Genomic DNA, 139,940 nt, shown 5'->3' on the forward strand with positions numbered 1-139,940 from the left:
TCCCTCCCAGTTGTGAAATCTGCTCTCTCTGTTGGCACCTCCTCTGGGCCCAGCATCCCAGTTGATCCAAATCCCTGCTCTCAAGGGGGCAAGCAGAGGAAACAGCTCAGTGATAAAGCAGCATTATGCCACAAGAGAGGGGCCGGGACACCTGTGGGGTCTTAGTGGAGTGGGAAAGAGGGATTTCCAGAAGCGACGTTTGTGTGACAGGTAAGGAGGAATCACATGGGTGAGGGCTGGAGGGCTAGCATGTTCAGGCTGGAGGAGGAGCTGCCAGTGGAGAGGGCAAGTGAGGGAGGCGGTGGGCCCTGTCTGGGAGGGTATTGAAGGCCACGCTAAGTGCGGGCTACCAAGTCATCCAAGGGTTTGAGCATCCTGGATTTAGAAACAAGGTTCCAAATCTTAGAGGACAGTGGTTGGGAGGGGCCAGCAGAGAGGCAGGGGTCAGTGTGCTGCTGAGATGTAGTGGGCATAGGTCCAGCCAGGGGGAGTGGGAGAGTGGGCCAGGTGCCAGGATGTGGCAGCAGCAAGCTCTGCTGCTGGATGTGGGGGTCCGAGGTGGTGATGGAAGAATGGAATCTGCTGAGGCCGTGGCTCCCTGCCTGGAGGTTGCTGACCTCACACTCTCTGTAAGGTCAGGCAGACCCCAGGCCTTGGCTGCTGAGGGAGTGAATTGTTTCCAGATACCATCATTGTTCCCTGCTACAGAATTGACCCAGGGTTTGCCGGGCACAGTCTGCTCTGTGGAGAGAGTGGGGTGGGGAGCAAAAACTGCCCAGAGAATGGCTGCAGAGGACCCCAGTGCTGGGTCCAAAGGGCACGGCCAGAGTACCTTCGTGATGGGAGGAGGGGCAACCAAGCAAAGAAAGGAGTGGCGAGTCAGCCAGGACTGGAGCCTGTCCAGGCACTGGCCATGGGGCTCACAGACCCCAGAGCCCCTGGGCTGAAGGCAGACACTCAAACCCTATCCCACCCTGGCAGAGCCCAGGACAGGGCAGGGATCAGCTTGACGGGGGTCCTATCTGCTGGCCTTACCTTGGACCCCCTGCACCTCCACACTCCACCCCACCCCCACATGCACACAGTGGGACCTGGGGGTTTGGGACAGCCTGGGAACTCAGGGCTTGGCCCGAGGCCCAGACTTGCACAGCAGCAACTGAACTGCCAGCTCAGGACCAAAGCAGGGAAGGAGAGGGAGGAAGCTGCAGGGGCGAGCCTGGATGAGCCTGGGCTGGTCTTTGCCAGAGTCTGGTACTGGGTGAAACAGGGGTCAAGCCCCACCCTCATGCTGCTCTCCCAGGGAAGTGGCCCCAGGGAATGTGGAGGAGGCCCAGCATGTGCCCCCCAAAAAGTGTGTACTGTCTGTCCATCAACCGTTGCCCCTGTGTGCTGGCCCTGAGGAGCACAGGGTCCTGTTCCTGTGGGGGAGACCTACGTGTGAGCAGAATCGTCCCTCCCTGGCACCATCCTCTCAGTCAAGGGCTCTGGGTCCTCCTCCCTCTCTCCTACCTGGCAGGGGACTTCGGACTTCACTGTGTGCATCTAATGCTGCCTCCTAAGGATGAGCCATATTCTCAACGGCTTCTTGTGAGACAGCTCTGCCAACCTCTAGTTGTGCTGGGAGAGCTGGCAGCATGAAAAATGCCAGGAATCCCAGGCTTGGCTAAGAAGGGACGGCTCTGGATCCATGATGGAATCCCTGGATGGCCTTGGGTAGGAGCGAGGAGGGTGGAAGAGCCTCGCTGGCCAGCCGACCACCTGCACCTCTTCTGAGGGGCAGACTGAGGGCAAGGGGAAGGCAAGTGCCTGGCCAGGGCTCCCAGCCCAGAGAGAAAAGGTCATGTCTGGAGACCCTAGGGAAAAATGACCAGCCCTGGAAGGGGTCCCTGCAGCATAATGGCCCCTCCCACCCTTCCTTCCAGCCTTGCACACCTGCCAGCCTGGTACACGACTCTGCCCAGCCTAAGGCGGCAGTGACTGGGTCAAGATGCAGCACTGGTGGTCCAGGGGCTGCCTCAGTGGAAAGAAGTCTACCTCTATCCCACCTCAGGGCTGCACAGAGCAGAACCTGCCAGAAGGCTTAAAGAACAGATAGAGGTGGCAGGAGCAGCTCTGAGTTCAGGAAAACGCACTGGGCTGAGGCCAGCTCTTTCCCTGTCGGAGGCATGGCCTGGGGTCCAGCCCTGCTCTGGGCTCAGTCTCCATTCTGAGGGGGCTGGGTGGCCCCTGAGGCCCTTTCTGCCCTGATTGTCTGTTGGTGTTGTCAGCCCTGTGCAGGATGGGAATCAAGGGGGAATCACAAAGACTGGCAGCTACCCAGGGTCCCCTAACAATGGTAGGAAGGCCAAAGTCCCAGGGATGCCCAGGGATATACGGACAGCTCTCTGCAGGACCAACAAGGGCCTGATGTGACAAAGGCCTTCAGTCTTGGCCCTGACCCCAGGGCAGGTCTGGGTAACCCTTTTCTTCCCACATCATCCCCCCTCCACGAGAGGTACATGGAAGTCCTTTCAAAAGTCCCTTAGGGATGGCTGGGAGAGTCTGTGTTCAGGCTGCAGAGACAATGGGATAAGGAGATTGAGAACTTAATCTTAGGTGAATGGATGACCAGAGAGGTCACTGAGCCCTCTCCCCACCCAGCCCCCTCCCTCTGAGTTCTCCCACTCTCTCTCAGCCCTCCTCCCCTTCTGAGCTCCCGCCCTCCTTGCTGAGTCTCCCTTGTCCCTCTCTGATCCTCCATCTCCCTTACTTAGCCCCGCCCCCTCACTACACACTCCCAACACCAACGCCCTTCTCCCACACAGAAGCCTCCTCTTTTCTGGGAGTTCTCCCATTTTCTCTGAACCCCCAGCCCCACCACTGCACTTTCTCACTTCTTTGAGCCCTCTCCCTCTCTGAACCCCACCCCCACCTCTCTCTGAGCCCTGGTGGCTGAGCTATCCTTTTACAATCCCCTCAGTGGCCCCGTTGAAGATCCAGAAGACCCCCTCTCTAGGCCTGACCTGTCTGAAAGCCTTGAACCTTGAACTCCCTCAGCAGGGGTCCTGGAGCCCCAAAGCTCTGGGGGGGAGGAAGGGTGACTTGGAGGAGGAATAATCAGTCCCCACCAAGCAGGCAGCAGGCCCTGCCAGCTCAGGCCTCAGGCTGGACTGGCCCCACCTGTGAGGGGGCTGGAGCAGTGCCAAGGCAGGCGCCCTGGGGCTGGGCCTCCCCATCCTCCCCTCCCCCCTAGAAAGGACAGTAAGTGACTACCCCCTGGTGCTCTCCCAGAGATGCCCAGATACCTGACACCACCCACACCAGAACCTTTGGGAATATCTGCCCAGGTTCTAGGTCCTGCCTGGCCCAGAGCAGAAATGGGGGCAGGAGATCCAGTCTTGGAGAACACTGACACCCCCCAGCCCCACACCTACCGTGCCTTTGGCTACATTCTTCTCTGCTCTGGGCCTCAGTCTCTGAAAGCCCTCAAACCTTCTGGAAGCTCCCTCCCAGAGGACCTGGCTCACTCTTTTGGCTGCCACCCCTGACTCTGCCTTTGCAGGGTCTGGCAGCCAAGGCCTGGATCCCCGGCCCCTGCCCCACCCTGCTGCATAGGTGTTTCTGTTTCTGTTACTAACCACAACGGGCATGTTCTGGGCACCTGCTAGCTGCCAATCACTCCTTAGCTTATTCAATCCTCATAGCAACCGTGTGCCGCTGAGAGGCAGCAGAGGCTTGCGGTTATGCTGGCAGCCGCTGGTGTCCAACTGCCCAGCTTCAAATCCCCACTGGGGCACTTACTAGCTGTGGGACTGTGGGCAAGTTACTAAGTCTGTTTCTTCCTCTGCAAAATGAAGCTGATTATGTGAATCAATACACGGGAAGCCTGTAGAACACTGCCTGGAGCATCCAGTCAATGGCAGGCATTTGCACGAGGAAGACTGCATTATCCCCATTCTACAGATATGGAAACTGATCCTCTGAAAGACTAAGGAACTAGAGAAGTTATGCCACATAACTAGGACACAGGGGGATGGGAATTCAAATCCTGAGCTCTTAAGCTTTCTGCCACTGACAGCCCTTCATTTGGAAAATGCCAGACATTGCTGAGTGACAGAAATGTCACCTTTCTAAAGTCAGTAGCCACACTGAAGCTGATCTTCAATTCCTAAATCCAGGTGTGATTGTGTCTTGGGCAACCCATCTCCCCTCCCAGAACTGATTATACAGCTCTATGTTGGGAGATGGGAACGGTAGAGATCAGGGTGCCTGTGCTCCCTAACATTTCCGACATCTGGTTCTGGGGCAGAGCCCTGGCCGGCCACCATTCAACTCAGTTACGGGCGTTTATCCAGGAGCGCGGCGGAGGAACAGGCACTCGCACAGGAGGTGGATGGGGCTGTGACACAGGGCGCAGGCCCAGCTGAGGCTGGAGAGGCAGCTGGGGCCTGGTTGTGGAGGGCCGTGAATGCCCAAGAGAGGCAGGGGCTGGCCTCAGTGTCCTCGGCCATGGGGCCAGTGTGTGAAGTGATGGAACCTGACAGACCCAAGTCACCATCCCCCTTTGAGCCCTTCCAGCTGCTGCCTACAGAGCCCTGGCTTCCTCTGCGATACGGGAATAACGTAACCTCCTGGGGCTGGTTCCAGAATGACAGCTGTGGAGGGAAAAAACATAGCAAACCTGCACAGGACAGTAGAGGTGGCACCGTTTTTCAGATGGGGAAGCTGAGGGGCAGGCACCGGGTCGAGGGCCCTGCAGCTCCTTCCACTGACCACGGCGCTGGACAACGCCCTCCAGGGGTTAGAACGCCCTGCAGAGCCCAGGTTACTCTGGGCGACAAAAACGCGCTCGGAGGGCACAGACGGAGGAGACCGGCAAGGGTGGAGAAGGAAGGAAAACCCCCGCGGTGGGAGGACAGCCGGGTCGGGAGCCAATCGGCCGGGCCGCTGCGCAGGCAGATCCCGGCGCGGGGACCCAAGCCCTAGCAACAGGCCGGGCATTGGAGGAGCGGGACAGGCTGGCCTGTGATTGGCTCTCGCCACTGCCCGCGATCGGAAGACAGCGGCGTCTCCGCTCGGCTCACATCCGGGTGTCTGGCCTGTCCTGGAACCTTCGTGATCCCGCTCGTGAGAGCCCCTAGTTCTTCAGAGCAGGGTCTCTTCCAGCCTCTACTCTCGGGCGTGTAGAGCGGTGCAGGTCACCACGCGAACTCGCCCGTGTGGACGCGCGCACCTGTGCCCACGCAAAGCGGAGTCCCGCGGGCACGCAGACAGCAGAGTCCTTCGCCTGGGACCCAGGGGTTTGGGGGATGACAAGTGACCAGCGAGAAGCCCGAGGACAGAGCTCCCAGATGGGGGTTGGCGCTGGGGGCGGGCTGGGCTCGAGGGCGCTCCTACCGTTCCGGGGCACTGCCTGGGGCGGGGCTCCGTCGGTGCCCAGCTGCAGAGCCGGGTGGCGCCCACGGCGGGGTGGCAGAGGACGGCACCACTGGAGCCAGCCCCTAGGTGGGGCCGGGACCGGACAGATGCTGAATCCCCTCTCCCAACGCCCGGGCCCTGCGAACCATTTGGTAACCCAAGTATTGGGACAGGGGCGGCCTGACCCGTCGTCGCTGGTGCATTCTTGGGTGCTGAAGCCCTGAGGGATGGGCCAAGGCTGGGTTTTTTGTTTTGTTTTCCTATCCAGGTTCATTTTGGCCCTGTCACCACTAGGCTAAAGAAATATAAATCCTAACTCATCGCGGGGAGCAATTACTACTCTATTGCTTTCGCCCAGCAGTGGGACGTAGTATTTGTCTGATCTTGGGGCTCTGGGCAGTATTTAGGGAGATGACATGGAAAGGGACCCAGAACGCTTGCAGTCAGCCACAGCTGCTCATCCTTTATACGAGTTACATCCTTTATACCGGTTATCCAGCCAGAATTTCCTAACTCTATCTTGTCTCTATTTCGAATGTAATCTCCTAATTTAGGGCAAGAGAATATTTTTCCCTCTTAGTGTGCCAACCTTCTCCAACCTAGAACTCATCACTGAGGGACAACATTCCCACAAGGAATGTTTTAAAAACAGCAGTTTCCAAACTTAGCAGGCAAAAACCCCTGTAAACCGTAATAACATAAGACCTCCGTATTTGGGGAGGCGAGGACTTCTGGAGGACAACTGGCTTTGATAACAAACAATGGAATCTAAAATGAGGGTTCCATCAGGCTTGAAGGAACTGACCAACCACTGAAGCCTAAACTCGGGCTTCAGGCTAAGAGAGAGCAAAAAGAGGTACAAGGCTTTGATGTCTCTTCTCCGCCCCTGTCGAAGTAAGGAGTAGGGTAATTTGTCCATTATGGTGGGAAGAGCCAGTTAACATCAAGATTGTGTTAAGCCTAGATTCATTCTCCTAAGGTAGATCCAATAAGGCAGCAGCCTCTCAGACACACCTGCTTGTTTTGCCACCTCCCCCAGGGATAGAGGCAGAACTGCCGCAGCCCACCCGGGCTCCCGAGGCGGAGTGCATGTGTGAAATGTCTTGCTGAATCAAAGCAAGAGCTGACTGAGGACCTATCTAGTACGTTTCCCATGCAGGGGAAGCAGGAGAGGGTTGTGGGGAGGCACAAGACCCCAGCCTAGAAGCCTCCAGTCAGAAAACAAGATGGTTCCCATGGGTGGCAGGCACTCCCTCAAGCCTATTCAGAGCTGCATCTTTGTCCTTATAGGCTCAGGTACCAGGCTCCGGTGCTGGCTGTGGCTTAAGACTACGTGATTCTGGGGGAGAACCCTGGCCGGCCCCCATTCAATTCAAATTCAATTCCACATGAATCACTGAAAAGGCTGGGTGAGGGGACAAAGCAAAATCCTTATGCAAGACAAAAAAGTGCCCCAGCAGGGATGGGGACAAATTAAATGACAGAGGAAACAAGTGGACAAACCCAGGATATTCTATGAGATCACCAAGTAGCCTGGTCCCTTGAAAAAGTCAATGTCATAAAAGAATACGTGGAAGGAATAGAGGCTAAAGAAAACTAATAATGAAATCCAATTAATGAATTTTAATTTGATCATAGTTGGTGGGAGGTGGTTAGAAAGAACTATCAAAGGCATTCTGGGGACAATTTAGGGAAATTTGAATGTGGGCTGATATTAGGGAATTATTGTTGATTTCCTTAGGTGTAACAACAATGTAGTGGTTAACTAAGAGAATGTCCTTATTTTTAGGAGAAGTATGAACATGAGTAAAATATCACACGGGAACTTAAGTTCAAGATTCCACAAGCCACTAGAAAGCAAATATGACAAGACGTTAACTGCCCTACCAAGTAGTGGGTACTTGATTATCACTGTGCCATTATTTTCAACTTTCGTGTTTGTTATTTTTCAAAATAAAAGGTTGGGGGTCAAGTGCCCCAATACCACTTAGCCACCTTTTAAACGGGGCTAAATCTAATTCAAGAGGTACTTACTGGGACCACCAAATTTCCATGATCCATGTTTAAAATCACAAGGCAAAACCCTTATGATCCAAGTCATTAAGTACTCAAAAGAAGCAAAAATCCTTCCACTTCAAAGCCAGATTAGGAAGAATAGAGAATGGTGGTTACCTCTAGGCAGAGGAAATGGGTGGCCGGGAAAAACAGGCATGGGAGAGTTACTGGGAAACCAGGGGTCACCATACTGGCCACATGGTAAATATTTTAAGCTCCATGGGTAACTAACCGTTGTCTTTTCATTTTATAACCCTTTAAAAATGTAAAAACCATTCTTAGCTTGAAGGCAATACAAAAAACTTGTTTTAGACTACACCCTTTTGTATTTTTAACGTGCATGCACTACCTAAATAAAAACCAAAAAATCATAATGTTCCCCAAAGTTATTCCTGACTTTGCTCTCCCATACTGTGGATGAGTGAGTGCCATTTCAGATTACTTAAACTGAGAAATCCTGATCCACTTGTCTTGCCAGGTGTGGATTATGAAGAATACCAACGATCCTTTGACCTGGTACTGAGGACTCTTGGCAGTGACCCAGCCACTCTCGCCACAACTCCTCCCTGACCACGGGTGTCTGTGGTTCATTAAAGGCAGGGCTGGTGGCCGTGCAGATTCCACCACATTTATCTATAGCAGAATTGGACAATTCAAACCAGTAGGCTAATTAGCAAGCTGGTATACCACATTTGCATGTTCTGATCAGGCTGGTGACGACTTCATGTCACTTCCTAGAAACAGAGAACAGCATTATCCACCTGGTTTTCAGAAGGTTGATTCTCCAAGCTTGCTTTGAGCACTGTGCACCCAGGAGGAGGGAGCTGCCGTTCTTAGCCACTCAGATCAGCCAGTGTGAGTCAACACGCAGATTCAGCTGACAGTGCAGAAGCCAATCAATGTGCTAACTGCACACAAATAGAGCACAAGAAAACTGTGCTTGTCTGCATGGCACCTTATCTGCTACACAAGGTCCCCTGCCACTAAACCCCATTTGATGTCCCTTCACCCACAAAGTTCTAGGAATGAAGAACTCTGTTCTGTGGATGCCCCAAGCAGAGGGAATCACTCACTCCTTTATAATTACTCTCCTGCCCTACTCATCCCTTTTATTTAATTGCTTCACACTCAGTTATTTTTTATCAAGTTCTAGAGTGCACTGAGGAGAAGGACCTCTATCATTGGTGCCTAACCCAGGGCATCATTCAGTTCCTGAATTAGGAGAACTTTCTTAACCTCAACCCTTTAGAGCCATTCTTTTCTAACAACCTATTATTGTGATGCCAGATTTTTTTTCAAATACTTCACCTCAAACAACATCCCGCAACAGACTGAATGCAGAAGCAGCTATCCGAGTCCAGGTGAGTTCTAAGAGATCTGCAAAACTGTGAAACAGTGCTACTCTTCTATTTTTGGTTTTGGAAAACAATCACTTTTCATGAAATTGTTATGTATCTTAACATGTAATGAGTTTTTATTATTCTTAAACAAATGAGTATTTTTAATTTCTAGTTTTTGATACACCCCACATAAACAAAAGCTCTTACGAGTTGTATACAGGGATATGAGATGAAAAAGTTTGAGAATCACTGCATTCAGGAACTCTTAAAACTGGATAGAAATGCAGCGACAGCATTTTATCTCAAGAGAAATTTAAGCATCTGTGGAAATCCTCTGGGCAAATTCCAGTCTTATGTCAAATTCCAGGCACTTGTAATGAGAAATTACACCGAGGAACAAGAGTGTAATAGTAGCAACTTCCAGGAGCTACCCTTCTTTCTGAAGAGCCTTGGTGAGCCTGGATTTTAAATAAACTTGACTGTTCTGACCTTGCCCAAATCTGTATTTTCCTATTGGCAAGACATCTGATTTCTCTCTGCACTCAGTAACTCCGACCCTAAAAGAGCTCAGTGAATGCGTGCTGAACCTTGGCTGCTGCTCAGTTTCTCACAGAAGCAGCCTGGTATTAGCAGGCAAAGCTCAGAAGGACTCAAGGCGGGGACTCCAATGTGGGTTACTGGGGAGTTGTGGGACCTTAGGCACATCCTTCACTTCTATTTCCACAGCTATACCTGTAGCAGCACGCTCTTAGGGTGGTTCTGAGTGACAGATGAGCTAACACCGGTGGATTCATTCAGTACATGGCAAAAACCTAATCACACAGTGTTATTGCTAAATTGTGAATTAAAATTATTCAAAAAATTAACAAGCCATCCTCTTCTACTGCATGAACTAATGCTCCCTCCTCTTTACTGGAGCACACCCAAGCTGATGGAGGAGGAAAGCTTTTGCCCGGGCATTCTTTCCTGTGGACAAATCCCTCCTCACAGCTGGTCAGGGCAGAACACTCCCCCCACACCCAGGGAGGCAATTCACTAGGTGGGCACATTCTGACAGCTGCCATCAGCAACAACAGGCTGTTGAGAGCTCAGCCCATACCAACTAAGGCTGCTGACCACCTCAGAAGGACTAAAAAACCCAAGACAATTTATTTATGAACACTTTTAAGTGCAAGGAACCACCTCTCCTAAGACTTACTGACATCTCCAACAATACCGGGCACCGGAGATACCAAACCAGGTATGTGACTCAGCTTTATTTAGACCCACAACTCCAAGGCTCAGAAGTTTAGTAATTTGTCCAAGGATCAAAAGGAGCCATGATTCAAACTCAGACCTCCAGAAAGGCCTTCAGAGATCTAGTTGAAAGCGCTCATTCTGTAAAAGAAAGAATGGAGGCCCAAACGTACAATGATTTTTCAAGGTCAGTAAACCCAGGTCTAGTTCCCAGATACAGGCATTTTCCAATATATACTGTCTTGCCCCTTCCCCCCGAATCCAACGTCATTCTTTGAGTGGGGGAGAGGGGAACTCTCATGTCCAATCGAACCTTCCAAAGCAAAGGAAAAATTAAACTCATTAAATAAAACTAAGTAGCACTGATATCAGATCTGTAAGTTTATTTGCTCAATGTACGACAGCTACATAATGACTCACATTCATGATATTCCATCACTGAGGAAAACTGCTAAGAATGGTCCGTGTGTGAAATAATTCCTTAGAGCAACACGGAGTTGGAAAAATAATCACTGATTAGACCTTAAAAATAGTTCACTGCATAACATGACAAAAAGCACAAAGGCTCATTCAGAGAACATATTCATTGTTCTCCTACACTGTAATAATTATAATTTCACCATGACAAACACCAGACATTAAGATTAAGCTAACACTGGTGTTTCTTTTGCTCCCCCTCCCCCCCTTAAAAAACAAAATATATAACTGCATGTCACTATAGCAACATCCAAAACAGATCAATTTGTTACAATCACTATTTGGTAGAGCAAACTTTACCCCCAAAAGGAAAAATTAAATTAAAAAAACTTAAAAAAATTTGAAGACTTAATTTTTTGTCATAGGAATACATAACACCTACAGTATAAGTTAATAAATTTCAAGCTACTGTATAGAAATACAACACTAGCATGCACAATATTGTATCAATAGAGTAATGGAGGAGTAATCATTTCACTGGAGACAGTATCATAGGCAAGTGCATTTCTTTAAAAATAAAGAAAAGAAAAGAAACCATTCAAGCTGCTTAAATATCAAGTTTCCCACTCCCTCTTCATTTTTAGCCCTCAGGTATGATTTTTATCTTGCATTATTCTAAAGAGCAGCCAGAGCCAAAGCTAAAATTTAAAAGAAAAATAGGTTTTGTAATTCCAGTAAATCATTTCCAAATGCTACAAGGAAGGACACAACACTGCTCACTGGACATGAAGAGAAGTTAAGGAAACCCCCACCTACCCCCCCAAAATCTATTCCCATCCATGGCATAGACTTTAGGCCCCTGTAATGGCACAAAAGCTGTTAAGCTTTCTTCTACTGGTTCTTCTGGTAGGTTCGGGTAATTGCAACTTTTGCTTTAGCATATGGGGGCAACCTTCTAAGGAAAGTCATGCTGGGTAAACTGTGCGATGTTACAGAGTATCATCATCTTTCTTCTATCTTCACTGTCACCTGGATCCTGTTAAATGCATTCATTTCATAATTGTAAGCTCAATTTTAGAATCAGCAAAAGCAACTGTCAGTTTTTCCTCAATTATGACTCAAACCTCTCCTTGCCTAAATAAAACAAACAAAACAAGTCCGGTGTCATTACCTATCTCGGGAGTTCAGTTACTGATCTCATAAGAAAGGCTGAGCACACATGCAACAGGCCATGTTTTCAGACAGATTCATCCAAAATGAGAATGAAGGACCTAAGGCTAACTGAAAACAAATTTGTGGAAACAGCAATGTAGTTCCCTTCAATTCCAAACTGTGCACTGATCGCACAAGAGAGAAATGAATCTCCAACTTCTATGCTTTCATTAAAAAATATATGTCTAGAAAAAGTTTTGGTCTGATAGGAGTTAAGTGTTTATTATCTGATGATTTTAGTTTATCTTCCTACAACAATTACTTGGGGAAGGAGTGTCTTCAGGGAGGAAAAACTGACACACTTACAAGGCTCCCGAAATTGGACAGAATGTTTATGAATAGAGCTCTTCCTTCTGGATTGTCTACCAGTAAGCTTCTAGCACCTGAATTTTCACACACTGCACCACAAACTTTCTCAAAACCATCTCCCAGCTTCTACAACCCAATAGCTTCTCAACCCCACTGAGAGCCATCAGCATAAGGTACAGTGGGGAAGACCCAAGTGAAGAGTGAAGGGCAGCATAATCCCTGAGGAAGGAGCTGTGGCAGCTTAAAAATCAGGATTTCTCTGAAAATATCAACACAATAAATGACATACAGACCTGAATTTTCTCTATTTTTGTGGTGTTTAACGTTTCTATTAAAGTGATTAATAATTTTTGTGGTAGATTTAAGTTAAGAGGAAAGAAGGACAAAAATCCCACAGCCACCTGCCAAGCACCTATTAACCAAAACCTAAAGTAGCTCTGATTCTCCTCAGGCAAGCCTTTCGGCCTAGGAGACAGAAAACAGCAAAACCAACCCGGATAAGGCTGAATATGGATATAAAGCCAAAATAACTAGCAAAGAAAAATGCACAATCGATGGCTTGATGTTACATATGGCTGTAATGTAGAAATACTGTAAACTGCAATTTAGTGTTAATACTGTCAACTAATCAGAGACTTCAGAAAACTGGCAAGGCCTAAACCATAAGGATAAATATACCTTATGTTCTAAGTCTGTCAGTTTGGGATTTAAACTATTCCATGTCTGGTAGAGTACACCCTTAAAAAAATGCACAGCTAAAACAGATGATACAAAGTACTCAAAACTTAAGACAAGAGCATACGTACATAAAAATCCTTACTGGAACCACAGAACTTATTGAATGAGGGCCATTCCATTTAAGTTTTCTGTTCATCTTAAAACCCTATTACCCAGCAATAAGTTAAATTACAGACAGACAGCTCCACTCGCATTAATCTACAGAACAGTCCATATGCCAGTGTGAGGCTGCTATTCCAATACCAGCACAGCTAGCCTGACTTTCCACTAGTGGTATTTTGGCAAAAATGTCAAAGAGGCGATCAAAGACAGGACAGGTCGTGGGTTTCTCCCTAGGAAGGTCATCCCTCCTTTTCCCTCCCCCACCCGACCCCCAACTCATGGGAAAAAATAAAGACTGCAGTAGTAGCATCAGCGTGCGCTGCCAGTCCACCTGGGGGCCTTAATTGTTGCCTTCTCCACCATCGTCGTCTTGCTGATCGCTTGTCCAGAGCGTTAGGTTGTCGCGGAGGAGCTGCATGATGAGAGTGGAGTCCTTGTAGGAGTCCTCATTGAGAGTGTCGAGCTCAGCGATGGCATCATCAAAAGCGGTCTTGGCCAAGTGGCACGCTTGCTCCGGGGCATTCTGGATCTCATAGTAGAAAACGGAGTAGTTAAGAGCCAGGCCTAATCTAATGGGGTGAGTAGGCTGCATGTGCTCCTTGCTGATCTCATGGGCTTCGCTATAGGCCTTCTCAGATGACTCCACGACAGTCGCCCTTTTCTCTCCAGTGGCTACTTCAGCCAGGTAGCGGTAATAGTCCCCTTTCATCTTCAGGTAAAACACTTTGCTCTCGTACTGGGTCTCACTGCAATTCTTGATCAGGTAGTTATCCAGCAGGCTCAGCACATCTTGACACACCGCTTCCAACTCCTTCTCTATTTTTTCACGGTAGGCACGGACCATCTCTATCTTCTTCTCATTGCCATCTGCAGATGTCTTCTGCTCAATGCTACTAATGACCCTCCAGGAAGAACGGCGTGCCCCAACCACATTCTTGTAGGCCACAGAGAGAAGGTTTCTTTCTTCATTGGACAGCGGCTCATTCAGCTCTGTAACCTATTAGGAGAAAGAATAAACAGTGGTTATGGTACAGATGATGTCAGTTGGGTTAATCATATGTTTATGCCACTAAAACACAAACAGATCTATCAGCTGATTAAAGTGATTAACAGACAGAGAAGTTAGGCTATGTGGGTGTATGGAAGAGGGATGGAGGTGGAACAAGCAAGAAAGAAGGAAAAAATTGCAGCTGGATCAATTGGTGCCTGAACCCCTGCTTCCTCCCTAGAAAAGGACACAGGCTTATCACATAGCTGTTCCATGAAAGAACTCAAATCTAGCTCTTAGATGACAAATCAAATTTTGATGTAAACTGCAAAAGGTCCACAATTCTCTCATGTAACATTACATACATACCAATCCTGGGGATTTTAAGTCTAGATGGCTTATAAACCTCAACAGTTTTTTAGGAAAACTGAAGGACAGCTTCCTTCCAATCTTGCCCTGACTACTAAACTTCAGCCCCCTCCCTTATGGGTGAGAATATTTTGAGTCAACTTCAAGTTGACTTTTCAGAAACAAGGAGGCTTTTCTGCTCTTGTGTTTAATCATATGAATTATAAACCTCAGAAAGAAAGTCAACATTGGGGGCATGGGATTGAGTCTGACCACTGAGATATTTTAGCAACTTGGGGAACACATATTCCTTGTAGTGTTTGACTGAATACAATTAGTAGTAAAAAGAATGGAGATGAGCAAGTACTTCTGAGCTGAGGTGGCCAACAGAGATTAACGCTTCTTTCAATATGGGCATTTCTAAAGGTTTCTATCTTCATCATCCCAAAGACTAATCACTTTGAGGAAACTGAAGCAACATCACACCAACATTCTACATTTTTATGACTACCAAACAACTGCTTATAATAAAGAAATTTAATCAAGTCATAACACTACATTTAATTTATATTACTTGATTTCTGTGATATCAGAGCCATATACCATTAAGTGTCTGATAACCACATGAAACAGAAAATTGTACATGAAGGCTAGGGCTCTTACTTTTTATTCCTATTCTGAGGTCACATTTTTATTTGCCTGGTTAACTATCATATTTACACTGGTGTATACTAAGTCAACGGCTCAGTTACAACATCGGGAATCCCAGATCATTCACTATTTCCTAAGTCTTACAGAAGATTAGAGACTTCCCTCCCCTCATCCCTTCATGTACCCTACCCATGCTCCAGTCACAACATGTTAATTGCATACTTCTGTTAACTTCATACTTCTGCTCTTTGTTCTTCTGTCCCTGCCTAGAATATTTTCCACAGTGTTCCTGCCTGGAAAATACTTTTACAATTGTCAAGAACCAAGTTAATATTCACGTCCTCTATGAAATCTTCCCCATCTCACCTCCTTCCACTGCCAGTTAAACTAGCTAAAGTCCCTGTGTAGATGAACCATAGCATCTACATAACATTATATTACTTATAGATGTGAAGGGTGGGGGATATAATCCAAAAAGATACATCAAACTCTTCCGGGGGGGGGGGAGATACCAACAGACTCTTCTCTGTGTGTGAATCATTTCCATTCAGTATGTACTCCACTTTTATAAATTTGGGGGAGAGGAGGGTTACGCTTAGTGCAACTGGTTGTGTAATTCAAATAGCATCTCTCAGAAATAATTAAATCACAATGTAAACCAAATCACACTTGTTTATTGCAAGAAATTCATTCTTTGAATGAATTGATCATGCTTTGCTTACTAATTTTCACAATATCCAGCAAATGATATACAAATATTTCCTAAACTAGTAGTTTCCTAAATCAGTAGTTATGTTAACCTTTGACTATGCATTACTGATTCTCCACTATAATGCTAGAGAACAAGAGTACCTCTACCAGACACAGGCTAGTGCAACAGACTGCAGAGTGGGAGAACAGGGGTTTGGCACTCACTACTGGACTCCAGAGCAGAGGGAAACCAAGACAGAGGAGGTGCTTTCTGCTCCATGACCTCCTACCCCATTCCCCTGTGAAACCTGCTTCTCCTCATGATAAGGAGGCTTATCACCTCATATCCAATTCTTCATATATTCTAGGCTTTGAGACACTATTCTCAGCCCTCAGCCCACTGTCACTCCTGTTGATTTCTGATATATACTCAAATAATCCAGAAGACTGGGGTTTTCCCAGTCCCACCATTTACTAAGTGACCTTGGGGGCAAACCATTTCATTTCTCTGGGACTCGATTTTCTTATCCATAAAATAGAGATCTCTGCCTCTTTCATAACATTATGATAAGGGTATCTCAGATGAACGATAAAGTGCTCCTGACAAGATCAAGTGCTATAGAGATGTGAGCAACTACTTCTGAGAATATCTTGAATAATTTTCCTTCATTTTAATTCTCACCATAGGAGGCCTCTAAATTTCTTACATAATCTCCTAGCTTATATTCCTATTTCAAGTATCTCTTCTCCATTTCATCCTGTTCTCTATTCTAAGCTGACACTTCCTTAGCTACCTTACCTTACATCACTTCCTTTCCATAAACTTTAGTATCATATAGCCTGACAAAACTCCCCAGATTGGCTTTCAAACAAACTGAGGCCTCTGTAGGCCTCAGGCACACATACCACAGGCCTCAAGCCTGTATTCACTGACTGCAGACACTCAAGACTCACCACAGCCTCTAGTGCAACCTGACAATTGTCTCCAGTGCAAGGAGAAGCCAGAGTGCCTAAGGCCACTGAGACTGAGTTCTGGCCTTTCCCTAAATCATGGTGGCCTTGTTTCAAGAGCCAGCAACTATTTAAAGCTCCAATTACCTCACCAGTATGCTCTAGGGTGAGGGTTCCTCCTGCTGCAAATGAAGTTTGGCCACACAGCCCAAAGGTAGCAAGTTGTGCTTATGTAAGTTTGCCTAGTTGCCTCAAACTGGAACATGGAGATTAGAAATGCCAATATCGCCTTTAGATACAGTAACTCCACCACATTTGGAACATATCCAGATGTTCTCTGCCACTGAAAAACTAAGCTAGAGGGAAAAACCTTTAACTCTAAAAAGTCTGCTCAAAGGTTTCTTTAAGTTCCTTAAATCAGAATTTTAAAAAATCCTTAAGATCAAAATAACCTGTGTGAGAATTAATCTTTTTTTTTGCTGAGGAAGATTGTCCCTGAGCTAACATCTATGCCAATCTTCCTCTCTTTTGTATGTGGGACGCCTCCACAGCACGGCTTGATGAATGGTGTGTAGGTGCACACCTGGGATCCGAACCCAAGAACCCCAGGCTGCTGAAGCAGAGCAGGCAAACTTAACCACTACGCCACTGGGCCAGCCCCTAATCTGTGATTTTTTACATTAAAATAAAATAGATATCCTAACCATACTAGTTTTAAAGGTCAAAAGATAATTTTTTAAAAGGACAAAAAAATTATCCCTATAGTGTCCAAAAAAGATTTAACCAAGATAGAGTGACTATTCAATTTGAGAAGATATGAGATATGTATCATTTGGGAAGGGAGGTATCATTTTCAAAACAGTCACTGAATTGTTTCTAAGAATGCAACACTTGTAAATACAATCCCCAAAATTCACTGTCATGGCTGTTGGAAAATGCAGAAAGTTTGTATTCTCCAGTATTGTGTGCTCTGCTTAAAAACAAAATTAATCAACTCCTGTGATACTAGTTCAAGTTCAAATTTCTTTTAGTGAGTTAAAGATAGAGAGCTATTAGCAAAACGGTTGGAAAAATCTGTTATTCCCACCAACAGTTTAAAAAATAAAACTCCCCAAAGCCCAGCAGCTAAGGAATCAGATATCAACTGGCGTCAATGGTTCTCCCCTAAGAGTTGATGAGGAGAAAAATCCTCTCCACCTAAGATTAGCAACCGTGAGAGTCCCGGAAAGCTATTTACATGACTTTCTGACCCTAAGTCTTACAGCACCAACTCATTCACAATTTCCTCAACTTACCTATCAAGAACCTTAAATTGTAATGAATGCAACTTCAAATGTTGAATCTTCTTAAATAAGATAAAACTTGAATTAAGTCTACTTTATTTAAAATGTATTTCTATCTTGCAGAATCTTGTCTAGAAGTTACAAAATAACAGTTATGGTGGTGAACAAAGGACTCACTGATTTAAGAAAGCTGAAAATCTCCACGAAGAATTTAAGTTCACATCCAAAAAATAAGACAGGAGAGACGAACAGGCAGAAAAAAGGATTTTTAGGGCAGTGAAACTATTCTGCACGATATTCAAATGGTGGATATATGTCATTATACACTTGTCAAAACCCACAGAATGTACACCACCAAGAGTGAACCCTAATGTACAAGTATGGCCTTTGAGTGATGATGATGTGCCAATCTAAGTCCATCGACTGCCATAACAAACGTACCACTCTGGGATGTTGATAGTGGGGGAGGCTGTGTGTGGGTGGGGGCAAGGGGTATATGGAAACTGCTTTCCGTTCCATTTTGCTGTGAACCTAAAACTGCTCTAAAAAATAGTCTATTAAAAAAACAAACTAGCAGCCATCAGGTATAACATTTGGCCCCATCATGCACTGTTTGGAACACTATCACCTGAAAGGGCCAAGAGGCCATGAAAAAAGTAAATGCAGTGATTGCTATATACGAACACCCTACACCAAAAATATAAGAAATAAGATGACAAGCTGCAAGACAGGCATCAGTGTCCATGCAATGGACAGTGTCTATATACTGTGCAGGCAGTGAATAAACCAGTGCAAATATATGTGACACTGTTCTGCTTGAATATAATTAATTGTGTATTCCAGAGATGACCTGTCCACTAAATAACTAAAAATTTTTAAAATAATGTGAAACTAGGCCTTGCATATCTGAGAAAAAATGCTTTAAACTTGAATTATAGTCCGTGCAGAAAAGAGTTAACACAACAAGCTTGAGACTGCTGTCTTTAGAGGGGTCTGTTTGCAAAGCTGACCCTTGGCTGGCATCTGAGAACTTAGATTGTGGAAGGGCTCCCACCATTCCCAGATAAGAATGGCTTACTGTCCCCTAAACTGTGCAAACAATGCGGTTTTTGCTAAACACCTGTTTTCCTTCTAAGGCATCTTGAATTTTGGTATGTGCTAAGCAGAAAGTGACTATATGACCAGCCCCCAATAAAACCCTTGGGCACTGAGTGTCTAATGAGCCTCTCTGATAGACATCATTTCACACCTGCATCCTGTGTGACTCCCCTGGGAGAGGATCCTCGAAAGCTTACGCCTGGTTTACTCTGACCTTTGCCCCAAGCACCTTTTCCCTTGGTTGATTTGGCTTTCTTTCACTGTAATAAATCATAGCCATGAGTACGATTCATCCTGAGTCCTAGCAAATCACAGAATCTAAGAGTAGTCTTGGGGACCCTCAACACATATTCATTCTAGAAAAGTGGATTATAACATGTCCCGTAAGGTCTGACAAGGAAAATGCAAAGGTCACTCCTTATCAGATAATCCATCAAGCGTTCATTGAGCATCTAGCACGTGTCACACTGTACCACACTGTGCAAAAGATAAAAAATTTAGTGTGATATCCTCAAGGTGCTGGTTCACGAGGAGGAAACACTAACTTGCTCACATTATCAGTCGCAGGGGTATTCTTAAAGTAGCAAAACTGCCTGGGAAGCTCGGAGGAGACTTTACGGAGAAAGTAACAACGTTAGCTGGGTTTTTAAAAACCAGCAGCAATCACCCTGGACAGAAATTGTGCAGAGGGGAAACATTCCAGGAAGAGGAACATCCTAGAAGAGTCATGGAACTTCCATGGCATATTCAGGGCCAAACTCAAAGTCTCAGAGTCAAGAGGAGAGCTGGCTGAGAACCTGGGTTTCTCTGATAGCCACCAAGTCCTACTTTCTTTTCACAACTACTCTACAAGGTGGACATTATACTTAATTTACAGGCGTGATGTAGAGACATGAAATGACTTTTTCTCAAGAAATCAAACCACTAACACACAGTAGAGCAGGGACACAAACTCGGGCCCTCTGGCTTCAAATTCTGTGCTCTTTCTTCCATGCTGAGTCTCGGATGATGCACACATTGCAACACATCACAGAGAAACGGCTCATTTCTCTAATACATAAAGACCTCCTAAAAAGCATTTCAGATCAACCAGTAATAGAATAATGAGCAAAAGGAATGCACTAGGTAGAGTAGCCAACTTCATTCATTATAAATGTTAGTTTTTCTCCAGATCAGCAAAACAAAATCTGATGACTCACTGTGCAAGTGCTGCTGTGGGTAAACAGGGTACTCGCACACACTGTTGCAAACTATAAATTGGTACAACCTTTATGGAGAGCAATTTGGAAACGACCATCAAAATTACAAATACTCAAAAACCTTCTGACTCTGCAATTTCATTTCTAGAAATTGATTCACTGCATTATTTGTAACAGCTCAAGTCTGGTACCTCCTAAATGGTCTTCAATGGGAGACCAGTTAGATTATGATACTACTGGCCCAAAGCCAGTAGTTTTACATAAACAAGTTTACTGATGTAAATAACTAACTCAAACCCACACCTGTTGCTTTGTGCTCACCACCCACCTCCACCGAGAATGCCTTTTTTCCCCCTATTTTAGTTGTATAAAAATCTTTCATTTTATCTTTATACATATCAGGGCTGCTATACAGAATATATACTACAGATTTCGGCCCTGCTTCATTGAACTAATTACTAATTCTAATACTTTTCCAGTTTATTCCCTACATACATAATCTTAGTTTCCAAATATCACTTACCCTCTCCCACAGTTATACTTCTTATACTTATGTCACATTTTACTGCATGGACAAGGACAATGTTAATAATGCTTGTAATGAGCATCTTTGTTTTGTTTTGAATTTAATGGAATACTTTCAGTGTTTCATTCTTAAATACTGATTCTTAGTTTAAAAGATATTTCTCTATCATGTTAAGAAAGTATCCATCTATTCCAGGGCCAGCCCCAGTGGCCTAGTGGTTAAGTTAGGCACGCTCCACTTCGGCAGCCTGGGTTCGGTTCCTGGGCATGGACCTACACTACTTGTCTGTCAGTGGCCATGCTGTGGAGGCAGCTCACATACAAAAAGAGGAAGATTGGCAGCAGATGGTAGCTCAGGGCAAATGGTTCCTCAGCAAAAAAAAGAAAGCATCCATCTATTCCATATTTTTCTAAATAATTTCCATATTTTTCTAAATAACTTTTATAATATCAGAAATGGGTTCTTTGCCAAAATTGCAATTCCCCTTTTGGCCCTCCAGATAACCCTTTATGATTTAGTATTGTTATTCCCATTTTAAAGTTAAGAAAATTAAGGCTCAGAGCCAAAGAATGGAACCCAAATCTAACGGCTCAAAATCCCATATGCTTTCCACAATATGACCAGTTCTTAACCAAAGAGGGGAAGCTTTTTATAAAATACTCTCCTGAGCAGCCCCACCCCTTCAAGATTCAGTATTGCATAGGATCCATATATATCTATTTCTCCAGGTTAAGAACCACATACAGCACAATGTTCCTCAAAATGCTGAGTTACCACGTGACTTAGAAATTCCACTCCTAGGGCCGGCCCTGTGGCTTAGCGGTTGGGTGCGCTGGCTCGGCTACTGGCGGCCCGGCCATGCTGAGGCCGCGTCCCACATCCAGCTACTAGAAGGATGTGCAACTGTGACATACAACTATCTACTGGGGCTTTGGGGAGAAAAAAAAAAGAGGAGGAGTATTGGCAATAGATGTTAGCTCAGAGCTGGTCTTCCTCAGCAAAAAGAGGAGGATCAGCATGGATGTTAGCTCAGGGCTGATCTTCCTCACAAAAAAAAAAAGAAAGAGGGCTGGCCCCACGGCTTGGCGGTTAAGTGTGCACGTTCAGCTGCTGGCAGCCCGGGTTCGGATCCCGGGCGCGCACCGAAGCACCGCTTCTCCGGACATGCTGGGGCCGCGTCCCACGTGCAGCGACTGGAAGGATGTGCAGCTATGACATACAACTATCTGCTGGGGCTTTTGGGGAAAAATAAATAAATAAAATTATAAAAAAATAAAAAGAAAGAAAGAAAGAAAAGAAATTCCACTCCTAGGTATACACAAGAGAAATGAAAACATAATGTCCACACAACTTGTACATGAATGTTCGTGGCAGCATTAGTCAAAACAGCCAAAAAGCGCAAATAATCCAAATGTCACCAAATGTCACCTGATGAATAGAAAAACTAAATGTAGTATTATCCATACAACGGATTATTCAGGCATAAAAAGAAATGAAGTATTGATACATGCCACAACATGGATGACATTAAAAACATTATGCTAAATGAAAGAAGCCCGTCACAAAAGACCAGGCACTGTATGATTCCTGTTATATGAAATGTCTCAAATAGGCAAATCTATAGAAACAGAATATATATTAGAGGTTGCTTAGGGCTGGTGGTTTTTAGGGGTGAGGGGATGGGCAGTGACTGCTAATGGGTACAGGGTTTCTTTTCAGGGAATAACAGTGTTCTAGAATTTAGAAAATGGTGATGGTTACACAACTCCAAACATACTAAAAACCACTGAACTATACACTTTAAATGGGTGAATTGTATGGCATGTGAATTATATCTCAATAAAGCTATAAAAATAATATTGCTGCACTATACCAGTCTATACAGCACTTTCTTACATACCAGCAATTAAATATTAGCTCATTTGTTCTGAGTTCAGAATTCCAAATACTTCCTGATTCCTAATATGTGGGCTTAACACAAAGAAAACTCACTGTAATAAAGCACAGACCTCTAGCTCTTATATTTAATCCTCCTCTTGTGACTTAAACTATTTAGTTTGATGTAGGTTAATATTTCTCAATATCCTCTCCAAAAATGAGAAAAAGAGCATTGTTTATGTTTATTGCTTATAGTTAAGCAAAGTTGAAAAGGGGTAAAAAATTTACATTCCCTACCATGGGTCACTATGAAGCATTGAATCCTGCCACCATGGAGAGAGAGACAAGGAGAGAAACACAGTTAACTTCCCAAAATAGGCAATACACACACACACCAAACCAGTGCTCCTTTCCCTCCTGCAGACCCTGATGAGCAAAGGTCACCCACTCTCTATTTGCATACCTTCTGCAAGAACCCAGCCTAAATCCCCTTCAGAAATTAACTTCAGGAGTACTAAACTTCATGTTAAAGCTAAATTTATCTCCCTACAACTGCCATTAGCTCGCCTTAAGAATTTTATCTCTTGAGGCCAGAATCAATTCTTCAAACAGGTAAAGATAGTCCTCATATCCCTGGGTCTTTCTACTTACTGTTTTTATGATCTGGATACAACTCCCCTTACCACCCTGATTCTTTTTCCCAAAATATGCTCCTTTGTCAGTACCTTTGAGCCTGCTATTTAGAGTACAAGACTCCAAATGTCGGCTGGGCTACTTTCTGAATTCAGCAAACAAATGAGCTAATATTTATAATTGCTAGTTTTATCACAGATCTGATTTTTGGGGCAAAGAAATTAAACAAGCTGGTGTGTGTGAAAGTGCTGTAGAAGCTATGGTTTAGGGCAGCAGTTGTTTAAAAACAGCTCTACTGAGATATTATCATGCTGTTGAACATCCTACAATGCACAGGACAGCCCCCTACAAGAGCAAATAATAATCTGGCCCAAATGTCCATAGTGTCAAGACAGAAAAACCCTGCTCCAAGTCATCAATACCCAGACCCAGGTCAATGACACTCACTCTTCCTCATACTGCACACTTCTCTGCTCTCATGTTTTCTAACCACCTAAAACGCACCTCCAAAACCCATAAAGAGAAATTCCCTATATATCCTTCAAGGTCTAATTCAAATACCACACTTATTTCCCGAAGCGTTCTGAAAAATTCTCAGACATGGGCCGGCTCTGTGGCTTAGCGGTTAAGTGCGCGCGCTCCGCTGCTGGTGGCCCGGGTTCGGACCCCGGGCGCGCACCGACGCACCGCTTCTCCGGCCATGCTGAGGCCGTGTCCCACATACAGCAACTAGAAGGATGTGCAGCTATGACATACAACTATCTACTGGGGCTTTGGGGGCAAAAAATAAATAAATAAAATTATAAAAAAAAAAAAAATTCTCAGACAGAACTAATTGCTACTTATTCTGTGTGTTAGGAACTTTTACCTTGCCCCTTTTATTTATTTTATTATTTATTTTTTTGGTGAGGAAGACTGGCCCTGGGCTAACATCCGGGCCCATCTTTCTCTACTTTATATGTGGGACTCCTGCCACAGCATGGCTTGACGAGTGCTGCACAGGTCCACGCCCGGGATCCCAACCTGTGAACCCTGGGCCGCCGAAGCAGAGCACGCGAACTTAACCACTAGGCCACCGTGCTGGCCTCACCTTCCATCTTTCATACTGCTTATTTCTGATGCCTTGTACTGTAACCACATACCTTTCTTTTTCCCAAAAAGGCTAAAGGCCTTAAGGGCAGGTACCACATTTCACCCACCAATGAATCAACATGGTACCTTAACAGTCACTTCTGGATGTTTGTTAAGACACAGGACTCTACATATGATGCATCGAGCCGAGACTGTGTGCAAAAATGGCCCTAATAATTCCTCCCAAGCCTGTATATATCTCCTTCCTTTTCAATTTGGTTTTGCAGCTCCTCTCATCAAGAAATGGAACACACTTCTCCATCCCTCGAATCTGTACTTGGTCATGTGACTTGCTTTGGCCAACGAAGCATTAACAAGGATGAGGCAAGCAAAGGCCTGAAACACTTTTGTGAACCGGGGCTTTCTGCTGGGAACCTTCCATGGCCACTAGTTCATCCAGCCTCACTGGAGCTAGCCTAGACCAAAACTACTTGGCCAATCACGAGAATTGTGAGAAATAAGAAATGTTTGTTTTGAGTAGTTTGATACAAAAACTTAATATACTTGTTTTAACACTGTATTTTGTAGCATTAAATTTCGCTTAAATTAACTTCTGAAAATCAAATTATACTCAATTCCTATTGAGATCTCAATTAAAGCCCTGTATCTCTTCTTCCCCACAAGTGCTACTGTTAAGCGCCATCTGCACCAAATGTAACAGACAGTTGAATCTGGGGGCCAACGTACAGGACTTTAAGCAAAAATAAGGCCACTTCATTAGCCTAAAAAATTAGTTAAACTGAAATTAGTTAAGCAGGTTCTTGGGGCTCGCCCGGTGGCGTAGTGGTTGAGTTCACGTGCTCTGCTTTGGCGGCCCAGACCCCTGGCACGGACCTACACACTGCTTGTCAAGCCATGCTGCGGCAGTGTCCTACATACAAAGTGGGGGAAGACTGGCACAGATGTTAGCTCAGGGCCAATCTTCCTGAAGCAAAAAGAGGAGGACTGGCAACAGATATTAGCTCAGGGCTTATCTTCCTCTCACACACACACACACAAAACAGGTTCTTATACAAATCCATATTGACTCCTTTCATAACAATCTCCTCTTTCAGGCCTTCTCTTTGCCTCCACAATTTCTCCTGGAATCAATGTGATGTTCACTTCCTTTGGGATTGTTTACCTGTGTCCAGACTGCTGGTTCCACTTCCATTACCCAAGGTGATTCCCCAAAACTAATCATAAACAATAGTTCAATTATCTTGATTTTGACACCTTATCCCCAAACCACATGCTGACCTCATTCAGAATTGTTTACTTTTGGGCCAGCCCCGTGGCTTAGCAGTTAAGTGCGCGTGCTCCCCTACCGGCGGCCCGGGTTCAGATCCCGGGTGTGCACCGACGCACCGCTTCTCCAGCCATGCTGAGGCCGCATCCCACATACAGCAACTAGAAGGATGCGCAACTATGACATACAACTATCTACTGGGGCTTTGGGGAAAAAAAGGAGGAGGACTGGCAATAGATGTTAGTTCAGAGCTGGTCTTCCTCAGAAAAAAGAGAAGGATTAGCACGCATGTTAGCTCAGGGCTGATCTTCCTCACAAAAAAAAAAAAAAAAAAGAATCATTTACTTTTAAAATCAAACTCCCAAAACCTCCAATTTTACCAGTTCTCACTCCCACTTACCACGACTTGCTCTTGAACCCCATCCCTTCTCTCTCAGCCCTGTCCCTTTAGGCTTTATTCCTTCCTTTCAAGGTTCATGAAGATTCATCAATTATTTTTCCACTAATATCAACTTTTCTACACCTTGACCTTCTGCTCCACCATCTCTAAAACACCCAAATGCTCAGTCAATCCAGCTACTCAGCCTTTCTACTCTTATGCCCAAAATTTAGGCAAGGAAGAGAGACGGTAACAAAAAACTACAGATGACAGCCACTACAAATTAAGGTTTTTTTAATCTCAGCCGAGCCCTCAGCACTCACGCCTGGCAATCCTTGCTTACTACTGCCTCTTCACAAAGGAAAGTGACCATACGATGAGCCAATTTCAAGGCCTTTACTTAACAAACAACTGCACCTATATGCCAAACAAGATGTTTCTTTCCTCGCAACATATTCCCATCAGTCATTCCCTTTCCTGTATTTTCCCTTCTATTCTCCTGCTCTTTCCCATCAACATACAGTCCAACTAGAGGATTAATATCAATAAATGATGCCTTTTAATCTCATCTTTTATTTCCTTCAAAATCAAGTTTCTGAAAATAAGTCTATACTTGTTACCATTTCTTCACTTTTCATTCACTCCTCATCCCATTACCAGTGTAACCACCCTAAAAAGCTGTGAATGTCTTCCTATTGCACTTATCCAGTGTCCTCTTACGTCACCTTGAATCTTAATTCATAAAGGAGTCTAACACTGCTGACTACACTCCTTCTTGACACTTTTTGTCAGCATTCTCTCCTGGTTTTCTCATATATCACCATCTCCTCTCAGTGTTTTCTTCCTCAGTTACTACTTAAGTGCTATTCCCAGGGCTTCACATTTTGACTTAAACTCTCCATTTTCCCTAGGGGACCTTACTAGGCCTGGTTCTAACTATCTTGAATATATAGAAGACTCCCCTAGAATGTCAGTTCTAGGAGGGAAGGGGATATTACATTCTCCAGATCTTAGACCAGACCCTGGTCATTAGTGGGTCCTAAGTAAATATTTGTTTACTTAATGAATTAATAATAGTTAACACTGACGGCTTACACTGTGCCAGGCACTGTTCTAAGTGCTTTTCAAGTGTTAACTGGTAACCATGACATCTCTATTTACCTCCACTTAAATGTTTCCTCAAACTCAGCATGGTCACAACTGAATTCATCTCTTCCATCATTTTTCCTTCCTCCTCTTTCTTGTTCTATCTCCAGCCATCAAATTCTCTCAAATCTGCCCTCACTGTCCTCGTCCAGGTACTCATCCCTTCAGACTAGACCCCTACAATACTCTACTAATCAGTCTCCCTTCCTCTGCTAAGCTGCCCTATTCAATTTCCACACTGCTGCCAATGATCTCTCCAGACCAAAAATCAGACTATGATCCTCTTCTTGAAATCCTTCAATGACTCTCCACAGGTTAAGAACCCAAACTCCCAAGGCCCTTCATGAACTGGCCCCCATTTCTGCCTTTAGACTCATTTCCTAATAGTCCCTCAAATGTACACTGCTGTATTCCCTGCGTGCAGCCAATGGTGAATAAATGAATCATGCAACAGATTCTGCTCTTTGCACATTCTGAAGCTCAACATGTTATTCCCTCTACCTAGACATTCCCTCCTCCAACCATTCCCCCTCCCCTCAAGCCTCCCAAGACACTGCTCTGGCATCACTTCCTCTAGGAAATCTCCCCTAATGCCCAGTGTGACATCAATGTCCTCCTCTGATTCCACAGCACTGAGCTTACTTCAATTTTTATGTGTGGAATGAATGTTGCCACAAATGTTCAATAACCCCCTTCACAACTCTATCTTCCCTTTGTGACTCTGGATCAGTATCATTCACTTCTTCTACCTGCCTAGAACTTAAGCAAAATATTCAAATTAGCATCTTTTTTCTTCCATCGATTTCACCCAAATCCCCTCAAAACATGTTTCCACACTCCAGTCTGCGAATTCTCTCAAGACCATATTACTATTATTATTATTTTTTGAGGAAGACTGGCCCTGAGCTAACATCTGTTGCCAATCTCCCTTTTTCTTTTTTTCTCCCCAAAGCCCCAGTACATAGTTGTATGTCATAGTTGTTGGTCCTTCTAGTTCTTCTATGTAGGACGCTGCCTCAGCATGGCTTGATGAGGGGTGAGTAGGTCCGCACCCAGGATCCAAACCAGCGAACCCCGGGCCGCCAAAGTGGAATGCACGAACTTAACCACTATGCCACCGGGCCAGCCCCAAGACCATATTATTTTTGATGGACAAAAAGGTCACAGCTTTCCCTCATGTCTTTCAAGTGTGGTATACTCTCCCATTCAGTTCTCAGTGGCATCCCTTCACCTCCTGGCAATACCCATAGGATTTCAATGGCAAAAGTACAGTACTTACCTCCTCATGTTAAAAATCTGAAGTTCTCCTTCGTTAAAATATACCACAATCATGGGGGTCAAATGTTTTATAAAAGAAACCAGATTACACTCGTATTGAGTAATATATCTAAAGGAAATTTGTTCTATATTTAAACCTAGACTATCTAACGATCCTCTCAAGGACAACTAAATGGAAAAACATTAAATATGCAATCGTCTGAATGATTTTCAGTGCTTCTGCAACAATGGGACATTTGCTGAAACTAACCAAAATAGATCAATTAACGAGACAACAGTTAAAAGATCAACAGTATCCATATATAAACTTTACCTATGACTCCTTTTCAAAACTAAAAACCTTTTAAAAGAGACTTAGATCTATGGGGAAAAAAAAAACCTTTCAGCTCGAGCCTTAGGCAAAGGCAAATTAAACATTTCTACCTGTAAAATAGGAATATCACTTTATAAAACTGCTGTAGGGGCCGGCCCAGTGCACGTTCCGCTTCAGCAGCCCGGGGTTCGCTGGTTTGGATCCTGGGCACAGACCTACTCACCGCACATCAAGCCATGCTGAGGCAGCGTCCCACACAGAAGAGCTACAACTCTGCAACTATGACACACAACTATGCACTGGGGCTTTGGGGAAAAAAGGTAAAAAAAGAGGAAGACTGGCAACAGATGTTAGCGCAGGGCCAATCTCCCCCTCCCAACCTCCCCCCATCCGCAAAAATAACCTGCTGTGAAATTAAATGGGAAAAGTATATAAAGATGCTTCCCAAATGACAGAAAATGTCAAATTATATTGCAACATTTTATCTAAGACTGTGTAACTTAAAATCTGTCTTCCGAAAAAGATTTTAGTCAGTGCAGAAATCCACAGAACAGATGTAAAAAGAGTCATACCAGAAAGCACCCCAGGTTTTAATCGTGGTCCAGATGCTTAGTTTAAGTCATCAACATTTCAGAGTAATGCTATGCTGCAACTCAGTCAGTAATGGTACCGACTTGATTTTCACAACAGATATAAACACTTGCTAAATAGTCTTTAATCATTATTTATTAAAAAATTTGTGTGTATATATACACCCAGTCAGATTATGCACAGAGAAAAACATGATCAAGTAGCATAAGTCGAAAATAAGAACTAGTTATAATTCATTGTTTTTGAGACTATGCTAGACATAGTTCTAAATATGTGAATAGAAATGTATCTTATGCGAGTTTTAAATAAAATTCAATCTGTTACTATAGCTGTTTGAAGACTACCATATTGCTTTCCCTTCCTCAATAAATGATCTAGTTTCAAAAATCTAAAGTCCTTTTCTGCAGGACCTTCAAATGGTAAAAAATAAACAAAACGGCAGCATACCCACTTAGATTACTGATATCATTCAACTAGTCAGCTCCATACTTCAAAGCATGGATTCAAACCAAGGCTGTCTGGGCCCAGACAGCAAGTTTATATACGTCCTATCTATCTATACACATGTACATCCAGCAGTATACTGACTTTAAGGTAACAATCATTTTTTAAAAATGTTTGGCAAGCAAAAAAGCAAAAAAAATCAAAATCTGTTTACTCACTTGTCTTTAACAAATCAAGTAGGTTTTAGTTCCTCTATCAGATTAGTGATAAAAGCCACAAGAACTGACAGAAGAATCTACCTTCATTGTCCTTTCAAAAAAAAAAAAAAAAAAAGGCAGTAAAAAGGAAGCAAGAACAGTCCTGCACTAACAGAACTATTCTCTTAGCCTACACACACTGTCTCCTCCTTCCTCTGCTCAGTCATGACCCACCCAGCCTGTCACCCTCCTCATGAGGAAAGGCTGATGGCAGGCAGCATGTGGACGTCAACTGAAGAGAAGCAATCCTCTTAAAATCACACAAAAACTAAATTATGTGCCACCTGGATTAAATGCTTTAAGTAAGAAACTGTACTTCGAGGTTGCCAAATTTGAATGTAAAGAGATCTTGTTCATAACTTGAGCATTTGTGGCAAATAAAGGGTAACTTTAGGTCCATAAAAAGCCATCTTCCAAGAAGGTAAATCCCAAGGGGGCTAGACGAGTAGGAAAGTATATACAAACAAGGTTGGCCAATATGCTGACAATGGTGAAGCTGGTTACATGGTGGTCTATTTTACTATTCACCTCTATTTTGTGTGTGTTTGAAAGTTTCCATATTAGTTTTTTGTTTTTTTTTTAAGGCAATCATTCCAACCCCAAGAAAACAGCAAATGGGAGACTTGCCACAAAGAAGCTAGCAGTCAAGCTTTCCCTCATTTCAACTTCCCTTTATTTTTCTTCTTGGAGTAGAAAGGGCAATAAGGTACGATGAATTTTGAACCACGTGTATGTAATACCTATTCAAACAATTACATTTTTCCATTTTCAAAACTTTTAAGAGATAATACTCAGTACTAGTGACGGTTTCAAGATCCTTAAAAATTATTCTTAGTCATTCTTTCAGCAGCTCCACTTCTGGGTCTATATCCTAATTTATAAACTGTGTTTGAAGCTTTAGCCAAAGAAATTTATGGCACTATTATTTATAAATATAAATTTGGAAACAGCCTAAATGCTAAATAAAAATATAATTAAATTATTACACAGCCAGAGGATTATCCAGCCATTGAAAATACTAATGACAGAAGGAAATATCCCTGAAATAACGTCAAGTGAAAAAGGCGACGTTCAAAAGCAAGCCTAAACCCTGTAGAAAAAGACATAATGGAAATATCCCTACACAGGGAATGATTATGGTGATGATTCTTGCCATTTTTCCCCAATTTTTCTAGCATCCTAAAGGCCATTTTTGTCATCAGTAGTCAGTACCAGCCTTCCAAAAACCAGACTCTATTAGAAAACTACAGCACCCCAAAATTCAAGATATTCTAGAATATTCCTTACCTATTCACTTGTCCCCACTAGCTTTCCTTGCCTATGAACGTCCTTTTCTGCTGTTCTTATCCTCCCATCCTGTTAACTCTCCCTGCCCTTCTTGATTGGGACATTTTCAACCTAGCAGAAAAAAGCCTAGTGTCTGCACTTTAAAGTCTATTTCTATTACACAGATGTAATTAGAAACACCAGATGTAGGTCATATGTGAAGAGTGGAGTATGATTTGAAAATAACATCTATCCACCATAGTCTACCCATGCCAGGCAGGCCCACACGTAAAGGATACTGGCAGGGAGTAGCAATCATTTGTATGGTTACTATCCATGCTGAATCTCCACTGTAAAGACATACTCATTCACCATTTCACGTTAGAGTGCTACAAGAGGAGGACTGCACTGAATTGAATGGTACTGAAATAAAACATGAAACAACCTCGTCAAAAAAAATGTAAGCTTATTTCTACATCCTTAAAAAACTGGCACCATGGGCAACTTTATTTCCTAGATCTAAGTTATTTAAATATGGTAGCTTAAGTGTAATATTAATAATTCCTTTCAGAAAGCTAAAGAAATTTAAATGATCTCTCCAAAATAAACCTGCATTTTTAAAAGGCTTCCTCTTCTTACCTCAGCCTCCTCTCACTTCTCTACAGCACTGCAGCTGCTCTCCAGACTCAGCCTGTGGGGGAGGGTGGATAAGGGATTCCTCTGGAGCTACTGTCATTATCCATTCAGCTGCCCACTGCTGTCACTGTCATTCCCAGCTCCGACACCCCTGTCCCAGTAACAGAATTATTAAGAGAAGAAAGCTGACACTACATCTGGGTCCTACTCACTAAGTTTGGCTTTAGAGCTATCCAAAAATAAGATACCCCTCCAAAGATGAAGACAATAAGACCAATGAGTTTATGTGGAAATTTATTTTTTAACATCATGTTAAAAATCTGGATATATAAGAGTACTCTCATTTCTATTTACCTATTCACAACCCAACTAATTCACAACCCAATGCTATCGGCACATTAACAGTATTCAACTTAGGTAAGGAAAAATCTCCCTCTGTGGGACACACCCTTACAAGTGAAATGCTGACGAAAATTTGGCTTAGACTTCACCAGTTCTTTAAAAAGGAACAAAAAAGACTCATGCCAAGTCTTTAGGATTTACAATTTTTATTGTTTCTGCAAAACCATGGGACCAAAACAATTATTTAACCATTTATCTTAAAATTAAAGCTTTCTTTGGGGAATTTTTGTTGATCACTTTTCATATAACAATTTTTCTACTATTCAAATTCATAAATTAGTAAAATCAAAATTTCAAAGATCTTGGCGCAAGTGGTTAAGTGCGCTCACGAGGACTGGCAGATGTTACATCAGGGCCGATCTTCGTCACACACACAAAAAAATTTCAAGGATCTCTACAAGTGCCAATTTATTTAGTGAGGAAGACCAGCCCTGAGCTAACATCCAATGCCAATGCTCCTCTTTTTTGCTGAGGAAGACTGGCCCTGGGCTGACATTCGTACCCGTCTTCCTCTACTTTATATGAGACGCCGCCACAGCATGGCTCTACAAGCGGTGCGTCGGTGCGCGCCCGGGGTCTGAACCGGCGAACCCCGGGCCGCCACAGTGGAGCCCGCGCACTTAACCGCTTGCGCCACCAGGCCGGCCCCTACAGGTGCCAATTTAAATTAAGATGATATGGTTTGGGGCCAGCCCGTGGCTTAGCGGTTAAGTGCACGTGCTCCGCTGCTGGCGGCCCGGGTTTCGGATCCCAGGCGCGCACCGAGGCACCACTTCTCCCGCCATGCTGAGGCCGCGTCCCACATACAGCAACTAGAAGGATGTGCAGCTATGACATACAACTATCTACTGGGGCTTTGGGGGAAAAAATAAATAAATAAAATCAAAAAAAAAAAAAAAAGATGATATGGTTTGGTACTGAACCAAAATGATAGCTGATAGCTAAAATGGAATTTGCGGAAGACAACAGGAAAATGAATATGAGAGGAAAGGACACAAGGCAGCTGGTGTTGGTAGCTTTAATAACCTAAGAAGACAACAAACATAGCCTCCCATAGTTATAGTTTCAAATAATTGGGCCAACCACTAAGAAACAGACAAGACAAAAGATAAGTGGTTTATATGTGATTTCTTCCCTTCAACTATTAAACATATAAAGTGATCTTTGCTTCTTTCCTTCCACATCCCATGGAATCAGGTAGGAACACAGAAATAATCAGATGCCCTGTCAGATAAAAGGATTAGCGTTGGTGATGGTGGAGGCGAGAAGCAGCTCCTGGCAGCCTCAGAAGCACTCTGGTAACCAAAACAATGTATGAACATCTTATTTACGGGAATCTCATCAGTTTAGAATGCATGCTTGACAGGGCATTACTGCAGTGCTCTCTAGGGCTGCCACCTCAGGGCAATCACTTCCAACCAAGTCAGCCATGGGGTGGAAAACGAGTCATAACAAACACCAGCAAAATTTCCATAATCTCCAAATAGTTAATAATTTGCTCTGATTTCAGGTAAATTGTTCTTATTTATTTGGGTATCATATGTTTTTTAAGCTCTGTACCTTTTTAAGTGGAAATATAAACTGAGCTAAGATAAGTCCCTTTTTTAAATTTATGCTGAAAAGGTTCAGATGTTAGAAAACAAAGACAAAGGGATAGCGATTACCAGTGGCTGTGAGCTGCAGTGGGCACTTCATTACTGACACATTCCTGAATCAGTAATCACGCTTTGAAATCTAGACAGCTATAGCGAGACCATATCACTTGAAAATGGTTAATTTATGTTATATGATTTTTACCTCAATAAAAACAACATCTCCACTCTGTTTTTTTTTTTTTAAAGATTTTTATTTATTTATTTTTCCCCCCAAAGCCCCAGTAGATAGTTGTATGTCATAGTTGCACATCCTTCTAGTTGCCGTATGTGGGACTCGGCCTCAGCATGGCCAGAGAAGCGGTGCCTCAGTGTGCGCCTGGGATCCGAACCCGGGCCGCCAGCAGCAGAGCGCATGCACTTAACCGCTAAGCCACGGGGCCGGCCCCTCCACTCTTTTCAATAATTTCCAGTTTGATTTAATAAATAAGGCTTCCCCCAAGTACTACAGGATGAAATCCTCCCCAGGTCTGCAGTTAATCCAAAGAACTATAATGAGGATGCACATTTAGCAAAATCTTTTATCTCAATGTAATGCAAAAGATACACGGAGATTTTTTAAATAATTAGAAAACGCACTTAATAGTCATTTCAGTTCTGCCAAAGGATAACAACATAAAAAGCAAACTGTTATCTGTATTCTTTCCACTCCAAAGAAGAGAACAATTGAAATCACATGACCCAGAACCCCACCTGGCAGAACCCCACCTCTGAAGAGTCTACAGAGGTGTCATTACTCCATTAGTGATAATGGCTATTGATCTAGCCTCCTGGAAGAGCTGGTAGGAAAAAAAGAATATTTAAGAAAGTAAGAATTTTAAAGTATATCCATTCCACTACGAAGACTTTTTTACATAATTAAGAGAACCTTTTGCCACCAAAGCCTCCCATACACACCTGAGTTAAATTGCTTAACCCAGTAACTTCAACAAAATTAGTAGCCCAGAACCTACCCAACCCCTCTCAGGCAAGTACCAGTAGCCTAGTTAGAATAGTAATTTCAAGAGGCTATTAAAATTCAAAGGGCGGCCGGCCCAGTGGCTTAGCGGTTGAGTGCATGCGCTCCGCTACTGGTGGCCCGGGTTCGGCTCCTGGGCGCGCACTGGCGCACCGTTTCTCCGGCCATGCTGAGGCCGCGTCCCACATACAGCAACTAGAAGGATATACAACTATCTACTGGGGCTTTGGGGAAGGAAAAAAAAAGGAGGAGGACTGGCAATAGATGTTAGCTCAGAGCTGGTCTTCCTCAGCAAAAAGAGGAGGATTAGCATGGATGTTAGCTCAGGACTGATCTCCCTCACAAAAAAAAAAAAAATTCAAAGGGCAAGATAGTATTGTCTAGTAAGTAGGAGACCTCTCCGTGTTCACTCTCCTTAAACGCAAGACTACACAGTTATCTTTTAAGACTAAACTACTCCTTCCCTCCTTTTCAAAATACTGCATGTTATTTTTATCCTGGCCATCCACATACAAGTATCACGCCGTACAGGTCCCAACAGTGTTATTACTACGATAATTTCATTAAATGCAAATAAATTTAATCCCTTTATCAACAGGATGATTTCAGCTTCAGAAGAAAGCTTACTTCAGTGGTAGGACTATTTTCTTTGTATCTTCCTGTATTTTCAAAATTCTCCAGCAGAGGAAGAAACAAAGTTCTATAAATTGTTACCATTTTGGGGCACTTACTACATTTCTTCTTTAATTCTCACAACTTTTTCAAGTAGGTATTGACCCATTTTACAGATGAGGAAAACGAGGGCCAGAGGGGAGCCTAATTCCTCCAAGTCACAGTAAACAGGTTTGAAAAAGGTCTGCTTTATCTTATAAAATGTTCTTTCCTCCATACCCTGTCAAGCAGCAGAAGCAAAAATATAGCAAAAAAGAACTTTTCCAAATCTCAACCTAAGGTGTTTTGTAACAGATTCTCATTCCCTAACATTTCCTGAAAATGATCCAGCAGGAAGTCATTTTTAAAGGTTTTTATTAAAAGTTGCCAAGTTAATAATTTGCAATGAACCCAAGTATACAGCCCGCCCCTGCACTATCATTAAAATATTGTTTAAAATTTCTATCTTTATTCCATCATTGCCCCATTTTAATCGTGAGATGAATGTTTAAAAATAGAAATGTATTTATAAACTTCGAGAAAACTAGAAATAGCAAGGCGAATAGGCATACCTAAAGGTCACTGATTTGCATATCTAAGGGTAAATGAAATTCTTATTTTTTGGACCAATTCTTTTCTGGTGGAAGATGAAGTGCTCAATTCCACCTGGCTAATCTGTTAATCTCTGCATTACCTTGGACAAACTGCATTTGCAAACTCCCTACCAGCCCTTAGATGCACTGCAGCCTCTGTGTCATTGTGTGTGACATCACTGGGTTGCTATGGTTATAGGTGCGAGGTCACTCACTTTCCTGTGAAACTAGAAATATGTAAAAATTAGAAGAGTCTAAATAACACAAACTAAAGATATTTTCAATATTGATATCTATTAAAAGTCCAACATATCATTTGAGCCTTAAAGACAGTGACTGTGGCAAAATATTAAAACAGCAGTACTCCCAATTTCAGAATCAATTCTCTTAACAAGATAATCTTTTTTGTTAATGTAGCTGGCTTAAATATAAAGGCATCAGCACTGTCATCTTTTGGGAACTAGTCAACTTACTCAAGAATTAATCTGTAACACCTATACTGCTTCACTAAAAAGATTTAACATGCAAGGTACACTGCTGCACCCACTTCACACTGGAAACACATTTTAAAACCTTTGTTACATAAGGCAGGAAGTTAAATATTAAGATAGTAGGAGACCTAAATCATTAATTTGCCATGTTTAACTGAATAATGATCAAAACGTCCCCCCTCCTCTAATATCAAACTGGTTGACAGCCCATTAAGTAAATGTGGTGTTACTGACAAAATGGTGCAATACAGGCAGGAATCTGCATCCCAGACAAAATGCGACACCTGGAGATCAGTATTGACTTTTCATCAGCAGGAGGATGTGCTAGGTGTTTTTTTCTTTAAAGCTTCAGATGTATCCAACAAAGCAAATCAAAAAAAAAAAAAAAGAAGAGACTTTTGCCCCTTTAAAATAACTCCTCCCAGCCTCCACCCAGTCTAGGCTCTCTGCAATATGACAAATGCAGAATCTTCTGGAATGACTTGATACTGCCTCCCACCACCGCTTTGTCTGCAATATCAGATCAGAGAGAATATTTTTTCAACTTATAGAAATTTCAACAGATGTGTGCCTGTATTTAAAAAACAAACAGCATATGTCACAAATTGAACCAGTAAGCTAAATTCACCACCTTTATTTTAAGGACAAAACCTACCCTTTTCAATACAAAAACGGGGGGGCGGGGAATGGAGATGACATGTTGAGAACAATCAATGAAAACGCTAGCGAGACAAACGTTCCCCCTTCCTAAAAGCAAGAGAACTTGCTTTGGGGAATGGAGAAAGAGGAGCCTTTTGTTAAGAAAAATGTGAGCAAGGAGGTTTCGATTTTGCACCATTGAGCCCAGGTTTTCGGGAGAGCCTACATTTTTTTCCGGGGGGGTTCTAAAGGATCTGTCAGAAGAGGCAGTGGGGAAGATGATTTGCGGGGAGGTGGGGGGAGTATCAGAAAACCCAGAGACGTGCTAAGTGAATCGGGAAGGCGCCGCCCAGACACCAGGGAGAGAAAGAGGAACCGCATCCATGCGGTCCCCCGCCCCCACGCCCAGACTGGGAGGAGGGGAAGTGGGGCACAAAGGATGCGCACGGCCCCCGCTCAGGTCCCCGGCACACCCAGAGACGCGGCGGCCAGAGACCCCGCTCCTGAGACCAGCCCTGCCAGACCCCGCCCCAGACCGAGCCCGGGGAGGGCCGAGGAGGCAGCACCGCCAGCCCTGGGGGACATGCGGGGAGAGGCCCTATCGCTATCGGGACCCTCGCCAGGCCCGAGTGGGTAAGCAGGGGCGGCCCACCCTGCAGTCGCGACAGGCGACTAGTCCTCGGGCCGTCCCCGCGAAGGCCCGCGTCTGCGAAGGGGCTGGGACGAAGTGGGGGGAGGGGAGAAGAGACTCACGTTCTTCATGGCCGCGGCCATGTCGTCGTAGCGCTCCGCCTGCTCGGCCAGCCGGGCTTTCTGCACCAGTTGCTCGCGGTCCACCATCTTCGCGGGCTGGGTCGAGCTGGGCGAGGAAACCGGGGCGGCTTGAAGGACGGCTGCGGCGCGGCTGGAGCCCGTGTGCCGGAGGGACCGACCCACGAAGCGAGCGGCTGAGGCGACGGCGACTACGCGAAAGCGGCGGCTAGAGCTTCAACCGCGGGACCGGGCGCGAGGCGGCTGCGGCTGCTGTGCGTGCCGCGGGCGGACAACCCCTGCGGCCCCGCCCACGCCGCGTGACGCAGCCGGTCCCGCCCCCCGCCCGCGCACCCCGCCCAGGCCCCGCCCCGGCCCTTCCGCTGCTCCGGCCCCCTCACCCGAGCTCAGCTCGCCGCGGCCTTCTAGGCGTCCCCTCCTTCCCCGCTGTCCCCTAGAACTTCCCGTTCTTCACTTCACTGCGCCCCAGCTTCTCCAGATGCACCCCAGTCCGTCGCGCCGCAGACCCCCACCCTGCTAGGCCCCGGCGCGTGGGCCCCTGGGAGTTGTAGTTCATCCTCAGGTGCGGTGAAACGTTGGGGACATCAAGGACAAAGGGGCAGTCAAGACTACATCTCCCAGTGGTCACAGCGCGCAGGAGGTGGAGGATGGGCGGTCTAACTCCGCGGCCGCTGGGGACCCCTGGCGGGGACGAAGACTGCATCAGTCCAAGCGAGTGCTGATTCACGGCCCCGCCCTATATTCTTTGGGAAATTACCAGAGGAGGGGGCCAGGGCCTCCGCCCTGGCCTCTATTTCCGATATACAGTAACAGGCCATGAGGGGGACGGGGGATAGGGGGCGCGACCCCTGTAGATCCAAACTGTCAGAGTGGTGCCGGCCGGCAGATTTAATTAAGGAGCTAAACCTTGGGGGACTGTCACCCTCCCCTACAAGGTTCCAGCTCCCCATCCCTACCTTGAGGTTCTTGGACCTGACGAGGTGAAAACATGGAAGGATAGTTACCACCGGAGTACTGGTTAATTTGCAGAAAGGACGTAGCTGTCTGCAGGCTGACTGGAGAGCCCCTTCTTGCTCTCCAGGATGGAGTGTTCAAGATTCAATTCAGTTACCAAGAGCCTACTGTATGCCGAACACTGGGCTGTATCTGGGGGTTGACCAACCCTTCTCTCCCCACCTAGAACATACACATTAAGGTCAGACTGACAAATTCTTGCTCATATGCTTCCCTTTTTGACATTCCATGTAGCTCACACACCCCATAGTTTTGACTGCACATTTTACTGACTTCGTTTATTCAGCAATTATCTATTGAGCACTATGTTCTAAGCACTGTTCTAAGCAACGGGGTACAGCAGTGAACAAAAAAAATCCCTACCCAAGAAAAGAGGCAAGATAAAGATAAATATGTAGAGTATGTTAGAAAGTGATAAGGAGTAAAAAAATAAAGGATACGAAGTGTTGTGTATGAGAACCTAGAATGAAGGAGTTTCTGTGAGGGAATATTCCAGGCTCTGTGCTAGGTGCTGGAGGAAGGGGGAATGGAACCCTGCCCTCAAGGAATTTAGAATGTGTTAAGTATCTTTTTAAATTCTTTCAGGCTTGATAGGAAGAGGTTCTGAAAAACTTCTCCAGAGAGATTGGTAACATTTCCAACTCAGCCCTTAAAGGATGTGTAGGATTTGAGAGCAGGCAGAGGACACCAGCAGCAGGACTCAGAGGCAGGTTCCTATCAATATTTATTGATAGGCAAAGAATCCAATGTGTTTGTTGCCTGAAGGGATGGGTAGTGGGGCTGGGGATGGAGTCAGGAGCCAAAACATGAGGAGCCCTGAATGGCAGGCAAGGGAGTGAAGTCTTTATTCTGAAATAAATAGAAAGCCTGTGAGAGATTTTAATCAGGGCAGAAAAACGATAAGATGTGCATTTTGTCCTCCTCAACATCATTGCCTCCTCAGTGCTTAGCACAGTGCCCAGCACACAGTAAATATGCAGAACATATGAAATACAGAAATGAGTAAGTGAATGCATGCACTGTAGGGAGACTACTCTGGCAAGAGTGGAGATGGACTGAGTGAGGAGAGAGTCTAGAAATAGCTCTCTTCTCTCCCTCCTCCAACATAGGCTGTAGCCCCCCTTCTTTTACTACACCACCCAGCAAAATGCAACTGTGCTGGTGAATAAACCCTCCCACTTCCTTCTGTCTTTTACATGAGTGTTCGCCAAGTCATTCCTCTTCCTTTCTCTTCCTCCCTACAGGCCAGGCCTGAACCATTCTAGCCTGGACATCACAGGTCCATGGGAATGTCCTTTACAGCCAACCCTGGTTGTCCACATGTGGATTAAACGTACCAACGATTCAGGCTCCAGATGCTAACTCTCGGGAACTTCCTGGCACATTTCAGGCTGCCTCTCCGGCCTGCAGTCTCCACGTGGAGGCTTCCCTCCAGTGGTTCAGGAAGAGCTGGTCCTGCCCTCCTTTCCCTTCTTGATTTTTTTAAGACACTAGGCTTAAAGCTATAGCTGCCCAGCAGCCCCTAGCTGCTTAGAGGGCTGCTTCAGAGGCATGGCGACATTACACAGAGCAAAGGGCTTAATATTCTGGCTTCCCCCTCCACTGCCTGGTACTACTGAAAGCAGGGAGCAGGGAGGTGGAGAACTAGCATTCTGGCTTCTGCCTGGCTCCCAGCTCTATGTGCAAGGCCTGTCCCCTCTCTGGGTCTTAATTTCCCCACCTTTGAAGTAGAAATTAAACGAAATGAGCACTAAATGCTCCACCCAGCTGTGACAGTCATAGTTCTATATTCAGTATGTTCATCTTCTGAAATGGAAAGCTATTGGCATTCTTTAGCTGTGGAAACAGGGAATCTGTACCTGCAGACCTGGGAGATGGTTCAGTCCCAAGGATTCAGAGGCTCAGCATGATCCCTGACTTTTAGACCAGGAAGCTGAGACACAGAGATGCTGTGTGACCAGCCGAAGGTCACATATCAGTGACTGATAGAGCCTAAATTCAAACTCAGGCAGATCTTCCAGACTCCCAGCAGCAAGGGCACCCTTTCCTGACCAGGCTATGAGGATCTACCCCTTGGCATCTGGTCAGGAAAGGAGGTGACTCTGGTGACTGGCCTGACACAAGGGAACTCTGCAGGCACCCCGTATGGCTAACCCTCCGCCCCATCTCCAGCGCTGGAGGACGTGACCTTTACATGCATCCTCTCTGGCTGAGTTGGTGGACAAGCAGGCCAGCCAGAGACATTAGTGCCCTGCTGTTTCTGTGCAGTCATAAATCACTGCAGCCCCATCCCCTGGCTCCTGGCTTTCCCCTGCGGCTAGAAAGCTCCCTGATTGGTGTGGAGGCAGCAACAGCAGTAGCAGCAACTGCAGCATCTTCAGAAGCAGACCAGCAATGCTCCCCACTCTGTCCTCTGGGAACACTTCCCCCGTCACTGCCCTAGCAGGCTGGTCTTCAGTAGGGGCAGAGCACATAACAGATTCAGAGGCAAAGGACAACAGAGAAATCCCAGTGGGATGCCTCACCTCCTGAGGATACTGGGGCAGTGAAGGAAGCCTTTGCTGGGAGGTAGGACCCACAGGTTGAAGCCTGGACTTTGCTATTGATCTTGCTGGGTGATCTTGTGCTAGTCACTTTACCTCTCTGGGCCTCAGATTGTGCATCTATAAAATAAAAGAATTGGATGGATGCTTCTTAAGATCTTCCAGCTTGTAGCAACAGCCTTTCAAGCACTCTGCCTCAGTGTCTTCCCAGCCTCGCCCAGTAAAAGATCTGACAGATCTTTACAAATGTACATCCCATCTTCTTCCTCCCTTGCCTTGGCTCCACCATGCATGCCACTCCCACTGCATATGGGCCAAAGTCCCTGCTCCTTAGCCTGGAATTCAAGGCCTTTCCTGAGGGCTCCTGTCTACCTCTCCAGCTGCATCTCACACAGGGCATACAACCTTGGCATTTCCCGGCCTCGCAGTACCTTCTTCCAACTCCGGGTCTTTTCAAAAGCTGTCCTTCTGCTGGGATCTCCTTCTCTTCCCACCCCCATTCAATACTTACTCCCTCATCTTTCAGACTCAGACGCTGTGAGTTGAACTGACTACACCCTCTCAGTGCCCTCCGGCCCCCTCAGTTCCCACGCTACATACTTCCAGAATGGAGTCTAGACCTCCTTAATGCACCTGTATGTATATGAGTCTGTCTTTCCCCAGGGTCTTACAAACGGATTCCTCAAAGAAAGAGATCCATCTGAGTCACCTCTGAGCTCCAAACCTTGCATGGAGCAGGTACTCAGGAAAGTTTTGTTCAATGAAAAAGACTCTGCTTTAAGAAAGGATCGACCTAGTGATGTTCTTTCCTCTTGAGAAGGACTTGAAAGTTTTTGCCCCAAAACAAGCGGCTGTGGCCAAGTTGCAGCAAAAACTCAGGAAGGCAGAACTATAGACAATCCCAGGAGCAAACAGGGCCGCAGCCAGAAAGGATGGTCTTGCAGAGGATCCCGACAGAGGATTTTGAAGAAGGGCCTGTTGACACGGAGCTGATGACTCACAGAAATTCTCTGTTTCCAGTACCTAGAGCTGACCGCCCCTCACCAAACCAGCATCCCTAAATCCAGGGCCTCTCTCTCAGACCCCCAAAAACAGACTGGGCTGGAAAAAGGGAGAGACTGAAAAGTCTACTATATCTTTACATTTTAAGTTTTGCATTGCCCAAAAAAGAGCCAACTTCAAAATTTACCATACCAAGGGAATGTCTGTCACCATAAAAAATGGGCCATTGTCTCAAACAAAAAGATAAACTATCCCCATTCTCAAGAGACCCAACGTTGCAGGGAAGAAGAACCTGGCCTAGAACCTTCTCCCAGGGGCCAGCCCCATGGCATAGTGGTTAAGTTCGCGTGCTCTGATTCGGCGGCCCGGGGTTTGCAGTTTCGGATCCCGGGCATGGACCGACGTACCGCTTATCAAGCCATGCTGTGGCGGCGTCCCATATAAAGTACAGGAAGATGGGCAGGGATGTTAGCCCAGGGCAAATCTTCCTCAGCAAAAAGAGGAGGATTGGCAACAGACATTAGCTCAGGGCTAATCTTCCTCACCAAAAAAAACTTCCCTCAAACCTCAGCTGTGTGAACTTGCACCAAGTGCTTCACCAATCTGGACCCGATTCCACACTGAATCTTAAAGAGAAATCTGCCCCCGTCCTCTGAATCGGACTGTAAAATGAATGTATTCTTTGACTTTGTAGAGGGGTCTGAAGCAAGTGTTTTGATGCTTGGAACTCCAACAGAGGTCAAATGACTCATGGGAGACCCATGGTGATGGAGATGGTGGCAGCCAGCTGTTCACAAAGAGTGAGGCAGGTGTAAGCTGCAGAGAGCCCACCAGTTTCATCTCATTTCGAGGAAGCAGTGTCTCCATCAGCTGAAGCTGTCTGGTAATGGTGTGGGCTGAATCTGGAGAGGCTGGGATAGGAATCGGGGGTCAGGGACCAGCAGATAAGAAGGACCAGAAGACCAGCCAGTCAGAAGTGATGCTGAGCAGTGATTCTCAACCTAGCTGTGCATCACAGTCCCCCAATACCTGAGGGGAGCTTGTTTAGAATACAGAGTCCAACATACTGGGTCAGATTCTCCAGCAGCGGGGTCTAAGAACCCCTATGTTTTCAAAGCTCTCTGAGGGATCCTTCCACCATCAGTGGTCTGCCAGGGTGACCTCAAAAGGCTCGGGCAACTCTGAAGGAAGGCAGGCTGGGTTGCCTGAAGAGGAAGTGGAGTGGCCATGAGGCCTTCTGAGAGCTGGCTAGAAGAGCTGGGGGAATTGGCATTTTCTTGTGTTGGCCATTCTGCCGAGTCAGCCCAGCACTAATGCTTCCAGAGTGCAAATCCCACTTGGTCATGTAATATGAACGCTGGAGCTGACGCAGCAGGCAGACAGGAGCCCAGGCTGCACCAGGGGAGAAGAGGTAGACACAGACACTCAGCACCAACTCCCTTCTCGAGCCTGGGGACAGGCAGGGGCAAAAGGCACCCCCTCCACACCAAGCCTTGAGTGAATCGAGATGACTCAGAAGCATGGGGCCTGCACTGTCTTCTAGGTTTCAGAGCCAGCCAGATCCCTCCCCATCTTCCTGGAGTTTGGGGTTGGTAATTGGAGGGGACGGCAGAAGGACTCTTGTTCTTCCAGTAGAGGAACCCCTTAGGCAGCAAGCCATCTCCTGGGTGTCAGCCCTTGCTAGCACACTTCCAGCCTCAGGCAATTACCATTTCCTGAGGTCCCCCTGCCTCTGTGGGACAGCACTCACATTCCCAGACCCTCTGCCCATTGTTCCTCATTCTACCTTCTGGTGTTACAGAAAAAGGAGAACTCTTCTTCTCCCCAACAGCCTTTTACATTTGAGGCCAGAACACATGAAGCACTTTTGTCTCCACATTGGACAAGCTTCCCTAGGAGCAGAGAGTGGGTTTTAGTGTGTGCTTTTCTCCATCCATAATGCCTGGTGCAGGATTGGAATGGAGAGATGGCCAAAGAAATGATGGCCAGGACACGCGCTACTGAGCTCTTGACCCCCGCCCCTCCACGCCTGCCTTCAGAAATGTGTGCCCAAAGGGTTATACAAGGCCTAGGAGCATTTCATGACAAGTGGGGGTTTGGCCTCCAACCCCAGGGCACCCACCCCCAACCTAGGCTGGGCCAGGTGCCTATATCACAGGCTGCCTCGGGGGTCTATAATCAATGCTTTGTCCTCCTCCTCCTAAGGCCACGCCTCAGTTTCTAACACTCAGATGGCAAGGAAAGGCCAATAAGTAAGAAAAAACAGGAGGGCAGATGCGTTTGCCATGTCCCCATAGACAGTAAAGAAGCCACACATCAGATGAGAAATCCAAGGCACAGAGAGGTTAAGTAACCTGTCTAGGTCACACAGCTTGTGAGTGGAGGGACTAGGTCATAAAGGAGGTTCACATGTCTCCTGTTCCTCATCCCACCATCCAGAAGCACCACCTCAGTGGAGGGAATTTCTTCTTCATTGTTGGCCTCTTTTCAGAGCCAACGAAGGCAGGCCTGACTCCCTACACACATCTGGGTTTATTTCTAACCTCTCCTGTGGGAGGATGCAGATAAAGCTGGGTAGAAGTGGGGGACAGAGAGAGGAAGTGAATGACCTGCTCACTCACGGGAGTGGGAAGGAATATGATCTCTAGCGAGATGAGGTAAAGCCAAGGCCCTCCTGGAGAAGTTGGAGCGACAGTAGTTTCCAGGTGTACTGCCCAAGGGTGTGGCCATCCATGCTGGATTCAGGGGCCTGGGACAGCAAACAGAACACTGGAGACTTCGGTTCTACCAATGTTTTGCTGAATAACCTTACACAAATTACTTCTCTTCTCTGGATCTCTGTCCTTCCTCTGCAAAATGAGGAACCAATGATCTATCAGCTCAAAACAAGCCACTTGGGTTAACAATAAAATCTTTACATTTTCTGGCCTTCGGTGAAATGATATGAACTCCAGTTATTCTGTGCAAATCAGAAGTGCTCCCTGATATCAGGGGGGTTTCCTGGCTAACAATGACATCATGGGGATTTCCTGGGTTCTGGGGGTGGGGGAAGGGAGGATACATAAAATGGGTGGTGAGAGGCACCAAGGCTGGGACTCTCAGCATGGACCAGATGCTGCCGTTCAGATTCTTCAGCTAGGAAGGATTTTAAGCAAGGGACAGATGGAGTCAGATTTGCATTTTAGAATGGTCACTCTGGCAGCTGGAGTAGAAAGTGGATTGGACGACGAGACCAGAGGAAGGGAGACCATTTGGGGGGTTCCTGTAACAGCCCCTGTGCAAGGTGGTGGCAGTTGGGTTAGGGCAGCAGTGGTGGCTGTGGAAGGAGGGAGATGCCCAGCATGACTCCTAGGAAAGTGGGTGGACAGGGATGGTCCCATTCGCCTACATAAAGCAGATTTAAGGGAAAAATGATGGGTTCCATTTGGAAAGTAATGAATGTGAAAGGATATATCCAAGTGAGATGCCCTGGTTGGGTCTGGACATAGAAATTTGACTTCTCAGTGGGAGGTGGACCTGTGGGCCTCAGAAAAGTATAAATGGGAAGGGGGTTGAGGTATAGGGGTGGGCCAGCAAAGACGGGCTCAGAAGGAGACCCGGAGGGAGAATCGGGAAAACCAAGAGTCCATGGGACTCAGGGATCGCAGAAGGATGTGACCGTCCAACACTCGTGGTGCTTCACAGTGCCAGATGTCTCCAGAAAACTCATGTAAGGACAGAAAAGGAGGCCTTTTCATGAGTTAGTGCATCTTTGTTGATCTCAGCAAGTGCAATTTTGGTGGGGCCCAACTCCAGTGGTTCAGGATGGCAGGGGGTAAAGAGGTGACAAATTAGGATTTGGAGATGACTGTTTTCATTAGTAATTTAATGGTCAGATGAAGATGGGAGAAGCTGATACTGCTGGTGGCTCAGGGCAGAGGGAGGGTTCCATTTGTCTGGAAAAGGCTGGAGATTGTTTAAATGCTCAGGGGAAAGAGTCTGGAGAGAGGGAGGCCAGAAGGATGCGGGGCTGGAAGGGACAGGTGGGTGAATTGAGGTGGGGGAGATCAGGAGCCCTGGAGGAGGGGTCAGCTGGGATGGAAGGCGGGAGAGATGGACTTCCGAGTGGAGAGCAGTGAGGTTCCTGGGAACCTCCTTCTCTGAGAAAGAGAAGCTGAAGTCATCTGCTGAGTCATGGGAGGAGGAAGGGAGGAGGCTGGTGAACAGGCTGAAGCTTTGAAGGAGCTTCTGGAGAGGGTGGAGGAGTGAGCTGGGGAAAGGCCAGCCATTCAAGGACCAGCTGGGCCTGGAGGCTGCGCACACGGGGACCCCCATCTGCCCGGCCCTGTGGTTTTCTCCAGCGGCCCTCAGCAGTGTGGGCCGTGAGCTGAGAAGGTCGAGGTCAGACCACCCAGAGCAGGCAGTGGTCAGCATGGCCAAGGGACTGAGAACAGGGAGCCCAGTCAAAGGAGTGAGTGCTGGGATGGGCCAAGGACCAGGTGAGGTGGCGGAAATAGAGGCCAGGAGGGGGCAGGAGCTGGAGGCCTCAGGGACATGGAAGAACAGTAGAGGGGTACAGTGAAGTAGGGGTGCCAGAGGATCAGGAGAGTGGGGTGTCGTCATTCTGGGAGGCCCCCCAAGACTCGGAGAAAATTCTAGGGAGTAGACATGGGCTAGAGTGAGGCCCAGGTTTGAAGAGGTTCCCCTGAGAGGCTCTGGTGGAAGATGCTATGTCCTGTGGATGCTGGAATCCCCCAGAATGAGGCAGGGCCTGAGGAAAGAGACAAACTACAACCAGGGGTCAAAGACCTCAGGAATGCTAACCAGGAACGGCCGTTTCGGCAAAGGGCAAGGCCTGAGCCCCAAGGAAGGGGGTTTGCCCAAGGCGTTCGGAAGAAGCAGCACGGCCAGCAGGGCAGCTAGTGGCTTGGACCTTCACACCTTTCTGTTCTGCCTGGCACAGAGGCCCTGCCACCCTCACATCTTGCTCCCCTGACTCTGATGTCTGGGCCAGCACCTCCACCTCTAAGACAGAGTTGAATCAGGCCTCTTGAACTTCATAACGAGGGAAGAGGAAGCCAAGGACTTGAACAAATGGGAGCATGACTACGGAATTCCCCTGCTTTGTAATTTTTATCCACTGGGTCATGCAGGTGACTGAGGAGAGGCATCAGACAGAGTAGGGGCGACCGTGATTCCTGAAGGGCTGCATGTCCTGGGGTTACTCCTGGGGCAGGGGAAAGGCCAGGAAGGAGGCCCTGAGGCAGACAAAAAAAAACAGATGAGAAAAGAGTAATGGCGGAGAGACAAACACACAGGGGTGCAGACACGGACATAGAGAGAGAGACAAGGATCTGACAGAGGGACAGTCAGGAAGACAGACCGCTTGGGACAGAGACGGGGAAAGAAGGCGCTGAGCAGGCTGGCCACGCACCCACGGCTCATCCCAGAAGCTGCTGGGCTGGACCAAATCAGTGCAAGGTGGATGGTTGTTTTGGGAAGGCAGCGGCCGCCAGGCCAGGCAGATGGGTCCTCTCTTCCATCTGCACAACCTGCTACAGAAAGCCCAGCCAGGTGACCCTGTTTGCCCACAGGCAGACCGAGGAGTGGTCCTGAGGGCTTCCTCCAGGGCAGCAGGAGGACGGAGAAGGGGGCTGCTTTGAAGGCATGGATCCCTGCTCTGCCTCTCACTAGCAGTGAGGTTTGGCAGCCACTGAGCTCCCTGTCATCATTCTCATCTGTCAAATGGGAACAGCCACCCCAGTCCTCAGTGATCCTGACGTTTTCACCTGCTCCACAGAGACAGGGACCTGGATAACCTGGGGTGTTAAGGGTGTCCTTCAGGTCCAAGAAGAACTTGGAGGTAACAGATGCCTTCTCTTCCCAGCACCCTTTGGGGATAGTTCCAAAAATGTGGCCAAGCAGTTTAGGCTAAGGGTGGTGAGTCAGGAGAGTAGGTTGTGACCCCAGCTCCCAGGGCTGCACAACTCATAAAGGTCCCATCAATGAAGGGCTCCTCTCCACCTCCCCTCATCGAAGGGCTCCTCTCCACCTCCCCTCATCCCTAAACCCCAACACTGAGCCCTTATGCTGGGTGCCAGGCCATGCCACACAAGGAGGAAAGGACATGTTTCATTGCTCTGTCCTAAGTGTCCAAGGGCTCTGCCCCAGATGGTGGCCCTCCACAATGGGGCTGGAAGAGACCCTCCTGATCACCAAAGCCATCTGCAAACTGGCCTCATCCTGCCTCTCCGCCATTCATTTACCCCTTCATTCATTCAAATGTTGAGTGCTTACTAGGTGCATAAATCTGGTAGGTAAGACAAATAATGACACGTGATGAGAGAGGTGAGCCCAAGATGCTGGGAGAGGAACTAGAGGGGACCCTCACCCTATCCCCACCTATCCAAATTCCTATCCTTAAACTCCAGCTTAAATGCTCCCTCTTCCAGAAGGCTTCCCAGAACTTCTGCTAGGAGTGACTTCTTCTGCCTCTAAGCTGATGACACTTCTTCTCCAAAGCCCCATACACTGGGATCTTATACAAGAGCCAAGAATGTATATACATTCTATCTCTATAGAGTGTCTCCTTTTTGGGGCAGAGCCCAGATCCCAGTCATCTTTGCATCTTACAGAGCCAGCACAGTAGCACAGGATGATAGTTCAACACATACATATTAGTTGTGTGTCTTTGAACCTCAATGGAGTTCAACAGATGCATGATAGTTCGTGTCTTTAAGCCTCAGTCTCTTCACCTGTAAAGTGGGGATAATAATTTTCAGTTCCCAGTGTGGCCAGATGGATCAAGTGAGATATCGCATGTGAAGTCTCCTGGCAAGGAAGAGCCTTGACAGCTCTGCACAGCCATGGCTGTTGCTAATAATATTGCAATCTCGGGGCAAGAGCAGGACTCAGAGAGACAAGGAGCAGGCGTCTCTCTGTCTGCAGCTTTTCCTCCTGTCTGACAGTAGTGGAGGAGCTCTCTGAGCCTGAAACAACCCACATGTGGGCAGTCAGACTGCAGCGGGAAGAGAAGCCAGGGAGAGCCTGGACACCCAGGTTCCAAGTCTACCTCTCGCTCAGGTGGGTGATCTTGGGCAGGTCAGTCTCTTCCCTGAGCATTAGTTTCTCCATCTGCTGAACAGGAATAATAACCTCTGGCTGGCTGGCAGCAAAGATGAGGTGAGGCCCTGGTGGAAGTAGGAACATGTGGGAACGCCTATGTCAATGTCCAAATGCCATGCAGTTGTGGAGCCACAGTGAGGTATGCACCAACTCCTCTGCAGACATCACCCCTTCCCTTTCACCCCCTGCCTGGGTCAGACAGCAGCCCCTCTCCTTAGGAGACTGGGCACAATTTCTGGCCCAGAGTGGTGCTCAAATATTTGTTTAACAAGAGAATAAATGAACAAATAAATAAATGGCGCCCCAGGGAGGGAGCGTCACTCTAAGGCTCCTGAAGCATAGAGCCCCCTTAGGACAGGTCAACAATTCATCCTCGGCTCACCATGTCTATACCACGTCCACCAGAGTCCAAACCATCATCATCTGTCTCTTGCGTTATTGCAGAAGTCTCCAAACTGGTTTCCCTGTTTCCATCTTCTCTTTTATCTTCCCTACCATCTATCTCTTCTCCACAGAATGTCCAGAGAGATCTTTTTAAAACTCGGATCTTATTATGTCTCTCCTCTGTTTAAAATCCTCTAATTAGCTTCCTAGTGCCCTCAGGATAATCTCCATAATCTTTAATGAGCCTACAAGGCTCCCCTCCCATCTCAATCCACCATCTCCCCTGAACTTCTGTTCCAGCCATGTGATTCTCTTTCCATTCCTGCAATAAGGCCATGTTCCCTTTCCTCTCTTTAAAAGTTATTTTCTTCCAAAAGCCCTCCCTGGACCCTCCCCCTAGATTACGTTAGGAGTCCCTGCAACCTCTGAGTTAGCACTCTGCTCTTCCCCATTGCAACTCTCATCAGGCTTTGATGTAACCATTGGTTTGTCTCCCAACTCCACTGTAAACTCCAGAGGAGCAAGGACCTGGTTTGCTCTGCGATGGGCCTTTTCACCCCTGCCTAGCACAAGGAAGGGGCTCGAATACTGGCTGAGTAGCTGAGTGAGCTGGAAAGAAAGAAAAACTGCAAGGAGTAAGATAAACTCTAGACACATCAGGAGCAGAGGCCAGGGCGGCTGGGTGGAGAGAGTGGCAGGGCCAGCGCGGGAGACAGAGCACCAGGCCTTGACTACGAGTTTGAGAAGGAAACTGCTTAGCTCCAGAGACCACCCTCCCCACCTCGCCTACATCGCAAAGGCCGTCAGGGCCAACTCCGGAGACCACACGGACCATATGCTCAGCGTGACCCGCAACCCCATGCCTCTACGCAGCTGGTTGTGTTAAATGCTCAGTCTGGTGCAGACGTCTGCGAGTGTCCGGGCCCTCCTCCTTCTAATTCCAGTTTTATAGAAAACTGGCTTTACAATTTTAACAGGCCTCTGTAGGTTAATCTTCCCCTCTGAAAACAAGAGGAAAGATTCCAGCCCGGCCCGATTGGGGGCCAAACGCTATTTTAAGCTGCGAATGGCCGCACAGATTAGAAAAGGTCGCCTTCACCCCAGGCGCTTGGGCCCCTTCCAGACTCTTCCTCCTTGTCGCCGCGTAGGCCCCACCAGAGCTCCGCACGCAGTGTTCAGCCAGCCCCGCCCCTCCACTGGCCAAGCCCTGGACTCTCCCAAAAGCCTGGAGGGGCGCGCCGGAGAGGGGCTGATTCGAGGGGAAGAGAGGGCCGTCTCCTTTGCCTTTGGCTCCGCCCCACCCGCACTCCTCAGCTTGCTGTGATTGGCCGTGGCGTTCCCAGCCTCTCCAATCGGGAGGCTACCGCGGAGCCAAGGGTAGGGCTTCGGTTCCCACGCGGGCCAGACTCCTCTCGCCTCGCCTTCCCCCCTCGCCGCGCCCGCCCCGCTCTGCCCCGCGGCCGTGACTCAGCAGGAAGGCGCGACCCGACCGGGCCCCTTCTGGCCCGAGGGCTGCCACCCCCTCCCGGTCCACGCTGCTGAGCGGATGGGGCCGGGAGGAGGATTTGCGGGCTGAGGTGGGAGTCCCGAGACCTGGTCCCTGACGAGACCTGGTCTCTGATATTTCTCTGTGACCCAGAGAAACTCCTGACCCTTCTCTGGCCCTTGGCTTCCCTTCTGTACAGTAGAGATAAGGCTAAACACTTCCCAGGGCGGTCATGAGACAGGCTAGTACTAGTTAGTAAGAAAAGTGTGGGGCTTTTTGGAGTTTGACGGTTCAGGGTGCAAATCCTGCTCCCTGCTTAGCTAGCTGTGTGATCCTGGCCAATCCCTAAATCCTCATGTGTAAAATCAGACAGCAATTTTACCTCCGTCTCTCAGGTTGGGACAGTGAAATGAGACAGTGTACACAAACGGGGAGGGGAAACAAAACGACTTAGTTTCATAGGTGGCTGCAGAATTCCAATCAAGAGAGCCAGTGTTGATAAGCAAAACAAAAAGAGCAATTTTGGAAAGTTGGTCCTGGAGGCTAGGCAGTAGACAAGATAACTAAATAGTTCTGCATAAGAAATGTGCGAGAACCCAAGTGAAAAATGGGCAAAGGACTTGATAGACATTTCTCCGCAGAAGATATCAAATAGCCAATAAGAACAAGAATTAATTATAATCAGTATAATTAGTCATTAGGGAAACACAAACCAAACCAGGAGATAACGCTTCACAACCACTAGGATGGCTAGAATTTTGTGTGTGTGTGTGTGTGTGTGTGTGTGTGTGTGTGTGTCAGGAAGATTGGCCCTGAGCTAACTAACATCTGTTGCCAATCTTCCTCTTTTTGCTTGAGGAAGATTGTCCCAAAGCTAACATCTGAGCCAACCTTCCTCTATTTTGTATGTGGGACGCCGCCACAGCATGGCTTGATGAACAGTGTAGGTCCGTGCCCAGCATCCGAACCCTCAAACCCCAAGCAGCCGAAGTGGAACATGCGAACTTAACCACTATGCCACCAGGCAGCCCCTAGAATTTTTTTTTAAAGGGAGGGAGGGGATAACAAGAGTTCGTAAGGATGTGGAAAATTGGAACCCTTGTGCATTGCAAGTGGGAATGTAAAATGCTACAACCACTGTGGAAAACAGTTTGGCAGTTCCTCAATGTTAACCATAGAATTACCATATTATCCAGCAATTCCACTCCTGGGTATATCCCTGAGAGAAATGAAAACAGATTCTCAAACAGATACTTGTACACAAATGTTGATAGGAGCATTACTCATTATAGCCAAAAGGTGGAAACAGCCCAAGTGTCCGTCAACAGATGACTGGATAAACACAATTTGGTAAGCCCATACAAAGGAATATTACTTCACCATAAAAAGGAATGAAGTACTGATACCTGCTACAATGCAGATGAACCTTGAAAACGTTATGCTAAGTGATAGAAGCCAGATACAAATGGCTACACATTGCATGATTCCATGTCTATGAAATGTCTAGAATAGGCAAATCCATAGAGATAGAAAGTAGATTAGTGGTTGCTAGGGGCTGGGGGGAGGGAGAATGGGGAGTAACTGTTAATGAGTATGACTTTTTTTTGCGGGGTGTGTGATGAAATGTTCTGGAATTAGATTGTGGTGATGGTTGCACAACCTGTGAATATACTAAAAACCACTGAATTGTACATTTTAAAAGGATGAACTTTACGGTATGTGAATTATCTCAAAAAAGCTGTTATTAAAAAAAAAAAGCAGTGAACAAAAATGTGGGAGTCAGAGGGCTTGCAAAGAAGGAGGAGAAGGAAGGAGGTTACAGGAGAGAGGGAGAGTCCCAGCATTGGGGTAGGCTGTAAGGGCTGGAGAAGAGAAAATGAGTGAAAATTACCTGGTAATATGTATGTGTGTGGCGATAGTGATGGTGGTGGTGGTGTATGTGAATATACACAAGGGCTTTTTAAAAACAGGGTATCTGGGCCGGCCCCATGGCTTAGCGTTTGGGTGCGCGCGCTCCGCTGCAGGCGGCCCAGGTTCGGATCCCGGGCGCACACCGATGCGCCGCTTGTCCGGCCATGCTGAGGCCGAGTCCCACATATGGCAACTAGAGGGATGTGCAGCTATGACATACAGCTATCTACTGGGGCTTTGGGGGGGGGGGTGGATTCTAAAAACAGGGTATCTAGGCCGGCCCGGTGGCTTAAGCAGTTAAGCGCGCGTGCTCCACTACTGGCGGCCCGGGTTTGGATCCCGGGCGCGCACCCACGCACCGCTTCTCCGGCCATGCTGAGGCCGTGTCCCACATACAGCAACTAGAAGGATGTGCAACTATGACATACAACTATCTACTGGGGCTTTGGGGGAAAAAAAAAAAAAGGAGGAGGATTGGCAATAGATGTTAGCTCAGAGCCGGTCTTCCTCAGCAAAAAGAGGAGGATTAGCATGGATGTTAGCTCAGGGCTGATCTTCCTCACAAAGAAATAAAAAAAATAAAAATAAAAACAGGGTATCTAATTTTCAATTTTAAGTTGTTTGTTGGGTCCTTGCTGCAAATCATCAGCCAAGTGTGCTACACGCACAGCCTGAAGTTAGTGGAACTTCAAGAGTGAAGGGCTTAGTCAGTGAACAGGAAAAAGAAGTCATGGAGGAGGCAAAAGCAGATGGGAGATTCACAAATCAGCAGGAGTCAGGGATACTCAGCAGAATCTACACTCCCTCAGAATTCCCGAGGTTTTTGGTAGGGATGCTGGGTATACTTACTTGAATGGGAGATACCTGGCTGGGTCCTTTTAATTAAATCTGAAGAGGTAAGGTGCACTCAGCAAGTTCAACCTCCTTCAAGTTCACCTCCTTCAAGGAGGGGGGAGATATTCAAGAGGCTGACATCTGGGGCACCTATATCACTCACTTTCCAATGGATTCTCATCACTCTTAGAATAAAACTCCCCCTGCAGTCTAAAAAGCCCTGAGCGGTATGGCCCTTACCAGCTTTTCTGACTCATCTCTTAGCACGTTCCTCTTTGCTCAAATCACAATGCCCTTCTCACTGGTCCTTCTGCAGGCCAGGCTAAATCTGCACTGATGGACCTGGAATAGTCCTCCCCAAACCTTTTCGTGGCCAAAAATGTTCATGGCCAGCTCCCTCCCACTACTCAGGCCCAGCTCAAGCCTCACCTCCTCAGAGGCCTTCCCTGACCACCCACTCCCTACCACAACACCCTGCTTTATGTTCTTTATAGCACCAATCCCTAGCTCAAACTCTCTTCGCTATTGATTGGCTCAACAGCTTATCATAGATCTTCTCTTGAAGATCATCTCTGTGTCATGCAAATAGGAACCTGGTCTAGATCTCTTCTTGCTCTGCAGCCAGAGCCCAGGCCCAGCATACAGGTGCTCCAGAAGTATTTGCTCATATCCTCCATTCACTTGACAAATATGATTTGAGCACCTTCTGTGTGTGAGGTCCTGTGCACAAAGTTGGGCACAACAGACCCAGACCCAACCCTCAAAGGCCCCCTGGGCTAATGGAAGATACGGCCAAGTCAGCAGTCTGCTGAGATGCAGGGGTGAGTGCTGTCTCTGGGGAGGTACAGGGTGTGATGCGGGCTCCTAGTCCAGACAGGGAGGGGGTGGTATCAGCGAAGGCCTTCTGGAGAAAATGAAAGCTGAGATGTGAGGCTAAATAAGAGTTGACTAAAGGGAAGGAGGGAAGAGGGTGATGCATATTCCAGGCAGAGAGAACAGTATGTGCAGAGGCCTGGTGGGAAGAAAGCCCAGACATTAGAGGAATTAAAAGTAGTTCAGCCTGGCTAGATGCTGGCAGCAAGTGGTGAGGGATGATGCTGAAAACACAGGCAGAGCCAGGCTGTGCAGGACCTTGTAAACTGAGCTAAGGAGTTGAGGAAGAGCACTGGGGAACCGTGGAAGGGGTTTGAGCAGGGACGTGGCACCATCAGATTTGCAAACATTAGGCAATTCACTTTTCTTGTGATATGGGGAATGGGTTAGAGACAGGAAGACAGTGATGAAGCCCTGGTCAGAAATGTGGGGATGGAGAGAAGGGGACAAATTCCAGCAGGGCCTGGGAGATGGAATCATAGGATTTAGTGATTAGTTTTTGGGGGGTGGGGATTGTTGGAGATAATACTCAGGTTTCCAGCTTAAGCTTGTGGTCAGTAGTGCTACTTACTAAACAGGGAAACCCAGGTTTAGGGGAAGGTGACAAAGTTCTGAGTGGGACAGGATGAGTTTCAGGAGAGCGCAGGGCACTCAAATCAACACTGGATTTTTCTTTTTTTTTTTTTTAATTAATTAATTAATTAATTTTTCCCCCAAAGCCCCAGTAGATAGTTGTATGTCATGGCTGCACATCCTTCTAGTTGCTGTATGTGGGACGCGGCCTCAGCATGGCCAGAGAAGCAGTGCGTCGGTGCGCGCCCGGGATCCGAACCTGGGCCGCCAGCAGCGGAGCGCGCACACTCAACCGCTAAGCCATGGGGCCGGCCCAGCACTGGATTTTTCTATGAGTTTCTCAAGGCTAAAAGCCCTGTCGTATTTATCTCAGTAGACCAGTCCCAACCCCAGTAGACCCTGGCACATGCAACACCAAATGTGCTCAGTAAAACAGTGAGCAGAACCAGCCCTAATAACTGGCTGGAAAACAGGTTTCAGGTAAACCCCACAGGGCAGAGAACAATTGAGGAGCCGGAGAGCCTAGGTCAGGATGGGCTGGGTGAGGCTGCTCTGATAAACAACCCCCAATCTTGGTAGTTTACAACAACAAAGTTGTAGTTCTCCCTCACTCTATATGTGCATCTTCAGTCAATGGAGGCTGTGCTCCAGGCGGCCCTCACTCTGGGACACAGGTTGGTGGAGTCTCCACCATTTGGAACCTCACTGGTCACCCCGAAGCAAGGGAACTTGGCAAATTGTGCTCAGGTCCTTGAAGGCTTCTGCCTAGGGGTAGACTTCCACTCACATTTCATTGGCCAAAGCATGTCATAGGGCCATGCCTCACTTCAAGAGGGCAGGGAAGTGCAAATCTACCATGTGCCAGGAAGAGGAAGAACTGCGCATATTGGTGACCAGTATTCATGAGCATCAGGAATCTTAGGTTCTTATCCTGGGTCCACTGTGCAAACTTGGCCAAGTCATTTCCTCTCTCTGAGCCTCAGTTTTCTCTGTCTGTAAAAAGGGATGATAACACTTCCCTCGCAGTGCTGCTATCTGGGTTAATTGAGAGACTGTTGATGAAAACACTTTGTTTAGAGGGGAAAGGGGAAGCTGTGATACTTCTCATGACAATGGAGAGGCACACTCAAATGCGGGTGTGGCCGGAGTGGCTATGACCACGGTCTAAGCAGAATCTGAGTGTGCTGCATTCAAATTTGGGGGCTGCAGGGTGGCTAGAGCGACCCTGTCCCTCTGCTCCAACTCCCTGAATTCTTAAGAAATTTCATTACTTTCATTCCTCCAGTCCTCCTCCCTCCAGTGACACAGTGGATCTCAGAGAGCTCTCTGATAAATGGAGACAAAGCCATTACTGCCAAGAGCTGATGGAGTTCAAAGCTGAAGTGTCTGCCTCACTCCTTGGCTGGGAGCCAGGACCCAGGCTTGCAGCCTGTGGGAGGCAGAATAATGGCCCCCCCAAAGATGTCCACAGCCTAATCCTGGAGCTCGTGAATATGTTACCTTTCACGGCTAAAGAGATTTTGCAGGTGTGATTAAGTTAAGGACCTTGAGATGGGGAGAGTATCCTGGATTATCCAGGTGGGCCTAATATAATCACAAGGGGCCTTAGAGGATGGAAGAGGGAGGCAGAAGAGTCAGAAAAGGAGATGAGATAATGGAAGCAGCGGTCAAAGTGATGCAATTGCTGGCTGGAAGGAGGTCCTGGGCAGGCACGGAATGCTGGCAGCCTCTAGAAGATGGAAAAGGTAAGGAAATGGATTCTCTCCTAGATCCTCCAGAAGGAACCGCCCCACCAACACCTTGAATTTAGCCCAGGACCCATTTCAGACTAGCGACCTCAAGAACAGTAGGATAGTAAGTTTGTGTTGTTTTTAAGCCACTAAACTTGTGGTAATTTGGTACAGCAGCTATAGGACATTAATATAGAGCCTGTGTGCTGGACCTGGAGGGCAGAGGCTTGACTGGGACAGTTGCTGCTGGCAAGTCCCCCACCCTGGGGCTGAGGAAGGCTCTGGCAGGATCCCCTACTTCTCTCTACCCCTGGAGCTCCAGGTGAGGTACCCCAAGAGCAGCCCAGGGGGAAGGCCCAAGGCTGCTTTGCTCTCCCTCAAATCCCTTTCTGCCTCCTATCGACTTTTCTCTTCTAGTGACTCCCCCGCCTTGCTATGTGACCTTGAGCAGACCCCTTCCTTTTGCAGAACCAAGATTTCTCTATATGCCAAAGGAAAGCAGGGATGGGCTAGGGGACCCTCTAGGGGCCTTCCAGGCCTGACATCGTGAGTCAGCATTTCCAGGATGTGTGGGCCTGCTGAGAGCTCTCTGATGATGCTCTTGAACCGCCCTGCATCCCCAAGCTGGTTTCCTCCAGAGAGTCCTAATCAGAGTCTTTCCTGCTGCCACAAACAATGCACTTGTGCCCAAACACTGACCTCAGTTAAAAGACAGGGGGGGGCCGGCCCCATGGCTTAGTGGTTAAGTGCGTGCGCTCCGCTGCTGGAGGCGTGGGTTCGGATCCCAGGTGCGCACCAACACACTGCTTCTCCAGCCATGCTGAGGCCGAGTCCCACATACAGCAACTAGAAGGATGTGCAGCTATGACACACAACTATCTACTGGGGCTTTGGGGGAAAAAAATAAATAAATAAAAATTATAAAAAAAAAAAGACAGGAGGAACAATGGTTTATTGACTTGGCACCTATAAACGGGTGGCTACAGGCCCCCAGGGTTCTTTGCTACCGCAAAGTGGAGGCTCTGTGGTGGGGGCAGCATAAATCAGACATGCTGTTCTAGCTGCAGGGAGGGGCCGCTGTCCCTGTCTTGGCCCCTCCAGTCCCCTTGTCCAGCCAAGCACCATCTGAGTCTGGGCCTTCATGGAGCAGGCCAGGGCAACGACCTAGGTTCTTCTGCAGGCCCAGGCAGTCCAAGGTAAGAGCTGTAGGCCTCTCCTGCCTTCCCTCTTCTTGGGGATCCCAAAATGGGTGGGGGGAAGGGAGATACCCCATTTACAGAGAGCTCCTAAACATCCTGGACCGAGGTCTAGGAAGGCAGGGTCGGAATTCTGTAACAGGAGCCCCACTAAAGAGGAGAATTAGGAGTCATTCCCTTCCCCCATTTTCTGTTTTCGCTGAGCAGACAGTGGGAGCTTTCATCGAATCGGACCCATGATAGTTGATGACAGGTGAGGTCACACAGTAAGTGGATGGGGTAGAGCCAGGCTCCCCCATGCAGGACCATGCTGTCTGAGCAGCCTCTCTCCCAGGCAAGGGAGGGAAGGGCTGAGTGAACTGCAGTTGTCATAGGAGGAGGGCTTCCTGGAGGAAAAGAGGCAGGCCACAGTAGGCTCCCAGAAAAGGTGGTCTGCAGAGCAGGCTGGGTCACAATAGCTGGCACTGGACACTGGCATCCTCGCTGTGGTCACAGTTGTGGGCATCCCAGCGGATATGAGAGCAGAGCAGAAGGGTGCTCTCGTCCCCACGACACTTGACATTGTCCAGGAGTATAGGGCCTCGGCCTGGGCCAAAGTGAGCCTCGCCAGGGGCTGCCAGGGCCTGGCCACAGCCCAGCTGGCGGCACAGGACACCCGCTGCCCGCAGGTCCCAAGCATCATCGCAAACAGTGCCCCACCGCTGCCCTAGGAAAAGCTCTACACGCCCCTCGCATTGGTGGGCTCCGTTGGCCAGACGTAGATGCCCTGTGGGGCGACAAGGCCAGGGGCTGGAAGGGGCTGGCCCATGCCAGGCCACTCCCAAGCTAGGCCAGGGAAGGGGCAGATAGAGGAGGCAAAAGGTGGTGGTCTGGGACACAGCACTGCCCTGGGAGCCACTGGACGAGGGCAGACAAATGAGATTAAAATAGGATTGGCATCAGTCCAGACTCAGTCTCAGGACTGAAAGAACATGTAAAAGCTTTTGTGGGATGCTATGTGCATGCTGGGTGCTTCATGTCTGCTCTCTCCTCAGTCCTCTGTTCATAATTCCAAAACCTCAGCCCTAGGTCTGCTCTCTGGAGACTGTGATTGTGTCTCCTGAAGGTCATCATGTCCCCTCACCCCTTGGACTTCCCGGGTTAAAGAGTGAATTCTTTCATTTCTCTCCTCAGGACAGAAGCCCCATTCCCTCATTTTGGTCCCATCTCTAAAATCTCTAGATGGCTTGAGCTTAAAACCCACCTCCCTCTTTCTGGACACCATACCCCTATTGACGATACCTGAGACCAGCATAAAAGGACAAAGGTTCCCGGATCTGGTGCCAATCTGGTGAGCTGTGTTACCTCAAGCTGCGACCTCCCCCAGTGCTGGTCCTTCCTATCCCAATGCCTCTACCTTCCTCTTGGGGGCTGTGGGCACCTACCATCCCTGGGCCGAGGAGTGGGCACCTGGGTGGTCTCAGAACCGTCCTGCTGGACTTGCAGTCCTAGCTCCTCCGGGCCTGGCTCAGCAAGACAAAGAAAAAGAGGTGGCTGTCACATTGGGAAACATGTTGCTTGAGGCCAGTTCACCTCCTACCCTCGCAAGGGAAGCCTGATCTAGGGACAGACAGGACTTCACAGGACCCTGAGGGAGAACTGCTGCCTGCCCCTGGGATCAGAAATGATCCCAGGGGATTCACCCTGGGACCCAGGGTAGGCAGAACCCTTTTTAGCCTACCCTTTTGTGGGCCGGGGCAGCAAACGAGGGTGAAGATATAAATTCCCACACCAAGCAGTGAACACAAGGATTTAAAAACGTGTCAGACTCTGCAAACATCCCTTTCCATTGATTCCTCCGAAATGTCAGACGCTTGCTCCCCGAAAGATGATCAACTCGCTCTCTTACTAGAGCTCTGCGCGTCCTTGACTCAGCAGAGCAAAAGCCCCCCGGCCCCGCCCTTCACAGACTTTCAGATTTTATCCCTGGCCTTCGCTCTCTCCCCTCGGGCCCTGCCCCTCTCTGCAGCAGAGCGCGCGCCCTCCCCAGGCCCCGCCCTACTCTCTCTCTGCAGAGGGCGCTCCCTTCCCGGCCCCGCCCATGCTGCGCAGCCGCACAGCGCGTCCATGGTCGGGTTCCGCCACTCTCTGCGCAGTGCGCACCCTCTCCGGCCCGGCTATCACCACACTGCCGCAGAGAGCCCTCACGAGCGGCCCCGCCCATTCCTCAGAGCCTGCCTTGCCCCGCCCACGCCGCAGTACGCGCCTGCGCGCGGCCCCGCCCATTTCACGGCGAACACCGCCCGCGCTGCAGTCCCTGCCGACGCAGGGCCACGCCCATTTCTCAGATTCTGCCTTACCCCGCCTGCGCTGCAGTACGCGCCTGCGCGCGGCCCCGCCCACGCTGCAGTGCGCGTCTATGGGCGCTACCGCCGGGGCCTTACCTGAGCAGAGCACGCCGGCATCTTCGTGGTGGCCGCAGTTGTGCTGGCCCCAGCCCAGGTGGAAGCAGTCACTCAGGCGGGTCTCCGTGCCAGCGCAGCCCACGTTGTCCAGCAGCACAGGGCCGCGGCCGTAGCCGAAGTGGCCAAGGCCCGTGGCGCCCAGCGCAGTCCCGCAGCCCGCCTCTCGGCAGGCCACTCGCGCATCCGCGAAGTCCCAGTCATCGTCGCACACGGTGCCCCAGCCCCCGGCGTACATCACCTCCACGCGGCCGCGGCACGGGCTCGGGCCGCCCACCAGCCGCAGCCGCCCGCCTACGGGGAGCACAGGCCGGCGGCCAGAAGGGCTGTGGTGGGGCCGCCGGCTCCCGGGCAACGTCCCGGCCCCACCCTCTCCCACCCCCCCCACGGAACCCTGGCTCTGCCACTTACTTTTCTTCCCCGCGGCCCAGGCGGGTGTGGTGAACAGTGCCGTCTCCCTGGAAGGCAGGGCACCAACTCCTGTAGCTGCGGAGACAGGGCATCTAGAGCGTTTGAAGGGGACAAGGAGGCCTGCCGGCCTGCAGCAGAGCACATGGGCGCCTCCTGAGATCCAACTGTACCCCACAGTGAGCCTCAATCCTAGAGTCACCGTGTTGATTGGTGTGGTCCTCAGGAAAGGATTGGAATGAACTGAATCCTATTTCCAGGCATTATCCTAATTTCAATCCCAATGATAGTTACAGCCCTAATTCCTTCATTCAACCTTTATCTAATCCTGTCACAAGGCCTCTCAATTTCCAATCTCAGCACCAACCCAAATTTTACTTCAGAGCCTTGAAGAAATCTCTCACTATCTCCTCCCACAGTGCTAAATTTTTCAGAGCTCTGGATTTCATCCTTGCTCCATCTGCTCATTCTTTCACCCACATCTTTAGCATCTGGCCAAAAGCCCTGGTCTGCTAGTCAGGAGCCCCCTTCCTGTGGGTCCAGAACAGCCTTCCCAATTCCCAGCTCCCACTTGGCCCCTACCCTTCCAGTCGCCTTACCCTCTGGCTCTGTGTGCCAGGCCCAGTCCTCTCTTGTGGCCGAGGGTGGCAGTGCTGTGGAAGTCGGGGGCCCCAGAACTACAGGAGGAGAGGGGAGCAGAGTCAGAGGCCCAGGTTCTGGTTCCTGGTCAGCCTTGGGCTGCCAGGGGAAGACAGGAAGGTCTCCCTGGAGAAGACAACAGATTTTACTTCCAGAGCTGGGGGCTCAGCCCCAGCTGGGGTCCAAGGAGGTCTGCCCACTTTGACAGTGGTTGTAATTTACTTGTGCTGCACAGGTGTGCACTTTACAGTTTATACAGAGCTTTCGCAGACATGCTTTCATTTCTCTCCAATGTTCTCAGAAGCCCAGTGTGTGTACAAGATGGAGAGAGAGACAAGACTTGCCTACCACGGAGGGTCATGTACAGTCCTGAGGAGCTTGCAGAACAAGACTCATTATCCCCATCTTACAGACAAAATAAGAGTAGAAAGGGCAAAGGGCATGCCCGAGACCATGCAGCAAGGTTAGCCGTGGCTTTGCCAGGGCTCACTGTGTGACCATGGATAGGTAAGGCTCTGCCTCACTGGGCCTCAGCTTTCCCATCTGTAAACTAGGAATGATGGTCCCTGGTTTGCTGTGAGGCATGAGCAAGCACTTTATATCTTGTAGAAAGAAGTCTATCTGTGAAGTGCTCTTATTGGCCCTATTCTTCCTATTGCTCAGAAAACTTCTCAAAATGGGAGAGGGCCATGTGCAGGGAAATACTATTATAAGAGCATCAGGGTTAGAGAGGGCTGTGCTGGGTAATTCTGGTGACATACCGGGGCTACAACGAGACAATTCTGGCATATCTCTCGGGCAATTCTAGAGTACTATTACTTTATTCTGAAGTATTCCATGAGGAGTATTTAGAAATTGCTAGAAAATTCCAGAGGCATTCTTGGGGTACAGCTAGATAATTCTGGAGTATTGGTGGAGCAATACTGCAGTGTTACATAGCTGTGGAGCTTACCACAAAGAGTACTGGGATTTTCTAGAGCAGTACCAAGATATTAAAAGAAATTTCGGAGCCTTCCTAAAGAGCTCTGGGAAGCACCAAGGCAGCCACCGCCCACCGGCCCCGCCCCGCCCCGCCCCGCCCCCGGAGCCCGCACCTGCGCAGAGCGCGCCGGCGTCCTCGTGGTGGCCGCAATTGTGCACGCCCCAGCCCAGGCTCAGGCAGGCCGCCAAGCGGGTCTCTCCGCCCTCGCAGTGCACGTTGTCCAGCAGGATGTGCCCCGTGCCATAGCCGAAGAAGGCGTTGGTGGTGGCGGCTAGAGCTGCCCCGCAGCCTATCTGGCGGCAGACCACGGCGGCGTCCGGCAGCCCCCAGTCATCGTCGCACACGGTGCCCCACAGGCCGCCATGGAGGATCTCCACTCGGCCCTGACACGGGCCCGCGCCCCCCACCAGGCGCACGCTGCCCTCACCTGGTGATGGGGGCAGGGAGTGTCTCCCACAGGGCTCTGCCTCCCATCCCCTCCAAAAGTGCACCTAACTCAACACTTCCAAAATGCCCCAGGCGTTCCATATACCCACAGTGCACGGTGCCCCAGGACCTAAAACTCAGCAGGAGCTGCTCACCCACTTACCCCAAGGCACTGCCTCCTCGCAGTTCAGACTGGGATGGTTTGAGGGATCAGAGGACAGATCGGCTTTGACTGTGTCACTTCCTGCCTAAAACCAACCCTCCGTGCCCATGTCCATGCTCTCCTAACCGGCTAGGATATGCCGCTTCCTTGTTTACTATTGCAATGAATGCCTTCTCACCTTTCTGGGGTAGTGCCAACAACTCTTCCTCCTGAAGCCCTCCCTGATTTCTGATGGATAGGACCTTCTTCCTCCTCTCGACTTCCTTGCCTTTTTATCTGTCCCTCTTTTAGGGCACTTTTCATTTTCTTGTTCTACATTATCAGCATTTCTGTGCATATCTGACTCTACCCTTAGATTGAACTCCTGTCCCCACCTCTCTCACTTTCTCCAACTTTGCTATTTTTTTTTTTTTTTTTTTTGTGAGGAGATCAGCCCTGAGCTAACATCCGCCAATCCTCCTCTTTTTTTGCTGAGGAAGACGGCCCTGGGCTCACATCTGTGCCTATCTTCCTCTACTTTATATGGGACGCCGCCACAGCATGGCTTACCAAGCAGTGCGTCGGTGCGCGCCCGGGATCCGAACCAGCGAACCCCGGGCCGCCGCAGCGGAGCGCGCGCACTTAACCGCTTGCGCCACCGGGCCGGCCCCACCAACTTTGCTATTTTTAATCATCCCACAGGAATGAATCCTCTTTCCCTATCCAGACTGTGAGCGGCCTGAGGGGCTGCAGAGGGCAGGGTGAGGAGGGGGAATGACCAAACTCGCCCATCGGTAATCCCTCTCTTCCTACTGCCTAAAGGACAGGAGGGGAGACTCCTCCCTGGATCCCTCTCCTAAGACCCCAGTGGTCCACCACATTGCCCTTACTTACCTTTCCCATTCTGGGGATTTGTAGAGGGTGCCTTACTGGTCAACACTTTCCTTGTTGGGGGCTGCGTGGGCAAGAATTCTGGGAAGGAAGGAGGGTGGAAGGGAGGAAAATACATGGAACTTTCTGTTCTCCATCCTCACACCCATGGGTGTGTGAGGGGTAGGGCATGGACTCCTAAGGTACCTGCCCCTCAGGGCCTCTGGCCACACAAAGGGTCAAAGCCAGGAACCCTGGGGTATGCGGGCAGGAGGGACCACCTGAGTCCTGAGAGCAGCAGCTTTAGAGGAGTTTGCTCTAGAGGGGTTCTTTTAGTTCTGACTTCTTTTAGTTCTTAAAGCAGCATCACGTCACTTGAGAACTTGTTAGAAATACAAATTCTCAGGCCCTACCCCGGACCTGCAGAATCAGAAACTCTGGGATGGGGCCACAATCTTTGTTTTAATGAGCCTTCCAAGGGATTTTCTTGAAAATGAGAACTGCCGCTCTTATGATTAAAGCCTCTCAGACATTTCTGAGTTGGCTCTACGCCAGGCGAATCTTATGGCCCCTGTTGACCCCAATCATCTGGATTTAAAAATGGGGAGGGGGCTCTTCTGGAATAATCAAGGCCCTACGTGGAAGCAGTAATGCTGGTTTTCGGCAGAGATCACACGATGAGCCAGAAGCACCACTGGGGCCCAGGGCTCCTGACAGCCAGGCTGAGGCTCTTCCCCAGCACCATGCAGTGTAGCTGCTGGCTTGGTCTTCTGCATGGAACAGTCTTATCACTGGGAAGTCCCTTCATTTATCTAGCCTACAGCCCTGCTGCCTGCCACAGTTTGTCTGCCCTCCTGGGTCACAGGCCTCTGCTCACCATCACACAGGACGGCCACGTCCTCGTAGTGAAAGCAGTTGTGGACGCCCCAGCCTCGGCTGCCGCACTCGCTCAGTGCAGCTTCCTGCCCTCGGCACTCCACGTTGTCCAGCAGGATGGGGCCTCGGCCCTGGCCAAAAGCGAGGGGCCGAGGCACCGGCAGCGCCAAGCCACAGCCCAGCTGACGACACACCACATTGGCGTCCACTACGTCCCAGTCATCGTCGCAGACGCTGCCCCAGGAGCCATCATGCAGGACCTCCAGGCGCCCCTGGCAGCGGCTCGGGCCCCCCACCAGCCTTAGCTCTGTGGAGAGGGTTGAGCTGGCACCAGGAGGATCACCGGGCCCAACCTACAGGATGCCCACCAGGCATCCTTGCCTGGATGCCTTGCCCGGGCATCCTTGCATCCACCCCCCGGGCCCAATTTGCCATGAGGCCATGGGATCCTTGGGAACAGTCCCTTCTGGGCCTTATTTCTCCCTTTCTGTAGAATGGGGAGACTGGCGCCACCCCTTTGGGGACCTCTAGAGTAATGGAGCACTGTTAGTCATTACTCCCTGAGGTCTCTGTCTGAGCATCTGAGTACATGAGGGGCAGGGCTGGGTGAGGGAGGGAAGGCCAGGGGCACCTACCTGGAAAGGGCAGTGGAGTGGGCTGTAGGGCGCTGGCTGGAACAGAGTGAGGAAGAGCATTGGCCCCTCTGCCCCCTCCCTTGGCTGCCTGGCCCCAGGAACACAGCCTCCTCTCCCCCCATGGTCCTCACCATCGAACCCGTCCTCTTCACTATCCCTGCTTCCCTGAAGCCCCATCTTCTCTTTCCCTGATTGTCTCAGTTGGCCTCCTAGCTTCACCCCTTGCCCATTGGTCCATGGGCCACCCCAGAGGGATCTGCCTGAGACACAGATCTGCTCACCCCGCTCCACTGCTAACTTCGTAAAAGACTCCTCATTTCCTGCAGGAGCCCCAGACCCTGCGCTTTCTCTACAAAGCCTTCTAGTGTCTTCTGAGCAGCCTAACCTTACTTATTAATCTCCCATCAGTCTTGTCTCCAGGTCTTTAACCCTGCAATCTCCTCTGCTTGAACAGTTCTGGCTAACCCTGCTCATTACAGCCCTGCAGATCCTTCAAGATCCAGCACAGAGCCCCCTCCTCTGGGAAGCCTTCCTGGAGCCCTCAGCTGGAAGTGCTCTCTATTTCCTCTGAGTCCCTGGGCACCATATACATGCCCCTTTCTGGGCCTTCTGCCTGGTGATGTGGGCCATGCCTGTCTCATCTTGGTGTCCCCCAGGGTCCTTGGCCCAGAGCCTGTTACTCAGCAGGTGCTCAGTAGCTCCACCTTAAGTGTGTAAATTGGCTTTGGGAGTCATTATGATTTCCCTCAAAAGATTTACCTATATAAGTCCCTCTGCTTCAGCTCTCATGTACATATATGCCAGGAGCTGTGCTCCTTGCTTTTCGTGGCCTGGCTCACTTAATCATTAGGACAACTTATGAGGGAGGTAGGATTTTGCAGATGGGGGAACTTCAGGTTTAGTCAGGTTAGGCAACTTGCTCAAGGCCACACAGCAAACAAAGGGTAGAGCCATGGCCTGAGAGGTGGGGAGGAAACAGGGAAACTGGCCTAGCATGGGAAATTGGAAACCCCAGAATAGCCCCTCACTTGTGCACTTTCACGTACATTACCTCATAGCATCCTTACAACAATGCTCTGAGGCATGTACTAGTGTACCCATTTTACAGATGAAGAAACTGAGACCCAGTTTCTTCTTTCTTAAGTTAGGATAGTCCCTAGGTCATTGATTCCATCTGTTCTACCAGCTGCCTTTCCAATAGCCATTGGTGAGCCCACCCTCTTTCCCTCCTTCCCTATTTCCAGTGTCCCCTAACTGCCCATACTTTGTGTACATTGAGCCCTCACCTCCAGCACAGAGCCCTCCACTCCCCCATCTCAGACCCTTGGCTTTCATCAACCCTGGGCAATTGTCAGAGCTGGAAAGAATGTTGGAAACCACCTCACTTACAGACCACCTCCCACCATAATTTACAGCTGGGAAAACTGAGACCCAGAAAGGGGGAGGGTCAGGAGAGGGTGGAGAGGACTCACCCAGTGGCAAGAGGAGGAAGAAGGACAGGACTGGAGGGAGGAGCGAAGGGGCAGTGCTCCTGTTTCCCAGCCTCCACCCCCTGCTCTTCTCATCCGGCTGGGGACCAATCCACATCTCTGCTTCCTTGTGTGTGCAGCTGGTGGATGGCCTTTCGGATGGTCCCATCAAGGGGCCCCGGAGAAGTCAGAGCTGGAACATCTGGAATTCAAGATCTCAAGTCACTTCTTCCCGCTGGAAGGGCCCAGTGAGAGCTTCAGGGAGCAGTGACCATGCCCCTTGGGTTCAGCATTCTGAGTGGAGGCAGCAGCAGGGGCAACAGCTGGGAGATGAGAAAGACAGGAGCACAGATGGAAACTTATGAGGAGTTAGGTTTGGTTGAAGCAAAGAGTGTGTGAAAGCAAGTGGTGGGGGATGAGGTGGGAGGGTTATCTCGGCCCAAACCAAGACGGATCGAGGCTGTGCTGAGGGGTCCAAGTTTAGCCTCCAGGGTGGCACATCCCAAAGCCTGGTGTTGGTGCCACTGGGAGCAACCCACGTAATTTTAGGGGAAGATGGACATTTCCTCTTTTCTTTTCTTTTATTTATTTTTTTATAGTACTTTCTATTTATGGCAAAGGATTCTGGTTTTCTTTTTATTTGGAGCAATATAAAGTTTCCCTTTAAAGTTAATTTCAATCAGAAGAAATGAGTAAATTTAAAGAAAAAACATCAAGGAAATATAGTTCCCATGACTCATGAATATGCAAAAATGAAGGGCTAGGAGAGTAAATACCATTCGGAATGCTCTGCCCTTTGGGAGTGGGAAGCCCTTGAAGATTTTTTTTTTTTTTTGATTTTGGATTGATGTATATAAACCAAAAAGTGCATAAATCATAAGTGCATAAATCTCAGGGAACATTCACACGGTGTAATCAGCATGCCGGACACACCCCCACGTCCCCTTCCCGGCAGACTTTTAGCAGGAGTCTGATCCTGAGTGTGTGAATGATGATTGGATGGTTGCGGGGAGATGGGGGGCTGTTTTAGAGGATGGTTATGTTTGGGATATATTGAAAGGGAGATGCCAGGGACATGGGTACCCCTCCCAGCCTGAACACGCGCACACACACACACACACACACACACACACACACCCATCTTTCCCAGGCTTTGCCTCTGTCCTGGCATACAAACAATCTGGTTGGGGAGAAGATGAAAACCTATCTGGATGTGAGCACAGGGTTTTCAATACCCCATTCATGGGGCCCAGTACAGCCCCCAGTGGAATAATCAGCTTTTGTCTTCTCTCTGCCTGACCTGGGGACATCTGAGAGATGGGAGTTGAGAGCTGTGAGGAGAGGGAAGCCACGGTCCAATCTTTGCTGAGGGGATCCATAGTGATCTGGGCCTGCCCCCGCCTCCCAGGCCTTGGGGCCACCCACCTCTCAGGCTGCTGGGACGCTGGACCCCTCGGGTCAGGTCAGGCCCCATTGTGTGAGTATGGGGACACATAGCTTCCAGGGAACCTGGCTAGGAATCCTCAAGTCCCCTCACTCTCTCTCCTGCCACTCTGGCCCAGGAGTGAGGGAGAAGGCCCCTTGACCCTGACCCCCACTGACCTCAAGTCCCAGCTGACCCAAGAGTTCTCAGTGGGCCTCGTGGAGCCTGCCTTATCTCCAGCACCAGGTGTGGCCCCTAAGCCTGCTCCTGCCTTACATCCTGGGGACCTTGGTCAAAATGAGGCTTAACTGGTCCCTTCTCTCCATGAACTGTAGCTCCCTAAAGCTCTCATGCTCCCTCCCCACCCCTTCTCAGTGCACCCTTGCCCTGAACCGTCTCTCCACCACCTGCTAGCTGTGTGATCTCACCTCTCTAAGCTCACTGTGCTCGTCTGTAAAATGGGGTTAGTAATACACTTACCTCTAACCATTGTTTTGCTAGGTTAAATGAGCTGAAGTTTATAAAAAGTGTAGCCCAGTGCCTGACCCACCATAAATGTGGTAGCTGTTATTATTATTACTGTCCCCTCATCTAGACTGTGGACCCTTGAGAGCAGGGACCAGATCTTATTCAATAGTAGCACAGGGTGGGTACTCAGGAAATGTTTGTTGAATGACTGAATGAAGTTCAGGGCTGCAGAATCATAGAATGAAGCAGTCAGAAGGGGCCCAGGAGATCATCAAGGACGATTCCACATTTGACCAGTGGAAAACTTGTCATTCTCTCTCTCTCTCTCTCTCTCTCTCTCTCTCTCTCAGACACACACACACACACACACACACACACACACACACGCAAAAGTGAAGGATTCATACCTGGGGGAATGTTCTGGGCTCTTTCTGTCCCTTCTTCTACAGTCAATCCAAGGTCAAATCACTATTTCTGCCCCCAGAAGTTTAGGAAGGAGAAGGATCCCCCAAGTGCAAATCAATACAGATCTTTCTTCTTTTCTTCCCAAAGCTGGAAGGTAAGCAGAGGCAAAGTCCCCATCCATGGAGCTGGCTGGTGGCCCCAGCCTGTCCCTGCCCGACCTTAGGGGCAGAGGGAGGCAAAGGGAGAGTGGAGGTGGCCTGCACGGTTTGGAGCAGCCCCAGGGAAGGGGCATCCGGGCAGAGGAGGAGCTGCAGGGGAGGAGGGGCTGGCTGGGACTCTCAGGGCCAGGCAGCCCCTCCTCCCCCGTCCCCCTACCCAGGGCTCAGGTTTCAGAAAGGCCTGGACAGGTCTCCGCCCCTTTGTAAGGCGGCCAAGCATCTCCGCTCTCCTGCGACAGCCCTGCTCCGACCCTTAGTGCTGTCGCCCAGGGGACCGTGTCCTGACCCATGTCCCACCTGGGGCTTTGGAAACACGGTCTCAGGAGCCGGAACGTGCGCAGTGGGCTTTCCACATGGGCAGGGGCTCTGATTTTGCCTTACTGTGGTCCTCTTGAGTTCTGGTACCTTCTGGGCTTTTGGACTGGAAGCAGCATGTGGCTTATGCTGTAGTTTGTAGCGTCCATAAAATGCAGTGCTGGAATTCCGCACCTTCCTGCTGGAACCAGAAACTCTCAGAGCTAGAGGGGTCCTTAGAGTCCCAGCAGGGTGATTCCCAAACCTGGCCGTGCATCCACATCACCCCCGGGGGCACTTTTCAAATATATACAGATTCTTGCCTCCAGCACTTCTGCCCCCGGGATTCTGATCCAGCAGTTCAGGGATGGGGTCCCCCAAAAGTGTATTTTTGAAAAGCTCCTGAGGATTAAACAAGTTTGGGGACCAGGGGTCTAGCTCGAGCTGTTTAGGGCGCAGGTGGGAAGACCGAAGCCAAGAGCGGAAAACGGAGACACAGCCCGCGGGTCTCTCAGGACTTTGTCTCCTGCCTCTCAGGCCTGATCTTGTTTCCCACTTCTCGGAAAAAGAAAACTCTGATGGCATTTCTGCCATCACCCCGCCCCCAAACCTGTACATCCTCATGTGCCTGCACCCATCCCTCCTTTCTCCTGCCTCCTCTCTCCTCCCCTGGTCTGAGGAACCACTCCTGTAAGGTCCAGACCCCATCTTCCTCTGCCTTCCCAGCGACCTCCCTCCCTCCATCTGCGCATCTTCTCTCTTCCGTGTTCAGCCACTCTTTCCCAACTAGATTTTTCATGTTGGGCTTCTAAGCATACCCTGTTTCTGTCATTAAAAGCAAGCAACAGAAAATCGTTACAACCTGTGTCAGTTGGGTCCTTAGGGTAGAAATGGCCAGGCCCTAGTGTCCCTACCACGTTCCGTCACTGGCTGAGGGATGCAGAGGAAGAGTGTGGCTTTGGCTCCAGTGCTGCAGTAGATCTGGAAGGTGCTACACCTGGAGGCTGTCGGCTGACTGCATTCCTCGTGGCACATCAGCAAGTTCTATCTCCAGGGGAGATCTGAGCAGCGAGTCTGCACGGCTGCCACTGGCCTCCACTTGCCCTCCAGCCCTACCCCAGCTCTCCCCTCCCCATCCCAGCCTAACTTCTCTAAAGAGCTGCCTGCACACACGGCCCTGTCTCCTTACCTCTCGCTCGCTGCTCAACTTGCTCAGTCTGCCTTTGTCCTCACTACTCCACTGAGGCAACTCTCCCTGAGCTCACCAGACACCTCTGTGTCATGAGAGTCAAGGGACGACTTTCATTCCTTGTTTTATAATATGAGCTCTGATACTGTAACAGAGAGAACCTATATTCATAGTTTTTGCTGTGTTAACATGCATAACAAACGTGCCCCAAATGGCAATGGCTTATAACAACACTTACTTTTTTCCCATGGTTCTGCACGCTGGCTGTGATGGCTCTATTTCAGGCCGTGGGTGCGGTTCAGGTCTGCTCTGTGTGTCTCTCATTCCAGGGCCCAGGCTAAAGGAGCAGCGGTTACCTGGGGCATGCGCCTTCTGTGGAGGAAGGCAGAAACCCCAAAGACCAAGCCAACTATGCAGGCACATTTAAAACCTCTGCCTGGGCGCGACATACATCCCATCTGCTCATATTTCATTCTAACATGGCCAAGCTTGTTATCTATCAATGAGGCAGGGGAAGTATGTCCCTCCCATAGAGGGGAGGAGGAGAGAGTGAAATACCAGAAAACAACAGAGGCTTAAACAATATCCAAGTATCCAAACAGTATCCTCCTACGAGTCCTGGCAGGAGATCTGGAAATAGTATGACAGCTCACAATTGCTAAGGATCCAGATGCCTTCTCTCTTGTTGCTCTGCCATCCTAACACAGGGCTTCCTTCTCACGGTCCAAGATGGCTGCTCCAGCCTCTGCCAGCATGCTTCTATTTCAGCCAGAGTCTCAGTCAGCTGAGTCACAAAATATCACAGACTATGTGGCTTAAACAACAGAAATTTATATTCTCAAAGTTCTGGAGGCTGGAAAGTTCAAGATCAAGGTTCTGGCATGTTTTGGTTCCTGGTGAGACCCTCTTCCTGGCTTGCAGATGGCTGCTTTCTTACTGTGTCTTCACATGTGGGGGGAGAGCACTCTCTGGTGTCTCTTCTTATGAGGACACTAATCCCATGGGATCAGCCCCACCCTTAAGACCTCATTTAACCTTATTACCTCTTAAAGGCCCTATTTCCATATATAGTCACATTGGGAGTTAAGGATTCGACTTGAATTTTGTAGGGACACATTCAGTCCATAACAGCCAATGAAAAGAGAAAGAAGGGAGGAAAGAGAGCATTCTCCTTCCCTTAAGGGGCACGACCACAAGCTTTCTGCTCATATCTTATGGCCATAGCCCAGCTAAGAATTCTATTACTGCATAAGAAGGAACAGCAGATACCAGGGGACAACTACGTTTTCTACCAGTGTCCTTGTTTTACTGGATATCTCAGCAGTGTTTGATACTCTATCAGTTACAGTGCTTTGGGCTTCAAGTAACAGAAAACACAAATCAAAGTCACTCAAAAAGGAGAGTTTTTATCTTACTTAACAAGAAGTCCAGAGGTAAGGCCATTTCAAGATGGGTTAATTCAGTGGAGTGACATCTTCGGGGACCCAGGTCCTTTCTGTCAGTCTACACTGCCATCATCAGCAAGGTGGCTCCTCCTCTTGGCTGGCTTCCCTCATGACTCAAGATGGCAGCCTCGATTCTGAGTATCTCGTGCATATGGCAATGTTCAGAGCCAGAAAAGGGGGAACATCCCCACTCTGCGTCCTGTTTTTAAAGCCAGGAAGACTTTCCTAGAAAATCCCCAACAGACACCCCTCAGGTCTCCTTGGCTAGACCCAGCTACTTGCCCATTGCAAAGCATGACTGGCAAGTGGAAGGGAGCCTTAGGCTCAGTCCTGGGCCTTCTTCTCCATCCATACTCCCTCTCTAGGAGGCCTTGAACAAGCTCAAGGTACAATTTGTTGGTTTTTAATATATTCACAGAGTTGTACAACCATCACCATTATCTATTCCATCACCCCAAAAGAAACCCGGTACCCATTCGCAGTCAATCTCTAGTCCCCTCTCCCCAGACCCTGGCAACTACTAATCTAGTTTCTGTCTCTACGGATTTGCCTATTCCGGACATTTCAGATAAATGGAATCCACAATATGTGGCCTTTTGTGTCCCACTCCTTTCACTTAGAATAGTTTTCCAGGTTCACCCATGTTGTAGCACGTATCAGTACCTTATTCCTTTTCACAGCTCAGTAGTATTCCACTGTATGGATATACCACATATATTAATTGATATATTCCTATCTAGACTACATAAAGAACTCTCAAAATTCAACATTAAAAAAACAAAACACTCCAATTAGACAATGGGCAAGCCATGAAGAGATATTTCACCAAAGGGGAGAGATGGATGGCAAATGAGCACATGAAAAGATGTTCAACATCAGTAGCCATTAGGGAGATGGTAATTTAAGACCAGGCTGACACATCACCGCACACCTATCGGAAGGGCTAAGATAAAAATAGTGGCAAAACCAATTGCTAACAAGGATGTGGAGAAACTGGTCCCTCATATCTTGCTGATGGGAATGTAAAATGGTCCAGCCACTCTGGAAAAGAGTTTGGCAGTTTCTTAAAAAACTAAACATACACTTACCATACGACCCAGCAATTGTAGTCCTGGGTATTTATCCTGGAGAAACGAGACCTTATGTCCACACAAAAACTTGTACATGAATGTTCATAGCAGCTTTACTTGTAATAGTCAAAACCTGGAAACAATTAAAATGTCTTACAAGAGGTAAGCAGCTAAACAAACTATGGCACAGCCATTCCATGGAATACTTCTCAGCAAAAAAAAGAATAAATTATTTATAAATGTAACAATTGGATGGATCTCAAGGGCATTATGCTGTCTGAAAAAGCTAATCACAAGAGGTCACACACTATATGATTCCGTTTATGCAACATCCTCAAAATGACAAAATTATAGAGATGGAGAACAGATTAGTGATGCCCAGGGTTTAGGGATTGTGGAGGGGTGGGCAGGTGTGACTGCACAGGGCCAGAACAAGAAAGATCTTTGTGGTGACAGAATAGTTCTGTCTTGATTGCCATGATGGTTATAGGAATCTATGTATACAGTAAAAGGGCAGAACCACACACACACGTTGTATCAATGTCATATTACTGGTTTTTATATTGTACTATCACTATGTAAGATGTAACTACTGGGGGAAATCAGGTGAAGGGGACATGGGACCTCCCTATACATTTCTTTGCAACTTCCTGTGAATCTATACTTGTTTCAAAATAAAACTTTAAAAAAAAATCTTAGCTGATTTACAAGAACAAAACAGACTAATATTTTTAAATGGAAGCAAACATTTTTAGCACTGTAAGTCATTACCTTGAGGTGTGAAAAGTGGATTCCGACAAGTGGTTCCTCCTGATGTGAGAATCTGCCGGGCTTGGCTGGAGTGTGGGAAAATCCGGTGTCCGGTGTGTGCGTGGGTTTCCACTGGGCTCCACATTCTGGAATGCCTTTCCCAAAGTGGAGCACCTCTTCTGTCTTCAGCTCCCTGGGAGGGCAGTGACGCTCCAATGCTTTGATGATTCCATCTGGTCAGTTATGAAAAGACCTGGTAATGTTTTTGTGTGTGTGTGTGTGTGTGGGTGAGGAAGATCGGCCCTGAGCTAACATCCATGCCCATCTTCCTCCACTTTATATGGGATGCCGCCACAGCATGGCCTGACAAGTGGTGCGTCAGTGCGTGTCCAGGATCCGAACCGGTGAACCCTGGGCCGCCGCAGCAGAGTGCACGCACTTAACCGCTTGCGTCACCCAGCTGGCCGGCCCCTCGTAATGCACTTCTTTTTTTTTTTTTTTTTTTAATTTTATTTCATTTATTTTTTCCCCCAAAGCCCCAGTAGATAGTTGTATGTCATAGCTGCACATCCTTCTAGTTGCTGTATGTGGGATGCGGCCTCAGCATGGCCGGAGAAGCGGTGCGTCCGTGCGCACCCGGGACCCGAACCCGGGCCGCCAGCAGCGGAGCGCACAAACTTAACCGCTAAGCCACGGGGCCGGCTCTCGTAATGCACTTCTAATAGCTCTCCCTATTCTCAGGAAACTTGGTTCATTCAGTCTGACAACAGTACCCAAATCACCACTCTGTCTTGGTGTGTTTATCTAGGCAAGATGGCTGAAATGGGACTCCACCAAAACCCCGTTGTTGTGAAATGAAAGTCACATTGTGAAACACATTTGCACTGTCACAAAATTCAAGTTCCGCAGAACACGCAGAAGTGAATCCAGAAGGTAGAAGAGAAGTGCTCAACATTTCCCCTTAGAATCACGGAAGCTTCCTTCTTTGGCCCTTCTGTAGACAACCGTGGGAGCTTGTTTGCTGAATGGAGCCCCGATGTTGAAGGAGAGTTTTGTATGACCAGAACCAGAGGCCATTATATTTGACCAGCGCTTTCTTTCAGAAGCAGCCTACGGGCTGCCAAGGCAGAAACATCCCAAGAGAAAGCGCTCTTGTACTGCACAGCCAAGGACCCAGAGGAACCTTCTGGCAGCAGCTGCCACATTCTGAGAATCAAGCAGACCCTACCAGCCAGAAACTGTACATATATATTTTTTAACGCAATATTTTTTTAAAATTTAATTTAATTTAAATTGTGGTAAAATACACGTAACAGAAAATTTACCATCTTAATTAGTTTTTAAGTGTACAGTTCAGTAGTGTTAAGAATATTCACATTGTTGGATCTCCAGGATTCACACAATGGATCTGCAGAACTTTCTCCTCTTCCAAAACTAAAACTCTGTACCCATTAAACAACTCCCTGTTCTCCCTCCCTCCGGCACCTGGCAATCACCATTCTACTTTCTGTCTCTGTGAATTTGACTACCTAGGGACCTCATAGGTGGAATCACACAGTATTTGTCCTTTTGTGACTGGCTTATTTCACTCAGCATAATGTCCTCAAGGTTCGCCCATGTTGTAGCAGGTGTCAGAATGTCCTTCCTTTTTAAGGTGGGATCATTCCATTGTACGGATAGACGACATTTTATTTATCTCTTGAGGTCATCCTAGAGTCTTCTTTTTCTTGCATCCCACTATCAGCAAATCTTTTCAGCCTTAGCTACAGAATACATACAGAGGCCAGCCTCCTCTTACCTCCTCCATAATGTCAGTCTACTACATACATTTCTCAACTGGGGTGATTTCGCCCCCTAGGGGGCATTTGGCAACTTCTGGAAAGATTTTTGGTTGTCACAACTGGGTAGATGCTGCTAAACATCCTACAATGCACAGGACAGGCCTTCACAACAAAGAATTATCTGGCCTAAAATGTTCCTAGTGCCAAGGATGAGAAACCCTGCTCTAACACATCACCCTCCTGTCTTGCCTGGACTGCTGCAGTAGCCTAATTGGTCCCCTTGCTTCCATACTTGCCCCTCCAAAGTTATTCTCTGCACAGCAATAGGTATTCTTTTTAAAGGTAAATCATATCCCGTTACTCTCCTGCTCTCATCCTTGAGTGGATCCCCATTGGAATGAGATCTAAAAGCCCACAAGGCGCTTCATGAATTGGTCCCTGGCTACCTGTCTGAGGTCACCTCCTACCAATCCCTCTCTCATTCATTCTGCTTCAGCCACACTGGCCTCCTTGCCATTCCTTGAATGTACCAAGTCTGCTCCTGCCTCAGGGCCTTTGCACTGGAGCTGTCTTCCCAGATAGTTGCACGACTCACCCCCTTGCCTCATTCAAGCCTCTGCTCAAATGTCACCTCGTCAGAATATCCTTTCCTGACCACTCTCTTCAAATTAGCAGTCCCCATCACTCTCCTCCTTCACAGTCCTGTTCGAAAAGTCTGGACGCACCGCTTCTCCGGCCATGCTGAGGCGGCATCCCACATACAGCAACTAGAAGGATGTGCAACTATGACATACAACTATCTACTGGGGCTTTGGGGAGAAAAAAAAGGAGGAAGATTGGCAATAGATGTTAGCTCAGAGCCGCTCTTCCTCAGCAAAAAAAAACAGGAGGATTAGCATGGATGTTAGCTCAGGGCTGATCTTCCTCACAAAAAAAAGAAAAAAGAAAAGTCTGATGTTCCTGAAACTCCAGTACCACACCATTAACTGTCAGAGGTGAGCAGACAGTCTAAACACCAGTCTGTAAAGCACACACACAGCCTCTTGGAAAGTGTTCAAACAACCTTTTGCTTCTGGTTCAAGCAACATAGTCTGTGTAGCTTGACCCCTGAGAAAGGCACACAAGTATAAGGCCTTTGACCTAGATCTCAGGGTGTACAACATGGCCATACCCATAGCAGGGGGAAAATGTGCCCCACACCATAACCTGCTGGGTAGGGAATATAGTACGGATAATAGTTCCCCCTTGCTGGATTAGCGTGGACATTAGCGATAAGGAGTATAAAGTCCAGGCGTGGGGCGACAGGTCTGTCCATAAAAGGTCAGTGGGAACAAAACAGACTCAATGGCAGGGTCTATGAAAAGTTTAAATGTGCATACCTCTTGACCCACAAATCCATTTGCAAGAATTGATCCTATAGAAATATCCAGGCAGACATGCAAAGATAGACATACAAGAAAGTCCTAGTTTGTAGCAGTGGAAAAATTGCAACCATCTGAATGTTCAGCAAGAGGACATTGGCTGGATAAATTGTGGTACACACATGTAACGGTGTTCTGTTCAGCCATCCAAAAGAACAAGGTGATTTTCAGCATGAAAGATGTCCCCTACATCTTGTTATGTGAAAAGGCAGATTGCATAACAGTGTAGAATATGACCCGCATTTTTAACTGTATTTTTAAAATAAACCTTTTCTTTTGGAATAATTTTAGGCTTACTGAAAAATTGCCAAAATACTACATGGGGTTCCTATATATTCTTCACCTAGTTTCCCCTCCTGTTGACAAGAATCTCGTACAGCCACAATACGTTTGTCAAAACGGAGAAATTACCATGGTGTGTGAATATTAACCACGCTCCAGGCTTTAATGGGATACTACCAGTTTTCCCACTAATGTCTTTTTCTGTTCCAGGATGCAATCCAGGATACCACACTGCATTTAGCAAGTGTATTTTTAAATGATTATATGTGCGTAGAAAAAAATGTCTAGAAGGATTCCCCACCAACTGTTAACAATGGTGGGGGTGGGAGGGAGTGGGTTTCCCTTTCACTTTAGACACTTCTTTATTTTTTAAGGTAATTTTAAACACCCTATAGTAAAAGCTAAAACATTATACAAAATATCCGTTTTCCTTAGCTGTAATCAAGGTCACATACTCGCTCACGTGGGCTGTAAATTTTATATACCATTTGACATTTAAAAATGAAATAGTAAAAAGTTTCTCACACACTCCAGAGCCTCTTTCCTTTTACCCTCCTAAATTTCTTTTCGCCTCATCCACTCAACAAAATAAGTATGCCAAATCTCAGCCCACTGGGGTCTCTTCAGCCAAAGTCTGGCTACAGAATTAATGAAATGGCAGTAGGGTCAGCGGCATGTGTGTATGTGTGTCTGGCAAATTCCAGCTGCCCCTCAATTTGTGACTATTCTTATTCTCTATCACTTGCCAGCTATTTCTCTTCCTGGTGTGACAGGCAGAAAGAAAAGTCCTATTTTTTAAGCACCTGCTGAATATCTAATACGAACTAGTTGGGGAGATATACTTGTTCGTATTGGAGTTATTTATCTGGGTATATCTCCCACATACATATATGTAGGGTGTAATAACTCTAATATAAAGTGTCAGAGAGATAGTAAGGTGCAGAGACGAAGAACTGGAACTGGGGTCCCCTAGATCTGTGACTGAATCTTGGTTTCAGTCCTCGCTGCTTGTGTGACCTGAGTTCTTGTTGGCTCATCTGTAAAATGGGGCCAGTGAGGCTTCCCTCGAGGGATATAAAGATCAGGGTGCCTAGCCTAGTCCTAGCAGATTGTGACTAAATAAACTAAATGGTAGTTACTATTACAGCTATTTTTGTCATTATTTATGAAAATGCCCTAAAAAGTCACTTTTCTTTTATGATTTGTGCTTTTGGGGGGGTGGGGATGGGGGTCATATTTAGCAAATACCTTGTACGTCACTCTGCCCTAGGAGGTTATATTTCCTTCTAGAAGTTTTAAAGTTTTCTCCTTTCACATTCAGCTCTTTAATCTATCTAGAATTCATTTTTCTGTTATGAAGTAGAAATCCAATTTTTTCCCATATGGGTAATAATTGTCACAGCTCCTTTTACTGAGTTATCCATCTGTTCCCTCTGTCAGGTATCATATTTCCACGTATGCAAACGGCTATTTCTGGGCTCTCTCATCTATAACACTGTTGGGTTTTTTGTCTTAACAGCACCCTGCTTTAATTACCATGGCTCGATCATATGTCTTAATATCTGTTAGGGTATGTCTCTCACATTGTTCTTTTGCTTCAAAAGTCTTGGGTTCTTTGGCCCTTAGCCCTTCCATCTAAATTTTAGAATTAATTTGTCAAGTTCCACCCACATACACACACACCAAACCTGGGATTTTGGTAGGAATTATAGATTAATTTGGGGAGAATTGGTATTTTTATGACATTACATTTACCATGCATGAATATGGACTATCTCTCTTTATATTTAGGTATTCTTTGATGACTTTCAATAAAGTTTCGCACATTTTTTCTTAAAGATCTTTTTACAGATCTTTTTTCATTTGTTTTATGCCTAGTAATGTGGTATTTTGTTTCAGCAATTGCTTTTGGAACCTAGTTAACAGCTTTCTTCTGAAAATGGATCCCGCTTCTTCTCTTTCACTTGAATCTGACCTAGAGAGGGTTTATTTTTAACTTTTTATTTTGAAATCCTGTTTACCCTTTACCCAGATTCATCAAAAATGAACATTTTGGGGCCGGCCTGGTGGTGCAAGCGGTTAAGTGCGTGCGCTCTGCTGCGGTGGCCCGGGATTCGCCGGTTCGGATCCCGGGCGCGCACCGACACACTGCTTGTCAAGCCATGCTGTGGCGGCGTCCCATATAAAGTGGAGGAAGATGGGCATGGATGTTAGCCCAGGGCCAGTCTTCCTGAGCAAAAAGAGGAAGATTAGCAGATGTTAGCTCAGGGCCCATCTTCCTCACACAAAAAAAAGAAAAAAATAAACATTTTGCTACATATGCATTCTCTCTCTCTTACTGTATCTCTTTATATGTGTTGGTATATGTATGTATGTGTACATGTATATGTATAAACACACATACATATGTATACACACATCCATATATACACATACATGTGTGTATATATACACATCCATACATACATATATACCATATATACACATACAGATGTTTTTCTAAACACTGGTCATCATCCCCTCACATCAGGAGGCACATAATGCTGGTTTATCCCACTAATGGGATAGTGTTTATTCCACTGCTAGTTAACTTTGATAACGTGGCTAAAGTGCCTGCCAGATTTATCCACTGTAAAGTAATAACGTATTCCTTTGTAATTAATAAAGAATCTTCAGGGAGAAACTTCGAGACCGTGTATTCAAACTTCCATCAACTAGTTTTGTTTTTTTTCTTTATTGTTTTTATTGTGGTAGAATATACATAAGATTGACCATTTTAACCATTTTTAAGTGTACAGTTCAGTGGCATTCAGTACATTCACGTTGTTGTGCAACTATCACCACCATCCATCTCCAGAACTTTTTTCCCCAGCTGTATCAAGATATAATTGACATATAACATTGTGTAAGTTGATGATGTACAACATGTTGATTTGATACTCCTATATATTACAAAATGATTCCCACCATAAAGTTAGCTAACATCTCTATCGCGCCATCAACTAATTTTTAACATGCACTGACAATTATTGCCTGAATCTATTACTACTACGATGACTGCAAATGGTTATTTTCTAAGTCTGTCATTCTACAATTATTAGTTGGCCCTCTTCTGTAAGGAAGTTTCCCTTTTATGGGAAAACTTTTCCCATTTATGTGGTTTTTTGTATTTCTTATCAGCATGGATGCTCATGGATTCTTATTTTATTCAGTGTGTAGTCCTTATTGTCCTCATTCATTCTGATGCACAGTTGTCCCCAGTTTGGTCAGTGGGACCTCCTCCCCCTCATTCAATTCGGTTCCTGTGTTCTTTTGACACATCCTCATCATTTTGTGGGCATTTTTTTGGTATAACATGATGTTCCAGATTCACCTTGTACTTTCCTGGCTTTAGCCCTGGAATTAGCCATTTCTCCAAGGAGCCCTGGGTCCTGCTTTTAGAGAGGAATAGTATTAGGAACCCAATAGCTGGGCTCTAAGGAATTTTAAGGAAAATGCTCTGGGCTCACGGCTGCGCCTTTGGTGCATTCTGGCCACCAGGTGGCAGCACTTCTCAGAAAAATGCAAAAGTGGTAGAATCTGAGCCCGTTTGGGCAGGTGAGAGCTGGACTGGCCACGATCCCCAATGCCGATGTCTCTAGTCCTATTTCCCGAAAAGGGAACACAGGGCCCCCACCACGTGCTCACCACCACCCCATGTGCATACAGACTTTCTCCACCAGTACATGCCTTACCCCCACCCTCACCAATTTCTTCATTTTTTTTTTTTTTCCTGAAGCCTTCTGAGAGGGGTTAGCTCCAAGACAGAGAGGGAGAGGGGATGGATATGAGGTTTCAGGGAGGCCCTGATCTCTCGTTTCCAGCCCACCCCATCCTACTCCCAGCACAACTGGCAAACACGGCTGTGGGTAACAAGTAAGGAGGGGCCCCTTCCCCAGTGGGCCCCCACTCCTGGGACAGTCTTTCCAGCTAGCTGGCCCTCAGGGGCCTCAGGCCACAGCTGGCTCCCTCCCTCTGGGTCTAGTAGGCAAGAAACCCAGAGAGGAGGGGTTCTGCAGGGGTGGGTCACCAGGTGAGCTTAGAGCTTGAGCTCTGAGCTCTCCCTGCTTCTCTCTGCTGCCTGCCTCCACTCCACCCCCACCTTTGATCAGGTCAAAGGACGTTTTCAGGGTCATCTCTTCCCTCTATGTGTGTATTTTCCCACAAGTAAACTAGAGTATTAAAAAAACAAAAACAAAAAAATACCAAGGGGATATTTAAGCAACTTAAATTTATGGTTCAATCACTTTAGAAGCCAGTTAGCAAGTACACACTTCTGCCCCTAGGAATTAAGTGCCATTAATTTTTTGTATTCTTCCTTCCCTCCTGAAGGAGTTTCACCCAGGTCTGGCACAGAGTAGGCCAGGAGTAAATGCTGACCCTGTCAGTCCTTCACCCTCTCCCACCAGGACTGGCGCAGTAGCCTCCTGACTCTTGTCTCCAGTCCTACGTCTTCCTAGCCAGAGCTGGCAGATCATTCACCTGCTTTAGCACCCTTCCACGGCCTTCCACGGCCTTCCTCGCCCACAGAGCACAGTCCAGCATCTCAGCCGGGCACCTTCATGACCCTGTCCCACCCACCTACCCAGCCCCTAAACTGCCACTCTTGCCCCCCAGGGACCTGACGCTCTAGCAACTCTGAGCTCCTGGGTTTTTCCCCCAAGCTCACCCAGTGCCCTTTCTACACCTCTCTTCACACACCTGCCTCTGCTTGAGCTGATCTTTCCTCCTACCTCCCACAGAATTGGGCAGTGGCCCATAAAATTCCCTGGTCTCCTAATGATGCCTCTTCCTATTCTCTCACTTGGAATGAGCTCCCTGCCATCTCTGATCAAATTTTCCCCATTCTTCAATCAAGGCCTTTCCCCTAGTCTCCCATTGACCTGGGGTAGCTCTTAGTTTCCTCGCTGGGCTATGAAGGCAGGGCGAGCAAAGGGCGGACACGTGTCGTGGGAGTAGGAAAAGGATGAGAAATTGACTGACCAGGCTGCCAGCCCACAGCTTGCAAACTGTAACGTGAATACAGACCACTTGGGGAGAGAGCGGAACACCAGATTCTGACCCAGTTGGTCTGGGTGGGGCTGAGAATCTGCATTTATAACGAGCCCGCAGGTGATGCCGATACTGCTGGTTTGTGGACCACTTGGAGCAGCAAGGGCCTGGCCAACGGGATTGGCTGGGGAAGGGAGGCAGGTGGAGCACAGGTGTGAGTGGCCCTCATCTAGGGCATAAGATGGCTGAGTGGCGGCTGCTTACTAGTTACCGGTGGGAGTGACTGCGGGCGCTATGGGGCTGAGCTATGGGCTTGTCATCTGCTTTCTGCTCTGGGGAGGCACAGGACTGTGCTACCCCCAGCCCCTCTGGCAAGGTGGGACCCTCCTCCCCATGACATCTAAGCTGCCCGTGGTGGTGAAGTGTCTGGAGGCCCAGCTGGTGGTCACTGTCAGCAAAGACCTTTTTGGTACCGGGAAGCTCATCCGGCCTGCAGACCTCACCCTGGGCCCCGAGAACTGTGAGCCGCTTGTCTCTATGGACACGGATGATATGGTCAGGTTTGAGGTTGGGCTGCATGAGTGTGGCAACGGCGTGCAGGTGAGGCTTGGGACCCCTCAGCAGCCCTGGCTTCGGTGGGAGGACATGGGAGGCGGTGGTGATGGGGAGTGTGGATGCAGAGCCAGGGCAGGGTGGGGCTGGGGCAGGTCCCTTTCTTGTGGGGTAGGGGGAACCCCTGAGGCCTGAAGGTAGGCATTGGTGGCGTGGGGGTCGGAGTGGGGGAAGCTCTTGCCTCTAGTTGCTGAAATTGGGTAGGTGGGGTGGCGTCCAGAGGTGGCAGTGCTCTTTGGGCCAGACCGAGCACCCCCACTCTGATTCTGAGGATTTATGACCCCCTCCCAGAGGGAATCCAGGAGAGGTGTGGGTGATGTGGGGCTGATAGGGCAACCCTGCAGGTAGCTCAGCAGTTGCTTGGAGCCCTAGAAACTTATGCAGAAGAGATCAAATTTTTGACACCTCAGAAAGCCCAGAAGTAATCATCACAGGGAAATTTCGCTTCCCTCGTGTTGAATGGCTCGAAGCCTTGAACTGAAAGTGGTATCGGAGGGAGAGCAGGGGGCACCATGCCACCTCTGTGTTGAAGACCTGTGAGGCTTAAATTGGGCCCCTGGGGGCAGTGTCAAGTGGGAGTCCTGAGCAAGAGAAGAGCTGAGTAATGCAGGCCAGACCTCCCCTCCTCGAGGCAGCGGGGGGAAACAGAGACTCAGACCATAAGGAGGGGCCTTCCAGCAAGGCAGGGCTGGGCACAGATTCCTAGCTGGTCCACCATCCCCTGGACCAAGCTCCTGCCACCCCACAGAGAGCTTGGCCTCCCCTCCGTCACGGAGCCCCCACTCCTGCCTCCCTGGCCCTGGGCTCCTTCAGTCTCAGCTTGGTTGGGGTGGGGACAAGCCCAGCCCCCGGAGCCCTCCCTGGAGCTCTGGTCCTGGGTGCCTTGCAGCCTCCCGGCCCCTGTGACCCTGGGGAGAGGGGAGGGAGACCAGAGAGCTGCAGGAGTTATTTGTAGGGAATTATTCTAGCTGAGTAACTCGCAAACTTTGGGCCTTAGAATCACCTGGGGAGCATTTAAAACTCCTGGTTCCCGTACCCCATACTACATCAGAACGGAAGGGGGAGCCAGACATCGATCCGTATCTTGAAGATCCCAGGTGACTCTGACTTAGGGCACAGCCTGGTCCCTCCTTTCTCCAGCAGCCTTTCCCAGGCTGAGGGTTTCTTGCCTGAGAAGAATCACCTGGACCGGGCCAGCTTCCTGGTAACGCAACCTGTGCAGCCCCGCAGGGCCCATGCTCGGTTTAATGCCCTGCTGTCCTGAAATTCTTAACTTCTGAGCAAGAGACCCCACAAATTATGCAGCCAGTCCAACTGGGGCACTCGCTAATAGAAAGCTGGGGCGCCTCCCTGAAGATTGAGCAGCTGGGAGCACCGCGCAGCCACTAGGGACCCAGGTGCCCTGCTGGGAAGCTAGATTGAAAGGTCATCTTCCAGTAGCACCAGCCTGGGCTCTTCCTGCCCCAGACCACCACCGAACCCGGTTTCCCCTTCTGTGAAATGGTTTGAGGATAGGTCAGAAGAGGTCAGAACTAAAGTGTTAACTGCTGTGGTGATGAGTTCAAGTTCCTGGAACTTTCTGGCTTCTTCCTGGGGGCTTTCTTAGCCCCAGGCCTTCCCTGAAAAAGGAAACTGTGTATTGGGGTGGGGGTGGCACGCGCCCAGCGCCTCTGGTTGTTGGTGCTGCTTGGTGCACATCCAGACCCCTGTGGTGGTGTCGACACTTCAGGGGTGGACAGACTGAGGGTGAAGGTGGTACCTTCCAGGCTCTCCCACGGGTCAGCGGCAGAGCGGGCTTTGCGTCCAGGGCCTGTGTTCTCTCCACCCCAGCAGGCTGCCCTCCCTGCATCCTTGCACGGGGCGGGCCCACCTCGCAGGTGATGCTGGTAGGGTTAACCCCTCCCCTTTCCTTCAGGTGACCGAGGACGCCCTGGTGTACAGCACCTTCCTGCTCCACAACCCGCGCCCCACGGGAAACCTGTCCATCCTGAGGACTAACCGCGCAGAGGTTCCCATCGAGTGTCGCTACCCCAGGTCAGTGTGGGACAGGTCCTGTCGCTGCCCCCGCTTCAGAGGCGCCTCTGCAAGTGCGTTAGCCTCCCCGCAGAATGGCTGTGAGCAGGTGGAAGTGCTGTGGTCAGCACCCTGAGCTCCTGGTGGGAGTGGGGGCCTGCCGGGTCGGGTTGGAGTCTCTGAAATGCATCAGGGCCAGGCTGCCTGGGGATGGATGCTGCAGGGCTGCCTAGACCGGGCCCCCGGAGTTCAGAAAGTCTTTCACTAGTGCAGGGTAGGTTCTGGGCTCTGACTGTGTCCGCAGCAAGCAGCTCCTTTCCTGTGGCTTCTCCCAGTGCGTGGGTGCAGGGGGGGAAGAGCCTCAAGCCCTGAGCGCTAAGCACGTGCCTCTGAACTTTAGCATCGAGGTGTGAGGAGGGCGACTATGGCTTATAATGACAATGCCCAATGCTGGGCCCTGGGCTAGGTTGAGGGCAGAGTGCACAGGCCTTCATTCCGGCCCTCCCTTCTGGGAGGAGGTAGGGGAGATGGTACTGATACTGTGAGGGCAAAAGGGATGAGCTGCATGCCTGAGGAGGGGTTCCCAGAACAGATCCTGAGAGGGGTCTTGGGGTCAGGTGGGGCTGAGACAGTCTGGGCAGAGCTACACACACCTGGGGAGGGCAGCATGTCACTAATAGGGGCTGTAGCCCGGGGACCTGGAGCTCAGGGCCTAGGCAACAAGGAGAGGGGGACAGATGGGTCCTAAGGGCCCATCAGATGCAGTGAAAGCATTCAGGCTCACTCTTCAGTGGGTGCCCCTTCTGAGGACCAAGCAGAGTGAGTGAGGACTGTTTTTCTGCTGAGAAGGTCAGCTGGTACAGAAGATGAGGGAGTCGGTGAGACCAGTTGGGAGGCTAAGATGAGATGAGTTCTGACCTGTGGCAGCAGGGTGTAGGGGGTCGGCTTGAAGGAGCTCAGCATTTGACCATGTTGGGTGGAGGAGACAGAGGAGCCAAGGGCAGGATGCCCAGCCGCCCTCTTACTGGCCAGAGAGGCTGAAGCCCTCCTGGGACCATGCCATCTCTCACTTCAGAATCGCTCTGCCTGGGCCTGACCTGAGGATGTTGGCTCACCCGGTGGCTGCGCACAGTGCGGGGTGGCCTAGCTCTGGCTACCTGAGGTCTGCTTCTCAGCAGATGCATCACTTGAAGTAGCCTCTTCCATGAGACCCCGTGGGTCAGTGGGGCAGACATCTGGAGACATCCAATGGCTCCTAAGGACCTCCCTGCCCCGGGTCAGGCTCAGACTGTCTCAGCAGCTTCTCAAGAACAGAGGCCCGTCTGCGTGGGTCTCTGAAGGGCTTCTTGCACTGGGGCTCGCCTCAAGAATCCCGAGTGGTGCAGAGAGAGACTGCTGCCTCAGACCCATACCTGAACCTCCCGAGTTAACCTTAATAAGGAGCAGATCTGGGTCTAGAAACAAACTAACTTGATGTATCTGTCTTCACGCTGCCACCCAGGTGTCGTCATGGCTGGGTTGGTTGGGCCCAGGTGTCATCATGGCTGGGAGGGATGGGCCCACTCACAGGTGTTGAGTTCAGGAGGTTTAGGGGAACAGGCTTAGACTTCAGGTGTCTGTTCAGCTGCCTTGGACTAGCTGCCTGGCTGGGTCACAGCTGGGGCTCTGCAATGAGGTAGAAAAGAGACTCCCTCCAACGTGGGGCCAGGTGGGGTCAACGTTGGGCCAAGGGTGGGCAGCTGCTGTTCTTTTCCCAGGCAGGGCAACGTGAGCAGCCAGGCCATCCTGCCCACCTGGGTGCCCTTCAGGACCACGATGTTCTCAGAGGAGAAGCTGGTTTTCTCTCTGCAACTGATGGAAAGTAAGCAGGAGGGCTGGCAGGAGGAGCTGGCAAGGAGAGCTCTGGTAATCTCTTACCCCTGGCTATGCCTTTCAGAGGACTGGGGCGCTGAGAAGAGGTCCCCCACCTTCCAGCTGGGAGAAATAGCCCACCTCCAGGCCGACGTCCACACTGGCAGTCACGTGCCACTGCGACTGTTCGTGGACCACTGTGTGGCCACACTGACGCCAGACCGGAACACCTCCCCTTATCACACCATCGTGGACTTCCACGGGTGAGGGCTGGGCTCGCTTTCTAGAGAATCCTTGTAATAACATGACCTAGGCCACCTTCCTCAGCCTCTAACTCCATTCTTGTTCTCTTCAAAGTTGTCTCGTGGACGGTCTCTCCGATGCCTCTTCTGCTTTCAAAGCCCCCAGACCTGGGCCAGAGACCCTCCAGTTCACAGTAGATGTGTTCCACTTTGCCAATGACTCCAGAAACACGGTAATAGCTTTCTTTAATAGCCTGGAATAGGACTGAACTGTAGGGTCAGGCTGCCTAGGCTTACTATCTGCTGTTGTCGCTCACCAGCTGTCCCCTTAATCAATGACTTGATAGCTCTGCCCCTGTCCTAGTAACTCTACACACTTACCAAGTAGATAAAGCCACGGGCTCTAGTGAGATCTGCGAGGAGAAGGCATGGTAGGTAGAAAAGCCCTAGGTAGGTAGAAAACCCATGTAGGATGGAGGGAGAGTCAGGGGTCCTGGAAATAGAACAAACTAGGAGAATAGGAACCCAGGAGATTCAACTGACAGCTCAAATAAGATGAGGACCAACAACCGTGGCATCTGGTGACCAGGCCACTGACCTTGTCCTTGCCAGGGTCAGTAGGGCCAGAACTCAGATGATGATGGGTTTAGTAAAGGAGTCAACAAAAGCAGGTGTCAGCCTTCCTGGAGGCTTTCTGGAAGTCAAGGTAAGCGGGTATGAACTTTTCATACAGGGTAGCCTCTTGAAGTTGATCATAGGCTAGATCAGTGACTTTCTGAAACTTGAGCACATCAGCATCACCTGGAGGGCTTGTTGAATGAGACTTCTAGGCCCCACTCCCAGGGTTTGGTTCAGTAGGTCTAAAGTAGACCATTCCTAACAAGACTCCAGGTTCTCTGGCTGCTGCTGTTCTGGGGGCCACGCCTTGAGAACCACTAAGCTAGAAAGCCCAACTCGAAACTAAGAGAGGGGGAGAAGAGGGTGGGGGCCAAGATGTGGCCTGCTCCTGATGGCTGAGGCAGGGACAGATGGGGCAGATGGCACAGGTAGAAGGACCAGCCTCTAGTCAGAAAGTGCTGGTAGAATCTTACAAATAAAACAAGTAGCTTTCAAACAAGTTCCCTGAGATAGGAGTGCGGGATGTGAAGTTCAGATAGCTGGTCAGGAAAGAGAAGTGATTAAAGCAGGTGTTTAAGTCTGGCTCTATACTAATCACCTGGAAAGGTCTGATACTCATTTACTGATAGTTGCATATAATACTATATATTTTCACTTAATTGGGGTAGGGCCTGGCATCACCTTTTTCTAACATCTTATGAAAGTCTTCAAACATTAAGTTGAAAGAACTTGACAAACACCTATGTACCTACCATCTAGGTTCTACCATTAATATTTTACTATATTATCATCCATCCATTAGTCTATCTTGTTTTACTTGGAGATGCATCAAAAGCCCCTTAAGCTCCTGGGTGACTCTAACAAACAGGCAGGTGTGCAAGCCACTGAACTAGAGGTGCCTATGGCCGGGGGGCATTGAGAGGTGAGCAGTGTGGGCTTGTAGAAGAGTACATTGATGCTACCTCACCTCGTCTGGCAGTTCTGTTCTGAGAATGGTAGTTTGATACAGACTGGTAGATAGCAGGAGGGGCATGAATTGAAGTTATTGGTGAGATGTCCTGAAGCTTCAGGGTGGTGGCAGGTCCTGGGTTGAATGGACCTGGGGATAAAGGAGAACAGACTCGAAGAAAGGGCTCTGGTTCCCACATCAGGGACCTTGGGTCCTAGGGCAGAGGATCCTGGTTGGGGTAGGGAATCAATGTTGACTTCAGAGGCGGTCCAGTGGGGAAGAAGACGGATAAGCTTTCATACAGGTGGTGGCCATCACCATGGGTGAAACCTGAGCTGGTATCTGCATCTCCAGGGATTGGGGGGATAACCAAGAGACCAGAGGACGATGCTGATCAGTGGAAGGCAGCCTGAACTTGGGGAGGGTGCTCCCCCAAAGGTGGGTGGGATGGCCTGGCTGACTGTGGCCATGGCACAAGCGAGAAGGACCACCCTTATTCAAAAGCTAAAGGGGAAACACCCTGGGGTCTTAGGCCCCAGTTAGCATCAGAAAAAGGTCTTGGGAAGAAGCTGAGGATAAATGCGGTTCCCTTCCTGGAATATAGACTCTACAGGACCCAGAAACCCTTCTCTGGTGGGGCAGATAGAAGGCAGGCGGCCAGAAATGCATCCTGGCTTGTTCAAGTTTCTGAAATGGTTTCCCTGCCTGTTGATGCACTTGGGCACTAGGTGGTGGCCAAGGTCTGTGGCTCTGTAGAAGGTTCCAGAGAGAAGGTGGTAGAACTTCCATGCCTTTGCAGGGTTGGCAGCAGGGGGTGGGGGGGGGTGGGGGGTGTCGGGTCGGGGGGGCTGTGGAAGCACTACCTAGGGTATGAAGACGCCTCTGCCGAGAGGACTGGGGCCCCCCTGAGCCCTGGCTTTGTCGAAACTGCCCCTACCCCACGTGGTTGGGTGGGAATCGGCACCTCTGGGCTTGATCCCTGTCCCTGAGGTTTTGACTTAATGGGCCTGGGGTTGGGCATGCTAAGTGATCGGACAAGTCTGGAAAACAGTGGGGGGATAAAGATGATGGGTTCCAATTTAGAATCCAATTTGCTACTTGCTCTGAAGTTTTGGGCAAGTTAACCTCTGAACCTCTGTTGCCTCATCTCAAAAATGGGGCTCTTCCCCACCCCACCCCCCAAGGGTTAGGGGTTGTATAAGAACTGGCTTATTAAAGTCACTGGTACAGCTGAGAACTCTGCCTTGTCACAGCTGCTCTTACTTCCAGGTATATATCACCTGCCATCTGAAGGTCACTCCGGCTGGCCAAGTCCCAGACCAACTAAACAAAGCCTGTTCCTTCAGCAAGTCCTCGAATAGGTGAGGAGACCAGATTGGATATGGCTGGGGTAGAAAACCAAATCGACCACCCTCGTGTCTATCCCCTCAGTGGGCACATTATCAGCAACTGCTTCCTGCACACAACACAGTCGTCTAATCCTCTTGTCTTTCCCTCTCAGCTGGTCCCCAGTAGAAGGCCCTGCTGATATCTGTCAATGTTGTCGCAATGGCAGCTGTGGCAGTCCAGGCCTTTCCAGCAAGCTGTCCCACCCAGTGAGACAGTGGCACAAGTCTGCTTCCCGCAATCGCAGGCATGGTAGGTCTTAGGACAGCCACAAGGCTATTGCCCTCCTCTCGGGCTAGGGCACCTGTTGTCACTTCAGGGTAACACACTTCTCCCTTGTCTCCCATTTAAGGCTGCTCACCTCTGGGGGATGCCCTTTAGGGCTTTCTTACATAGAAGTGTTGGGGCTAAGTGGGGGCTCTGAGCCCCCAGCCCAGTGTCAGCCAGGGGAGCTCTGCTGTTGTCCTGGGGATCTGACATAGTTGCAGGGAGGGGAAAAGAATGCAGCTGTTAGAACAAAATGTACTAGTTCAGCCCACGGAAGGTGAGCAAAACCCCTAAACTGATTCCTGGTTAGGGACTAAGGGGACCCTTGGACGTCTTGTCTTTCAGTGACAGAAGAAGCAGACGTCACGGTGGGCCCGCTGATCTTCCTGGGAAAGGCCAATGACCGTGCTGTGGAGGGGTCGACCTCTTCTCCCACCTCTCTGATGCTGGGCCTGGGCCTGGGCCTGGCCGCGATGGGATCCCTGACCCTGGCTGTCATTGTGCTGGGTCTTGCCAGGAGCCGCCAGGCTGCTTCCCACCCTGTGGTGTGCCCTGTGTCTGCTTCCCAATAAAAGGAGAAAGGCACCTCTGGGGTGTAGCGCAGTGTCTACAGAGAGGGCTGAACCGGGAGGGGGCAGACCGTGCAACAGTGCCATGGGTTCAGATAGCACAATCGAAGTGCTGCTGGGCCGCTAGTGTCTAGATGGTGTCTACACGGGGGTGAGGCCAGACTGGCTGGTGAAGGCAAGCTTGCATTTTCCTGGCTTTGGGCAACACTTCCTTACTGGGGGCAGGGCACGTCTCCCCAGAGGCAGCTATAATCCTGTGTCTCTAAAGGGCCAAATGAAAGCTTGGGTTGGGCCCTCCAGCCCCACTTCTAGGCCAGCCAAGAGTCTTGTGTGTCTCTAGGCCCCATGGATCTGATTCCGGGGCGGGGACAGGGAGGAAAGAACTTCTAGTTCCCTTCTCTAGGGATAGCAGGCAGAAAGCCACATCTCCACATGCCACAGGGGACTGGGTTTAGGACAGTGGTCTGGGCAGGGGTCACCGTGCAGAGGAGCACCTCTGGGGGTAGTGAGCATGCTGTGGCCAAGTCACTCTGAGGTGGCTGCCTCAGCAGGGCTGGGACCTGTTTCAGGCTTCCTGTCACTAAGGGGAGCTGCCTCTCTGCCTCCCCCACCTTCACATCACTCTCCCCACAGAGGCTGCCATCCTCCCCCAGGTCCTGGCCACAGCCCCTGGGAGTACATAGCAAGGGAATGGTGTCCTGGGGGTTCCTAGGGAGCTTGTGGTCCCCTCTCCGGGGGAGGTGATCATGCTCCCTCTGCTGAGGGCAGTGAAGGCCCTCACAGTGGGCTGGCCCTTAGCTGGCTCTAACCTCACCCAGACCCCACTCATTCTCTTTCTCACTGTGTGAAGGTCACCTTCACTGTGTAATCCCAGCTTTGCTAGTTACCTGCTGTGAGCCAGAGGCAAAAACGGGCTGGTACCTACCGGGCAGGGTGGTTAGGCGTAAACTGATCAGAGCCAAATGGCTCTCAAATATATTCAGAGCAAGGTTTTTTGTGATTCTGGGTCTTAGAAGTACAGGAAGGCCCTTGACCTAGATGTTTGCTTTTCCAAGTGTGGTCTGTGATCCCCATGGCATCACCTGGGGATTTGTGGAAAGGGCAGAGCTTGGAGCCCCATCTCAGACCTAAGAATCTGCATCTTAACAAATCCCCCAGTGATTCAGGTATGTGCTGAAGTGCACTGGGCCAGGGGATTTGCATCAAGAAGGAATCATGCCCCCCAAGCAGGTTATGGTGTGCTGCATGAGGGAGTAAAAGACAGAGTAGGAGGGGTGGGCTTCCTGGAGGTGGTGATCCTAGAGCAAATCCTCAAAACTAGTAGGTCCTAGCTGGACAAAATGGGGGAGATGAGTGTGGAGGGAGGAGAGAACAGGGAGAACCTGTGCCCTGGGGGAGTGGAGGGCTTTGATGTCCAGTAAGGGGAGAGAGAGGCCTCTGTTGGGGAAGAGGGAGAATCCTCCTCTGCCCTTTCCCTTAAGGTTCTTATGACTGGCCAAATAATTAAAAGACAGGTTAGCAGGAGAAAATCAAAGTTTAATAACATGTATACATGGGAGAAACCAGGGAAACTGAGTGTCAACAAAATGGTGAAGGTTCTCATCTTAAATACTATCTTCAGCTAAAGACAAAGGAGGATGTTGGGGGTGGGGGAAGTCAGTTATAGGAGATTATCAGAAAAGCACAGTAAACAAGAGTAAGGTTATTATGCAGATTTAAGGCCTCACCTTCATATTGATAAGTTTCTAGAGATGAGGCCATCCCCCCTGTTCCTAGTAGAGAGAGGGCAATACCTTTACAAATGGAGATTTCTCTTATAAGTGTAAATGTTTGTCTGACAAGCCTTTACTGGGCCATTAGAGAATATGGCCTGGGAAAGAGAATTTTTGATAAGATGGGCTTGTTGGTGTCTTTCCTATTGTAACATCTATTTTACATTATACTACAGCCATCACATGGTAGTGGATCCTTCCTGAAACATGCCTTCTGTGTTAAATTCTTTAGGCAGTTTGGGGGAGGTCAAATGTCCTTCAGAGAAAATAATCAAGGTAAAGAGACATATTTCAGGGTGGCCAGTTTTGTTCTCCCACACCTCGTACCGCTGGTGAGGACGACATGGGAAGGAAGGGTTCTGAGTGCCATGGATGTGTTACTGAACCAAGAGGGTTCACCTCCTGGTGAGTTAAATGAGACTCTACCCCAGTGGAAGTTGTCTCACAAAGTAAAGTGTATTTGCAGCAAATAGGAGGCCATAAGGAATCATTTCCAAAGTCATGGTGTTCCCGAACAGAGGGAAACAAGGATCTTTTATTTTGAATGGGGAATGAATATTTAAAAGGGAGAGGTGTCTGGGGCCGGCCCTGTGGCATAGCAGTTAAGTGCATGTGCTCCGCTGCTGGCAGCCTGGGTTCGGATCCCAGGCACGCACCGATGCACTGCTTGTCAGGCCGTGCTGTGGCGGCGTCCCATATAAACTAGAGGAAGATGGGCACGGATGTTAGCCCAGGGCCAATCTTACTCAGCAAAAAGAGGAGGATTGGCATGGATATTAGCTCAGGGCTGATCTTCCTCACGAAAAATAAAAGGGAGAGGTGTCGATTCACTTGCACAGGCTCAGTTGGAAAACATGCTTCCATATACACTGCAGGCTGCCATGATAAGGCCTAAGCTCCTCCTGGAGAGGTCCTTAGCATTAAAAATAGGGTAGGGCCGGCCCCGTGGCTTAGCGGTTAAGTGCGCGCGCTCTGCTGCTGGCGGCCCGGGTTCGGATCCTGGGCGCGCACCAAGGCACCACTTCTCCGGCCATTCTGAGGCCGTGTCCCACATACAGCAACTAGAAGGATGTGCAACTATGACATACAACTATCTACTGGGGCTTTGGGGAAAAAGAAAGAAATAAAATTATAAAAATAGGGTAAAGGTCCTGGGCGTAGCTCTTGTGGTGAGGCTTGGTCTGGTTCAGGGTGGTTGGTGGTTGCATCTCCTTAAGATAACTAAAGGGGGGAAAACAATTTGGAAAAACAGTTAAATGCTTCCAAACCCGCCCTTGAGTTCCTTGGGGCACCTAGTCCGTGACAGACTGTCTGGAGGTTGAGTGAGCAGAGCACTCGGTGGGATCCTGGTTCATGCAGCAGTATTTTTGGGGCCAGGTGGCCCGTCTCACCTCCCACCCAGCTCTACCCCTGACTCTGTTTCCTCTCTTAGCATTGTCCTGTTTCAGATCGGGGAGTTCTTGACTTCAGGGTTAGCACAAGGGCTAACGTGATGCTTGGTACTCAGCATGCGTTCAGTCGGAGCTGCTTGATAAGCTAGGGCTACTCCCAGGACACCCTACTGTCCTGCCACAAACACCCCTCCGTTATTTGCCCTCCTGTTCCTGGGTGTTGCAACATTCTGGAAACTCATCTCTCATTCAGCTTCTGCAGTCCTCAGCAGAAAGAGGAAGTGGCTGTGCAGGGTTTGGGGAGGAAGTGTGACTAGGACATGACCCTTAATGCCAGCCCCAGGAGGTTCCAAATGGGCCTCAGCTCAGCGTGAAGCTGGCCCCGGGCAGGGCAGGAGAGGCAGCCTCCAGCAGTAATGTCAGAGAGGTGGAACTTGAGTGGTAAAGGGAGGGAAATGGCAGGCAGCCGAGGGTTGTCCCGATTTCTATCGCCTCTTTCCCTGGTGTTTGGGGCAGCTTCCCATCATATCATGTGCAACTCTCGGTGAATCAACACTTTGTGCGTGGGTTTAAAATTTTGCCTTTGTGCTTCCCGGTAGCCAGGGAAAAAAGGGAAATGAGGTATGATAATGGACAATGGGGAAAAAAATCATGATCATACAAATACAAAATGAAAATGTGTCAAAGATCTTGTTTTAACTCATTCATTGAGGAAAACTGTAAGATGTAAAAAAACTAGTTTCAGGGAGAATTCAAAGACAAGACATCTATAAAGGTAATCAGGAATGCAGAAATGAATTTGCTGATAGATGCAAAAACAATTTCTCCAGAGGGCAAAAAGTCAATTGCATCTCTAGGAACAAGGATCATTTGCAGTCATTTGCATGACTATCAGTTTTCTACAATTCACAGAATTGCAAAATACCTTAGTCAAAGACTGGGAAAGACACAGATTTAGGAAATCAGATTATCTGGAAGTGTGCTAGAGAATACCCAGGAATCTTTTTGCCTATTTCAAAGTCTTTCACAATTTTCTCTGACAGATGTTAAATTTGTCACATTTTTATTTATTTTTATTTTTTGAGGAAAATCAGCCCTGAGCTAACATCCATGCCAATCTTCCTCTTTTTGCTGAGGAAGACTGGCCCTCAGCTAACATCCGTGGCCATCTTCCTCCACTTTATGTGGGACGCCGCCACAGCATGGCCTGACAAACGGTGCGTCGGTGCGCGCCCAGGATCCGAACCTGGGCCGCCAGCAGCAGAGCGCGCGCGCTTAACCGCTAGGCCATGGGGCTGGCCCCTGTCATGTATTTTTAGCAATAGATTCTAAGCAGTTCCTAGGGGCTAGTGGAAGTGTTCATGGGAGGGTTGGATACCACCAGAAAGATAACTCTATGCCCTCAGCCCATAGAATAGGAAGCCTGGCTTGTCCACACACCACAGTTGATCCCTTGAGCAACTCTAGATCTCAACCAGGGTGCCAGAGTATTAATTTACGAGAACAATAACTGGGAGTGGGGGGGGGACAGGTCGAGTGCGATTCTTAGTGTTAAACTTCTCCGATGAATTAACTGAGGACATGTCAGTTAATTTCACACCTGCAGCAAGGGAACTAGCAAGAAGGATGGGCTGGGACTTACATAAAACAATGCTTTTATGGGAGGGTGCTTCACTCCTCAGGGCTGCTAAGCCACCGCGCTTTTGTTGACTGTGTAGGTCACACCTGGGTCCTGAGCGGGCACTGTCGGGCAGAGATGCCAGGTGCTGTCTATTAATCAGAAGTAATGAGCAAGGCAGCTGTGGATTCTAGTCAGACAATCCCTCCACTGTGTCAGATGGAGGCCAACTAGCTGAGGCACCAAGCAACAGAATTCTGCCTTTCCAAGCAAGACATCAGAAAGTGCTGAGTCCCTTAGCAGGGACACTAGGCCCCAGTGTCTTACCTTTTCCCAGGTTTTCGTTGGCCTTTTCTTGCTCCTGGGTGAGCCGGGGCTGGTTCCAGGATTGGAATCTTTGGAAACAGTAAGCCCTGACACCCGGAGTGCAGTTCAAGGACTTTTGTTTTTAATCTAAGTGTCTTTGGCCACCACCACTCCCCATGGCCAACAGCCACATTCTTTCTTGGACCACGTCATTCATTCTCAGTTGCTTGGGAGCCCTCAAAGGTCCTCGGGCGGCACAAACTCCAGCCTTTGAGACATTAAAAAAAAGGCTCCCCTTCCAGGAAGACGATTTAGGACACAGCCCCTGCCAGGAATGTTTCAGCTCCTACTCACCCCTAGACTTCGCACCTTTGTGCAAGACACACCTAAGCTACCCTACTGTGTGTGTGGGGTGGGGGCATTCTCACATTTTTCTAATAGAAAAAAAACAGCATGAGTACATAGTAAATTAAAAAAAATTCTCAGCTCATCCCCTACCTTTTAGGAGCTTCTTAGGTTTCCTCCCAGAAACTTGCTATGCCTGCAAGCTTGTGTGTGCATTTAAAAAAAACACACAAATAGGTGCATGTTCTGCTCTCCCCTCTGCTTGGAAAGTTCCTTTTGTACTTAACAATAGATCTTGGCCACCTGTTCCCTCAGCACCTGTGAGTCTTCCTCATTCTTTCTACCCAGTGTTCTTGGGTTATTGAACCAGCTCCCTTCTGCAGGGCAGTTCAGTTGTTTCTGGCCCCTTGCTATGTATATTGGTTTCAAGTTCAGTTTGCAAGTGGCCAATCCTGTTTTCCTCATTTCCAGCTTCCTGAGGGACATCCGGCTGCGGCCTCAGAACGCAGCACACTCACTCTTTCCTGGCTAGAAACTAAAAGTCCATGCCCCCCCTCCCTCTTGCTGTTGCCCTATTTTGCTCCCTTTCACGACCAGAACTCTTTATTTTTCTCAAATAAAAATAGTCTTTCTTTTCAGGTTATAAAAATGGAACCTATTCATTGGGACACACTCAAACGATACCGGAAAAAGACAGAGAAAGTGAAACTCACCTGCTCTCCCACCCCTCAGATGTCACTGTGTGGGCTAGTGTCCTTCACACACACACAGCCATGGGCAACCTTACGTAAGTGGCATCCTTCCACATGCGTGGGTTTATCCTCTGTCGGCCCCTGCACCCCTGCCCCCAGTGTGTGGAACACAAAGGTTGTTCTTGAAACAGCTGTCTACACTCCTAGACTCCATTCCCAGCCTTCACAACCAAAGACATCTGCTCCAGCTCCTACATCTCAATGGAAACCACTCTGTGGTCACCAATGGCCTTCCTGTAGCTAAGTCAGAAGTTTGAGACTTTTTTTGAAGTCACCTGGCCAACTGAAAAAATGAGAGAGCCCAGAACTGGGAGGCAGGAGCCTTGGGTTCTGGAATAGGCTGGCCTCCCACTGGACCAGCTGGTTGGGCCTCTCCGAAGTGTCTGTCACCACTGAGCACTGCCTTCTGGGACATTCTCCTTGGTTCTCTGTCGTCATGCTCACCCGGTGTCCCCCAGTCCAGCCTCTCCCCAGACACTTCTACCTCACACCTACCTGTTCTTCAAAAGTCAGTGTTCTTCAGTCCTGGACTTACCTTTCTCATCTTCTGTGGTCTTCCCAGATGATTTCATTGCCTGTGGCTCCAAAATCCCTCTTTCTAGCCCAGATCTCTCCAGACCCTCACACCTGGATGTTCTTCCCCCTCTCCCACCTCACACTCAACTTTTTGATGGACCCACCCCTTCTCTAGTGTTGTCCCCCTCATGGGGGGGCCTTCCATGCACCCAGGCTGTTTCCTACCTCCTGACTCTGTGGAGCTTCTTTACTCCTGCCTTCTCTCTGGCTCCCACACTGCTCCCCAACCTTGGCAGCCCCATCAAGCCTCCCCTAGAGCTCCTCCAGCTCTCCGGGCTTAGAGGTCCTCCGCTCTCCAGAGCTTAGGTTCCAGCACCTTTCCAGCCCAGGCTCCCACCATTGTTCTCTGTTTGGATCTCTAGGTGTTTGTGCAGTGGGGTTTTTGGACAATAACTGTAGGGGAAGAGGGCGAATCCCCCTCTGCCCTTTCCCTTAAGGTTCTTATGGCTGGCCAAATAATTAACAAGACAGGTTAACAGGAGAAAATAATACCAAGTTTAATAACATGTATACATGGGAGAAACCAGGGACACTGAGTTTCTGAACACAATGGCAGAGATTCTCGTCTTAAATAGCATCTTCGGCTAAAGACAAAGGAGGATGTTGGGGGTGGGTGGTGCTTTGGGGTTTCAGAGGGGAAGAAGACGATTTACATGAAGAAGGAAATGTAAATGTTTGTCAGACAATGCTTTGCAGGGCCACCTATAGAGAATGTGGCCGGAGAGACAGGAATTATAGTAATCAAGAATATGTGCATTTAAGTCTTCTTCTTCTGTTCTGATAAGAGTTTTCACGATAAGGTCATCCCCCCCTCTTCCCACTACACAGAGGGAGACACCTTTACAAATGTAAATATTTGGTAAACAGAACTTTGTTAAGAATGGGCTTATCGAGGACCCTGGCAGTCTGTCCATACCCAGAGTTAAACTCCTTTAGGCAGTTAGTGGAGGAGGTCAAATGTCCATCAGAGAAAATAATCAAGGTAAAGAGACATATTTCAGGGTGGTCAAATCTTGATCTCCCACATAACTATTACTCTAGCGTTTTGCTGAGGGAAAAAGAAGCACTTAAGAAAATATCTTTTGGGTGCTGAAAGGTTTTTCTTTTTTTTTAATTAAACTTTTTTTTTTCCCTTTTTCTCCCCGAAGCCCCAGTAGATAGTTGTATGTCATAGTTGCACATCCTTCTAGTTGCTGTATGTGGGATGCAGCCTCAGCATGGCTGGAGAAGCTGTGTGTCGGTGCACGCCCGGAATCCGAATCCAGGCCGCCAGTAGCGGAGCGCGTGCACTTAACCGCTAAGCCACGGGGCCAGCCCCATGAAAGGTTTTTCTAATGCTTCAGACTATCTCATCTGCACCCTCAACAATGAGGCCAGTCATATGGGGCTGCTCAAGCCTGGAGTTAGACACTACTTGGATTTAAAGACCACCTCTGCCAGTTGTCAACTGTGTGACCTTAGACACATTACTTAAGCTCTGTGCTTCAGTGTCCTCATCTGTAAAATGAGGATAATGATGGCACCTACCTCCTTGAGGGGATTCAGTGAGGTGATGCATGGCAAGTGCTTGGCGTATACCAGGTGCTTTAGAAATGTTATAGATGGCTATGGCCGAGAAAACCGCCACTCTCAGAAGGGAGGGGAAATTTTCCCATTCTAATCTGCAGCACTGCAGCCATCTAGTATAAATCATAGGTAAATGCTACCCTTCATTTCTCGATGGAGGGCTGGATCTGGGTGTAATTGGGAGAACGTGACTCTGGTGCCTCCCCAGACTCAGGCCTGTGTCCTCTGAGTCAGCTCCCGGGTGGTCAAGTCCTGGCCCAGGGCACCAAAGACAGCCTGATGCATGCCCTCCACCTTTCGCTACCTTAGGGTGGGTTACTCCCCCTCTCTGGGCCTCAGCTTCCTCCTCTATAGAATGAAGTGTTTGAACTGAAAGATGGGGGAGGTCTCTTCCTCCATCTCTAGCAGTCTGAATCTTCCTCAAATCCCTGATAAAATCTAAGTGACATTAGATGATGTAAAGATGCATAACTAGAGTCTAAGATTCAGAGGACTCTGAACCCCCCGAAACTGTATGCAAGATCGTGTGTGTGTGTGTGTGTGTGTGTGTGTGTGTGTAACGTGTGTGTACACATGTGTGAATACTTACAACCAAGCGTTTTTCTGGGAATAGCCATCTTTAGCTTTGTAAAGAAGGTCTGTGATCCCAAAAGATTAGTCACCGGCCTTGTTCAAGCCTTATCTCCTTTGACCTGGACTACAGCAACAGCCTCCAAACTTGTCTCCCAGCTCTTTTCCCTTTCTCTATAATTTATCCTCCACCCCCCACACAGGGTATCCTTCTAAAGTGCAATGCTGACTCTGTCATTCCCCTGCTTAACTCCGTCCATTGGGTCTAGTTGCCTCAATTCCTTGCATGGCTTTAAAGTCCATCACAATCTTACTCAGCCTTCTCCTCATACTCATATCCTGCCACACCCTAATCCATTTTTTCTGTCCTCACTCCTTCATGTACCCTCTGCCCTGGCCACACGGAACATTTCACTGCTTCCTGAATGCTTTGGGCACTTTGATATCTCTCTTCCTCTGCAAGGGCTCCCCTGTACTCCATCTGGCAAACCCCCATATGGGCTTCAAAACACAACTCAGGGGTCACCTCCTTTGTAATGTCTTCCTGATACTCCCGCCCATCCCCCAAATTAGGCACACCCTTCTGTGCTCCCACTTCTTGATCACATTTATCCCACTATATTGTAATTGTGTGTTTAAGGGTCTGTCAAGTAGATACGAAGCTCTCCCAGGAGAGAAAACAAGTTTCTAATTCACCATTTAATCCCCAGTACCCAGCACACGGCCTGGCGCCATTGTTGTGCCGGTAAAAACTATTTAAAATGAGCTGGAAAATTAATGAAGGAGTAAATAATGAGCGAACAAGCTAAGAAAAATAGACACATCTGAATACGTGCGCGTCGGCTTCAGCCCCGCCCCACCGGAACTACATTTCCCAGAAGGCCCCTCGTGCTGAGCATGCGCACCGGGTAGCAGGGAAGCTGCGACGCCGAGTTTCACTGAGGCTGCCTCCCCTTTAGAGTCGCAGACGCGGGCGGATCCGATACCAGGCCGAGCCGGAGCTGCAGCCCGAGCGCAGCGGTTTCCTCAGCCTCGGTGAGAGGGGCGAGCAGGCCACCTGCTCGTCGCCGGAGCTGGGGTCCCGAGGGCTCGGGGGAGACCAAGCCGCGCTGGGACCGGAAGGGGGCGAGCGTGGGCGTGAGAGAGGGCTGGGCCGGGCCGGAGAGGAGCCCCGGGGTGAGGTCCGGGGGGATTCGGAGGACTGGCCTCCGGGCTGGAGGTCCCGAGGCGGTAGTTGGGGGAATTGGGAGGCGCTGGGAACTTAGGACAGGACCGGGTGCTCGGTGGGAGGGTGAACGCCGAGGGGCTAGCGGGGGGAGGGAGGGGCGCAGACCCTGGGAGTTTGAGTCCGTCGGGACGTGTGCACCCCTTCCCACAGGACCCGGAGGAGGCGGGGGTGATGTTGCCACCGGGCTGCCCGGTTAGGGAACGGGTTCTGCTAGGGTCTGCCCTCGGGTGGACGACTCACTGGAGCCGGAGGCTGTACTCTGGAGGAGTTTGTTTCCTAACTCTGCTTCTCTCGTCTCAAGTAGGCTCCGCCTTCCAGGAAGCTCCTGTTTCCTGGGACCCTGGGTCATATTTGAGGGGTGCATAATGTATGCTGAAGAGGATTTAGAAGAGTATTTTTCTGGAGCTACCCTTTTATCCCGCCTTTCTCAGCCAGCTACTGCCCTCCACACTGGTTCCACTTCCCTAAGTGACAGTAGGAGTGGAAACTGCACAGACGCTTGGACCCTTGAGGAACTCAGTATTTCTGCATGCCGTCCTAGCTACTCTAGAGTTCTATAAGGTGGACTTTCTGATAGCCAAAATCAGGCTTTACTTAAACCAGCAGGGTAACTATAACTAAGCCTCTTGTTGATTTGCTGTGTGACCTTGGCCAGACTTTTACTCTCTGGTATGTTAATTTCCTGGATACTTACACTGCAGACTGGCTTATGAAGTCCTTTTAGGCCTTTCTATGAAAGGGCTGAGGTTTTTTTTTTAACCAATTCTCTTGATTATTATAGTGGGCAGAGGGAGACTATTGTACCTTCTGCTCTGCCCAGGCTGTTGGAAAACAGATCTGGTGGTTTCCAGTCCCCAGCCGCAGCACACGAACCCAACATCTGTGCATTTGTTTTCACTAGCTGCTGTTTCTCAATTTAAAACCTGATCATCTTCTTTCTGGTTGGCAAAGGTGCCTTGGAATTTGTGTCGCTGAGTCAGCAAGACCTTCAGATTTGCCCGGTTTTTGTTGTTTGCATTTTATATCGAGATGGGAACTCAAACAAGTCATTTCTCCTAAGGATCTGGTGTCTCCATCGAGAAGGGACAGTTTGTGCCAGCTCTCCAGAGAGAAAAGGTGAGAGCCGCGGGGACTTGACATTGCTGCCTCTCAGTAGAGAAGGTGGGGACTGAGGAGGGGGAATGTGAGGTCTCCAGAGTGAAAGTGAGCCCTGGGAGTTGGTTGTTGATTGCCAGCTGTCTCAAATAAATTCAAGTGGCTTCTTGCCAATGGCTTCTCCTGTCTAACCAGTCTTAGAGGATGCTTTCCACGTGGTTTCCACTTTAAGACATGCTTTTTGGGATAAAGGACACAGGTCATAGTTTCTGTATTTGAGCTAGAAAGTTTTATTTCTTTTGTTGCATGAAAAAACGGAGTGCCGCTCCTGTGTCAAGAGCCGTGTCCAGTGCTGGGGATGCGGTGATGAGCAACAAGAGCTCTGTCTTCTGGGAGCTCATGGTTTGGTGGGAAGACAGACCAACCATAGGTAGCAACAAGGTGTCGTCAGTGGGATATGTGTTCAGGAGAGGGGGACTCCCAGGGCAGAGCCCCCACTCCTCCATGTAGGGGTAGGAGGAAAGGGGGGAGGGTCAGGAAGGCTTCTGGAAGATGTTAACTAAGGTGAGTTGTGAAGAAAGAGTAGGATCCAGAAAGTAGGGGGAGTAGCCCGGCAGAGGAGTTGGCGTATGCGAGATTGTGAAGCTCCGTGGCATGTCTGGGCCACTGTAAGTGTCTCATGTGGCTGGAGCATCAGGGTTGGGTGTGTGGTAGAGGAGGCTGGAAGGGTAGGCAGAGGGCTGAGTGTGGAGGGTTTGGTGGCCCATGCCAAGACTAGGGGCCAGAAGGATTTACCAGAAGAATTCCATGAGGGGCACTTTAAATGAGCCCACTGGCTGGAAAGTGGAATGGATTAGATTGGATTATTCTCTTTGCGACTGTTCCTTACATCATGCCAGCTTCTGATGGGGGAGGTAGACCTGAGATTTTGCTCTGAGGTTGTTCATAGTCTCATTGAAGAGGTAGAATGGGTATAGAGAACTGTAAAGGACAGACAAACTGCCGTTGAAGTTGGTAAAAGGGTGTTTTCTTTCAGGTGGGCATGTCAGGGCATCATGGAGACACTGTTTAAATTGGGCCTTGGAAGTATGGGTCAGGTAAGGATGGGTGGGGCACGTAGAGCCAAGGCATGGAGGTGGGAAAACCAGATGTGTGTGAGCGTGGCAGGTCATCACCTCAGCTCTTTGGGAGGGGTTGGGAAGGGGGAGAGGGAGATGAAAGAGAGTCCTGAAGGGAAGTGCGCTGGCAAATACTGTCGATAGGGAGGGATTGTGATGGGCTTTCAGTGTCAACGAACTTGAACTTTATTGATGGGTGGAGATGTGGAAGAGACAGGATCAGAACTATACTTCAGGAAGCTCAATCTTGCACCTGTCTCTGAGGTGGACTAGGAGAGACAAGAATTGGAGAAGCCAGTGGGAGCGAGGACTTAAAGTGAGAGGCGTAAAGGTCCCAACCAGACGCTGGCAGTGGGGCTGAGGAAGTGAGTGCAGGGGGCAGAGAGGAGCCATGGCAGCTGCTGGGCTCTGGGAGTGAAGGCGGAGGAGGAGCGAGAATCGCAGGTTTCTTCCTAACTGCTTGGGGCAGAGTGGAGCCAGGCAATCGAGGAGGGAAAGGAGAATTAGGAAGGAGGGTGAGTTTGGCTTCAGACATGTCGAAGGTCCTTAGGGCCCCAAAAGAAATGGGGCCGTGGACTAGGGAGAAAAGTCCCTCATTCATCCCACACATGCCTACGGAAATCGTGCCAGGGCTGGTGCTTTGCCCTTGGAGTACAGAGATGAATGAAATGGTCTCTCTGTGTTTGTTTTCACTTTTACCTCAGGTAAACAGACAACTAGATTAATACACACTCATCAGTGGTCATTCGTGGCTTGCTTTTATTTATTTACTAAGTTATTTTTAGCGAATGTAGTAAACTCCTGCATTCCATCCACCAAAAACAAAAGCTAGGGTCTTGAAACAAAATTTACATCTGTCATTTGATCTTTCCCCTGTTCCCATCCTGAGATGACCATTGTCCCTTTGCTTTCATTTTTATATAGTTTTATTGTACCTGTATGTTCTAAGAAAAGTAAAAAAAATATGACTAAAATTTATCCATATTATTGCATGGTGTCTGGTTCGTTTGTTTTGACTACTGAGGAATATTCTGTAGTGTGGACACACTACAGTTGATGCATCTGATCTTGCATTGAGGGGCACTTGGTTGTTTCCGGGTTTTTGCTGTTGCAGGCATGCTGCTCTGAACATTTCCACACGCGTCTCCTATTGTACATGTGCGAGAGGTTTTCTTGGGTGTGAACTTTGGGGTGGTATTTTGCTGGGTCATAGGGTAAGTAAATGTTCAACTTTTGTCAACATTGCCAGACTGTTTTCTGAAGTAGTTGTACCAGTTTACGCTGCACCACCAGCAGAGTTGGAGACTTCCAATTGCTCCGCATTCTTGCCAACACTTGCTGTACACAGGCTTTTTTAATTTTTGCCCATCGAGTGGGTATATAGTGGGTTCTTTGGGATCTTGATTTCTATGTCCCTGAGCCCTGACGTTGAACATCTCTTCATAAGTTTATTGGCATACGTGTTTCCTGTGAAATATTTGTTTATGTCTCGCCAGATTTTCTGTGGGGTTCCTGGTGCTTTTTAAAAAAAATTGGCTTGGGGGCTGGCCCCGTGGCGCAACTGGTTAAGTGCGCGCGCTCCCCGCTGTGGTGGCCCGGGGTTCGCTGGTTCGGATCCTGGGCGCGCACCGATGCACTGCTTGTTAAGCCATGCTGTGGCGGCATCGCATATAAAGTAGAGGAAGATGCACACAGATGTTAGCCCAGGGCCAGTCTTCCTCAGCAAAAAAGAGGAGAATTGGCGTCGGATGTTAGCTCAGGACTGGTCTTCCTCACACACACACAAAAAAAATTGGTTTGTAGGAGTTCTTTATATATTCTTGATTTTAATCCGTTATGCTTATTGCAAGTATCTTCTTCCAGCTTGTAACTTATCTTTGTACTTTCTTTAAGGCATGTTTTTTTGAACCACCATTCTTAAGTCTAACATAATGAAGTGTATTTTTTCATTTATGGTCAGTGTTCTGTGTCTTGTTTAAAAAATCTTTTCCTGACCATAATGCTTGCCTTTCAGGAACCTGTGCCCTAGTGGAGGGGAGGGTAGATCATTGCACTCAGATGTCACATGAACATTGATTGTTACAAGTGCCACTTCTCCCTGCAGGGCAGGGCAGGAGTGGGTGTAGGAAACATTTCACAGGGCAGAGAGTCTCAAGCTGGGAATTAAGAGATAAGTAAGTAGACAGGTGCGGTGAACACTCTCAGTGAGGGCTGAGGGGCATGAAACAGCCTGGCCGTTTCGGGGCCCTCCACGGATTTGCTGATGGCTGGAGCAGAGAGCTTGAGGGATTCAGGCAGGGCATCTGAAGAAAGGTTTGGGTGATCTGCATGCATGGGATTATCAAAGCCATAGAAACAGATAAGAGAGTCCAAGGGAAGTGTAGAGAGGTAGGCCAGGGTCTGATTTCTCTATGCAGGGAAAGGTGTCAGTGCCTGGTCTGGCTCTGGGAACCAGTTGGGATTCCTGGGGGCAGCCCTGACAACATGCTGTATTTCATCCTCAGGTGTTGAGCAAAGGCTGACATGTCTGCAGAGGGCAGGGCATGTTGTTGGGGAGGCTAGCCAGAGGCATAAGCACTCTCCCACTTGGTGATAGAGAAATGGGTTCAGAGAAATATTTCTCAATGATAGGGCAGTGGGTGCACCGTGGTACATGTGGGGAGGTGGTAGGGCACGGTTGGCAAACTGTGGGCAGTGAGCCAAATCTAGCCCACAGCCTGTTTTTGTTAATAAAATTTTATTGGAACACAACTACTCTGGTTAGTTTACACATTGTCTGTGGCTGTTTTCATGCTATAATGGCAGAGTTGTGTAGTTGAAACATACAGCCTATGTCCTGCAACGCTTAAAATAAAGTCATGTGCCACATAACGACGTTTCGGTGAACGACAGACTGCATATAAGACTGGGTTCCATAAGATTATAATAGAGGATAGGTGTGTAGTAGGCTATACCATCTAGGTTTGTGTAAGGACGCTCGGTGATGTTTGCACAACCACAGAATTGCCTAATGGTGCACGCATTTCTCAGAACATATCCCCGTCGTAAGTGACTATGTGTACCTTCTGGCCCTTTACAGGAAGAGTTTGCTGACCCCTGCCATGAGGAGTCATGGTAACTGTGGTAACCTGGAGAGGATGCACCCATCACCATGGTGGTTCAGCTAGTTGTTGCTGGCTGGATAATGAATCTAGGTCAGGCCTGCAAATGTTGAAAACTTCTGGTTTTCAAGGGAAACTGTAGATCTGGACTTTTTTTTTAATGGTGAATATTCCTTTTTTTTTTTTTTTTGTGAGGAAGATCAGCCCTGAGCTAACATCCATGCTAATCCTCCTCTTTTTGCTGAGGAAGACCGGCTCTGAGCTAACATCTATTGCCAATCCTCCTCCTTTTTTTTTCCCCAAAGCCCCAGTAGATAGTTGTATGTCATAGTTGCACATCCTTCTAGTTGCCGTATGTGGGACACGGCCTCAGCATGGCCGGAGAAGCGGTGCGTCGGTGTGCGTCTGGGATCCGAACCCGGCCCACCAGTAGCGGAGCGCGCACACACAACCACTAAGACACAGGGCCAGCCCTGAATATTCCAATTTTTAAACATTGGCTCAATTTGAAAAAACTGAAAACTGTGTTGGCCAAGCAGACACATCTGGCAGGCTAATTTGCCCGGCATCAGTTCACCCTTTCTGTCTTGGTGGACTCTGGAAACCGATTTGGGTTTACTTATACTGCGTATTCTTGGGCAAGTTCCTTATCATCTTTTGCCTCACTTTTCTCATTTATAAAATTTAGAGATAACACTTGCCCCCCAGGATCATGAGGATTAAATGAGAACACTTACAGGGTACTTCGCACAGTGCCTGGTGCATAGTAAGCTCTTTGTTGGTAGCCGTTGCTGTTCTGACTGCCCGTGTACCTGCCACTGCTTCCACACTCCCCCATTTTGGCCCCAGGGTAGGCCTGGGGACCAGGGCTCTGCCCTTGGACGCAGGTGGTCAGGTTGCTCCTGGCCGAGAAGGAGCAACAGGTTCTTGGTGCTGGTGGAGGAGGTTGCCCACAAGGGAATTGTAGGTTGCTGGGGCCTGTCCCCTGGCCACCCTGTGGCTTCCTGAGCCGCATTTGGAAGATTCTGCTCTGACCTGCCCCTAGAGGCCTCAAGGCAGGCACTGCCTAGAAGAGGAGTTGTCACTTCCCTTCCAGCAGCCCAGTGTGCAAGGGACAAATCATGTGTTAGTTTCCTTCCATCTCTCAGAAACCTGGTAAGTTCTGGGTGGCACTGGCTGGAGCTGTCTCTTTTCAAGACAAAAGTCCCGTCTTGCAGTGCTCAACTTTGTAATAGTTGAGGCACCTGGATTGCATTTTCTTAGAACTCAGGGATGGGGGATGTGTCTCTTGGCAAGAAGGTGCCACGGTACTTTGACAAGTCCTGTTATTAGTGAACCCCCCTGGGATAGTAGCAGCCCTTTAAGGTAATGATGGTAAGTAACGGTGGTGGCAGTCGGGTTTATATTTATGATCTTTTAAAAGCGTTGGGCGTTTATTTCTGATAACAGAAGTAGTACTTTCTCACTTTGGAAAATGTGAAAAGTTTAGATATAGAAGGAAGTTGAACAAAAGATCTCCTTTAGTTTTTCCACTCAAAGGCAGCTGTTAATCTTTTGGTACATTTCTGTTGAGTTTTCTCTGTGCTTCTCTTTTACCTGGTTAAAATATTGCTGTGGTGAATATTTATATGTTGAAGTTTTTCTATATCTCTTTAGGTTAGGTTCTTTATTGGGTCCAAGGAAGTGACCATTTTTAAACCTTTTGATATATTATCATACTAGTTTCTGGAAAGGTTTTATCCTTCCCAGCAGTGTGAAGTCTCAGTGTTCTCTTGCCAGCACTGAGCATTGAAATTAAGTTCTTTTTACTATTTTGATAGGCAAAAAATAATATTTCATTGTTTTTAATTTGTATTAAAAAAGCATTTTTAGTAAAGGAGAACATTTCTTTGATGTGTCTATGTGCAGGATTCGACTCTCTCAGGTCTGTAGGAAGGCTTCCAGGCAGTGCCCGGGTGGCCGCCTGCACTGTAAGACGTCTTGGAAGGTCGTGCTCCGGTCACAGATCCTGCTCACCGTGTCAGCTGCTGGGGTGCCGTGTGAAGTTTCAGGCCCAGGCTTCTTGGAAAGCACCCCAAAGAGAGGCAGCTTAGAAAATGGGATTTGGTCACCTGGTCTCGCTGGTTTCCAATCCGTGCTCCTCAGAACTCCTTTATTCTGTAAAACAGCTTCCTGGACCTTGAAAAGTAGGAATGGAGGCCACCTTTGTGTCAAAAAAGAGCACCCCACATTTCTGCATTCTGCATATCAATTGGTGGCGTATGATCACATTTGGAAAAAACTTCTGCTTATAAAAGGCTGGAAAACCCATCCAACTGCCTGAATAATAGAGCCTAGAGAAGGGGAGGGGGCTGTCCCAAGGTCACCGAGCATGGGGGAGACTGAGTGGAGATGCCCCTTGCTGTGGAGCGCGTGTGTGAGCCGAGGGGAGGGATCTGCCAGGCTGGTTCAACTCCACTCAGGGCAGCAGGGGGAGGACCACATGGCCATAGTGGGAACTGAAGGTGACTGCCAAGCTCAGGCATAGGGCAAGCTGTTACGTATTTTGGTGGGCTTTGGAGGGATGAAATCGGGTTCTCACATGCTGACAAGTTGAAAATCACTCAGTCTGAGCACCAGTTTAAAAACCACACCCAGAGCCTTTTTCCCGGAGGCCACAACTGTAGTGGGATCCATTTGTGCAGCTCACCCACCCGGAGCCCCAAAGTTAGGCAGGATGATTTTCACTCAGATTCTTGTGCCAGCTCAGCTCTTGTTCTAAAGCTTTTCTAAATCCTCTGGGAATAGAAGGACTCTTGGAGGACACATGTAACTTTTTTCTTTTGTGTGAAAAAGGTTGACCAGCAGCCTTCCTCTGTGCCTCAGAGCTGCAGCGCTGTGTTCAGGGATCTGCAGCTGTATCTGATGAGAGAATGCAAGGGAAAGCAGGAGGGCTTTCTTGTGGTCAAAGTTGTTAATGTTTAAAAAGCAATAACTTTGGTCTGATCATAAAAGGTAATGTGACCTTGTTGAACATTTGCAAGTACAGAAAGAGTTAAAGAAAAACTAGCCTATAATTCCATCACTCCTATTAAAAGAGTGTTCCTTCCAGCCTTTTAAAAATAGTTTCTATGAGGTTGAAAGAACGTGGGCTATATGGTTTCACAGACTGGCTGCCTGGCCTTGGGTAAATTCTTAATTTCTTTTGGCCTCACCTCCCTCGTCTGTAGAATGGGGCTAATCCCTACCTTCGAGTGTGGTTGAGGGTTGAGAGAACTGGATGACAAAAGCACCAGAGTATGTGCTATGTAGTAAGCGCTCAGTAAATGGCACACCCACCTGCCTGAGAGCATAGTGTATCCAATTCCACATCCTGTATTTTTAACTTGTCATGGGTGTTATCTCAGGTCTGTAAGCCTTTTGTTAACATTTTTCAAGTCTCATATCTTATCATTAGGATGTACCATTATTTATCAAGAATTCCCGGGGCTAACACTGCGGCAGCCCGGGGTTCGCCGGTTCAGATCCCGGGCGTGCACCAACGCATCGCTTGTCAAGCCATGCTGTGGCGGCGTCCCATATAAAGTAGAGGAAGATGGGCATGGATGTTAGCCCAGGGCCAGTCTTCCTCAGCAAAAAAAGAGGAGGATTGGCAGATGTTAGCTCAGGGCCGATCTTCCTCACCAAAAAAAAAAAAAAAAGAATTCCTTTATTGTAAGATGTTTAGGTTGTCTCCAGATTGAGGCTTTTCTCCATGGCCAATTATAATTAATTTTCATAATTAAGAACACCCTAAATAGCTGCCATCATTAGGAACCGAAACAAATTAGGTTTTTGAACTGCAGCTTCATGATGGCTGAGGTAGTTGTAGAGAATGGGTGCATTTACACGGCTGCTGTCGGTGCATAATTGCTGTGTTGACGTGGAACACCAGTGGGCGTGCCTGGGCGTTGCCCCACACGTGCCCCAGGCCCCCAGAGCAGAAGGTTCTCCTCTCTTTTGTCCTCTGGGGGTTCAGAGCCTCTGGGATATTGGGCATATGAAGAGCTGTGGCCCCAGTTTTGGGTCTTACCAAGCTCTGCCCTCAGGATGTTTCTGTTCCAATGGGGAGACAGACACTGAAACCACTAAATGCAGTCGTGTTTGGGTAAGTGGAATATGCAGTGAAGACGCATTGGAAAAGGGAGTCAGTCCTTTCTGGTGGGTCAGAGGGCTTAGGAGGAGTGACTGAGTCTAGAAAGATGGACGTGTTTTCTTGGGTGCTTAGGTGGAGAGAGGATGGGAGTCTGGACCACGTGCACCAGCAGGATCAATGGCTGGGAGGTAGGAAATGGCTTGGAATGTTCTGGCATTTGCTAGAAGTTTATGGAGCTGGACATAGGTACCAAAGATGGAGGCCTTGGTATGAGTGGGGACAGTGGCCAGTCATGGAGAGGCTTGTATGCCATGACTTCTTCATCTCTGGGTCTCCAGTACCCCAACAAGGCCTGGGCCATGGTGGGCCCTCAGTCTGGAGGCTGAACTCTTTGATGAAAAGCTTTAGCTGAAGTTCTTGGCTGTATTTCTCAGGCTGTTTGGCAGAGTTCTGCGAGTTGGTTCATCTGGGGATGTGTGGGCGTGCTGGAACATCCACATGTGCTGATATCTGGGAAGCCCCTGCTGCCTGAGAGATGAGTGATGCTGCTGGGAGGTGCCAGGAGGAAAGTCCAGACGCAGGAGGAATTGGCTCTGAGACCAGTCCTGTGATTTGTACCTGGATGGGGTTACAGAGACTTCTAATTGCAGACATTGAGTTAATGTGTTTATGAGCCAGCCAGCCATCCTGAGGGCATCCCAGGTCTAATCCTCCAGGGCTGGATATGTGCTTTTGTTGGAGCAATTGGTAGCTCATTGGCAAGCCTGCCACCCACAGGTGTGCTCAGAGTTAGTGCAGGCCTGACTCATTGCCTGCGTTTTCATGCTGTGTAGCTGAGGGCAGCCCTAGGCTGCTGCTCCTCACCCAGGCTCGAGGGGTGGGTTGGTATGTGGTTGCAGGGGCCAGGGAAAGGGAGGGAAGCCAAGGTTTCCTGATATCTGCTGTGTGCCCTGTGCAATGCTGGGTGCTTTGTACACACATCTCTGTGTTAATCCCCATGAAAAGCACGTAGAATAGATGTTGATGTCTCCGTTTCCACACGAATGCAAGCACACTTGGAGAGCTTACATACCTTCATCAAGATGATGCAGCAAGTAAGCGGCAAGTTGATACCAGAGCCCATGCCTACTCCTTTTTACGTGCTACTCCAGATCTCTCTTCCTTGTGGGGCGAGTGGTCTTGGCCTTCTCACCGAAACCTTGATGGTGTATGCAATCCAACAGACAGCAGCGAGAGCCCAGTCCCAGCCTTATTACTTGCCATGTAAGCACACCATTGCAACTCCCTGGGCCTCTGCAAAATAGGGATAAGATTCGACGTGTGTGCTTAAGGGGGTTGTGTGGGAATCAGAGCAGAAGGTGCAACTGGGAACCCTGTTGGCACCAGGGCCCTACATGGATGTAACAGCTGATGATGCTCAGGGCTTGAGTTGTGGGGTCCTCTCTCCCTCTCTCCTTCCACCTCTTTAAGGGGGGGTCTCTAAGTGGAGCCCCAGGTAGAGCTCAGGCTGAGCCTTCCTCTCTAAGAAAATGGACATTAGAGCCAGAGTGATCTGGGTTGGTTCTCTGTGCTGCCACTTAGCAGTATATTGTGACCTTCAGTAAGATCTTGACCTCTTTGAGCCCTGGTTTCCTGTCCATCAAGGGGGAGAAATACCATGTTGTCAGTCTGTTAGGCTTAAATGAGACGAGTACATTTGGTGTTTGTCACTAAATGTTGGTCCTATTCCTCCTGACTCTAGGAGCTGGTGCTCTGGGGACCACATGATATAGTGCATTCACAGACCTCTTTTCTTGTTCAAACAGCTGCAGAACATAGAATCATCCTCCACTTCCATTCAGCCGTGTTTTGAACTAATACGTGTATAACACTCATACATGACAAGGCCTGTGCTGGGGCTGGCGATACGGCTGTGGACAAGGCAGGCTCCTGGGTTGCTGCCACCTGGGGAGTGGAAAGACATGGAACTGGTCATCATACATATGTGTAGATGGGCCTTAGCGTTCTGGTCGGTGTGGTGAAGGAGAAGTTCATGTGCCGAGGGACTAGGGAAACCCTCCCTGCATGGCGCAGGCTGGGCCTGAAGGATGAGTAGAGTTTCCAAGGGAAGAGGAAGGGCCCGAGTTACTGGGAGAAGAACGTCTTGGGAGATGAGTGTAAGCTCCCGACCTGCCCACTGGCCAGCGAGGCGCAGGCACAGGGAGTGGGGTGCAGAGAGGCGGGAGAGGGAGGGCTTCAGCATGGTGAGATTTTAATGTCTGTCTAGGGCATCGTTTGTGGTTAGGGATGCCTCCAGAGGCAGCCTGGAGACCTGGGTGGAGCTAGGACCCATGCTCTGCTCTAGAGTCCCAGCTCTGCTGCTGACCCCCGGGGCATCCTTGAGCCCCTGGTCCTTTCGGAGACAGTTTTATCCCATCGTCAGCCTAGCAGGTGTTAATAGGCGTCTCACAAACAAACCTGCTTTGGAAACCTTCGAGTCCTCACACAGGTGTAAGGGGTCCTCATGGCCTCAGTCCACGAAGGATTTGGGGTGACTCGTGAAAATACATACGGTATAAAAGGATACACTTAGTAGTTGGGTCAGAGGGAAATTATTGGTAAAAAGACAGAAGCTGGGCTGATGATTAGCACCCCAAATTCACTCCACTCTGTCTTCCTGAACATCTGCAGAGGCGGGTGGGCTGCTTGATTGACTCTGAATTCTTCTTGGCTGTCTGAACAGAGAGACAGGATCAGGTACTTGATTCACGACGCCTCTAAGGTATTTGGAAAAAAGTGACTGTGGAAGGGCGGGGTTTTTCCCCTGCACTGGGGCCGAGACTCTGGCAGGGCCACTGGGTGCGTCCGTAACTGCTTGTCTGTCCTGTTCACAGGTCTGCTGGAAGCACTGGGCGATGAACCCGAGACTCCAGCCCAGAGTGGTCTGAAGCTGTTTGGGAAAGCAGAGGAGTGCTGGGGAAGATGGCCATGGCCCCAAGCCCTTCCCTGGCTCAGGTGTACGCCAGCCCTGTGGCAGTGGCCGTGTGGGAATGGCAGGACGGGCTGGGCACCTGGCACCCCTACAGTGCCGCTGTCTGCAGCTACATCGAGCAGCAGTTTGTCCAGCAGAAGGGCCAGCGCTTTGGGCTGGGGAGCCTGGCCCACAGCATCCCCTTAGGCCAGGCTGACCCCTTGCTGGCCCCTTACATCATCGACCTCCCCAGCTGGACCCAGTTCCGCCAGGACACGGGTAAGACATCTCCTGCCTCTAGTAGATGGCCGAGCACATGCTTTGCGCCAGGCCCCGTGCTAGGCGTTGGGGTTGTGGGAGTGACTCTCAGAGCTTCATCCTGTCCCTGAAATGTGGACGATCAGGAGGCGGGTGCTCTGAGTGATAGCAGGTACCACACAGCATGCACCGTCCCTCTTAGTAGGGGAGGGTGCCTTGGGAACACAGTGCAGAGGCCCTCCCAGCCCCTTTTCACTTATCTCCCAAACCAAAGATGCCCCTCTCTACCTGCAGAGATTTGAAGGCAGACAGGCTGGCATGGAGGTGATGCACCATGCTAGTTAAGAGGGCCTGGTGGTGAATCCTGCCTCCACTGCACTATAACTCTGCATCCTGGGCAGGTTGCTTCACTCTCCTGTGCACTTATGTTTGCTTTTTGTGTGTTTTGATCAGTATTACTGAGAATGGGGCCGCCAACTTCCTCCCGGAGCTATCTCCTGTCCATCTAACCCAGTGGTTCTCAACTGTGGGTGATTTTTGTCTCCCAGGACATTTGACAATGTTTGAAGACATTTTTGATTGTCATGACAGTGGTGGGGAGGGAGTGCTACTGGCATCTAGTGGGTGGAGGCCAGCAATGCTGCTAAACGTTCTACAGTGTACAGGACCAGCCCTGTGACAAAGAATTATTGGCCCAGAATGACACTAGTGCTGAGTTTGAGAAACTGCTCTAGCACCTGTGAGCAGCATCCTCAGGTGTGTGAAGACTGTGGCTTCCAGTCAGTCAGATGCAGACAAAAGTCCCTGCCTTCATGCTGTTTGCAGTCAGCTGAAAAAGATAGCAAACAAGATAATGCATAAATTGTATATCGTGTTAGATGGCAATAAATGCTAATCAGAGAATGGGGTGTAAGGTGTTGGGAGAGGTCCGTTTGAAGTTTGAGCCCAGATGCAGAGATACCTGAAGGAAGGGCAGAAGGGAGGGGCAGGTTGTGCAGGCTTGTGTCCCTCGAAGGGACTTTGGCTCTCCTTCTGAAAGGGGGAGCCATGGGAGGATTTGGGCATAGGAGTGATGTAATCTGATTTGGGGGTTAAGAGTATTCCTCTGGCTGCTGTAGATGAGGCAGTGGCTGAGGCCTGGAGACCAGGTAGAAGATAATTGCAGGGATCAGCTGTGGCAAGTGCTATTGGAAGGATGGCCCAAATTGACTTTTTTCTTTTTCTCCTTAATCTTCAGGTTGGGTTTATTAAGAATATAAGCTACCCATGGGGTGCTTCCTAGTAGTTGCAACTTGAGAAGTCAAAGAGTGTGGTACATCCCTATAAGAGAATTATGTAACAAGTATGAATGAGTTTTACAAAGTTGTAGAGACATAGGAAGTGCTTATGGCATAATACATGATAATGGCAGGAAGTTTCCAGTATGATCGTCAGCCACCTAAGTGTGCGTGCCTAGAAGACTGGATGGGGAGAAACGTCTCGCCATATAAATTGTGTGCCTTCCTCTTGGTGGCTGGATTACGAATGATTTAATTTTCTTTGTACTTTTCTGTTTCCAGTATTTTAAGTGAGGCTATGTAGGTTTCAGTATTAGAAATCTGTGAGAAGCCTCCTGGAGTCTGAGCCATAGCTATTCTTTGACCTAAGCTTCCAACATCCCCCACTCCTGCCGAGGAGCACGGATCCCCCTCTGCCATTTGATGTCTTTGAGCCCCAGTGTCTTTACCTCAAGACAGCTCTCTACCCTTCACCCAAAATTTGGAAAAAATGACCAGTGCCAGCCTTTAGTTCAGATAGCAGTGTGACTGTATACACTGTGATCATATTGGTTTATTTTGGTTCTGGGAAAATGAATTTTTAAACTCCCTTCGTTTTGGGGGGCTTGCAGATGAACCATTTATGTGTAAATACTCCTTTTAAAACAGGCACCATGCGGTCTGTGCGGAGACACCTGTTCCCCCAGCATTCAGCCCTGGGTCAGGGCATCATCTGGGAGTGGCTGAGTGATGACGGCTCCTGGACAGCATATGAAGCCAGCGTCTGTGACTATCTGGAGCAGCAGGTGGCCAGGGGCAACCAGCTCGTGGACTTGGCCCCCTTGGGGTACAACTATACTGTCAACTACAGCACCCACACACAGACCAACAAGACTTCGAGCTTCTGCCGTAGCGTGCGGCGCCAAGCAGGGCCCCCTTACCCGGTGACCACCATCATTGCTCCGCCGGGCCACACGGGAGTCGCCTGCTCTTGCCATCAGTGCCTCAGCGGTGGCGGAACTGGCCCCGTGTCAGGCCGCTACCGCCACTCCATGACCCACCTGCCCGCGTACCCTATCCCCCAGCACTCCCACAGGACCGCCGTTGTCTTTGGGGCGCACCAGGCCTTCGCCCCGTACAGCAAGCCCTCACTCTCTGGGGCTCGGTCTGCACCCAGGCTGAACAGCACCAATCCCTGGGGTGGGGCGCCACCCTCCCTGGGGAATCAGCCCCTCTACCGCTCCAGCCTCTCCCACCTGGGACCACGGCGCCAGCCCCCAGCACCCTCCACTGCTAGTGGAGCCAGGTACCTTGTGTTGTTGAGGATCGTTTTGTCCACCCGCGTGCCTCGTCAGCAGGTTTGGGCTTCTGCTATTACTTAGCTGGGAATTCTTGTCCAAATACCTGTAAACCTGGCACCTGCCTCTTTGGTTGTCCCTCCTACGTTTCTCTCCTTTCGTGTGCAAAGGCTGTCGACAGCCTTGTGTCCCATGGAGCCTACCTGACATTTGGTACTTGAGTGCTGATAGTTGCCACATGGGTTAAAACCAGTAACGCCTTCATTCATTCAGGAGAATAGGGCCGTCTCTGTAGAGCAGTTAACGACCTTTTGGCTGTGCCTGTGTGCCACGAAGCTGGTGCTGTGTACCTGAGAACATTTCATTGGCTCCTCCTATGTGTCAGGCCCTGAAGACACAGACATGGAAGATTTAGTCCCCTCCCTAAGTCCACGATTAGGAAGGCTGTGAGCCTTCCTAAGCCTAAGTTTTGGTGCTTAAAAGTTGGTTGAGGAGAGAACAAAATGCTGAGTTGGGCGGGGGGGTGGCAACAGATGGCACTGGACATCTCTTGTGCTGATGCAGTCCAGCCTAGTGTCTCGTAGAGCCCTCTGCACCTTGATAAAGATGATGAAATAGGCTCCCTCCAGACCAGGTGGCGCTTTAAAGTGAGAAACCCCCTGGCGTGGCCAGTGTGTGTATAGGGGGTGCTTCCAGCATGCTCGGAGACCTGTCACTGATTGGGGGCCTCATCATTGGTCATTATTGGGAGTGTTGGGCAGGAGAACATTTGAGAATTAGCAGTTGAGTGTTAGCTGGGATGGGACTGATTTCTGAGAGAGGGTGACCTGGGTGGGAAGTGACTGGACATGTGGGCCTGTGGCTGCCCTGTTCCCCAGGGAGTCAGTCACGTCTTGTTGATTTGGACCGATGTCGACTAAGTCAGCATCGTGGTGCCGCCTTGCTCACCCAGCCCCGGCCCTGCCCACTTGACCATGGTGAGGGTTGAAGCTGCCCTGTGTGGCCGAGACCTTTTCGGCATCTTCTTGGGCCTCTAGCATTTTTTCCAGCTAGGTTTCAGAGGACCCTGCCAGCTTCTTTGAGACACGGTGACAGCTGCTATTCACCATGCACACGTTATGGCCGGGCCCTGTTGAGCTGGCTGCGTGAGTGATTTCATGAATCCTCACAACGGCCATATGGTAGGTGGTGTCCTCAGCTTATAGGTCAGCACCCTGAGGCTGGAGGTTGGCGGCACAGCCAACAAGTGGCAGAGCTGGAATTAAACCCAGGCCCCAGAGCGGGCCGTGTGTGACAGTGGAGCCTTGAAGCTCTCTTAAAGGCAGAGTGAGGAAGGCAGCAGGCGTCCTGGGGAGTGAGTGGGGAGGAGTCTGGTAGACAGAGGAGGCGCTTGGGCCCTGGCTGGGTCAGGGCATCTTCTCCTGGGAGTTGGGGCATGTGGATCTGAGATCTTCCTGGGAATTGGGAATACAGGGAGGTTTCACTTGGGCCTTCTCTGTGGACAGACCTGAGCAATCTGTGCCACCCAGTCCCACCCAGTTCTCTGTGAGGCCCCTCCCATATGTGGCTCAGTCTCTTTTAGAGAGAAGTGTGCTATTTCTGCCAGCCCAGAATGGTTATCAGCATGGCTGGAGGTGCTTCTACTAGTTGGGCTTTGCCTAGCTTCCTGGGGCTTCTTAAGGGCTTACAAATTATTTTGAGGCAAATTTCTAGATAGTTCTAGAGCTGGGATTCTGGGATTGAGCCAGGTGACTTAATGGGCTTCGTTGCTTTCTTCTGGTATGGGGAAGATCAAATCTTTGACCTCCTCTGATATTTCTCTGGGGTCTCCCCTCCCCATCCTAAGGGCCCGAGAGACTGCTGATGCGGGCCCTAGTGATGTGGGCCGGGCAAGTTGCAGAAGGGAAGGCGGCTGGGCCAGACGGTCTTACCTTTGCTGCTGGGCCATGCCTGTTGCTGCTTGCCCTGCGTTGTGAGCCAGGAAGGAACCAGGCCAGCTGACTCTGTTAGTTGAAACAGCCTTAAAGGGGCCTGCCTCCTGAGGTGGGTGTTCATCTGTATCTCCAGTTTTTGAGGAGCTGGGAGGGGTATAATTCACTTGCATGGGCCTATCCTTGCTTTGAAAAACAGAGTTTTCCCCTATCTAGTTTGTAGTGCAGCCTCCTCAGTTAACTGGTCTCTGATGGGTGTTGTAGAGCCAGAGGGGCTTAGTAAATACATCATCTCTTAACCCAGCAGCGCTGGGAGCATTGACAACACTTGACACTGTGGTCTTCCTGGAGGCTGTGATAGAGTTCTTGAAGCCAATTGAATGTCAACAACATTAGGTGAAAGTTGCCCTGTGGGAAGGCAGTGGGGCGGGTAGCACCATGGTCTGGGGAGGCCCAAGAACTGGCTGTATTTGCTGGTAGCCTCTGGAAATAACATGGGAGTGAGTGAAATCAAAATTGGTGGAAGCTATGTGGTTTCAATCGCTTCTTGCTCAATCTGGGTAAAATTTTGGCTGACTGATTTCTTTGGGCCCTGGGAGGCTTTCTGAGTAGACACTAATACATCAAGAAGGTGCGTCATTTGTCACAGGGCTGCAGGGTTTAAGTAAATTCCTGGTGGCTGAAGTTTTATCCCTTTAAGTACCAAAATTTGTGTTTTGATGACGTTGGATGGAAACCTTGCCAAAACGTGTCATGCACACTCTTGTCTTCTTTAATAGAGGGTGTGCCGGCTTGTTGAGCATTTTGATGACTTGCAATGGTGATTCTGACCAGCAGTCTATTGCAGCTTTGCTGTGGCTAAGCCTCGGGGCACTTGGCCCTTGCAGAAACAACCCTAGAAATGGCTCTCCCAGTTTGCTTTCTTCTGCTCTGTTCTTGCTGCTGCTGCTCTCCAGCCTCTAAAAGCACCGCACTCCCTCCTGCTGTGAGCCAGGCTCTTGAGGCTTGCAGGATTGGAGTCCTGGGTTCCGAGTGGAGCCTCTGTTCCCGTTCCACGTCTCTGTCTTCCCCTTGTAGGATTAAGGAGTTGGGCCGGTCAGCTTCTGAGTTTCCTTTTGCTCTAATATCGCTGTGGCTTTCAGGATGTAGTGAGGGCCCTTCATCTCTCCTGTCCCCACTTTGCTCCTCTGAGACCTGGGAAACAATGGACATTTGTACTGGGCTGCAGATTGAGCCTCACACTTGCCCTGGGGGCCTTTTGGAATTATTCTCATTTTACAGATAGACAAACTGAAGCTCAGAAAGGGGTCTTGACACGCCTGAGGGCACACAGCCTTACAGGGGAGTGGGCACTAGAAGCGGGGTCTCCATACTCCACATGTTTTTCTTTTCTCTCTTTTTTTTTTTTGAGGAAGATCAGCCCTGAGCTAACATCCATGCCAATCCTCCTCTTTTTGCTGAGGAAGACTGGCCCTGAGCTAACATCCATGCTGATCTTCCTCCACTTTATATGGGATGCCGCCACAGCATGGCCTGACAAGTGGTGCTTCCGTGCGCGCCCGGGATCCGAACCCAGGTCGCCAGCAGCAGAGCACTCGCACTTAACCACTACGCCACAGGGCCGGCCCCTCCATGCTCCACATCTTACGCTCCTTGTACTGCATGAGCTGTCACAGGTTCCCTGGTGCCAGCCTGAACCCGAGATTGTGGGGGACTGGAGGAAGACTCTGCATTTCCTTACTCCCCAGCCTCCTACCTCTGCCTCTTGCCTGGGGTTGTGAAATCCTGTCTGTGTAGAGGCCTGGACATTCTTGTATCTCATGTTCTCAGCTCCATTTGGAAGCTCCTGGAGATGGTCCCAGATAGGAAAGCCAGGTAGGGCCTAGTAGGTAGACCCAGGACCAGGGGAGGTGGAGAGGGCTGCCTTGAGCAGTGACTGGAGGGAATTCTCAGAGAAGGGCATTTTAGTGGAGCAAATGGTGCTCCATGTCGGGGAGCACTCGGCTAGTCTGAGCCCTTTGAGGATAGTTGAGAGTGATCGGTGACCTCTGAGTTTCTGTCCACCCTTGAGAGGCCCCATCCTGGGGACCACTGGATCCTTTTACTGCTCGTGCCTTCTGATCAGGGGAACATATGGAGGAGGAGCCTGGGATAAATCAGAGGAAGTGGCAACATTGTGAGGCTCCTCTGCAGGTGGAACTTAGTCACAGTTCCTGGTCCCAGGTCCAGGGTGGACTGCCCATTGGAAGCCTTACTGCATGTCTGCTTTCTGCTCTAGCTCTTGGTGGTAGGACCTAAAACTAGTCCTTCTCCCTCAGATACATGCCTCTCCCCAGCAAAGGAAGACCCCGCTTCCTGGACCCCCTCCAATGATGCCTAGCTCACTGAGTAGACCACTGATTTTGTGGAGTTGTAGAGCCAGGCTTTGGTTTTCCAGCTTCCTCGCTGAGGGCTCAAGCCTAGCGCTCCCTGTAGAGTTGACTTGGGAGATGAAGGATGCTGGGAAGGGCCGTAGCTTCTCAAATTCTTTCACTTATAGAACCTGAGAATAGCAACAATTGTCAGAGATTATCTGTCTTCCTTTTAAAAAACGAAATGAAGAAACAGGCTCAGGAAGTGGAGGTCCAGATTGCTCCAAATTAAACGGAGTTTAGTGGGGTCAGAACCGTAGCCTAGGTGTCTGAAGGCCCAGCCCTCTTTCTGCTACATTATCAGCACTCAGATCCAGTTCCACCCTTCTCTTGGTTGAGAAAAGATGAGGAGGGCAAGAAGATGCTATTTGAGTGGCGTGGCCACACAGGTTATTCTCTTTGGGGAGAACAATCCAGAAATGAAAACCGAATCACCTCTTTCTTCACTCGGACAAATACCGGAGCACCTGCTGTGCTTCAGACCTTGTGCAAGGCCCTGGCAGCTTTAGCACCAGCTAAGTGCGACGTTTTCTGGTTTGGATCAGGACCAACCAGCTGCCTGTAGTTTCCACCGGCGGGATCTGTGACCCGTGGCTGGTGGTGGGGAAGGATCCAGGGCAGTTTCCAGAAGCAGCTGCTGTAACCAGGCAACTTGTTGGGTTGCTGGCAGCTGTAAGGGTAGCACAGTAGACTGGGGCCGTCCATCGTTTCCTGAGCACTTGCCCGGTTCCTGGCTCTGAGCTGGGCCCAGTGGAACAGAGATGAGTACGCCCAGGCCCTGTCCTTGGAGCTCCAGTGTAGGGACTCCGTGGGAGGGTTTCCTAACTCTTCCCATTTCGTCATCCTTCACATGGGCAGGGATGCAGTGGAGGACACAGGAATCGGGACGGGGAGGAGTTGGCAGGCTTACGGGCCAGCTACACCAACTATTCTCCAATGTGGGGCTCCCCCCAGCCATAATGGCATGGATTTGTTATCATTTTAAAAATATAATGGCTTAAAGCCAAATGAGTGACTCAAACGTCATCACTGTGGGAAGCAAGACCCTCATTAAAAAAAAAAAGAATCCCTTTATTTTGAACTAATTTTAGATTTACTAAAAAGTTATAAAAATAGAGTTTCCGTGTCTCCCTCCCTCAATTTCTCACGTTAACGTCTTTCATAATAACTGTAATGCAGTGGTTAGACCCAGAGAACTACCATCAGTGCAATACTATTAACTAAACCAAAGACTTTTTTTGATTTTCACCAGTTTTTCCACTACTGTTCTCTTTCTGTTCCAGAATCCTGTCTGGGATCCCACTTTGCATCCATCTCCTCCTTCTGTCAATAACAGTTCCTCAGTCTTTCTTCATCTTCCATAACCTTGACACTTTTGAACAGTTACTTTGTCGAATGTTCCTTAATTTGGGTTTGTCGATGTTTTCTCATGATTGGAGTGAAGTTATGCAGTCTTGGCGCGAACCACAAATGTGGTGTTATGTCCTCCTCAGAGCATCATTTCTTGGGCTTCCTGAAGCTGACAGATCATATTACTGGTGATGCTGGTCTTGATCACTTGTTAGAGTGATTCCTGCTGACTTCCCCTCTACACGTACCATAGAGCCCTTATTTGGATGAAGCTAGTGAGCTCAAAATTCTTCTAGGATTGTCTTCAGAGTCTCTGAATTGCCCAGGGGAACGTTTGACAGTTGAAGCTTCGTTCTTCATACCTTGTACAAAGAAGAGCCTGTGCCCCAGCAGTGTTCTTCTCTGTCGCTGCCATGTCCCTGCCTGCCCTTCCGTCCCGTCCCCAACACCTGGCTTGGAGGTGGACGTGCATCACTTGATTTTCGCAGAAGTGATGCTGGGCCAGGCTCTGGGCTTGGGATCTTAACTATTCAGATTCTCTGAGTTAGTTTGGGTCTGAGGCTGGTGAAATTCAGATTTCTTTGCTCTTCTTTCTAGATCGTTTTCATCAGGGTCCTTAATTTAAAAAAAGAAAAGAAAAAGAAGCCTTCACTCACAGAAGCAGCCGTGGAAAGTGAAACTGTGAAGGGGTCTTGGCAGCACTGATTTATTCTTAACTCAGGGTATTGCTCTGACTCTTGTTTCTGCTAAGTTGGCTGCACACGTTAAGCTCTGCTCTCATTTCTCCCAGTGCCTCCCTCCCCAGCGGTCCTGCAAGCAGCCCTGGGAGCATCCCCACCACTGTGCCCATGCAGATGCCGAAGCCCAGCAGGGTCCAGCAAGCCCTCGCAGGTAGGCACGCTGCTCCTGGGTTCTGGAACAGACTGTGTCCAGCAGGACTTGGTGGGGGGAAGGGGCAGAGGATGTTGTGGGGCGGGCGTCTTGTTACCCTCTGTGTTCTCATGGAAACCCAGAGGGGCTCCTTGGAGGCTGTGCCTCCTTTGGTGATGGTGTACTACTCCCGGTGAGTGAGCGTGTCTTGCTCTCCAGTGTCTCTCAAGGGGGGTCGTGCCTGATGACTGTGGCTGCCCCTGTGTGGACCTTTCCCCATCCTTTAAATTTTTGCATCACCTTGAATTATGGTTCAAGAATCACTTTTCTGTCCTGAGATGCTTTAGACATTTCCCTAAAGGGACCCTTTGGGGAGCTCAGAACTATTTTGGCTGGAGTTATGATTCAGATAAGTGGCTTTTGTGTCCAGCTAGGTCTTTTGTTAACCATACATCTTTGAACTGTTTTTAAAATTCCTTTTACAGGTGTTAGAGAGCCACTGAAAGTTATTTTTTACCTTATGGGAAATGTAAAGTATGTAGAAAGGTCGACTGAGGAGTGTAGTGAGCCCCCATCCTTTAAAGGGAATAAGATAACCAGAGTCCGTGTCAGGTGAGTCACAGCGCTAGCACAGGGGCACTGGAGGGGACAGGCCTGGAGCAGGGAGACCCATGTGGAGCCTGGCTTCATGCTCAGGAGAGCCACCAAGTCCTGGCGGGGCCTGGGCCGTGGGCTGGAGGCAAGAGCTTCTGACCTGGTGATTGAATTGGTTGTGAGCGAGAAGGAGTGGGATGAGACCTGGTGCACAGCTGCCCAGGGCAGTGCTGTAACCACTCACCATCACTAATGAGGAATAACTAGGGGCTTTGCATGTGTGTTCATTCATTTCATCCCAACAACAACTCTGTGAGGTAGGAGCTGTTATTCTCATTTTACATTTGAAGAAACTGAGGCTCCAAGAATTTCAAAAACTTACCAAGGTCAGCCAGCCAGTCCTTGGCAGAGCTGGGATTCAGCCCCAGGCACTCCTGGCCTCAGAATCTGGGCTCTTCGTCGATACGCTGTGCGGTTCCTGAGTCTGGTGGGAGCACTGGGAGGGGTGGGGGTGATGGCTGTGGTTAGACAGGCAGAGCTGTCCCGGAGGCAGTGGGAGTTCAGATGTGCAACTCAGAGGAGCAGTCTTGGGTGGCCTCTGGCCCCCATGGGAGTGTGTGAGCTCACGGAGACGGCACTGGGGCACGAGGAAGAAGAGCCCTTGAAGGAAATGGAAGAGAGGTGGTAGAAGATGGGAGAGTGGGGCAGGAAAGCCCAGAGGGGAGACCCTGCCCAGCAGGCCTTGTGGAACCTGCTTCAGCTGCTTGGCCATCAGCCCTGTGCTGGGGCGGAGAGAACAGGGAGCAGAGATGTGGTGACTAGAAAGTTCCTGCCCAGTGTAGGTCTTCTTGTGGCCTCAGATGCCATAGGTGAGTCAGACCTGTGTGTCTGTGAGTGCGTGTATGTGCGTGCGTGCACATGGATGTGGTGGTGGTCTTGGAGAAAGGTTGTGGGTGAGCAGGCCCGGCCCACACGTGGCCCAGCTCCATTCAGCTCTGTGATGGCTAAGGGTTTAATATGGCTAATATCATAACAACCTCTCTGACTGCATCGCAGAAGTGGTCTGGGTGTTGAGCAGCTCTTGCACCCTTTCCTCTGCTCTTGAGGCTGAGGACCCTCTCCAAGCTGCATCCCAGGTTGTCCTCAATGTCCCCGTCGCCTCGGCTCTCAAAGCAGTCCTGGAGGTCACAGGTATTTTAACCTCCATTTTACTCATTGGGGAAACAGACCCCAGAGGTTCAGGACTTGGGCCCAGCTAGGAAAGACTAGAGAGGGGAGCCCGTGGCCAGACACTGCCCCCCTGAATGCAGGGCTCTGGCTGGTACCTGTGGGTGGGACTATTGTCTGGGGCACCCCCGGGAAGCAGGGTCTGGAGAGTGTCCGCTCAGCCTAGCCATGTTTATGGATTCAGGAATATGCATGGCTGTAATGGGGTGAGTGCTTGGGTGTAGGGTTTTGCAGGCGGGTTTACAAACAAGTGGTCGTGCCGTGGAGGGACTGTGTACCCTTCTGCGCTAGTGGAGGAAGAGATCCACGGAGGAGCCAACTCCAGGTCAGGCCAGGAGTGCTGCAGGTGGCAGCTTCACTGGCTGCGGCAGGGCCCAGCCCTCTCCTTTATGGGAGTGGGAGGAGTGGGCCCTGAGGCTGGGGCCAGGTTCCCATCCTGCACAGGAAGAGGAGTCTCTGCACTTGACGCTGCTGCAGCCCACCCAAGACTGGTCCACTGCGGGGAGTGGTGCTGGGCGTGAAGCCACCTGGGAAATGCCAGAACCGAAGGCAGGTCGGCTTGGACCTGAGCCCTGGTCACTAGATGGAAGGATGACCCTTGGTGTCAGAGACGAGGCGTTTGCACATCTAACTGTACAGGAATTCTGGGGGCTCTGACAGATCAAGGGGGAATCCCCTCAGATGAACAGAGGAAAAGCGGTGGCTGTCCGAGTTGTTAGAGTTACTTGGGGATGTTGGGAGTTTGGGGGGCTGTCTCTGAACCCTTGCTGTTGGGGAAGATGTGTTGGCCCACTCTTGGTGTCCCCCACATCCTGGCCGCTAGGTGCTGCGTTTGTGAAGTGTTGGGTGTGGGTGACTTGCACGCTTTTTCACAAGAAGGCAGACCCACAGAGCAGGGGCTGCTTCTCTGCGGGCTGCTAAGTTGAACTTCTCTGTCCGTGCCTTGGATTCACGGGAATGGGTCCTGCCTTGAAAAGGGCAGGAGTTTTGTTCATGCCGGCCTCTTGGAGGCTGACGTGGTGGCCTCAGGGATGTCTTTGTTCCCAGCAGACGGGTACTGTGCACCTCCCATGACCGGGCTCTGCCCTAGGTGCTCAGTGGAGGACAGGAGACAGTCACAGAACAGAGATGTGAGTCCTTCCCAGTGGTCAGAAGCTCGGCAGAGTAAAGGAGACGGTTGGAGGGGAGGTGGTCCTCTTAGACGGGGTGGTCAGGAAGGGGCTGCCTGCAGAGGTGATGCTGGAGGAGAGGTCTGGTCAAAGGGAGGGAGCTAGTGGATGTTCAGGGAAGAGATCATGGTCATCACAAAGGCCCAGGGTTCTCCTAAGGAATTGTTCCTGGTCTCTCCATCTTTCTGCCCCCTGTGCCTGCTTGTCGTTCGGTCTGCCTGACACTTAGTTCCCAGGGGAACCTGCATTTGAGCCCCTTGGGAACAACCTTGGGATGCTGGTGGTGCCGCTTACCTGATGAGCAGGCGCCCAGGGTCCAGCTTTGGTCTGCTGATGTGCACTTGAGCATCTCCTGCTGACCTGCCACCACAATGCCCCCTTCCCCTGCCCACCTTGGCTGTGCTGCCTAGGCTGCTGCCTGGCCTCCGCTTCTGCCCGTGACTGGGTGCGTTGGCTGCATTGAGAGCCTTTCTTCTTCTGGTAGAGGTCACAGTGGCTGGCCCCGGTGGAGCCCGAGGCCAGGTTTCCCCTCACCCCTCTGGAGGGGGCAGGGCTGTCTGCCTGTCCTGTCCCTGGTGGGGAATGGGGCCCAGCAGGATCTCCACTTCCTACCCCAGGCCGCCTGCTGCACCTATCCCCTGAGCCAGATTCTGAGCACTTGGAAAGCCACCCTCAGGGAGGTGCCCAAGGAGAAGCCCAGAGCTCCCTTTCCCTGGGGAGTAGGTGCTTTTGAGCCAGACAGAGGACAGGGAGGATTGGGTAGGTGGCGCTGTGGTCAGCAGGGAGGACTGAGGGTGTGGCAGGAACAGGGACTCCAGCAGGAGGATGTGCTATGTTCCAAGAAGTATCGGGTCCTCAGGGGGTGTGAAGGGAGCAGTGTGAGGGTCCCACTAGGACGTGTGTGGAGCTCCAGGCTGGGGAGTGAGGCCTCCCCTGAGCAGGCATGGAAAAGGAGTGACAAGAACAGACAGTCCTTCTTGGCGCGACTGCCTGCCGCCACTCCCTCCCCCTGCGGGCATGCCCACTGTGCTACCACCCAGGGCAGAGGGGCTGTTTGATCCTCAGCTGAGGGCACCAGAGAAGGAAGGCGTGGCCCAAGATCTGTGCTGCTCCAGAGAAGTGGTCACAGGGCCATGGGGATGCCTCAGTGTTGGAGCAGGCCTGGGGAGAGCATGCCTGCTCGCCGACTCCAGCGATGGTACTGAAGGCACTGAGACAGCCAAGTGGGGCATGGAAAGCAGGCAGCACCCCGCTGGAGGCAAGGGGACTGGGAGCCAAGGGGGCACAGCCAGAGGGAGCACATGGGGAGGACTGTGAGCCTGAGACCTGTTCACGTTCCCATAGTTTTGCTGTGCCCTTTCATGTCACCTCTTCTGCTCTCCTTCCTTGTGTCTGGCATGGGGTGACGCCACGTGGAACTGCTCAGGAGACTTCCTGGGATGGCATCCTGCTCTCTGCCCCCCTGCATGCTCTGGGTGCAGGCTGACTGGTTGCTTGTACAGACACTGGTGGAAGTCGGGGCGGGAGCTCTGATGAGCCGGGCATTTCACTGGTTCTTGGCCCAGAGCTTAGCCCTGCCGGCTTCAGTAGGCCCTGGAATCCAGCAGCTGGATTCCCTGGGGAGATTGGTGGGTCCTGATGGCTGTTCACAGTGCCACCTGGACTCAACGAGGGTTTGTGGACGTCACATGCCGAATGACTCCTCCTAACGTTTCTCCCCTCTCTGCATGTCTGATCTCGCACCCCGTGCAGGCATGACGAGTATTCTGATGTCAGCCATTGGACTCCCTGTGCGTCTTAGCCGCGCACCCCAGCCCGCCAGCCCTCCCGCCTCCTGTCTGGCCTCTAAAAGTCACAGCTCAGTTAAGAGATTGAGGAAAATGTCCATGAAAGGTAGTTCCTGCTCACAAATCCTCTCTGGCCTCTGCTAAGCCTCCTCAAGTCTTGCTGCCTCTGATTCCTGCATCGGTCGCTCTTCTCTGCCTCCCATGGCTCTTCTCCGCTTCCTTTATTCTGCTGGGGACTGGGCTCAGTGGCCCTTCTCCCTGCCCTCGGCAGCAGAGGTGGCCCCCGGGAATCTGCTTTCTGCTCCAGAGCTCAAGTCCTGTCCTCCTGGCACACTTGGAGCACGAGGGGCCTGTTCTTAACCACTCTGTGACTTTAAGCACAGTGTGGGGGAGGCCTGGCTCAGGATGGGAGACGACTCGGTCCCTTCCCCTGGGGCCACCTTGTGTCTCAGAAAAGGCCCCCAGCCCTGTCTGGCCACCCCTGTGGGGCTACTTCAGAGGGGTCCTCTGATGACCACTGCCCTGCCCATCATGTGGCTGGGGAAGAAGGGGTGTCAGAACCGTGGAAGGTGCTGTGAGTTTTAACAGCACCTGCGTGGAGGAGCCTATGGGTAGTAAGTTCTAAACTTGCCATTTCCAAAGCCGATTGTGCCTCTGCCTCCGTCACTGGGCCGGAGAAGCATGGACTACTGAAAGCCCAGAGACCTTCAGGGTGGTGCAGCGAGCAGGGAGCATGGCTCTGGCTCAGCCAGTCCTGGGTGTCGGTCTCAGCTCAGGCTCACTGGTTTCGTGTAGCTTTGTGACCTCACGCAAGCATCTCCATTCACAAGCCGACTGCCTCCTACTTAGCAGATTGGTTGTGGGAGGAATAGGAAATAGACACGTGAAGCGCCTGGCACACAGTAACGGTGGCTGCTCCAATCATGTCCGTCACCGGGTCTGACCCACACCGCACAGGGTAGGAGGGAGGCTCGGGGAGGGGCAGGGCTTTACCTAACCAGCCCCCCACCCCACTGCCAGCAACTGGGGCAGGCCTCTGAGCTGACTCTGCTCCCGTTCCTACTCAGCCTTGGAGGTGGAGACGAATCTCTGGGCAGGGCGGGCCGGCAGCTTCCTGAGGCACTGAGCGTTGCCAGAGAGAACACTGGCTCTCAGCAGACCCCCATGCCTTCTTGGGCTCAGATGTCTAGTGTAGTTGCCTGGCTGGTCGCCTTGGAGAAATGTGGTTCATGGAAAGCTACCTTCAGTTCTGAAAGGCTGCTTGTGCGAGGGTGGGTGGGGGGTGTGGGATGCTGAGGTGGGCCAGGAGCTGGTCCTGGCAGATGAAGGGTTCTGGGGTTCATCTGGAGATTGGCCTTTAGCCACCAGGCTTTTCTGAAAGACCCCTCCCCTCAATCTGAGTAAAGTTCCAGCTACCAAGACGGCCACCCTGTGCTGGCGGTCATTGTGCTTTGACCTGTCTTTCTCACCACAGTGACCAGAGTCGCGGTCCTGGAAGTCTGTGTGTGCGTATGGGTGTGTGTGTTGGGGAGGGTGTGTTTGTGTGTGTATGGGGGTGTGTGTGTGTATGGGGTGTGCATATGAGCGTGTGGTATTTCTTTGCCTGTAGCTGCCGTTCAGGTAGTAGCAGCTAATGCCTTTACAACAATCACAGTTTGGTTGGTATTAGGTCTCCAATTTTAGGTAAGGGAACTGAGACTCAGAGGTGACAAGATGTCACAGCATGAGAGCCACAATCAAACCTGATGTCGCCTGGTCCCAGCCTCTCTGCTCCCCTCACAATTGTCACCTGCCTTCTCTGGTCTGGAGGGAGCTCAGCTGTTGAGCCTTTAGATCTACTTGTAAGTCTTTTCAGCCACAGGCTGATGGCCATGAGCTTGGGTTCACACCAGAGCCCTTGGTCTCGGAGGCTGAGACCAGGAGCTCCCCAGTGACCTTGAGGTGGGTTGAGGAGCCTGCCAGGGTTGCTTTTTCAGACTGTGCTGATCTTGCTGGCTCCTCTTTTCTGCTCCCGCACGGGCTTGGCTGCTCTTCTCTGATTCTGCCGCTGCCTGGAGAGCCCTCCGGGCTATGCCGATTCTCTCTTGCTAGCTGGGGGAATTTCTTGTCCTTGGGGTGTCCCATTGGTGCAGGGTGTCCCCTCCCAGCTTCATGCACGTGTGTGCACAGAGGATGGGAAGTTTCTAGAGGAGTGGGGTGGGTAAGGCGCCCTTCCTGCTGCATCTCAGGAGCTTCGCGGAGCCGATCGGCTTAGGAACCGAGTGGGTGTGTCACTGAGGCCCCGCAGTCCAGGGACAGGCGTGAAAAGTCTGTGGTTTATCGTGATAGTGTGGCCAGTGTCTGCGGTCGGCGTGCACACAGATGCTTGCACGAGATAGGCACCCGCTACACACTTGACTTATAAAACTTACTTTTCTTACTGAGACTTTCACACAAGAATAGTTTGCCTTAGAAGCTGCTGTTTGAGTCTTCCACGCATCCTCGGAGGAGCCTGGGTCCAGTGTCCTGACCTGATGTGCACAGGGGTGTGGCTCTTGAGGGCCGTGACCAGCTGATGGCTCTGCCCCTCTTCCACCTTCTCCAGGGCTCCTGGGGCGGGGCCGCCAGCAGGACAGGGCTTGGCCAGGCAGAGCTCTGGAGTGTTCTGCACCTGGCACCAGGTCTCTCCTCTCTTGCACGCTAACCTTCCTGTCTTAGGCCCTCTAACATCCCTCCTGGCAGCTTGGATCTCTCCCTTGTCCTCCTTCCTCTCTGGTTTCAACATCTCCAGTTAGTATTCCTTAGGACACTGCTTATGTTCTTCTCTCTTCTAGGAGGGACTACAAAGCCAGAGCCAGAGCAGGTGATAAGAAACTACACTGAAGAGCTGAAAACAGCCCCAGATGAGGTGGGTGTCACGGGAGCCATGCTGCTCTTGGTTTTGTTTGGAAACAAGGGGCAGCTCCAGATGAAGGACACCAGCCTGTTCTCTGCTGGAAGGGTCCTTCCCAAGGGGCTTATGGGTACCAGGTGCCATGCTCCAGGCACTTGGGTTAACTTCCCAGCCTTCTGGGGGTAGGCAGACCTTAACAGGAAGAGGATGACTCGGCCTCTGAGACCTGGATTCCTATCTTAGCTTTGCCACAAATGAGCTGTGATCCTGAGCAAAGCTCTTCTCTCACCCAGGCCTTTGTGTAGCCCCTTCCCTGTGCCATCCTGGGGGCCAGGGGTCCTAAAGACAAGGAATGGGAGACCCTGCCCCCCCTCCCTGAGGGCTGACACTGGTGTGGAAGCCAAGTAGCCTTGTGCAGATAGTGGTCCTGCCCTCTGGCTATTGGAAGAGCTGGTCAGCGTTTCTATAATTAACAGGGCCTGCCAGACCCGACGGTCACAGCCTCAGTATGACCCGAAACTCTCTCTCCTGAGCCACGTTTTTGGGGCTACAGTGCCAGTTTTCTCCAGTTTGAATGGAGGGTCCTGGAGAATCTGGAGGGGGTTGGTGGGGTGAGTTAAAGGTCAGTGGTGCCAGACAGAGCCAAGGACTGTCTTCACCTGCTCCTTCTCCTGCAAGTCAAGCACATGCGACATGTCTGGTTGATAAAGGTTTGGACAGAAACCTGAAGGTCATCCTTGTATCTCCCTATCTCCCACCCTCCCCCCAGCCCTCTCTGAGCTCCCACTTCACAGCATCACTCTCTTTTTCTCTTTATCCTCAAGCGGCACAGCTGGGCTGCTTTTTGCCCCCAGCCTCCTCCCCTCCCAGCTGCCATCTACACAGTCATGATCATGATGGAACCCCCTGCTTAAAAGCCCTCAGTGGGGCCGTGACATGTAAGATAAAGCTCCAACTCCTGAGCATGGCGATCAGAACCTTCCAGGATCTGGTCCTCTCCCACCTCATCTCCTATCACCTCTGCACCCCTAGCCCCCTGCAGGTGCCACCAGCTCTCCCAAACTGTATGCTGGTTCGTGCTCCAGAACACTCTCCCCTCTACCTGGAATGCCCGTTCTCGTGTTTGTCCATGTGACAAGTTCCCTCTTCCCTGGTAAAGCCCACCTTTGAGGACCTCTCCTGTTCTCTCCTCCGTATCTGGCACTGCCCCTCTTGGCCCATGCTTCTGTTATTGTGCTGGCCCCATGCTCTGTGCTGCCTATCGTCCCCTCCACTGCAGTGAGCCCTCTGAGGACGCAGCTCCCCGTGATTCACTGTGTCCCCAGCCCCTGGAACAAATGACTGTTGAATTGACTTTGACTGTAATTCTAGCATTTCATCAGATGAAGGCCTTTTCCTACAGGTCTCACCTCTTTGGGGGCAGTGGGCCGATGGTGAGCACGCCCCATGTTTGGTCTCCCTCCAGGACTGCATCATCTGTATGGAGAAGCTCTCCGTGGTGTCTGGGTACAGCGATGTGACTGACGGCAAGACCATTGGGCCCGTGGCTGTGGGCCGCCTCGCCAAGTGCAGCCATGCCTTCCACCTGCTCTGCCTGCTGGCCATGTACTGCAACGGGAACAAGGTGCCACACGGTGGGCCCGGGTGGGGGTCGGGTGACCTGCCCATAGTCCCGTCCTGGCCACGCTGCATCTGAGCAGGTGACTGTAGCTGTCCTGTGAAGGACCCAGGGCGTGCTCGGTGGCGGCCCTGAGACAGCAGCAGCCCTTGCCCTGCAGCGGGGTGGGGGTTGGCAGGTGGGAGGCTGGGGGTGGCAGGTGACACCTGGCTGCTGTTCCTTCAGTGGGGTTTAGCTGGAATGGACAGAGAACTGAGCATGAACATGGCAGACCTTTGCGCCTGGCATGGGCTCTCTCCACAGTATCCCTGTGCCATCTGTACCAGCCAGGGGGCCAGCACCAACAGGCGATCAGTTGCAGTGTTTTGTTCAATTTTAAACATGATTAGACTGTGAAGTCTTTTGCTCATCAGCCTAAATGTCCTGTCACCAGTCTCATGAGACCTCGCCCCTTTAATGAGAATTGTAGAATGAGTTTCTCATGCAAAAGTCACCTTTCCAAGAAGTCAGTTGGAATAGAGTTTCTGTGCAAGGAGGCTGCCTGGGAGTGGGGTGGTCTGCCTGGAAGTGTCTGTGACAGAGGCCGACCCCTTCCCTGCAGGCCTCTGTCCTGTCTAGACAGCAGGGTAGCTGTGCCCAGGGGCTCTCCCAGGGCTGCCAGCTCAGTCTGTGGCGGTCTGCCTTGTCTCAGGATGGAAGTTTGCAGTGTCCTTCCTGCAAAACCATCTACGGAGAGAAAACTGGGACCCAGCCCCGCGGGAAGATGGAGGTGTTCAAGTTCCAGGTGTCCCTCCCTGGCCATGAGGACTGCGGGACAATACTCATCGTTTACAACATTCCTCATGGCATTCAGGTAAGGCACAGGGGGAGCCTCCTTGGACCTTTCCAGAATCAGTCACTTAGGCGCTCTTCTTCCTGCCTTACTCCCTCCCAGCAGTCTGCCCCCCGGTCGCTGTGAGAATGCCTATGCTGCCACGCTGAAGCTTCCAGGAGCCAGGAGGCGCTAGTGCTGGGGTTAGAGCAAGCTCTTAGGGCCATGGAAGCGAAAAAGTGGCCCTCAGCCCTTTCCTGGGCTCAGGAGGGTTCTCTGGAGGTAGAGACATCTTAGCTGGACTTGTATTGGGCAGAAGGCCAAGCGTGTAAGCAGGAAGAACACTTGTATTGAGGGGCTGGATAACTGGGGAGCCCACGGGCGGGACCTCTCCTAGGGGCAGAGCGTGGGGTTGAGAGGTGCCAGCAGTGAGGCCTGACTGTTCTCCAGAGACCAGCTCAGTGCCCAGATCCAGGCCTGCGTTGGGAGTGGCAGGACCAGGTCTGGATGTCAGGAACAAGACAGGAACCCAAGCAGAAGGCCCGAAGGTCCCGGTGGAGACCCAGACAGGAGCCCTGGCCCCTGAGACCTCCTGCCTTGGGCAAGTTGGGAAGATACAGGGCAGTGGGGACCACGAGCCGATGGGGCCCGTCTGTCACAGATGGGGTAGAGAGGATGCCCCTTTGTTTTGTTTAATCACATGCTTTTCCCTGGTTTCCCTCCACTTCTTCTCCATGGCTCAAAGTGCCATTTGAAAACATTCCAGACAGTGTTAGAGCCACAGAGCAGGAGGGGAAGTTAGAGTTGTGCGTGGGTGTGTTGCTGTGTGGCAGAGGGCGGGAGCAAGGCTGTCTGTTGTCCCAGCTGCCCACCTTCCACTGTCTCAGGGCCCCACTCCAGCCACTTCCAGAGCGAGGAGTCGAGGGGCCTGTGTGCCAGCGTGTGTGTGCCATGAAGGAGGGCCCTGCTGTCCAGTCCAGAGAGCCCAGTGCCATCAGGAAGAGGAACATTAGCAGGAGTGTCTGATGCCTGGTGGAGCGAGCAGCACGGGTTCAGGGAGGGGGGGGTCATAGGTGGGAGGCCACCATGGTCACGTTGAGTCTTTGAGCTGTGGGATTTGAGACTGCGATTTATTTGGTCACTTGAGCACAGGAACCACCCCGGCCAGGAAGACGACGGGGTGAGCCTGGGCTTCCGGGTCCTGTGCCCTCTGCCGTGGTGGGCTCTTCCCGGACACTCGCATGCCCTGTGTCTGTGTTCCTCTTGCAGGGCCCTGAACACCCCAACCCCGGAAAGCCATTCACCGCCAGAGGGTTTCCCCGCCAGTGTTACCTTCCGGACAACGCCCAGGGCCGCAAGGTAAAGGCCTGGCCACTGCCCCCGGGGAGGCCCCTGGCCAGCAGGTCTGTGCCCCAGCTGCTTTTGAGCGGGGCGGGCTGGGCAGGCCAGCGTGGCGGCCACACTGGCTCTGTCTGCACTCACCTCCTTGCTGCAAGGGAGGAGGGGGCGAGACCTGGGGGCTGGCTGGGGCGTCGGCCACTCCTCCCCAGGGACCCGCTGTGGGTTAGGCATCCTCAGGGTACAGGGAGAGATGACCCGGACTTCACAGGCGCTGGAGTAGGAGGCGGGCTGTCTTCCAGCAGCCTGTTGGGCCAGGTGACATGCTCTTCAGTCAGGCTGGTGTACCGCTACAGGGAGGGACTGGGGCCGCTTTAGGCTGGGTGACGGGACCGCCTGCAGAGCCACCTCTGCACTGAGACCTGAGTTGGAATTTTCTAGCTCTGAGAAGGCCGGGGAAGAGCATTCTAGGCAGAGGGAACAATTAGTGTCGCTTTGAGTTGAGAACAGCTGGGAGGATGTGAAGAGCCTGAGGGAGGACCGAAGCCCTAGGGGTGGGGGGTGAAGGTGGTGAGGGGTGGTGAACATGCCTGTGGCACCCTCCAAGCTAGCCGCAGGAGTTGGGTTGTTCTAAGCACGTGTGAAGCTATAGGAAGTGTCAGCAGAGGCGTAAGAACTGCTGGTTTTAGGTTTGAAGAACCTCTCTCTGGCTGTGCGAGAGGGTGGACTCTAGGTCCAAGTGTGGAAGGCAGCAGGAGTGAGAGAGAGCAGGAGGCCTGGATTCCAGAGGAGGGAGAGAAGGGAGCTTATCCAAGATGCACTTGGAAGTACTGAAGGATCTGGATGCCTCCGGGCGGCTGTGTGGAGGGCAGCCCGTCCGACGGGAGGGCTGGGCGTGGGGTGGGGCGGGGCCTCCAGTGTGAGGTCCTGGGCGTCGGGTTGGCAGTCAGAGTTCCAGGGGGTCAGGGTTGGAGCTGGTGACTGGGGACCCACACTGATGGGATTTCACACTCCAAGACTGTGGATGAGATCAGTTAGGAGGGAGTGGAATGGACCAGAGAGAAGAGGAGAGAGCCCCTGCCCCCCACCCTCAGGGCCCTGCCAGTGGGTAATGGTTGAATGGACTGAGGGCCTAGCGCCCAGCGGTGTGCCTGACCCACAGCTGGCACTTGGTGGACGGTTGCTGCTGCTGTCCTTGTCCTCGTTGCTGGGGCACATTAAACCAGTGAAGCGGGGCAGTGGATGCTCCCACCCTGTGGCCTCGCCACCCCTGCGCCAGGGTGCAAGATAGAAGGCACAGGCCAGCACTTGTTCACCAGGCCCTCCCTTCTTCCCTCCCCCTCTGCGGGCAGGTCCTGGAGCTGCTGAAGGTGGCCTGGAAGAGGCGACTTATCTTCACAGTAGGGACATCCAGCACCACGGGCGAGACTGACACAGTGGTGTGGAACGAGATCCACCACAAGACAGAGATGGACCGCAACGTCACAGGCCACGGCTACCCCGACCCCAACTACCTGCAGAATGTGCTGGCTGAGCTGGCCGCCCAGGGGGTGACCGAGGACTGTCTGGAGCATCAGTGACCTGCTAGCCTGGCTGGCCCCATCCCAGACCCACCACGCCTGCCTCTGGCAGCCAGCTGCCCCGTCCCCACTGCTGGCTGGGCTGCTCCTGGGATGGGCAGGTGGGAAGGCGCCTTTTCTCAGGCTTAAACGTTGCTGGGGGCACAGGCGTGCTCCCCCAGAAGCCAGGGCTTCTCCTGCCTGCCTTTCCCCCTTGCTCCTCCCCTCCAGGCCCAGGTCTGCGTGGGAATTGGGCAAGCCTGGGGAGTTGCACTCATGGGGGCTTAAGATGCAGCTACCTCAGTGCACAGAGCCCTCTGTCCTCGGCGGGCTGCTTCAGGCCCGCAGTGCCGGGGGCCTGGCGTGCGGTGAGGAGAGATGGACCTATTCCCAGCCAGGGGCAGGTGTGGGTTCTGGGTCAGCTTCTCATACCTCACATGTTCTGTTTGCAATAAATGCCGTATAGCCAAAGTCAGCAGGCCCTAGTGTTCGTCAGTGGAGAGGCTGCGTGTGTGGCTGTGTGCACGCATGTGCTTGCGTGTTCTGACATGTGAAGGCCAGCACACACGTCCTGCTGCATCAGAGCAGGCAGGGACCTCATGGGCTGCCCATTCAACCCCATTTTCTAAATGAAGACACTGAGGCTGCGGCGAGGGCCAGAGAGCCCGTGGCCTGACCTGTGTTGCTTCCCCCGGCCCCTACTCCACTTCTCCTTGCAGTGTTTGGTCCAGCAGCTCAGAGCCCCTATCCCGTTTGCTTCCCCAGGCTTCTGGTTGACACGCTGCTCACGTGCAGTGGTTGCTGCTGTCTGCACTCTACAGATCAGGGCACTGAGGTTGAAGGGTGCAGCCACGGGCCCAAGCTTCCCAGCTAGTGATCGAGCCAGGGCTGGTCTGACGCCATCCTGAAAGTTCTAGTTCTCGGCCCTCCTAGAAGGAGGGTCAGATCCTCCCAGACTTCTTGTCTGCCAGGGGAGCGTGGTGGTGGCCTGGGGCTGGAGGGACACACGGGGCTCCATTAGGAGTAGCCCCCTGTCTCTGCAAGAGAAAAATTAAATGCTATTTACAATGTGTTGGTATAAAGATGAATACATTATATATTAGAGCATATTTTTTTTTGCCTAAAAGTTTGGTGTTTTTCCTTCTGATTTTAAAATAAAACATTTTCGTTGGCCCCTAAAAGGATTGTGGGCCCTGGGCACCAAGCCCACTGTGCCTCATGGAGGAGTTGGTCTTGGGGAGACCTGGCTGGACCCCAAACCTGTTGGGTTCCACAGTGAGGCTCGCTTTACTGATTCAGAGCACGGGAGTCGGGTGGGCATCTGAGTGCTGCCATCCCATCTGCTCCCACTGGGAGAGTATCGTGCGAGTCAGAGTTGGGGGGAGTGTCTGCAGATCACCCACCTGACAAGGGTCTGGTCTCCAGAATAGATAAGAACCCTTACAGCTCAACAATGAGAAGACAAATGCCCAGTTTAAAAAATGAGCAAAGGACTTGACATTTCTCCAAAGAAGGTAGAGAGATGGCTGAGAAGCACATGAAGGATGGTCAGTCTTTAGGGAAACAGGTCAAAACCACAGTGATGCCACTTCATACCCATTAGGCTAGCTATTGCCAAAAATGGGAAATGGCAAATGTTGGTGAGGATGTAGAGAAATTGGAGCCCTCATCCACTACTGGTGTGAATGCAAAACAGCCACTTTGGAGAACAGTTGGGCAGTTCCTCAAAAAGGAGTTACCGTTTGACTCGGCAGTTCCACCCCTAGGTATATATGCAAGAACTGAAAACATGTCCACACAAAAGCTTGTACATAAATGTTCCTAGTGACATTATTCATAGTAGCCAAAAAGTGGGAACAACCCAAAATATCCATGAGCTGATGAACAGATAAAATGTGATCCCTCCATACAATGGAATATTATTCAGCCATAAAAAAGGAATGAAGTACTGACACATGCTACAACTTGGATGAACCCTGAAAACATGCTAAGTGAAAGAAACCAGACAGAAAAATCCACATACTGTGTGATTCTGTTGATACAAAATGTCCAGACTAGGCAAATCCATAGAGGCCAACAGTAGATTAGCGGTTGCTGGGGGGTGGCGGGGATGGGGAGTGACTTTTCACGGGTATGGAGTTTCCCTTCGGGGTGATGAAATGGCCTGAACTTCGTGGTGGTGATTGCACAACCTTGTGAATAGACTAAAAACCACTGGGCTGTACACTTTAAAAGGATGGATTATATGGTATGTAAATTATATCTTAATAAAAAATAGAACCAAGGGAGTAATGTAAGTAGGGGGGCTTGTCAGCTGTCGAGGGCTTTCTCTGACTCCAGGCTCTTCCTTTGGACAAGGGAACCGAGGAGCGAGGGATGATGTGGCCTTGTGGTGGGAGGGCGGCAGGGCCAAGGGGCTACGACGGGGCTGTCACCGGAAAGGATGGAGCCGCCCTGCTCTTGCTCTGGCTCCCTGGTTGGGGATGGAAGGCCAGAGGGAGGCTCCTGGCACCTGGGGTGCAGGAATTTCAGGCACGTGGCCCTGGGCCCACGTTTCCAGAGATTGGCGTCCTCCCCAGGGCTGGGAGGCTGCATGGAGCCTGAATTCAGACATGGGACTTGGGGGGTGGCCTGGCTGGCATTTAGGGGTGCAGTGGCCTCTCCCTCAGCCCTGGTGGTGGGAGCTGGCACGGGCTGCCCGGCACTAGAACCCTGCCCAGCTCCCTCCCGTGGTGGGCTGGGCTGGTGGGGGGGGTGGGGGGTTCATTTAGGTTTTCAGGTCTTTCCAGCTCTTGGCCAGCCAGGCAGCCTGACTAACCAGCTCCTCCAGGCCCGAGGTGTTGGGGGAGGGGCACAGCAGGAGGCAGCCAGATCAGCCCCAGGCTGTGGATGTGGAAGAAGGCTCTGCGGTCAGGCAGCCATCATGGGGCTCCTCCAGAGGCAGCCTCACCTGCAGCTGCTGCTCCTCGTGGTGACACTGGTGTGGCCTCAGCCCTGCATGAGCCTGGGTGAGTGGGGGTCCTGGGACGAATGCACTTGGCCAGGGACTGGGGCACCTGCTGGAGTGACTGGACCCCAGGAGGCCACCCCCTCCGACTGGAAGAGGCAGCCAGCCCCCAAGGGTGAGGGGCCCCCGGGACCCTCACGCGTCTCTCCATGGCCGCAGAGCTGGTCCCCTACACGCCACGGATAACAGCCTGGGACCTGGAAGGGAAGGTCACGGCCACCACGTTCTCCTTGGAGCAGCCGCGCTGTGTCCTGGACCGGCATGCCCGTGGTGCCGACACCCTCTGGCTGGTGGTGGCATTTAGCAATGGTGTGTGCTGGTGCAGGTCTGGGGCCCGGGGTGAGAGTGGGGCCGAGGAGAGCTGCAGGCTCCTGGGAGCACCT

General features: G+C 49.8%; 5 protein-coding genes across 15 annotated transcripts in view; 3 read left to right on the plus strand and 2 right to left on the minus strand.

Annotated features, from left to right (window-relative positions):
* Positions 1 to 10,396: 10,396 nt before the first annotated feature.
* Positions 10,397 to 38,107, minus strand: YWHAG (tyrosine 3-monooxygenase/tryptophan 5-monooxygenase activation protein gamma). Its single transcript, XM_058569030.1, has 2 exons — positions 37,860 to 38,107; positions 10,397 to 13,803 (listed from the first exon to the last, which is right to left on the minus strand). The coding sequence occupies exons 1-2, from the start codon at positions 37,944 to 37,946 to the stop codon at positions 13,147 to 13,149; spliced, it is 744 nt and encodes a 247-aa protein (XP_058425013.1). The 5' UTR covers positions 37,947 to 38,107; the 3' UTR covers positions 10,397 to 13,146.
* A 137-nt stretch (positions 38,108 to 38,244) lies between these two features.
* Positions 38,245 to 74,954, minus strand: SSC4D (scavenger receptor cysteine rich family member with 4 domains). 4 transcript variants are annotated; one of them, XM_058569033.1, is made up of 15 exons: positions 74,699 to 74,954; positions 73,946 to 74,060; positions 70,227 to 71,784; positions 69,714 to 69,858; positions 67,419 to 67,738; positions 65,947 to 65,982; positions 65,313 to 65,618; positions 64,460 to 64,537; positions 63,110 to 63,424; positions 61,976 to 62,053; positions 61,380 to 61,454; positions 60,951 to 61,262; positions 59,952 to 60,029; positions 41,417 to 41,554; positions 38,245 to 39,053 (listed from the first exon to the last, which is right to left on the minus strand). In XM_058569033.1, exons 5-15 carry the CDS (start codon positions 67,582 to 67,584, stop codon positions 38,896 to 38,898), a joined length of 1,740 nt encoding a protein of 579 aa, XP_058425016.1. In that variant the 5' UTR covers positions 67,585 to 67,738; positions 69,714 to 69,858; positions 70,227 to 71,784; positions 73,946 to 74,060; positions 74,699 to 74,954; the 3' UTR covers positions 38,245 to 38,895. The 4 variants fall into 4 exon arrangements, with proteins under 4 accessions (XP_058425016.1, XP_058425015.1, XP_058425014.1 ...); XM_058569032.1 differs by lacking the exons at positions 38,245 to 39,053; positions 41,417 to 41,554 and adding an exon at positions 58,267 to 59,293 and having other exon boundaries at positions 67,419 to 67,617; XM_058569031.1 differs by lacking the exons at positions 38,245 to 39,053; positions 41,417 to 41,554 and adding an exon at positions 58,267 to 59,293.
* An 8,532-nt stretch (positions 74,955 to 83,486) lies between these two features.
* On the plus strand, positions 83,487 to 91,702 carry ZP3 (zona pellucida glycoprotein 3). The gene is made up of 8 exons (XM_058570551.1): positions 83,487 to 83,792; positions 85,720 to 85,838; positions 87,575 to 87,678; positions 87,754 to 87,931; positions 88,026 to 88,143; positions 90,747 to 90,838; positions 90,979 to 91,115; positions 91,476 to 91,702. Exons 1-8 carry the CDS (start codon positions 83,487 to 83,489, stop codon positions 91,700 to 91,702), a joined length of 1,281 nt encoding a protein of 426 aa, XP_058426534.1.
* A 9,804-nt stretch (positions 91,703 to 101,506) lies between these two features.
* On the plus strand, positions 101,507 to 137,659 carry DTX2 (deltex E3 ubiquitin ligase 2). 7 transcript variants are annotated; one of them, XM_058569043.1, is made up of 12 exons: positions 101,509 to 101,630; positions 102,775 to 102,939; positions 103,955 to 104,015; positions 114,125 to 114,480; positions 116,385 to 117,021; positions 123,496 to 123,596; positions 128,318 to 128,458; positions 131,166 to 131,239; positions 132,690 to 132,848; positions 133,534 to 133,695; positions 134,923 to 135,012; positions 136,344 to 137,659. In XM_058569043.1, the coding sequence occupies exons 4-12, from the start codon at positions 114,213 to 114,215 to the stop codon at positions 136,569 to 136,571; spliced, it is 1,860 nt and encodes a 619-aa protein (XP_058425026.1). In that variant the 5' UTR covers positions 101,509 to 101,630; positions 102,775 to 102,939; positions 103,955 to 104,015; positions 114,125 to 114,212; the 3' UTR covers positions 136,572 to 137,659. The 7 variants fall into 7 exon arrangements, with proteins under 7 accessions (XP_058425031.1, XP_058425026.1, XP_058425025.1 ...); XM_058569042.1 differs by lacking the exon at positions 103,955 to 104,015; XM_058569044.1 differs by lacking the exons at positions 101,509 to 101,630; positions 103,955 to 104,015 and adding an exon at positions 101,993 to 102,384.
* A 94-nt stretch (positions 137,660 to 137,753) lies between these two features.
* Positions 137,754 to 139,940, plus strand: part of UPK3B (uroplakin 3B) — a 7,772-nt gene continuing 5,585 nt past the window's right edge. The window contains exons 1-2 of one of the 2 annotated variants that reach the window (XM_058569049.1): positions 137,754 to 139,558; positions 139,717 to 139,866. In XM_058569049.1, the coding sequence (XP_058425032.1) occupies positions 138,994 to 139,558; positions 139,717 to 139,866 (715 nt within the window). In that variant the 5' untranslated portion in view covers positions 137,754 to 138,993. The remainder of the gene's footprint in view (positions 139,559 to 139,716; positions 139,867 to 139,940) is intronic. The other variant, XM_058569051.1, reaches the window with a different exon arrangement.

The sequence above is a fragment of the Diceros bicornis genome, chromosome 26 (assembly GCF_020826845.1).
Source record: "Diceros bicornis minor isolate mBicDic1 chromosome 26, mDicBic1.mat.cur, whole genome shotgun sequence".
NCBI lineage: Eukaryota > Metazoa > Chordata > Mammalia > Perissodactyla > Rhinocerotidae > Diceros > Diceros bicornis.

What these genes read in the sequence shown, in the direction of transcription:
- YWHAG (XM_058569030.1), bottom strand. Translation starts at nt 37,946, where the DNA reads ATGGTGGACCGCGAGCAACTGGTGCAGAAAGCCCGGCTGGCCGAGCAG. An exon ending in TGGCCGCGGCCATGAAGAAC is followed by an intron (nt 13,804 to 37,859) that starts GTGAGTCTCTTC and finishes TTCTCCTAATAG; the next exon opens with GTTACAGAGCTGAATGAGCC.
- ZP3 (XM_058570551.1), top strand. Translation starts at nt 83,487, where the DNA reads ATGGGGCTGAGCTATGGGCTTGTCATCTGCTTTCTGCTCTGGGGAGGC. An exon ending in ATCGAGTGTCGCTACCCCAG is followed by an intron (nt 85,839 to 87,574) that starts GTCAGTGTGGGA and finishes TTCTTTTCCCAG; the next exon opens with GCAGGGCAACGTGAGCAGCC. An exon ending in ACCATCGTGGACTTCCACGG is followed by an intron (nt 87,932 to 88,025) that starts GTGAGGGCTGGG and finishes TTCTCTTCAAAG; the next exon opens with TTGTCTCGTGGACGGTCTCT.
- SSC4D (XM_058569032.1), bottom strand. Translation starts at nt 67,584, where the DNA reads ATGGGACCATCCGAAAGGCCATCCACCAGCTGCACACACAAGGAAGCA. An exon ending in CGTGGCCGTCCTGTGTGATG is followed by an intron (nt 64,538 to 65,312) that starts GTGAGCAGAGGC and finishes CTTCCTTCCCAG; the next exon opens with AATTCTTGCCCACGCAGCCC. An exon ending in CACTCCTCGGCCCAGGGATG is followed by an intron (nt 59,294 to 59,951) that starts GTAGGTGCCCAC and finishes GTCGCCCCACAG; the next exon opens with GGCATCTACGTCTGGCCAAC.
- DTX2 (XM_058569043.1), top strand. Translation starts at nt 114,213, where the DNA reads ATGGCCATGGCCCCAAGCCCTTCCCTGGCTCAGGTGTACGCCAGCCCT. An exon ending in GGTCCAGCAAGCCCTCGCAG is followed by an intron (nt 123,597 to 128,317) that starts GTAGGCACGCTG and finishes CACCCCGTGCAG; the next exon opens with GCATGACGAGTATTCTGATG. An exon ending in TGAAAACAGCCCCAGATGAG is followed by an intron (nt 131,240 to 132,689) that starts GTGGGTGTCACG and finishes GTCTCCCTCCAG; the next exon opens with GACTGCATCATCTGTATGGA.